The 144,179-nt window shown below is 39.8% G+C and overlaps 4 protein-coding genes across 4 annotated transcripts; 2 read left to right on the top strand and 2 right to left on the bottom strand.

Annotated features, from left to right (window-relative positions):
• Positions 1 to 45,864: 45,864 nt before the first annotated feature.
• Positions 45,865 to 49,925, top strand: eomesa (eomesodermin homolog a). The gene is made up of 6 exons (XM_053333784.1): positions 45,865 to 46,577; positions 47,022 to 47,176; positions 48,030 to 48,151; positions 48,394 to 48,552; positions 48,774 to 48,835; positions 48,966 to 49,925. Exons 1-6 carry the CDS (start codon positions 45,865 to 45,867, stop codon positions 49,717 to 49,719), a joined length of 1,965 nt encoding a protein of 654 aa, XP_053189759.1. The 3' UTR covers positions 49,720 to 49,925.
• Positions 49,926 to 59,627: 9,702 nt separating this feature from the next.
• Positions 59,628 to 107,937, top strand: LOC128373648 (sodium bicarbonate cotransporter 3-like). The gene is made up of 26 exons (XM_053333783.1): positions 59,628 to 59,729; positions 76,813 to 76,894; positions 79,090 to 79,239; positions 81,334 to 81,472; positions 82,829 to 82,989; positions 84,132 to 84,320; positions 85,375 to 85,758; positions 89,925 to 90,040; positions 90,807 to 90,964; positions 91,590 to 91,677; positions 91,845 to 91,991; positions 92,248 to 92,354; positions 94,250 to 94,424; positions 97,240 to 97,373; positions 97,990 to 98,235; positions 99,002 to 99,107; positions 99,875 to 100,036; positions 100,507 to 100,620; positions 100,872 to 101,033; positions 101,873 to 102,124; positions 102,315 to 102,383; positions 102,645 to 102,818; positions 103,587 to 103,724; positions 104,472 to 104,572; positions 105,549 to 105,665; positions 107,687 to 107,937. The coding sequence occupies exons 1-26, from the start codon at positions 59,688 to 59,690 to the stop codon at positions 107,766 to 107,768; spliced, it is 3,795 nt and encodes a 1,264-aa protein (XP_053189758.1). The 5' UTR covers positions 59,628 to 59,687; the 3' UTR covers positions 107,769 to 107,937.
• Positions 107,938 to 112,996: 5,059 nt separating this feature from the next.
• Positions 112,997 to 121,268, bottom strand: LOC128374021 (homocysteine-responsive endoplasmic reticulum-resident ubiquitin-like domain member 2 protein). Its single transcript, XM_053334244.1, has 8 exons — positions 120,974 to 121,268; positions 119,484 to 119,561; positions 118,500 to 118,613; positions 118,200 to 118,333; positions 117,252 to 117,359; positions 116,867 to 117,154; positions 114,959 to 115,073; positions 112,997 to 114,016 (listed from the first exon to the last, which is right to left on the bottom strand). Exons 1-8 carry the CDS (start codon positions 121,118 to 121,120, stop codon positions 113,846 to 113,848), a joined length of 1,155 nt encoding a protein of 384 aa, XP_053190219.1. The 5' UTR covers positions 121,121 to 121,268; the 3' UTR covers positions 112,997 to 113,845.
• Positions 121,269 to 126,739: 5,471 nt separating this feature from the next.
• On the bottom strand, positions 126,740 to 133,794 carry LOC128373859 (hepatic lectin-like). The gene is made up of 6 exons (XM_053334054.1): positions 133,768 to 133,794; positions 129,702 to 129,827; positions 129,339 to 129,478; positions 127,308 to 127,472; positions 127,031 to 127,155; positions 126,740 to 126,938 (listed from the first exon to the last, which is right to left on the bottom strand). Exons 1-6 carry the CDS (start codon positions 133,784 to 133,786, stop codon positions 126,740 to 126,742), a joined length of 774 nt encoding a protein of 257 aa, XP_053190029.1. The 5' UTR covers positions 133,787 to 133,794.
• Between the last annotated feature and the right edge of the window lie 10,385 nt (positions 133,795 to 144,179).

Raw genomic sequence — 144,179 nt, 5'->3', positions numbered from 1 at the left:
TGACCTACTGCTGCCTGACCTATCTGACACGCATGGCTCACCTTCAGCATATGCCACACGGCTTCTGTGTCTCTGAGAGGCTTTATGAATGGTTCAGACAGGTTTAAATATATTATAACTCATTTTCACTTGCATGCAACTATTTGCTATTTAAAGACAGTAGAAATTAGAACAAGTGAATTTAAGTAAGTGCAAAATACAATTTAATTCGACTTCAATTACCATGTACAGTAAATGCGGCTCTGTTTTGCAGTACAGTAAAACATCAAAAAACTTCCTCTCACAGCAGCAGTGTTTTATTCCTTTGTAGATGTTGAGATATCATAAACAAGGCTTGTAAGCAAGTTTGTGGCACATGCATATATAGAGTGAAGAGTGTCTGTGGTTGGTTGTCAGATGGGGGGGGGGGTTCCTTGTGCATCTTTCATGGCTCCCCTTCAAAAGTGTTTTTTGTACATACTTAGATGCCTTCATAGCACCACATAGAGCAGGGGGATAGTTTAATTCTGCATGTGACTGCTTGTGCTATTTAACTGTTAGCCCACTGAAATTTACACCAACCAACCTCAAGAGCAAGACAGAATGTGGAGTTTCATTCTAAAAATAAGACATCCTGTATTTAAAAAGCTAACACCTTCGTCAGAAAAAGCTCTGGTGTGAAAAAGAGCACGATACTTTAGAAGACTAAAAAAGTTGTCTGGGTTGTAAGGCATTAGCAGCAATGCGTTTGAGCTTCTGCCTTTAAAATACATTTCCAATGAAGATATACAGTTGTCTGGATATGTATTGTTTTTCAGATAAGATTAGCATGCTTCTATCCACACAGGAAGAAATGTTGGGGTATGATCCAAATGTGTTGTATATTTATCAAGCTAACATCTATAGTCATTTCCTTTTTTTTTGGCACAGTGTAGGTAAATCTATTTTGTTATGTGACCTGTGTGTGTACAGCAATAATGTCTGTCTTTGTGATTGGAAGTGTTAAACAAAACCAGTCTGAAAAGCAGAACTTTATTTTGAAGTACTTTTAAACATGCTGCAAAAATAGAGTCATGTGCAGCATTTTATTTCCATGAGCAACCGAAGAGCGTTTGCTTCCCTGAACTATGGAATCAGAGTACTAATCTGCATTTGTCAGATGTTGTTATATATTGTAGATTATCAAATCAACAGCTAAGGAATATTAAGACACATTTCTAATCATACACTTAGGTTTCTCAGATCTCTGAAGTAGGAATTCAGAGATCATTATAATCAGAGAACTCATTTAAAACACAAACAAAATGAGTTCTCTTGCTTCTGCAAATGGAGCAGGCGGCACCGTCTATTGTGCTGCGGAGGCTGCCACCATGTTGAATGCAGTGAATAGGGAGCAGTCGTGCCCTCTGTGTAGCCCCAGCTGTCTCAGACTGATAGGATGGAGGAGGGGGGAATGACGAGGTGTAAGGAAGTTCAGGAGGCCTGTAGATTTACAACAAAACTGAACAGACTGTCGTGTTAGTCATCTTAACTAACCAACCAACCAGCCAAGCGGTGGGCTGCTGCGTTAACACCCAGCTCTGAAGCTCGGAGCAAGCTAATTAATGCAGCCAAATGAGATCAGCGGTAGAGGCCCAGGCCAGTGCCATATTGCTAAATAGCTTCCTTCAGTACGGGTCTGTGTGGTGTAATTACCACCAGGCCACTCCACAATGCCGCCTTTATGTCCCAGTGAAAGTGATTTCATGTCCCTCATTCCTCCGTTTGGCAGTGTGTTTTTTCAAATGTGATGAGAGAAGTCTGTCAATGCTTATCGTGTGTGTTTGTGTGAGAGAGTGCCAGTTTGCTTTGAATATAATGGACAGCTTGACGAATGTGTTGAAGTGGGCACATGTTCATTCGATGCAGTGAATGAAAGGCAGCAGCCCACCAACACATAATGACAGACTGACAGAGATTAAATAAGAGTGATACCTGTGGAGGTGATAATGCTACCCTATATGCTGTGGGGAACAAAATGCCAGAATGTGTCAGAAACGTGCAGGTAAACAAAAAAAAATCAGGCGGAAATGTAACACTTGTTCCCTCATTGTAAATAAATTAATGAACGTGCTTCTATATATTCTGTTGCACTAATCACATTGCAACAAATTCCCAGATATGTTGTGTTTCGACAGCCTGTGAGCATCATTAATGGATTTAGGTGAAGCTTTTTTGTGCATGTTAATGTAGGACTGGGTGCATATTATATGGAGCTGAAGTAGTACAAGACAAATCATAGCAAGATGTGTCAAACTCTGAGTGTGATAACTGCAGTACAAAAAGAGCACAGTGGATAGACATAAGACACTGACTACTATAAGCCAATAGATCATCCATATAATGTGTCTAACCAGACTTAAAGGATAATGTGCAGAAGATATTATTTTAGAGCTTCTGACAATACTTACATTTTAAGAAATTGATGAACTAATGAAATTTATCTGAAATAAAACTGGTCATTTCTTTTAAAACAAGTGTTAAAGGATATCCAGTGAATTCCCAATTTCTTGTCATGTCTCTCTTTTTTCCCTCTTCCATATGCTGCAGTGTTCCTCCTCCATCATAATCCCTCGATTCAAGTCAGCATGAATATAGCCACCGACAACCATTTGGTGTGTAATGTAGCAGAAGCATCTAGCTGGCCGTCACTATAGTGCCACCCTGACACTGTCAAAGGTGCCATGTTTAGCCCCAGGCACTACTACTCAATCACTGCCTGGTTCACAGGGGCCAGCACACCAGCAGGGTCCACTAATGCTTTACCAACCCTAACCACCTCCTCTCTCATCCATCTCTGTTCCTGACGGAGCTCATCCCCACGGCACTAACAGGGTGCATGCAGGCCATGTTTCGCCGGGTCCCTAAGAAACAGCTCTCAGCCTACAATGGAAGGTCTCAATGATCACTATAGGAGACCCCCTGACAGGACGTGTGTTAATGGGCAGCTATGTCCCAGACCTGTCACTATGGAGTCCTGCAGGGAGCGTTCATATATACCTAACGTCTGTCTGTAAACAAAATCAATGGCAAAGAGGCAAACAGTTGATATAGATTGATTGGGAAATAACTTATAGATATGATTGAGATGAAAAGCTCGATTTCATTCCTATTTTTTTTGTCTATATAGAATGACTTCTCTATTGTGACTACTTTTTGGTAGGTCTGTGTTTTTATACAATATGAACATTGAATATAACAGGAAAGTGAACTTGTCGCACCTTCCAGTTTGAACAGCAAGTTGGGAGAAAGACAAAGACAAAGAGAGTCACAGAACAAAAAAATAATAAAAAAAAAAGAAAAAGCCATTACAGAGAAGGAATATTGTAGAATAAATACAGGAACAAAAAAAATGCAAGACATGAGAGCATAGTGGAAAAGGCATAGCCACAGCCACAGATCAGCTCCCAGCATTCACAGGTCCAGCTGGATAGGAGGTGAGAACCCAGGGTCAGGCTCCGACACGACTCCCTGACTCCTAATTTGGTGATTCTCATTTTCAGTTTCTGAACCGAGTGCAAGAAATCGTACCTGTGAGAAGCCTTCAGACAGAACAGGAAGAGGTGTGGAAGAATCTGTTTCTACCAGAAAGGAAGCTGCTCAGCTATTTGGCCTTGTTCCATCTTTATCTCTACACAATCATAGTTGAGAGTTGTGGCTGTCTACGGTTCAAAACCCTGCGGTTGAAGTACTGTATGTGTAAATTGTATTAATAATCACACTTCTGGTAGACAGATCGCTGATAGTCTAATGTCTAATCGCTAATGTCTACATATGGTGACTATAGTTAGCTGACTAATGTCTACATACAGTATGGTGACTATAGTTTGAATGAGGTTAGGGAAAGATGGTGGTTAGGCCAAACAAACTGTATAGGTAACTAGGCAACCAAAACAATTACTTTAAGGATAGTTTTGGTGATATTCAATATTTTTCCTATAGTGTTAAAAATCCTATGAGAACACCTAAAACAATGCCAATCCATAAACTATGATACTGTCTATGATCCACACTGTTAGACTGGGTGACATGTGCCTTTATTTATCTTCAGACAAGCTGTTATACTGCTGTAAATACTCACCACGACACCAAATCTAGTCTACTAATCAACTGCTGAAAAAACATCCCCCCCAAACACATGCATTGTTTACTTCCTGTTCCTGTTACTTACTTAGCCTTTACAAAAAAAAATACCCGTTAAACTGTAAAAGCTACTTCATTGAAACATTTAGTTAGTTAACATATTTCGCATTTGCTGTATTATTATCTAGACTGTATTTTCTCTTGCTATGGACTGATTCTTTGCTGCAGTTAGCATGTAGCATGTTCAGTACAAATTTAGAGACCTGTGTTGCTCATTTTCACAAACCTTAAATTTAAATATGAAGATGAGCAAATCATTTTTGTGACAACTCACACCTTACATGCATTTTGTCACGTTAACAATTGTGCTTATCACGCAATTTCCTTTTCCATCATGATTAGCAAGCATGTCACGCTCAAGACCTCTCTCTCTTACAAAACACACACACACACACACACACACACACACACCGCTGGTCTGAGTGACTTTAGCCTCTGACACAGCTTCATCTGCCGTGTGGTTTCAGCAATGAGGTCACCTTTATTAAAGAGAAGAGTGTGACCTTTCTCTGTCACAGCAGCAGCAGTCTTGCCAAAAGATGATCCAAAGCCCCTTTTTAATCCCTCATAATATCCCACCGTCATGCATATAACATATGAAGTCACATGCATGAGTGTTTGACACCTGCAGGTAAATCTTTTAGTTATTTTGATATCTCTTATCTCAGCCTGGAGGAGAGACAGACTGATGATCAGACAGTAAATTACAAGTGTTTTGGGCCTCCTTCCAAGTCAGTCAAGTTTAACTGGAATTAAGCTTTTTTTCTGAGCTGTGTGTAGGCGAACATATATGGGGGGCTGCTCACAGACGCTCACATGGCTGTTTCTTTTATACTTGTATGTAGTACTTGTGTTTTTTGGACATGCATCCCTCCCTTCTCAGTCAATCAACATGTCCATACGACACATTGCTGAGATTTGGAAGGTGTGCGAGTTGACTCATCTGCGAGTCTCTCTGCATTCGACTAATAAATAAAATGTTTGAAGTGTGCAGCTTTGCAAGGTCTGCCTTACTGTATGTTGTCTTATTTCTCTTTTATTGTTCTTGGTTTTTAACTTGAGACTTTAAGTTTTATTGTGTTTTTGTCAAGTTTCACAGTTGTCAGGTTCTCATGTTTTTGTCTTGGTCTGACTTTGATTCTAGGGCTGTCAAACGATTAATTTTTTTAATCGCGATTAATCGCAGAATATCCATAGTTAATCACAATTAATCGTGTTTTGAATTGCATGTTTAAAATCCTGTTATTTTACATTTCAAGGCAGTTTTAAGCCCATAATGTAAAACATTTCTTACCAGAGTGTCTTAACTGGGAATCAATCACGGCTCTGCTGCGACTCCCACACTCCAAAATGGTCCTTTGGTGGAGCTGAGGCTCGCTTGGCTGCACCTGGGTGTTTAGCGTGGAGGTGCTAATTCAAACTCGACGTACTCCAGTGGTAGTTAAACTCCGTTTGACACAGGTTGCATTTTACTTTTGACTTGTCAATTGAACCGTCTCGAAGTTTTTTAAAGTTAAACAAGCCGTTCAAAAGTCCAGTAGCTCTCTTACTTTCCATCACAGCGGTAGGTTTACTGCAGGAGGCCACTTCAAAGCATAGCGCTACAGCGCTACAGCTAGAGGAGCCGTCTACGGTGAGTAGAAGGGACAAAAAGGCTTGCAAAATTAAAATGCGATTTAAAAAAATTAACGTGTTATGGATTGCATTAATCTAATCGCGATTAACGCGTTAACTCTGAAAGCCCTATTTGATTCATATACAAAGTCTCAAATTCACTGCTTTGGTAAATGACAATCACAATCACATAACACTTTAATTGGAATTATATATATATATATATATATATATATATATATATATAGGTATATATATATATATATATATATATATATATATATATTGTTTGTGACAGTGTTCTTCACTTCAGTAAGAGTATTTGCATTTAAAAGCATTTGATTATTTCATTTTCATTTGTTTAATTAATTTAAATTCATCTGCAAGTCAGTGTACCCAATGCATGTTATCAGTATCTTTGTTTTTGTTTGTATATTTGTTCCTTTCTGTTCGCCCCAGCTTTGCATTAGTACAATATCTTTTTTCCTATTTTCTTTCTTCCATCACACATTTTTAAAGCAGGGACTTATTGTCTCAGCAGGTGTCAGGGGATTTGGTTTGTCTTACGCTTTGAGAAGACCTTCCTCCCTGTTAGCCCTTCTCTCTGCAGGGTTCACTGAAGCAAGGAGACGACATCTTCCCTTTCCACAGAGAGCACCATGTCTCTCTCCAAAACCTCGGAGAGAAGACACACACACACACACACACACGCAAGTCCCCACTCCCTATAGTCACACACACTCTCTGACCCCTCCACCCCAAGTCCTGCTCCTTGTACTCCCCGCTCCCCCCACCTTCTCCTGCTCGTGCCCTCTGAGAGAAGGAGCTGTATTGACCGGGAGCTTGAAACCATGCTTTTATTGTCAAAGGACTTGCCGGCACTTACCTCCACTTGAACATTTAGTGCTGTCTTGCTGGGCCTGGACAGAGAATAGCACTATAGGGTCACTGATGAATTGCTATTTCTGGACAAGGGATAAACACACTGCTTTGTAGGGATTATCTCTCCAATCTGTGGCGGCAGAGCTGAGATTTTTATTTTCTCTAGTCTAACTTTTGATTGCATCTTTAAAATTGTAATGTGGGACTTCAAAATGCTGCAGGACCAATATTACTTCTTAAAATGTATCATTTGAATATCTCTGGATCCAGTGTGTAAACAGTGTTGAGTTATGATATGATATGACAGCCAGTAGCTTAAGTTACATATTATTAGTTTTAACGGTAATTTACAGTTAATTAGGGGAATATTTGTATTATCATATCATCTCATATCATCTTGACTGAAGATGACTGTGTCGTTGAGTGTCTGATCTGTGTTTTCTGAGTCATAACTACAGAGAACAATATTAACACCTCAATGAATCATATTTGGCATCACTCTGATGATAAAATCTGTATCTACATGTTTGTAACATTGTTAAATTGTCTCATGTTTGTTGAGTAAAATGTCATCAACCAGCCAGATAACTTCAACCCAAATATGTTATTTAAATGTTTTGGCTGTATCAACTAGCACACATGCATAGTTGAAACTTTTAAATGAACATTATATTTTCTGATATAACATTTGGTACACTTATGAAGCTAGGTTGATGAAGATTTATATTTTCAGTTCTAAAAATCATGCAGTTATACATTTTCATATAATTTAACCCTAAATAAAAGAAAAGTTGATGACTTTAATCATTGTTTAATGTAAATGAGGAATCATCAAACAGAACAGAATCTCATAATTTTTGTTCAAGTAACCTTTTTGGGGATTACTTTCAACTTTAAATCTACAAGAAAATACATTCCAATATATATAAAATATATTATATAACTATCTTACATATACAATTGCTTATAATGATTGCTTTTAAATACTTATTTGGTTTATTTAGACCAATCTGAGTAAATTTTGAATTGTAAGAGAGTTCTCTGCGCCTGCAGAAGTTCAGTTATAAGAAATTAGTTCAACAAAGATCTAAAAATGAAATTCAAATCTGGTAAGAGCTCTGTGGTGAGTGTGTGAGACACCCTAAACAGCTGTCACTGTGCATGTGTGTGTGCGTGCATGCGTGTGTGTGTGTGTGTGTGTGTGTGTGTGTGTGTGTGTGTGTGTGTGTGTGTGCGCACATGTGGGTGTCTGTGCATTTTAATAATCAGGTGTTGACTCTGCCCTCTAAGGCTCACCTGTGGGGATTCCCAGTGGTGTGTGTTCGGACGTCTATTCACCTATGTGTGTGTGTGTGTGTGTGTGTGTGTGTGTGTGTGTGTGTGTGTGTGTGTGTGTGTGTGTGTGTAGTGTGTGCATACATATGTGTCTGTGTGTGTGTCACTTTGGGAAACACATATCTGTGCACCACAGCGCAACACCTGCCAGAGGCTGTGGCTGTTTATGACAGAGGCTGTGTGAGCTGGAGAGGACACAGTGGAGCATCGCCAGCTCCATGCATACACACACACACACACACACACACACATTCACAAATATACACAGATGCACCAAACAGGGTACACAAAAATGGTTGTGATTTATACTGCAATAATTCATATTGTACAAACACAAAAATCACACAAGCAAACACTTCTAAATGGCCAGACATCACACCCAGACTGTAGAAGTATGGAAAAAACACTGCCCTCTAAACACACACACTCACACACACACAAGTAAATGTAATAACCACAGGGCCGGTGTGATCTGTGTCTCTCTCCCTAGGTCTTGCTGGCTGTGCAGGTCCCCAGCAGCTCCTATATTACAGCAGTAGGCAGGGGAGCCTGGCAGAGCCACCAGCCTACAAAGTTCAATATAAACGAACAGTGGGATCTCCCAGGGACCTGGCAGGAAAAAGCTTAGCAAAGTTAAAGCCTCACCAGCCCTTCCCTGCTGCCCATGCCAATGGAACAACACACACTTGTGCCGTACATATGGGCATACAAGCCTGCGCACACTCAAACAGTTACACACAATGACAGCTCACCTCTTTCTCATTGAAGGGGTTCAGTTCTTTCTTATGTATTTTGTGTTCATTAGTTTATTTTATGACGTCATTTAAAATACAATTTAATCATTTTGATGAGCAAAAGAGAAGACAAGCCATTTTAAATACATAAAATTATCATAATTTATTATAAGAGCCTATTAAATATACACAATTCCTCTACATGAAACCAAGCAAAAGTTACAAGGCCATGAAATTCATCCTAATAGTCTAAAATGGAACTAAATTAGCTTTGCACTATTGTTTTATAATATGTAAATCTATCTTGTCAGGCACCATTTCATCAGCATGACAATCACTGAAAAGCATACAGTCGAAAAATAGGAAACATGACTCATGGAAGAGGAAATGTGCAAGGGACAAATCAGCTGTTACTGTCACTATTCAAACAAATGTATTACCCATTTTGTCCATCTTTATTGATCTGTGTACAGTGTATAACATTGAAATTACCACTCTCTTAAAAATGTAGATTAAGGCAAAAATGACAATGCAGAATAAGCATTTTAAAGCCTTCCTTTGAATTCTGGAAAAGGACAGCCAAACAACAATCGCTCCTTGAATGTGTTTTATCCTTCTTCTTCTTCTCCTCTTCTGCTCTCCATGTGCTCAGCCCTCTCTCTCTCTCTCTCTCTCTCTCTCTCTCTCTCTCTCTCTCTCTCTCTCTCTCTCTCTCTCTCTCTCTCTCTCTCTCTCTCTCTCTCTGTCTCTCTATCTGCTTTGCAGGGTTGCTCCCCTCTTCAGATGGCTGTGGATGCAATAATGACCCAACAGATGGGTTTATTAGAGAGCGGTTAAGGCAGCCAGCGGGTGGTTCGTTCAGGGGGGAACCAGGAGCTGAAGCGCCAGGAGCTCTGGGTGAAAAGGAGACTGACAGGAAGCAAGTGACTCTGCCTCTCTCTTCAGTTGTTGATCCAATAGGCTGAGTCTTTTTCCTCATAATGATCTCAGCCGCCAGGACTGGTGTGTAGTTGCCCATGTGCATGTGTGTTTTTGTGTCCTATCCACATATGTGCAGTGTTGCTTATGTAATTCATCCACGCTTTGCATTTGTACATTTCACTACATATGCCTCCCCCCCGAAGCATGTGAATGCCTTTTGACATGTAAATGAGACTAGAGCTGGCTTTGTTAGCTACCTGCGTGTTAATGCTTGTTTAAGATGTCATCTGTCTCTTTTTTGCCTCTCCATTCAGCGGGGCGGGTGGCGTGCTTTGTGTCTCCAGCCCCAGGTGTCGAAGGAGGTTCTTCAAACCCTCGTTAGTGTCCTAGAGTGTGTGTGTATGTGTGCGTCTGCATTTGTGTGTGCTCTGCTGGAGCATGCCACTCTAGATCACAAGACAATATGGGCCACATCAGATCATACAGAGACCTCATTATTCTCTTTGCACTTCTAGGTCTCTCCAACACTTGTTAGCTTTCATTGGTCAACAGGGCTCAATAGAGTTTACTCAACGAATAAAGGCAAAAAGTGGGACATTAACTCGGGCATATGGATGGGATTCAGCCATTAATGGGAAGGACATGAGTAAATTAGCCTCTAATTACCAAATTATAAGAAGATCAGATGTTTTAAAACCATGAGATTGAAGTTAATTATGTTCAAGTGTCAAAAGTTGTCCCTTTGTGTCGATTATTAAGAGACTTTAAAACCTGTTTTTAAGTTAGAATAAGACGAAGAATTAGAAAGAATGAGGAAGTAATTTGTAGAAAAGTACATTATTAAATAAGTTTTAAATTAGTATTACAATCAGGTGTCATATATGCACCAATAATGCAAATTTGTAAAGTCCAAAGTGTGACGGTTGTGCAAATCTCTGCTCTCTCCACTTTTATTTATTTTTGTTTTGATAATTGCTCTACAAACAACGCTTTTAAATCATTATTATTATGCAGCATTATATCTTTTTTTCCCTGGTTTATTAAAAGACAACAACATCATCGCATAGGCTATAGGAACCGCCTCCGAGGATATTACGCTGCTTAGCGACCACTCATCCGAGGAGTGTAAGGCACACGACACCTGGAGGGAGAAATCAAATGCTTGTTAGGGCCCGGTGGAGGGCCCTTCACGGTCTCTCACCTCCGAAACCTCAGCCCAGGAACCCCCCCCCCAACCCCACCCGGATGCTAGTGACTAACCCCCCCTACCCCCACACTCCTCCTGCATCCCTCCCTTCTCCCCTCTTCAAAGGTCATCCAATCCTGGCCATCGCCCCACTCCACCCCTAAAACCATACAGAGAAGGAGAGAACGAAGGCAGGGAACAGTAAGCTTTTAGCCTCTTTCCCTCTCTGGGGGTGTATCTATCCCCTTTGTTGTCTCACTCGAACAACGTATACTACATTGTCACGCTCCATCCATCATTCATGGAGATGATGCTCTTATACAGTAAAGAGCAGGTCTGTGTTTAAGGGATGAAGTATGAGATAGAAATCAAAATTGACTTTAGTGTGTGTTAGCTTAAGTCAAACTCATCAATGCATCTGAATATAAATTGTTAAAAAATGACTTCCTTTACCTCTCTGAGAAAATGTCATATCATTACATATCATACATACTGTGATGGCATGCTACAAATATTCACTCAAGTGCCATACCTAAGTACAACCCTGATGTGCTTGTTCTGTACTCAAATATTAAACACATAACCACACATACGCACCGCTATATTAAAAACAATACACCTTATGGGCACATTCACCCATGTCTGTAATCCTCCTAATCTGTCACTATGACCCAGGGTAATGCCATGTCACCACAAGTGTTTGGCTTCGCTTTCAACTCAGCCATGTTGACACCCCATGTCTCCTCAGAATCTCTCTCTGACCCTAGCTGTAGCCCTCTGGCTGCCCCCTACCCGTGACACCGTGGCTCCTTCTGCCCTGTCTCAAGCAGCTACCATCGTCTCAGCAACATCTTGGCCTGGAGCCGACAAAACGGTACACAGCAACCCTGATTCAGGGGGCGTAAATATAGCCTGGCCTGACACTGAGTAGACGCTACGTGCACCTGGGATGTAAACAAACTTAAGCATCAAAAAAAGCATCCAGGGCCCCCAGCCTACAGCATCCCTCACAAAAGCTTACAATATCCACCCTTGACAAAACACGATGCCAGAATCTCTCGCACCTCACTTCTGCCTCCACTCTTTCTTTGCGGTTCTGCATGACACGGGCGTTTGCACCAAGCACCAATTGGCATGACAGTGTGACCCCCAACCTTTTTTCTGCTTGTCCCCACATCCCATCTCCTCCCATCCCTACTCTCCTTCCTTTCCTTGTCCCCTCATCATCCATGTCAACCCCCCCTATAACTCTCACCCACACCCCTGCTCTTCCCTCAATGACAATATCCTGGTAATGGTGGCCTTTGTTTTTCTTGGCCCGGGCGCCTGGATTTGTCAGGACGCATTTCCTGCCCGCAGACTGAGGGGGCTGCTGCTGCGTGGCAATCTGGGCTCACTTCTCAGGCAGCTAAACCCTTTGACACTGTGCTTTTTAATTAAAATTACATTATGATTAATCAGGCAGAAGGAGGGGCCCTCCCCCTCACTTGCACTCCCTCCACCTCCTCCTCCTCCTCCTCCTCTCTCCTCCTGCTCAGTTTCCAGGCAGGTTTGATTACAACCTGTGATGGACGTTCCTCACTGCCAAGCCGCTAAAGATGTGCTGGCAGATGCGGTGGCCTGGCCAGCTTGTCAAGCCCCGGGGTTGCAGGCAGCCAGGGAGAGAGGGACAGAGAGGAGGAGAGAAAAAAAAATGAACTGAGGAGCAGAGATAGAAAGAATATGGCAAGGCCAGTGTGTGCAAAGAAAGACAACTGTGGACTTAAAATCCTCCAGACACTCCAGAGACCAGCAGGCAGACTGACAGGCAGTGCTCCTGGATGGCCGTATTGATCTGGAGAGCTCTGTTGTGGCACATACACTCACTCCCAGAACAGAGGAGGAGACGGGCAGACATCAAGTGGGGGAAGCAGGGAATCATTTCTCCCTACAGCTGTACAAGGTGCCTGGATACAAGAGGCTATACTTAACTCCGGTGTCTGAGATGGTACTCTGGGTCTTTTATATCACAGGTGAAGTGGTAGGATGGAACCAGGAGCTGCGTGTACACATGTGTGTGCTCACGTGTTTGCTTACTCAGGCTGAAATAGTCATGTTAGAAGTATGTCCAGACATAAAAACAAAAGGCAGAGCCTATGAAGAGCATGTCAATGAGAGACCACAGCAGGCACTAAGTGACGCAAGAGAGACACTAGCAACTCTTTAGTTTACTGGATGCAATAATAGTATTAAATCTCAGCATGATTAAAATAGTTTGACAGTAGGGACACAATTAGAAGCTAAATTGCTCATTTTGTTAATAAGCAATTTAGAAATGAGTTTTGTTGTTGAGTGTTTATTCTACAACTAATAATTTCATAATGGATTAATCTGCTGAATATTTTCTCAATGATTGGAGAAAAAATGCTGTTCACCATCTCTTGGCTTGGCCTTCAATTAGCTTGTTTTGTCCAACCAACTGATTTTTTGCTTAAATTACTAATAAAATGATTAAAATGTCAGTTACATACCCATACAAACTATTAAGTTTTGCTTCTTACAATGTATGACTGAAATAAACCATTCATTCATTTTTTTTTTTACTATCCAAATCGATGCTGATTAATTTCATGTTGATCAACTCGTTCATTAATCAGTGACTGGCAGCTCTATTGTCCTCTGTCTGTACATATGTATGTAAAGCCATTAGTAGAGGAGCTGCTCCACAATCACTTTAAATGAGGTCAAATGGCTATTAGCGCCCCACATTTACCGGCATGACCCTGCATAATGTACAGTAGCTGTGAATGAAATGTCATTTTGCGGATGTGTCACGAGGACTGAATGTGTGTGACTGTGTGCGTTTATGTGCGTTTATGAGGTTGTATGTTTGTGTGCGTATGTGTTTATGTGTGTTTGTGCGTGTTGGTGATGTTCACACATAATATGTTTGTGTGTGTGTGTGTCTTTGTTTGTGTGTTTCTTCTAGTGTGAGGTGGCGCTGGTTGTGAGGAGGTTAAGCAGGCGAGACCAGAGCGCTATCAAGCATGTTTCCATCGTGCACAGAAGTGCAACAGAGTGTGTAAAACTCAGACAGGATCTGGAGAAAGGTCACAGATTGTTTACCCCGACTGCAAACTGCCAATATATTGTAGAATTAAAAATCATTGGGCTAAAAATTACAATCAACACTTAAAAACTTCAACTCTGTTATTGGTTAACATGTCCAAATGGCCAAATTTAATTGGACATGTCAATATGTGTTTTTTAAGTTGATTTGACACTGCAGCTGAAAGAAACAGACAATTTAAAGATTTGAAATGCAGCTCAGAATTGTCTTAATTAATCTAAACTATTTTACAATGAAATCCTTTTTTGTTTTTCCTTTTTGGTCCCTGTCTCTCTGCATAGCTTTCACCCACTCAGCCCCCCAAGCTGAAACAGGCTTGTATTGAGTGTCCTGTGGCCACATTGACAGCCAGTATTAAAAGCCAGTAGGTGGTCTTTCACTGTCACTGGGCAGAAGCCCCTCGTCACAGCACATTAATTACACACTCTCACCAGCTCAAACAAGCCTCGCCTGTTCATGCATGGAGATGGATTAAGAACAAAGTGTAGCGTGCGCTGTTTAACAATCCGAAATCTTACTTCTATCATGTTGTTGCAGTTGAATTTTTTGTTAAGGACTGCACTGTACTGCTAATGGTAACAAAGGGATGTGAGCAGTCACTATTTTAAAATGTGAAAATGAGCTGCATCAACTTCAGTTGACCTTGTGATGGTCCTCAATAAGAGGACAGGAAAGAATGTACAATCTAGTTGCGTTTGCTTTTTTTTTATCACTTCTGTAAATACCAATGTTGTTGTTGCTACTATGAGTGAAATAAAATGTCAGTGAGTGATTCTGTCAATCCATCCGTGATGTGCACACATGTGTATGCACAAATATTGGTGTGTGTACCTGTCCATGTACATACAGGTATACTATGTGTATATATCGAGCGCAGGTGGATGCATGCAGGTGTGCACATACATGTGTGTATGCATGGTTTGTCACAGGAGCCAGGACCTTTCTCCCTCTGACCTGACCCAGCCATGAACCCTGTTGCCCTTGCGATCCATACGTATCATTTACCCAACGCCCTCCCTGCCGTCTCGCCTAATGCACGGAGGCGTGAAACACCTCGTAATGCTCAATCACAGCGGGGCACGGCATGCTAGGAGCCATCCAGAGTGACAGCACAGGGCCAGGGAGGCGGCCGGCTGAGGGAAGAAATGCCACATCGCCCTCAGGGAAAGGAAGAGAGGGTGGTGGTGGTAGAGAAGGGGGAGAAGGATGAGGGGTTAGAGGGGCTTAGAGGCAGGGGTGGGGGGGTGGTGAGGGGGAAGGGAGCACAAATGGTGGTTAAGGTGATCTGGGTCCACACCCACACAATGTAAAAAACATTTAATGCTGTATACGTGTCAGACGGGGTTGTGTCCACACTGGCATTTTCAAGTTCTACATGTCAATCAAGGTAATCCCAGAGCTGCTGTATTTAGGCTGTGAGGGTATAAATCCTAACTTGGAAGGCCAAAACGGAGAGAAAACAATTTTTCAGATGGACGTGCATTACTTTAAACATGTTCTGGATGTTGGAGAAGTCTTGGACAGGCATTGTGATGGTGTTAAGGATTCAATTTTCCTATATAGCAAGTGCAGTGCTGCGATTTACAAGTACAAAAACATTAAAGGAATGAGAAGAAAAGAGAGAGGAGGGAGGGAGAGAAAAGATGGAGAGAGAGAGAGAGAGAGAGAGAGCGATGCAACAGACGGAAGTCACACTTGTGAAGTTGGAGGTGTGAAGGAAAGAAGACTTGATCATGTTTAAAGGCAGCTTTTTGGACTGCTGTTTTAAAACCCATCAATGTGCTGCTTAACGCTTTCTTTCCTAGAACATCATGTATCTTTTTTTTTTTTTTTTTTTAACAATTTATTAACATTACAGTACACTAAAATGTAAAGTAAAGGTCTATTCATTTTTTGTGTAGAACTGTGTTAGCATTATAGTGTGATGAAAATGACAAACCCTCATCATTAATGTACACCAAAAACATAAAGAAAGCCCTTCTTTTTATATTTTCACAATTGTAACGTGTAAACACTAAACATGGGACACCTCAAATATCATTTGAGACACATTTTTTCTGACTCACTGGCACATTCTCTACTTGTAAAAACCTGACTAACTAGCATCTGAAGAATTTTACACATACATACATAGGCCTCAGAAAGTGTGAGACACTGATGTTGGCAAAGAGATCCATCTGATGCAATTGAGAATAAAACTGCTTTTTGCTCAAAGTCAGCACAAATTTTTTTAATCTAATGTAAACAAGAGGAGAGATCTGCTTCCACCCTGGCAAAGCCTCCCTTGTCCTTGCCCGTGCCCTGTGGACTCATGCCCAGGTCCGAGGCCTCTCCCAGGCCAAGCTGCCCAATGGTCCAGTTAATCATATGCAGCGCCACGAGGAAGCTTATGCTGGCCTATGCCAGTTTATGCCTCCATAACTGCAGGGTGTCGAGGCCAGAACCGCAGTGAAAGGGGGGCCTGACAGACTGGCTTGGCATCAGAGGCCTTGGCTTGGATTTGAAGATGAGCGGACCCCTCAGAACCTGAGGTGGTACCCTCCCTGCCCCCGCCTCCCAGTGTTTCTCCCAGTGTCCAGGTCTTGCTGTGGGGTCGCTGACCCCGCTTACTGTGTGGACAGAGACCCTGCTGACCAACACAAACACTGACATTACGGCTTCTCAGCAGGGAGACAAAGACTCTGAAGGGCAGCATGTGGGTTTATGTGAGTCATGTATGTGTATGTGTGTCATTGCAGAAAGTAAAGAATGCATGCGGATGTCAATATGTCCCTGCAGCAAACCCTGGCAATCCTATACATGCATCCACTTCATATTTTCAATAAAATGAATGGCGAGTATTTCTAAGCAATATTCACTCAGTGTATTTGCATTCTGTAACTGCTTCTCTATATATGCACATTTTTACTTTGTTGTTACAGGGGATTCAAACTGAGCATGCACAAGGAACTCCTAGGAAACCATGCATGCATGTACAGGACATGATGTACATGAAAACACCTGGTGCATGCACGCATTTCATGTTCTAAGGAAAACAACATTTGATACTGTAATGAGTTCAGTATCACTGTGCAGTCCAACACTGTAACTGTTTGACTGTCAAATACACAAGTTAGACAGAGTAACTTCTTGAAGTATAAATTCTCAACCTGGTGGGTACCATACTGGTATGCTGTACTGTACACTGCACACCAAAGAAAGAAAAAAGAACTACCAACACTTCAGTGCCTGTGCCATCACACTTCAATTTCCTGTGAAAAATCACCTCAAGATCTTACTATACATATAGAGTATATATACATATACATACACTGTAAGTAAAAAGACAATAATGTACAATTACTCTTTGTCAATAGGTTAACTTATATTAACTTATATTTATTTAATCATGCTTTGCACTAGCTGTACAGTACCACAGCCTTGTGGACAGTGCATAGCAACAATCTCATGTGTCTCTATATAGTGCGTTGTCCATGCAGCTTTTGCCTGTATATAATATTATGTTATATTTCTTTATCTTGTATGTCTGTATCTGCATCGTCCTGTCAATGTGTTCTCTGCGCTGTGTGTCAGTATCAGGTTGAGTCAAATTCATTATATGTGTCATCACACAAGTGAGACCTGTTTTATTCAACCCTCCTTCGCCCCCGTGCCAGCAACCACAGGTGGTGCCAAATGAACTGGGACAGAATAGGATTACATTTAAATGACACATTTTACTATCCTTGTTTTGGCCTGCTATGTGTACTGGTGTCAGAAATGAACAACAAACTTTGCATGAACCTACGCAGTAAAACGACATTCGAGCTTGAGGTCTTCAAAGAGGTCAGCAAATCACACTACACACCGCTACACACTCACACTAGCATACTTGCACACATGTAGTCGGTCCATCTGCAAGTGTCTTTTTTCTAAACAGTTGAGTGACCCTGTTTGTCTGAGTGTGTGTGCCGATGCAAAGCACAATGGAGGTGTGAGCTTTTAACTAGAGAGGCACAAAGAAGACAAAGTCTATCTACTTACAACAAATTCAGTCAGCTGAGAAACACTTGCTGATGTGTGCACGCCAACGTTTCAGTAGTGCATATGAATTTATATTAATGCATGCATGATGTAGTGTAAAATACAAGGTGTGGTGTACATAGGTGGGTGTAAATAAAAGCTTGAGTGCATTTTATCTGTTTGCTCATTTTGCATCAATGAGCGCCACCACAAAAGAGCAGCGTGGATTGACAGCACAGTGGGGCTGGCCTCTGGCCGGCTCTGACCTTTGACAAGTCTCTGTCACTTCTCACCTCTGCAAGACGAGCTCTGTCATACCAACACACACAACATCACGTGTTCCTTTCCCCCATCCTACCGTCTCTTCAATTAAAAGCTTAATGGATGTTTTAGCACTCTGCCACTGTGATGACAGCATCCTAATCTGCCACTGTTGGATCTCTGAGAAGCTGAAGGAAGGGAGGAGGGGGGGTGGGGATATCTTACAGGTTAGGAGGGGGCAGTGACAATATAATCATGGTGAGACACTGCAGCGTGAGGATTTTTTTTCTTTTTTCACACGCAGCAGACCCAAAGGGGTGGTCCTGGTCAGGGCATCTAGCCGGAGAGCCTAGTCTCACCTCACTGACATGGAAGCCACCCTGGCTGTCACTTTACATCTCTGACGCCTAGAGAGGGAGTCCATGACCAGCCTGACAGGGGCAGAGGGAGGTGAGGACCCAAAATGCTTGAGACACACTTGGCTCAGAGCCAAACTCCGCTTCCCTTTCGCTTTCTACCCCGCTCTCCCCTCCCCCTCCCCCACCCCCACCCCTTTAGTCTTTCTTTCCCCTTCCTCCTGACACTTCAAGAGTGTCTATGTGAACTTTTATACTTTATGATCTTTCTAACCTTTAAATCTTGGGAATAAAATCTGAAAGGATCTGAAAGACCTATTAGTTTCCCTCCCGAGAGCTAATCAGGCTTTCTGACACAATGACAAGTGAGAGAAAGGTTCATTGCATTTTATATGTGGCTGCTCTGGAAGACAAATGTCACCAGAGCTAAACATGATCAAAAATGTCCTCTACACAAACTTTTACCTACTTAACTTCTTGCTTACTATTTACTTCCGTTGCATAACTTTGCTTCGGTGCACACATTTAACTCTGCTCTGCATTTACTGTATGGTTCTGGTGTCAAACCCACATCAAAGTCCTGCATTCAGCATGCAACAGTACTTGACTGTCTTAACAGAAATCACACGAAAAACACAAACAAAACACTTGTGACTCGGGAGCAACCCTTCACAAACCTAGCTATGACACTGATGACTGTTTGCCATCGTGTGGGGGCGTTTTGCGATGTGAACAAGGGATTCCACGTCTCCTGCAAAACTATGTGAGAGGCGTAGGTGAAAAATACTTTCAGTGGTCTTACTGAGTTAGATTAGTTTTTTTTTTTGTTTTTTTTACCAAACTGATCACATTTTGGAGATTGTTCAGTAACATAAAATCACTGGAAATAAGATATCCTAAGTAGTATACAAGAACAACAACCCTCAGGTAGAAGAGAGCAACAATAAAAAAAAATATGAAGAGAAAGAATGTTTGCCTTTCCTTTATGAATCTTTATAATTCATGTATTTGAAGTTAAACTTAAAGCTCGAGGATATGAATACTTACTAATCAAAAAAAAAAAAAAGCCTTACCCTTGCAAAAAAAAGTGTCTGTCTTCCATATCGCATGTGACTTGTTCATCTGTGAATAAAATTAATGATATGAGAAAAAAAAAAGTGTGACTGTTGCTGTTGCTTCTCAGGTCCTCACACTAAGAGGCCTCTTGAGACATGAAAACTTAAAGTACAAATCAACACTGATATGTATCATCATCAGTCAGTACTGTTCAGTGCATTCTTGTTTTCTTACAGTATGATATGAATAACAAAAAAAGCCTTTTCCCCTTCAGTTAGTAGCCTTCCTACATGTCTCACAACAGTTTATGACTACCCCTGCAGAGAACCACCTTCAACTTGTGAATTTGTGGTTGAATTGTGGTGTATAAGCAGAGAAGTCAACGGTAATAAACTACATAGCAAGAACAAGAGCGACAAAGTTGTTCCAACCACCACAAATACATGTGGTACCCCTCACCAAACACACATGGCTCTATGGTTTTTGGTCTATTTAAGCTGAATTTGATTTTTTGCCTAAAATCTGTGTTTTTTATTGTGATTTTAACTTCAGGTTAGGATCAAAAATGGTGAGTCTAGTGAGGAGCGATTCTTTTTAAGTCTGACCCTACTTAGGAAATCTGAAACATACTGTACGTTGCTGTCAATCACCATTAAAATTGAGTCAAAGAGTCAAAATGCATCATTGTGGTAGTGTTAAAGGCAAAAATCATGGCTCAGATGTGGGTTTTTGTTCTTATCAAGCTTCTCTTTAGGCTCCACCTAAGAGATAAAGCTCATGTAATACATACAATATGTTAGATAATGTAAAAACACAAATTAAAGTGACTAAATGACACTTCTACCTGTCAATGCTATTTAACCAAAAGCTAAGATAACACATGGAACTTGAATCTAGTTTTATGTGGATGATAATGGAGCGTATTTACTTGCGTTAATCTAAATGTATTGGCAGTTATTTGATGGGGCCGAATTTTAAACTTTAAATTACCCTCTTTGTATCCCCCAACAAGTTCCCATGATGACAAGGCTAAATACGTTATTTGTGCCCTCCAAAAGAAAACCCTATATGACTGTTCCAGAAATGAATCATTTTGGTGTTTTCTGATTTGTCAGATTCTGATGTTTGGTGATACTACGTAAATGAAACCTTAAGTTATTTTCCAAGTTTAGAGAAAAGTGGTGTTTATCGATAAAGGAATCTAAAGCTGACTATGTAGAGGGTACGAGCCGCAACTGTCTTTCTTTCTTACACATAAAAACAAAATACATAAAGAAAATTTAAAAATATGTGTGAGGTTATCATGGAAACCTTTAATGGCTTATATGAAAACCACACCCAAAAGACACATAAAAGGTAAAATACAAACGTACAAATCACTCATACATTTTAAATATTAGTGTTATTAAGAGTGATCAGGTAATTTTGACAGCAGGTAATTTCTAAGTCTCTTTTTGTACATATACAATGACACAAAGTAATGCATTTAATGGTAACCCCCCCCCACGTGGAGTCCAGACACTGATCGGGCTGATGAGGATGATGAAGTGATGCACTGATGAAGCTGTGAGGTGATGGGCCACGCCAAAAACAGCACCAAGACAGCACTGAAGCAGAAAGAGGGAAAAAAAAACATATTTAAAAAGACAGTTGCAATATGATATGCTGACATATAAAGGTGTGTCACCATGCTATTGGTTAGATGTGAACAGGTGATCTAAACAGCTGACGTTTTAACTGATGTACCAGGAAATGATATCAAGGAAAGTATGAGTGAGCTGTGTGAGGGATCAGAATGACAGAGGGTTGAGAAATAAATCTACAGATGATCGTGCAAAAAAAAGAGTCATGGGATTGAACTTTTGTAAAGAGTCGTTTAATAGGAAACTGACCACGTGAGTTTTTATATAAAGGAAGATGGATTCAAAATGCTGATTTATAGGTCAACACTATTGATAAGTGTCACTCAACAGAAATAAAAGAGTCATTTTGTGCTTCGTCGTCTCCAGCGTGACCAAAATGCTATCCTTAAAGACAAAATATGAAAGCTGCATGACGTAGCAAAACTGTTCTGGTGGTGTATGAAAGGAAAGCGTTAACACTTTATTCTGTCGAAAATTTGTCATCTCTGTTGAGCCACATCAAAAAAGTGTTGAGCAACCTGCTATAAATCAGCCTTTATCCTGTCTAGTTGGGTAATTATGAAACAAAATCATATCTTTTGACTTCTGTAAAAAAGCTCAAAATCATAAACTCTGTATCATAAGCATTTTCAAGTTCAAATAAATGAAACATACAGTATTGCCATCAACTGTAAACCTCCAGTGTGTTTTTTGATGAGACTGTCAGACAAGAAATTCTTCATCATTAAGTCCATAGAAAGAAAAAACTGAGGCACAATCATCACAGACCCACAATGTCCAAATACAGTGCAGGAACAGTGAAGAACATTTTAAATAAAACCACTATTTTAGGAGAGAACAGTGAATACCTAAACCCATGGGCCTTTAAAGAAGCCTTTTAACCCCCTTTTTAAAACAAAAAGCAGAACTCCTCGTTAGGTAAAGGCTTTACGAGCAATTAGTTCCTCATTCATTCCTCATTTATTCTCTGGTAACTACTCAAAATGTTCTGTAACTCATTATAAAGTGTTACCAAATAGTTTCTTCTATCTAATTTGCAGGGGAATTTCTTTCCTATCCTGTAGCTTTTTTGAGTAATCAGCTTGTCACATCTCAGAGAAGCAACGTCCCCTCTTTTTCTGGTATTTTTTTATTGTGAGTCGTCTTCATTAACAAATAGTAGTAGTGTTAGAATAGTACAGTAAGTACAGTGTTTGTACTTTTGGGGTTCTTCACTGTCTTCAGTACAGCCTGCCCTTAGATCTGAGTAACTTAACACCACTGGTCTTGGTTTTTCTCATTGGCAAGGTGGTTTCCCAAAACACAGGGAACACTATAGTCCTATATGCTTTTAGTAAAGTTTTTATGAGATGATCTTTTCCTCAGGGTCATACCACTTGGTCAATCACAGAATTCTTTTAAAGGTTAAACTGTGACCCATTTTCACGCTGTTGATTTTCCAACTAATCAACATTACCAGCTGGATCTGATTGTTTTTGATGTCATTGTTTAGCTCTATACACTGAATTGGAATTGTTTTTTTAGAGAGTGATTTTGACTCATTCACATCCATCTGGGTGTATTGTAGTCTTGATTTGAGGTCACATAGCTCATTTTAGACACCGCCGCCTCGTCTTTTGTTGAGGTGGGCCATGAGAATTTAGACAAAGACTTTGTGGGTGATCTCCTGTTGTTGAGGTAAGTCCTTTTTAAAGAACTTCTGTTATTCTAGGAGGTCACAGACCTGCGCAGTGGTGATTAAGTCTTCGTTGCTTTTCACAGCTTTTGGTGACATGATTTCACTCTTGCTATGAGAGGAAGTAGTCCTTAGAAATCATTCAGCCTTTGTATTTAGACTGATGCACTAATTACAAATCCAACATCTTTGGTGTAGGATTTTGACATATTAGGAGAAAATATACTGTTGTTACCCCAGATCAGCTTTCTAGGGTCGATATTTTAGAGGATTGCGTCTTGGTTTTAGGTGGATCGCGTCAAACCCAAACTTCTTGCACTTACATCACATCCTCTTTTTCTGTGTTCAAGTCTCTTGATTGCATCTGTGACGCAGTGGGTCCGGGGATCTGACTGAAATTAGGTGCTTTACTGGAAGGTTTTAGTCATCTGTGCTATCCAACACAGCATTTAAATAAGTGACTAATGCTGTTGTTCTGGTAAATAACATATAATATAGAAATATAGATCTAAAATGTATCTCAAAAAATAAAATGGCATCCTCCCTTCTATCCTGTCGATCCCTCCATCCACACTTTGACACATCCATTTATACATCTGCACCCCTCCCATCGTGATCCCATCATTCTGTGTTGCACAGTTGAACTTGTGCCCCCTGCCTTCTTGTTGACCTCCTTGGTAGAGTGCTGCGATCCCACCACTGCCCCCTCCCCTTCATCCACTCCTCCTCCTCCTCCTCCTCCTCCTCCTCCCCTTGTTCCAGCTCTTTCAGTGCGGCAGACTGCCGATCCCGCCTGGGCGCCCCTTGCCGTCTCACAGAAGTGCGAAAATAAGATGGCATTGGATCTATTAACACATTGGGCTGAGTGTTAGTGAGGGGGCCCCAGCCGAGACCACTCTCCCAAGGTCCACCGACCGCCATTCTGGCCCCGCTCTGCCCGGAGGCAAGGTGGAAGGTTGTGGAGGGTGGGTGGAGGGGGTGTTCAGTCTATAGGCAATTAGAGAGACCTCAGAGCCATATAGGAGGGGGTAACAAAGAGCTAGTGGTGGTAGCTTGAGTGTTGTGTGCGGGGGCATGCTGACACTTGTCCACTTGAAATTTCACCTGTTCATCAACAACACTCATGTCAATTGATGGACTGATCAAAGCAGTGATCAATAGTTACATGTCAGGACTTGTGCGATCCGACAGAAGAGAAAGCTCTGCGCTCATCGACAAGGATCCTGGAAATGTCAAAGTAAATCTGACATTGTTAACAACCAAAAAAAAAAAAAAAAAAAAAAGAGAAAGAGGAGAGAGTGTGATATTGTGACATTTGCATTCATTTCAAAGGGATCTGGAGTGTGTTGTTGCATGGGGGTGTGTCTGTGTGTATTTGTGTGCCTGTGTGTGTGTGTGTGTGTGTGTGTGTGTGTGTCTATGTGTGTGCATTCGTGGGTGTGCAAAAAAACCCTCCAAATCAGTCAGCATATTTTCTATTCATGAAGGTAAAACATAAACTGCCACATAAACTGCCATTTCTCAGATAACCTTGTTCCAATGTTATGATGACTTTACATGTGCTCGCATCCACAGGATTTCACTCCTGAACTTGTTGGCACGTTGAGATGTAATGTGTGTCTCTCTCCGAGTGTCTCTACCTCGGTGCGATTACACGCCCACAGATCTACCAGCTCCATCACAACAGCAACAAAAAAAAATAAATAAACCTCACAACTTTTTGTCACACTTCAATCACATAACATCAACTGACCGCATGTTAGGAATTAATAGATGGTGTTTGCTACTATTTATTGGACTTTTCTTGTTCAGCAAATGATGAATGAATACACTCATGCACACAACAACTGGAAGACAAAGAAATGACAATGCTGTTCTCATGCATGTTCATCCAAATGTCATTTCTATAATTTTTTTTAGATTATGAACATTATTATCTATTCTATTTCTTAACCTGGCAGTAGAAGCAAATTCCACCACCGTCCCTCTGCTGTACAGCATGTGGCCCTCCCTCAGAGGGGCTGGTTACCAAGCAGATTAGACAAGATATGTACAGGTGTGAAAAGATGCATTTTTCTAATACAGTGTGAAATTCTTCTGTTAAGCGTGCTCTTTCCAATAAGCCTGTTCACAATAGGATGAGAGAGAAGGATAGAGAGAACAAGAGAGAGAGAGAGAGAGAGAGAGAGAGCGAGAGAGAGCGAGAGAGAGAGAGAGAGAGAGAATCCAAGAAGCGAGTTGTCTTGTTTTTTGGCTCTGTATTTTAAAAGGAGCTGAGGCGTAGCTGAGCGCAAGTCTTAAGAAAAAGTGATAAAATATACAGTGAGAAAAGCTTTCAAAGTGTCGGGGAAATTAAAGCGGAGTGCAGCAGCAGGGTGGGGGACGTGGGTGGGGGGTTGGTTGTTGGGGGGTGGTGGGAGAGCAGCGTTCAAGATGACTGCAATCTGCTTATATGACTCCAGAGAGGAGTTGTCCTCAGAGGCCTTAGACTTTAGGATGAGTGACATCATGTCGCCTGGACAGAAATTTGCAGGTATTTCTTCTGAGCTTTAACAACCCACACGTGATGCCTGAAATGTATGTGACACATACTGAAACTTTTTGTGGAAGGCTATAACAGCTTCTCTTGTAGTCGCCTGATATAACCCTGACAGCTCTTACTGTACCTTATGAAGTAGGGCAAGCAAGAAGGAGGAGGAGGAGGAGCGGGTACTCAGTAGGTCCAAAATACAGCGGAAGGGAAGAGAATGGGAGGTTGAAGAAGATGGGTTTGGATTTGGGTGAAGGCAAGGGAGTGGGTTGGACGCGCGGCGTAGGAGTGTTGTGACCACACGCCCTCACCCGTAGAGCATGGCATGGAGCCCAGACAAGACTACGCTGGGCCTGCCCACCTCGCTATGGAGAGAGGGCCATTCTGTACAGGAGTCAGGAACAGCAGCGCAGGGATCAAAACGCTCCACTGCCAACTCTCCACCCTGTGAAAAACAAACAAATGATCCTAGCTGGTACATTCCTACAACTATAGTATTTGCATTAATGAGTCTCAAGGTAGAGAATGTCACAGAAGTGTAAATTAGGTGAATTTAATGGTGGGAAGATATTTACTGAAAAACACTAAAAAAGAAGTGTAAGAAATGGTCAAATAGTGCAATGATGTTGAATCTAATTGAGTTAAAACAGGAGCAAAATATAAAGTGGAATACATGCACCTTTAAAAAACTGTTTTTAACACCTACGTAATTCCTTCCTACTTTTTCTAAATAAAAAAAACACCTTGTCCTCATGTCTATTGCTACCGATAACTGTGAGATTTCACTAAAGAGCACAGTGCGCTGAGGCTTGCACGGTTTCTTTTGACGCCTCACTAAATAAAACTCTGGTTCCTCTTTTATCCATTTTCTGCCAGTTGTAATAGCAGTTTGTACGGTCGGCGGCCTCTCTTTTGGGAGTCCTCTCCCACCATTTAAAGCAGAGACACACGGCTTGGCTGGGCAGCGCGATGGGGCAGAGAGACCCACTAATTAATGGAGGCAATCTTGCAGCTTTCAACGAGCCTTACATTTCTTTTAATGAAAGGATTAGCGCAGTGCATTAAGATGTATTTAACCTCCAGCACTAGCTCTGTTTCAATAAGTATTAAACAGACCATTAAATGGAGTGGAGGGCTCAATTAAAGCAGACAAAGGCCAATGGGCTGAATGTGGAGTGAGGGGTGGATCCGGGAAGCTGGGATGGGGTTCGCTGTTCGCATTTAGCATCTGCTCAAACAGCTCACGGTGAGCTGGAGGAGAAAGAGATCTGACTTGATCCAGCCTGTATACGTAGGCCTACAGGCACAGATTGTTAAAGGCCCATCCAACGCAATGAAAAAATTAAGGTGTTTGGTGAAATATATATATTTAAAAAAAATCATATAACCTTTCTGCAAATTTGTCACTTTTTTTTTTTTAATGTTTGAATCATAACTTGCTTCCTGCTTTCAGCTTGCATTGCGAGATGACGTTTTGAAAAAGATGTATGTAGTCTACCCACTTTGGAAACTGGAGCCAGGAATCTCAGAAATCTATTTTCTAAGTTGTTGATTTTACAAAACAATCAACCGCCACCATGTGAGCCTTTGCCAGAGCCCCTGCTGAACAATGGCGGTATTGTTCACTTGGAAAAGAAAACTGGCGTGGGCTGCTGCATTTATCAATTTTCCTTTTCTCTTTTCGCCCACTACTTGTTTGTCGTGGCATGGTGAAGGCCCATTTTGGGCCCAGCAGGTTGTCCTGTGCGCATGGCATCACCTAAAATTAGTTCAAGTCAGCGGTGGCCTTTTTGCAGCTTTGCCAGTGCGGATGTTTGCAGATCCAAAAAAACAGCTTTTCTCACTCGCTTTTCATGTTTGTGACAAGCATTGTTTCCTCTCATTTACTTTTTTTTTCATAGAGATAAACATTAATCGAAAGTAGCTCACAAAAGTTACAAAATAAATATGTTATTTATCTTGAAGTGTGACAGGTTTTTTGGTGTTTCAGTTAAAAATAGATTTTTAAAAAAAGTAAATCACCATACCCAATATATATCTATATATATCTATATATATCTATATCTATATAGATATAGATATATATATACATATATAAATATGTATATCGCATTATTATAGCAACATAACAGACCTGACAGCCTTGTCATGCACTTAAGTGTTAATTAGTTTTCAGATTCTTTGCTCCCTCCCCATCCATCTTTCTATCATGAGTGTATTTGGAATGACGTGGCTCAGTAGTTAAATACATTTCCTATCGCATGTCATTAGCCCCCTCCCGCTGCAGGATGTGGCAGAACAGCTTTTCTCGGGTTGTCTTCCATTGAGATGATTAGCCTGAAACTACATTTCAAAAGTGTTTGTCAGGGCGTGTAGCATGCTAGAGTGAATCTGGGTAACAGATGGATTTGCTCATGGAGGAAGAAGAGACTAAACATGGTGTGCTTTAAACGAGCACCATGAAACCGTGGCACAAACCTTCAGTCCGTATTACTGTACTTTTTAAAAACCCCCAGCATGTATGGTAGCCTGGAGGCACGCATTTTGGTGCTCTCTCTGCCACTACAGAAAATTAGACTGACAACTAGCAGTGAGAGTGAATTACAAGCATTATGGTTGAGCAAACATTGACTGGATAACATTTTGAATGTCTGATTCGTTTATGCTGGTAGGTTGTTAGAACTCAAATGAAGCAGCATCTCGTGAAAACTTGAAACTTGAAAACTTTTCCAAATATTTCCCATACTCATAAATTCATTTAACAGCTCCACCCATTTAAATTAAACCATAAAGTGTCTGATGAGATTAAAAAAAACATGCACATGCCAAGAATCTTATAGAATTACAGTAAATCTTCTCTAAGCATCCTACACTGGTTTCTGGTTTCACTTCATTAGCACTTTGTAGTTAGTGAGGTTCTTCAAAAAACCAATAAAAATACCCAAAACTAGAAAATATTATTCATGCCTATCTGAAAAACCAGTCCCCAAAACCACTCGGTACATTTATCCAAGCAGATGAGATGAAATGACTGAATGATTGACACATTCTGGCATCTGCCTGCAGGTTCGGTGACACAGGAATCATGACTTTCACACTACAGTGGCGGTGATGAGACCCACCGGGTAACTTATACAGCTGCCTAGACAAGAATGACATGGATGAAGTGACATGATAACCATCTATATACAGAAAATACATTTTAGGCCACAAAAGTAAATAAGTTTAGTTGAAAAATGTTAAACCTTAATTAATATTTCCATGACCTAACCTGAATGTGAGACACTGATCGTCTCCTTCCTAATTTGCAAACACAAGATACAGTAGCAGCGGTTGCCACGGAGAGGAGGTATTATTCTATACTATAATTAAAGTTAGGTATCATATTGTTGCAAGCTCCATTAATTGGCATCACTGAGCTTTGCAACATGCTGCTGTTCTGAGATTTGTTCTGGAAGTGTAAGAATATGGAGTCAAAGTAAAGTTACTGTATCTTGTTGAAGACTGGATGCATAATTTCAGCATTGAGGGTTTCAGTTTCAATGATTTTGTGAATTTTGAGATGTCTTGTGAATTCTCTGAAAGTTACAAAGAAAAGATGCTGCAAACCTCCGCACTGAAGGAGTGATGTATGTACAATGTGGTTTGGAAATCACATCACAGAGCCAGCCCTTTCAGCATTTTCTCACTTTCAGTTTTAGTGAGCTTAGGTAAAAAATCAGAGAGTTACTGCACACTGGATAAAGTGACAAACCAACATACTACCTGTATTCCTATTTTACTGTAACCATAGGATTGGTAATGAACTGTTAAGTATTGAAGGAAGAGAGCTACACAGAAAAGGAGAAAACATCACATATTAAATTTACTCTTCATTCACCGTGAGCCAAGATTCACGTCGACAGGAAAAAAGGAAATCATGAAAACCATGTGACTGTGTGAAGCATACTCTTACCAGTAAAAACCCAACAAGCAGCACCAATGATAAGTCACTTAATCATCACCAGCTGGCTATACAAGCAGCGCCAATTTTATGATAGGTTAGCTACTGTATTTTCTTCATTCAAAGCAGCTTGATGATCATAAGCATACCTACTGGTTTATCAGATTACCACTTATTTGTATAACCAGCTTAACCAGCATCAGCTTGGATAGTCAACGCCTATTTTTTCAGAGAATTGGGGAAATGGGGCTGAATTTATTGTTTAAACTGATGTTTATTCAATTAGAGGTAGGTTGTATGGCTGCTACAGTCAATGGTGGATTCAATTCAGTGGATTTTATGAATAACGCTAAACACAACCTCTGAACTTGTAGTGTAATATAGTTACAACTTCACTCATGTGTATACATTTTGAGGAAACACGACTTTTAGAAGTTTGGTTTGAAGCGCTTCACAAGGAGTATATTCAGTCTGGGGAAGTGCCAAGACTGGCAAATACCACTCCTGCTGTGTTCTTTGCACCCTGGTTGCAGCTCTCAGAGGTATTCCCAGCCTGTTGAGCCTGCAAGGGAAAGAGAGAGGATCAAATGAGCGGAGATGGCGGAGAGGGAGAACATATGAGAAATGGAGAGAGAGAGAGAACGTGGGTGAGTGAGAGAGAGAGAGAGAGAGATAGAGAGAGGGAAGCTATGGAAGTGTAAGACAAAGACATGAGCGATGAGGTGAGACACACCTTGTGTAATGTTGCCCGCCGTAGAATCACAGCTTCAGTCCAGATCAGATTTTTAGCTCCCTCCTCCCTCTCGGCTCTTTCTCTCCTTCCCTGAGAAGTGTCATTAAGTCATAGGATTGTGAACAGTGTAAAGTGACCCACTCACTGAAGTGTTAGTTGTGTTTCTGTGTATGTAAGAAGATTCCTCCTCAGGTCACATATGCTTTGCTTGAACATATTTTGATGGTCTTCAAACATGTTTTTCTTCAGTGTACTCCTACTTTTGGTGGACACCTATAAGATAATGGAACAAATTTGACAAGAAATGAAACTGAACTGTTGTGCAGTGACAAAGACCCGACACCTCACTGGCTTCCCACTGACAAACACTGTCATTTGTGTGTTTTGGAAGACATAACAAAACAAGATGTGGTAGTAAAATGAGAATTTTAGTCACAGATGTGCCCTGTTTATGGCAAATTTACTGTGATATGTATCAGTCAATCAATCTTTATTTTAAATCACAACAAAAGTTATCTCAAGGTACTTTTCGCATAGAGCAGGTCTAGGTAGGCCTACATATTATTAGCTAACAGACACACTAAGTGGTAATGGTTTATCTAACCACACATGAAAGAAGCTAAAACTGATTCTAAGCATTGACCACATATAGATTTTTTTGGTATCGGGGGAAAGGAGAGATTGAATTAGCATGATAAGTTGTTCCTGCTTTCAGTTTTCAGTATATATAATAGTGAGGTTGTGCATGAGTCATGGAAAGTCACAACCCCAGGAGCGTCAAAGTGCTAGCCAAAAGGAAACACAGCATAAGACATAAACATCATCAGAGGTATGTATTCAACATTAGATATTTGTAAGTTTATTTTTTGCAGAAGTGTTACATTTAACTCGGATGAATCAGAGGCTGAAGTAACTGTGTGTAAAAAAGCAAAAGAGGAATTTACATCCTTCTTTAGAAAGTTCTGTGAACTCTAACAAAGCTGCCTGGCTTCCCATTGTGTCACTGTGCTGAACTGTAACAAAGTTGAAATGGCCCAAGCCAAGACTGGAGGCCTCAGCTGTGGCAGAGTGGAGCCAACGCATGGTGAAGGCCTTTACTGGGGTGACGAGAGCAGGGAGCAGGGAGCCAGTGCATGTTAGCTAGCTAGAGCGTTTGGTAAAAGTGCAGACAGCTTGGGAGGTGCTAATGAATGCCGGGCATTGCTAACCGTACTGTACCCAGGCTCCGGGCGCAGCCTGGCAGCCTCCTGTCCCTCCTGCCCGTGCGAAATGTGAAAGATCAACCGGTTGGAGGGAGCAGACGGGAGCAAACACACACACACCCGAGTGCACATACATTTGTTCAAATGCACACAGACAAGTGTTCGTAAGTACACACACACACACACACGTCGATATGCATACACATCTATAGACATACACAAACTCACACAGACAAATCCATGCACGCACAGACTCACAGAAACAGAGGCACACAGACAAGTGCACCCACACTCTGCCACAAACACACTCAGGCCTGGCTCACTATGGTATCACATCATGAGGGCTCCAGCCAGGCCAAGCCATGAGGCCTTAGCTGAGATGATTCAAGACTCCCTGCTGGGTCCTCACTCAACCAGCCAGGTGGAGCTCCACAGCAGAATGACAGCAGAGCTCCGTCACTCCACGCTACGGCCTCTAAATGCGAAAATATATTTATGTTCATCTAAATAAGTGGTTGAATGGAATGAGTAAGTTTTAAATGCTAGATAAATATGTGTACTTCAAAGTCATGAGACACAAATGATACTTCATGTAAGGTAATGTTGGAAAAACTAAGTCTTTAAAGTAGATTATTTAATTTTGTTTCAAACCCTAAACACTGAATAGAAACACTAATAAAATAAAATAGCTACTTTACTCAATTACAGCACATGTAAAGGCCTTATGGATGAATTAAGTCATGTATCTAAAAGTTAGTCAATTAAATAAAGGAAACCAAAAATTCTGTTCAGTTTTGAAGACATCTTTATAAGTTAAGTTCTGTATATATAAATCCTATAAGTGATCATCAAAATAAATCTAGCTTTCCAAAAACTAAATCTCATCTGATGTCCTGTATATCTGTCCTGTATCTGCCAGTGAGGCTTTTTTTCTACAGATACTAGGGAAAAGTCAAAAGACAAGATACTTTCAGAAAGTATCTAATAACTTGAAAAATTAAACCTGCCTAAGAAATCACAAAAAGAAATCAGAGTACTCTAACATTTGCTTCATTTAGCTTTTAAAACACACCCAATTTGCTCCGGGTGCTGCATGGTAATTCAGCTCTTGTGTCAGTAACATCATAACTAGATAAATATCAATATAAGATTACACAATAAGAAGTTTTTATATCAAATGTATTTTTATTCTGAATCTTCTTAATTGAATTTTACTTTTATAACCCTTTATATATATTTGATTAACAGATATCAAACTACAAAAATGCTGATTTCCAATAAACATGGTCAAAATAGATCAGCAGAACATTTTTTTGATCAAAAGCAAAATCACTTTTGTTGGTGAAATTAAAAAAATCTGCATCTAAGATATGAGCACAGGCGACAGAGACTCAGTCACAGAAAATATGGATGTAATTTAGAGTCTGTATATTTCACAGATTTGTTGGACTGCTAACATATGTCATAAATTAAACTTAACTATATCATCTTTATTTCTACAAATCATAATCATACATTTAGTCTAGACAAGACATGTGTGACAGCTGTGAGGTCGTACTGTACGGCAGAGTCTCTGTTGGTGTAATTAACGAAACCAATCAGAGTAAAATCATGCAGAATTTTAGAATAAGAAGTTCCTGTCATCCTAAATGTATAAATCTAAAACTGATCATTTAAAATCCAACACGTAGAGAGCTGCGGCAAGTAGCAGAAATCCACCTCCTGTGGTGACGCAGCTCTGAGGGGATCACAGTGAAAGTTGTGAACGCTCATCAAGAATACATCCTGTTAATGGAGAGATCAGCAGCTCAAACACAGTACACAGTGAGTTTTTTTTTTTTTTTTCCTGCTTTGACAACCTGGCAGGAAGACTCCGCTCAATTCTACACATTGGCTCGGTGAATAATACCCAGCTGTATGAGATGAATCATATTTACCATTTTTTACTTATGAATATTCATGATTTTAATGTTTTGCATATAGCTTTTCTAAACAGAAATGGATGGTTGAGGATTTTCAGAATCACAGTTATGATCTGTGTCCTACCATCTGTGTCCTACCATATTATTACAATTTTAAAATATATATATATATATTTATACAGTGTGAAAAGAAAAACACACAAAATCTAAGTTTAAAGGCGGCATGAATATGTATATAACCCTTTTATATCAGGTCATATAAATTATCATATTGCAAATATTACCATATTATCAAGTTTTAATGTAAAACTCCCACCTGACTTTTAGGTACAAGATTTAATGCCTCTGATTTTCTTCTTCAACTTTCTTCCTCACAGTAACAGGCATTCTTGAGTAAGTTGAGTCTCATTAAATGCTCTTTGCGAGTTGTCTGGAGATGTATCTATTCATTAGCTTCAAAAGGGTGTCATGTGTATGAATTATGCTAACAGGATCTAATTAGCAGATGCAAATGAGGTTAGTCAAAATTGTACTGAAAAGACAGAAGAAAAGCTCCATGGGATAGTTGGAGTTCGACAGCTCACCAACCGCCCCCACGCTGGGCACCAAATGTGATGGTTCGCCCCTGCTGCTGCTCTATACAGGAGGTAGGACTGAACCATAAACACAGGCGTGGGGAGGACAGCTGTTCAAAAGGTGTTCTCATCAAAATTAGAACTGTGTTATATTATAAAAACGCCTCACTAAGTAAAAAATGAGCTCGGAGATTGCCTAATTACTGATTCATATGAGCTTAATATCATCTCGTGACTGTGAATGAAAGTCCGGTCACACTTCTCTGCTCGGAGCCAAAAGTTAGCCCCCCCAACTCCTCACGCTCCCCCCGCCCCCCAGCCTGGACACACACACAGACACACACACACACAAACTCACACACCAACACAGACATGCATCCCCCTCCCTGTCCGACAAGAAACAAGTTACACAACCAGCTGATGGAACTCCAGAATCCGGCGTGAAGAGGACTCACTAATAGCAGCCGCCTACAAGCTCCTGCCATTCTGACATCAGTGGCCCCAGACTGTGGAGAAGCTGGCAGGACTCGGGGAGCATGCCTTCTGGCCTCGGCAGGGAGGAAGGCCAGCAGGCTGCAGCATCACATGCACACAGTACACACACACACACACACACACACACATAAACACACACTTCACCCTGCAATGAGAGTCATGGCTAAGCTAGCTCACATGCATACAGAGGGGAGAAGGAGGGGGGTGGGTGGGGGTAGTAACTAGTGAACCGGTTTATGGTAGGAATCAGAAAGCTACAAAAAGCAGGAAGTGATATGTTGTTAATTGGCATCAGTCGGTTGATGCCTGCCTACCCTTGTGTTGAACCCCGAGCCAGGTCGGCCCTGCCAAGACATGGCAGAATGTCATGAGTGAGCAAGGCAGAAATGGGAATGGTTTCAACTCAGGTTTTGTGGGTAACAATATGCCAGGTTGACCTAAATTGTGCATCTGATCTCAACTCCTTATCTCATAGGGACAGACCAGAACAGTGTGGCAAAAAAACAACAATAAAAAAACCCATTTAGACTAATCTAAGTTAAATACTGAGGAAAAATACATTTTTATACTCATTTATGTGCTTGAATTATCCTAATGAGGAAACTTTAGGACTACAAACAAGCTAATAGTTGGTTCTTGTAATAAGAGAGTGATGGCCTATAAAAATGGTATTACATTGCCCTCAATACAGCTGGATCTGATCGGGATCCTCTGCCTTCTACAAGAATCCTTCAGCAGGGCAAAGGTTATTTAACCCTTTGTAAGTCTGCTCAATCATTTGGTAGAGGTCACTTTGTGTTATGATATCTGGTCAAAAACAAAATCTATGTAACCCATTTAACTTTTCGGGCAATCTTTACTACTTGTATGAGGTATGTAATGCACAAAAATACCATCAGATTGTGTTATGGTTGCTATAGATACAGGTCGTGCTATTGTATAAACGAAGAAAAACACAAATCACTGATGAGTTTCATTTTTGAAGTTGAGTTTCATTTTTTCATCTTGCCCATGAACAGAATGAGTCTCTAACATGTTTTTAAAAAAGGTTTTGAACAAATGAGGTCTCAATGAGGTCTGTAAAACATCAAATTTAGTCAAAAGCAAAGAAATGATTTTTTAAATAGCACTTTATTGGTGTGACCTACAAAAGGGATAAAGCCACAAGAGTCACAATTAACATCGCCGACTGTCATCAGCCATCAAGTACAAAAGTCATTAATTTAACAGTGACTGGCAGGTGACACGCTGGCACCTAGCTCTGCATGAAATTAAAGTGTGCCAGCTGTATCAACGCAGCATCAGCAGCAAGGTTTGTTCAGTTACAGTTACAGTTACAGTACAGTGCTCGATCAATGAGAGACAGGTTTAAATAGTAAAATTAATGATGATTGAGTTCAATTTTGATGATTCACCTTCAGGGTCCTAAAATTCATGCTGGCCCACTGTCACACTGCTGTGACTTACATGTTCTGGGACGTTTAAGTAGAACAGAGCCATGGTTAATGCTGTTAGTATTATTAGTAACAGCTGTGCTTTTCCTACCGTCACAGGTTAAAATGTCTGCTGTGAAAAAGGCTAAATGAGTTGCACACGGCAATGATGAATTGTAAATTGTCATATTTTATCATGGAAAGTATCATTATCAGTCGTAACAGTATCTTCTTAATAAACTGTTAAATAAAAATGAAATATTTAAAAAAAGATTGCACATTAAGCTCCTTATGAGGTTTAGAAAGAGTTTTGAGCCTTTTCGCTTTCCATAGAGCTTCCCAATACTGAGGCTTGACCCCAGATGCTCCAATAACATACATAACTCATACTTTACATTTAAACAGTCTCACATTAACACAGAAACAATACAAATATACATAGTTTTTAATTTAAAATGAAGTTCCCTCTCTTTGATTTTAAACTACATTCAGTGAAATCCGATTGAGAAAGTGAAAGAGATTTTTTTTTTTTTTTTTTACAATGCTACAAGACCACCCACTCACATCCTCTGCAGCTCAGGGTGACTCACTATCAACCATCGCTAACCACACAGGTGAAATAAGACCCCACTCCTACATAAATAGCATAAAAGCAAAATTGAAAAAGGTCAAAGTTCTCAGCAGATCTTCACTGGTTTGCCCTCGTTTCACCTACCATCTAAACCAGTGTCAAAAATCACTTTACTTTATCATTTTACTTGAGATTCTTGTGTTGTTTAAGAAGGCTGTAAACACTCAATGCATGTTCATGCAAGTGTGATTTTTATTATCCGTGAAGAGTCGCATCTGACAGTTAATACATTTATAAGCAAATAGCAAAAAGCAAAAAGGCTAACAACAAGCATAATTAATTGCAATTTCACAAGACGTGAAAACAAAGCAAAAGCAGTTTTCTTCTTTGTTCATTTTGACTGCAGCAGATCCCCTGTCTTCACACCTCCCACATTGGTTTAACGTGTTGCATTGTCCCCCACACTGCTATTCACAAATACACACTCTGACACACAGCAGAAGCAGATAGAGACCCACACGCACACACTCACACTCACACACACATATATATGAAGACCACATAAGCCTGGGGCTCCCCTTTTCTCTACCTCTGCACTAAAGGTGTGAGCATTCAGTGTGCTGATGAGGAGGTGGGGAACATTCTTTAACCAGGGGTTGGAAGGTATTAGCTTGATGTGTCTTCTTATGCCAAATCTCATTTTAAATGGAAGGTTGCCCATCATTGGGGATCCCCTTGATAATCATCAGAGCCATGAAGGACAGCTAATGTTTGGGCCTCGCCAAGCAAAACATGTGGTTCCCTGCACTGTTACAGAATTAGGTCTCCTTTATTACTTTTGTTGCATTACCCCCAACGTTCTTTAAAAAAAAGGCGGGAGATCTCCTTAATGAACAAAAATACCTTGAAAATAAATCTGACTTAACTTATTAAGACAATAGTTCAACATTTTGAGATGTGCCTTATTGTCTTTGTTGCTGAGTGTTACATTAGAGGATTGATGCCATCGCAGGAGCCAGTCAGTTATCTTAGCTTAGCATAAAAACTGGATACAGGGGGGACAGCTAGGCTGGCATGAGCCCAAGAAAAACAACACAACATGTCATAAAGTGAGTCACCCAAAATGACCTATATTTACATTTAAGTGACAGGCGCCATTTAGCAGCTGTAGTAATTATGACCTGGAGAAGTGACATAGTTCAGATGATGTCAGTTTATGTTGTCTTTCTTGTTGCAGGAAGGTCGTGAATGTATAAAGAGAACTGGATAGAGGAAGAGCACTGGGCTTTGAAGGCAATTTTACATAGCAGCAAACTGTGTACTTGCATCATGTAACGCTATTGGGCCCAATAAGACTTTTACCAATAGACTTATATTGTGAAAGAGAGATCTGTAAATCTGAGGATACAGTTTTTTTGAGTGACACAATCCCTGCAAAATGATTCATTTCACTATCAGAATTTCATACATTCAGTCAGATCACATTTCTAAAATCTACAAGAACCTCACTATTTAATCGTTTTATCCCCCATCGAGTAGCTGGAGGGCTAAATCAGAAGTTAACAGTCTCAGCTGCCAGAAGTCTCTAGTGAACATGCTCCATGGGTGCACTGGGCCCATAGAGTGTGCTCAGTATGTTTTCAGGAAGTGGCATTGAAATGGGGAGCTGCCTCCAACGTTGTATCCAGTTCTCTTTATATGCAGAAGGTAGGTTTGAAGGATTGCAAGGAGGAGATAGGTGACCGTTGTTCACTTCCTGTTTCCAAAGGAATTATACTAATCACATTTCCAGTGTTAATTCAAACCCAAACCATAATCTTTTCTAAACCTAATACTACATAATTATTTTTAACAGTGATTTGTAACAGTTTTGGAAAGCGGCATATTACGCTACAATGGGTTGTCCTGGACTACAGGTACAACCTATGGGGTTGTTTAATTGGAGGACTTGTTGTGTTACATCGATTATAATTCGTACGAAGACTAAAGTGTTCTGTTACCTTTGGACCCTCCTGTCCTGACTCTTTATGCTAAGATAAGCTAACCAATTAGCTCAGTGTGAACATATATTTTCCGTTGCCTGAAAATCAAGACATACCCCCTCTATTTGGGTCATGAGTTAAATAATTACTTTGGTGCTGTCATAATACGATATGTGTCATCAAATATTACAAACCAAACTATATAACACCTTGATCTTTAGTTGTTTCAAGTTGATTATAAGTTATTCAACTCCTCCTCCACAATTCCTCTTATACTGTGTGCGTATACTCATGAAGACAGAGCAGCTAAAAGTCAGATTTTTCTCATGGCTTCAATGGCTGAACATACACCAGATTTTTTATATGAAGTCTGGACCATTAACACTTGGTATAGGTCCAGCCTGTCTCGGCTGGTCTGTTCTATCAAGGTCTACAACCATCAGATGAACCTCGAAATTAGAGCTCCCCCGTCAGACAGAATGTTTGGTCCATGTGTCTAGACCTCCACCATATCTGACCCGCCAGCACAGAAGGACACACAAACACTTGACAGACGATCATAAGGAACAAATACAGGCAGGCTCCTTCCCTCCACCATGTGACTTGGATATGCATGCTCACTGCTGTTCGTAATTTCTTATCATTGACACCCACCCCTCCACATCCGCATATACACTTGTCAAATATGACACCTCTACCCACAAGGAAGAGACCAGGTTCTCAGCCCTCTTCTAGAGAGCCTGACTAAACTGTCCCGCCGAGTTTGTTTATGAGGCACACACGAGTGGGCCTTCCCTTACAGGAAAAAGACGTCTGCTTTGCTCTTCATCCTCAGACAGGAAGGCCTTTTGCTTAGTCCTTTTCATATCTCCCCTGCTCTGAAGGAGACCAAACCATGGACCACTTCCATGCTATGTGGGAGTCCCTGCTGTTTCGGTGGCTGCCAGGCAGGCAGCCTCTTCCCTCTCCCTTTGGAGAGTTTGGCTCCATAATCATGGGAGCCCATCTGATGTGGTCCCCCCATCTGACTAGCAGCTCTCTTCCCCAGGCCCAGACGGCTGGAGGGACAGAGCAGACGAAAGGGGCCGCAGATTGTTGTAGACCATTTACATGTAAATACAGAGACCAGGCCTGGGTCTGGGTTCAATATTGAAGGTGTCCGCTGCACTGAGGTCCCTCTGTGTGTGCATATATGAGCGTGTGTGCATACACGCATCTCTGTGTGCGTGTGCAGGCACCGGCACGTGTATAGGATTGTGTGTGAGCATGTGTGTGTGTTTTCATGTATGTGCATGGCATGATCCAGTACATCTAAATTATACAGCTGCCAAATTGCTGCAAATGTTTTAATACAAAAGCATTCTGTGGTCTCTAATTATATCTAATGGCTGCTGGATGCATTCCTCCAGAGCAAAAATAAGAGCCTTTTCACCGAATAATTTGGCATTTCGTCAAATAGTTTAATGTCTAATTGCACAAAACAATAAAAAGAAAGAATAATAAGATAATAAGAAAGGACATTTACTTAAACATGTTCAGTAGTCAAGCCAATTATTTCTTGAAGGCGGCTACAATTATTCATTTTTATCTGAGGGTTCTTAGCACTGTGAATGTAGTCCACACTCCCCAGAGTAGACTGAAGATGTTGAGGCAACATCCCTGTTTCACCGGGGGTCACCATTAAACCATTAATCATGTCTACATAACCTCCCTCCCACTAGCATATGCCTCTGGTTGGTAGACAGTAAGTCAGTTAGGGCTTTCCTCTGTGTCGCTCTAGAAGCTTTCATACCGAGAGGGAGATGTGTTAAAACTCTACATTCTCACTTCTGACTCACTGATTTAACCACATTGAGGCAGGAGAAGAAGCAGAATACTCCTGTGGTGTAAATCTGTTTGTGTTCCCTGTCCAAAAAAAAAAAAAAAAAACAGGCAAGAGGAAAAAAAAATAAAGGGTCCTCCTGAAATGCAGTTTCTGAGTCAGGGTTAGCAATGTGATAAAAGCCCAGCTTGTATAGCAGTAATAGTGCTATGGGAAAGGACAGGGAACCAGGGGTGAGCTGGGTTGCAATGCACATTGGGTTGCTGTATCTTGGTGGCCGTGCTTAGTTGCTTGACGAGCTCAAGTGTGGGACCGTCTCTCCCCTCACTCCCCCCCCCCCCACCACCACCACAGCTCACCCCAACTCTCCTCGGCCAAGAGAGTACGCCTGTTAGAGAGGGTGTGTTATCTTCAAGGCTTAATGCCGAGTCGATACAACTCCGCCACCCTCCCTTACACCTCACGTTCCAGGGAACACATATATCCAGTCTATGCTGTCAAACTTTTAGCACCTGCTATTTTGCTTTGGTCCCTTATGTCAATTCCTCTGGTGTTTCAAGAGGATTGGCTGGGAGAAGTGGGTCAACAAAGGTTGATGCTTAAATGGGGATGAGGGTGAGACTCAGGCCAATGGACTGCCATCCACTTTTGGCGTTGTTGGCTTCATCCCACGATGACGCGATGAGTGAAAGTAAAAAGGTGGTTATACTCAGCATGTGTCAAAATCACTTCCACTGATCTGCTTACCCAATTCAAGAAAAAAAAACTGTATTTAACTCCTTCCTGCAGGTTATTACTTTTTTGTGAGGCTTTTCAAAAACTCAAAATATAGAAGATTTAACAGAAATATAGGACATTTACAACATGTCATGTCTTTTTTTTCAACATCTGAAAATATTACTACACATAGAGATATAACAGTTTGTAGGCTTCTTCAAAACTTCTCTAAGGATAACAGCAGCTGGAGATAGTGTTCGTGTGAGAGAGGATAAAAAGTCAGATATGAAGAGCATAGGTACCTGAAACTTACCCTGATCCATACCGTGTACTTGCTGCTTTTCCCAGCGGCCTTGGGTGACACTTCCTATAATGCAGTAATCCAAAAATCATGTTATCATGCCTTGGGGAGTCAAATACAGTGAGTGCAGCTTCAATCCTATTTCCCTGAATGCAGCCAGTACACCTTATTTTTCTATGATTTGTCTTAACACAGTGGATTATCATTGCTCCCTGAAAAGCTGTGCATCACAAAAGTATTGTGCTCATATATCCCCAGATGCATTTCTGCAATAATCCACTGCTCCTTCCAGGGTCCACACACATACAGACGCACACACACTCACACAACAGGCAAACACACACACTGACACACATTGCATGCATTCAACAACATGCTGACATTGAGACTTATCTGTTGATATGACGCAAAGTAGCATCCGATGGTTTCATCCAATCTGCCGTATTTTAATGTATTTTGAGGAATTCAAACGTACTGCATATATAGAGAGCATTCCCACGGGTCTCACTCACTGACTGGTTGCAGATGGGGAAGATTCCCATTTCATGATAATTTGCTCTGCTGGAATGAAATCTGAAAATAGCCTACATGACATCAAACATGAATGTATTTTACATATTCTAATGTTCTTTGAGTATAGGTTTTTAAAAAAAGGCACGGTGACAAAAAATGTGAAGCTCTTATTTTATACAAATACATTTTGTCCAATCTAGAAGGGGAAGGCTTGAGCTGTATAAATCACACAGGAAAATGGTAGAGACAAGGAAATAAGGAAAAGTAATTGATGAAAGCAATATGCACCCAAATGGAAATTCATGAAAGCTGTCACCTTTGTATCTTTGAAGACAGCAGCATGTCTGTAACATAAGCTGTCCCCGTGTAAAGACTACTGCTTTGATTAAATGTTAGCAATCTCCACACACTGGAAAATATACTGGGGGACATCTTTGATAAACTTGTGAAATAAATTCTTTCCAATAAAAATGTTCTTGAGGATGATGATTTGCGGAGGAGCGCAGATCTGGCATGGTGCACATTGCACTCGGTTCTTTTCCCAGCACCCCTCCCTCCAGGGGTCTCGGTGGCGAGGATCTCTAATGAGACTTGCGTTATTAATCCTTGCAATGGGGTACATGAATTCACTCCCGAGCAAAGGCTTCAGCAGCCACCTTGGCTCATAAAACCTGGAATGTATTCCTTTCATGTGCTCTGTTGATGATCTACTCTGACAACAATATGGTAAGACTTCCCTTCCCCTGTCGCGCGGGCCCTGGCCCGGGGCCAAAGAGGGTCATCTCAGACACACTTGGACTTTTATAGGTGGTCAAGAAACATGCTGACAGGTCACAAGTGGGAGCTCCTTTATGAGTAGGACCTAAACATCCACCTCATTTGGAATTAGTTTATTTATAGGTGGCCTGTAAATCACATTTATTTTGTTTTCTAGCTTTAAAATGGCAACTGAGTCTTTGGGTTCATTTTGGAAAAACCAACGAACTTCAGGGCACGGTCATTAAAACGATTGCATTCTGTTATTACTGTTTGCTTTGGCAAGATTTTCTCTCCACGGGCTTGTAATCATCTGCGAAGTAGAATGATCAACTGTGAAATAATGGAATAAGGAAATTTCACTTGACTTATATTTTAATGAGAGATTGTAAAGGATCACAAAGCCGGGGCCTGTGCAGGTGTCATGAAAGCCGAGCGTGTTCCTTAACAGCAGCTCTTCCTCTTAATTACACTGAGAAGATCAGTCGTTAGTTATTTGCTGATCATGCAAGGATCCATTAAACAAGAAAAGCTATATGGCAGGAGGTGTCGAAAGTAGAGGTGTGAAATGCTTCACTTTGATTCTAATACATATACAGCTGCCTTTGAACTATAGGTTTACCTTCCAACATCTGTATGATAGCACTGAGTCAAGAGAGGAGCCCATCTGCTGCTGTTGTGTGAGAGAAAGTGAGCATGAGAGAGAGAGAGAGAGAGAGAGAGAGAGAGAGAGAGAGAGAGAGAGAGAGAGAGAGAGAGAGAGAGAGAAGAAAAAACAAAGATGCTTCACAGGCCTTCACATTTCCAGTGCTTGTTCATATTGCTTTTTTCCTCTAAACATATTTACTAAAATATTACAGTATTATCAATAGTTCCATCTGATTTTCCTTTCATTAAATGGAGAATTAATGACTCAGAGCCATTCTGTTTCACAAAACCTGAAATCTGTTGTGGTGTGATGAGAAAAATCAGCCCTCAGTATTTGGATGTTCTGTATATTTAGTATGTGGGTTAAAAGAAATAATAGAATCGGCTTCAGATGATTTTAAAAAAATGGCTTTTTCTCAATTGTCAAATGTTTGGTGTTTCCACCTCTGTGCAGTCTGGGAAGGGTCTCGCTCTTGATTGACAGACTGTGTGCTGTGCATGTAGCTCTGGTCCCCTGATGGCCCGGTAGCCAGCTTTACTGTCCCATTTATGACACCAGCCAATCTGCCTCCAACCGAGATTCTCCCTCAGCTTTTCACAGATTTGTATCCCCATTTTCCCCAAATTCATCTCACCCCCTACTCCCCCTCCAGTTTACTTTAAGACTCACACACACACACGCATACACACATGCAAACTGCCCACACACAGACAGAGAAAGAGACAGACACACACACACACACACACACACACACACACACACACACACACACACAGAGGCAGGTATAAGCTGAGTTCACTGCTGTTGAAGATGATGCAAAGTGAGATACAAGTAGAAAAAGTGCTGCAGCTTTTCTTACAGATTTGGGTTACTTTAATAATAACCAACGATGGGGAACGATACCCTGAACTTTCACTAGAGAGCGCTGTCACCGACACACCGATGACAAATCTCTTTATCATTAGACCAAAGTGTGATGTGAACGACGTTTATTGTGCGGCGTGAATATTTCTGGTTTACGTGCTTTTATTTTGATATGTCTCACGATCTTTCTCATTGCGCGTGTGTGTGTGTGTGTGTGCGTGCATTGGATTATGTTTTATACTAAATAAGCATGATTTAATTGTGTTGATTTCTTTATTTTGGAATTACTATCCAAAATAGCTGTGTTTTAACCTTTCAACCTTTCATTTTATTGTTTCGTTTTGTTTTTTCACCTGCAGACTTCAGCAGTGTGTCAGTAGTGTCTTCTGCCCAGTAAATGCATTGCAGAGAGTTAAGTGAGATTTACCGCTGCCTTTTAAACTTCCTTTTCTTTATTATGTAGAGCTGAATTTTTTTTTTAAAGAAACTGCCCCCCCCCCCCCCCTCTCTCTCTCTCTCACACACACACACACACACACACACACAGACACTCCAACCAACCCTCCTCAAGTACTCTGTAGTATTCATATAGTCATAATCTAATGAGTCAAAGCTGAATTTGAACGCTTTTATTTTTTAATTGAAACATTAAATTAAATAAACTGATCGATCTCATTTGTGAATTATGTTTCCTAATGTGAGATATTTTTAGTGTGAAATCTTAATTATGATTATAATTTAAAGGTTGGATCAATTTAAAAAAACAAAAACAAAACCAACAAAAAAAACACAAACTGCGGAAGTAGAAAAAAAAATCATTCTAACCCTTTTTTCCTAAAGTGAAATAAAAGCAAAGGAATAAAAAATATTTGCTACATAGAAACTCGTCTGATTTGGAAGTTAAGTTAATTCTCAAAAAAGTAGCCTAACAAAAAAAAAAGTATTTTTAATTCCAATTATTCCCAGTTTCGATAGTCGATCCTTTTATTGGAGACACAACTAGAAACCTGGAAGTGGAAGAGGCGACGGAGGCCAATTATAGGAAATAAGGTGCACATGTGATTTTTTTTTTTTTTTAACGTGCTGGAGTGTTTGCAGGGGAGGAAAAGGTCTCTGTGTGTTTGCTTTTCGTCAGCTATAGTTTACTTTACGTCTCCGGGGGGACACTGACAGGACACATCAGAAGGTGGACATACTGGATTTTTTGCTGCTGTGCTGGATGAGATGACTTGAATCCGAAGCGCAAAGTTTGGAGGTGAGTGTACGAGCGCAGTGGTGAGTGCTGGACATCGCGATCAATGGGGTCTATTTCCTCCTTCGTCTTTGAGAAAAAATGTTAAAAAAAAAAAAAAAATCTGCATGTCTTAAATAATGTTTAACTCAGTTTATGTTACAAACTGGAGTTGTTGTTGGTTTTTTGCACATGCAATTGATTATAAAACGATATTTTGGACTTCGTAAAGAGATTGTCATATCGGCTATGCCAATGCCTTGGATATGAAAGTTAAAAAAAAAAAAAAAAAAGAAACTTCTCGGTATGCATCACAGATTTTCTCTTCGTCCTATTTCCAAAAGACGCTTTCTAATTGAATTAGAGTAGTGCGACCATTGGCTGTGGAGAGGGCTGGTGCCCCCGCGTGCTTCTCCAAAAAATGCTCCTCCCCTCAATGCTTGCAATCAATTGGGTGTGTGGAAAAGTACATCCTATAAGAGCCTCTGAACAGCCCATGTCCAACCCATAATCTGATCTGAAAATCGTAGGTGAAGGAGAAGGTTTAACCTCCTTCCATCATTCGTCAGGGAGGGAGGCGTGAAGACAGAGACAACCAGGGTACCGGTGGTTGTGTCGCCTCCTTGGCTGAGATTGTGACTCTCTGGACTCTCCTTGAAACTCTTTCTTATTTATTGCAAGATCTAAACAATGCAGTTAGAGAACATCCTTCCCAGCGCCAGCATCAATTTACCCAAGACCTTTTACAATCTTTCTTCGTCGGACAGTGCCAACAACAGCCCGAGGCCATCATCATCGCAGCTTGACTATCAAGAAGTCGACCGGACGGAATCAGAATCTAACAGCGCTTCTAAGAAATATCTGAGCGGGGTGGGAAACGGGATGCTGGGCGAGGGAGAGGGGGACGCCTTCACTAAAACCGGGCCCGATGGGAGGAAAGGCTCCCCGGTGCTCGGTGAGGACGAGTTGACGAGCGGTCGGCGGTACAACATAGATGAACTTGGCTCTGACAGATACTTCATCTCGTCCTCCCAGGCGAGTTCCGATATGGCAAGCCCCTGTTCCCTCTTTCCCTATGCAGGACAGACCGGGTCGGTGTACACCGGGTCCAGCAGCTCCAGGTACCCGGCTTCACTTCATTACGGATCCGTCCTGCCTCCAACGGGCTTCTCCTCCTCTTCCGTGTGCACCGGCCGGAGTCAGTTTAGCAGCGGAGGGTACCAGTTCAGCCAGGGTCCGGGCTGTTTGTACCCTTCCTATCCTGGGACGGGGACGGGTATAGGCTCCATGTCTCTGCCGGGGTCTGCAGCCGGAGCCAGAGCGCAGGTCTATCTCTGCAACCGGCCTCTGTGGCTGAAGTTCCACCGGCACCAGACCGAGATGATAATCACCAAACAGGGCAGGTAAGCTGATACGCAGCCGGTCGCCTTTTAACAACCCAAATTTATAACGCACACATTCATATCGAGAATATGAAAATTTCATATGTGGCTTTTTCTTTTTTTTTTTTTTGGATAACTTAATCTTTCAAAACTTTTTACGCATGAGCAAAATTTTACGCACATGATCCTTATCATCTTTGACACTTATTTGTGGATTCCGTTGCTATATACATTTTAAAGTTTTCGTTTTATTTAAATTGTCAATGCACAATTACGCAACAGGCAAAACATGACACTGAATACATGTGCATTTATTTAGATTTACTGTTTAGATGTAATTCAAGCATTACGCCAAATGCATCACGTGAAGGAATCCAATGCCAAACTATTGTTTTTTTACACTTCCCTCTGCACAGCTGTTAATTATTTCTGTTTTGCTTCTTTCTTTTTTTTTCTCCCCTCCAGACGGATGTTCCCATTCCTCAGTTTCAACATCACTGGACTCAACCTCACGGCCCATTACAATGTCTTTGTAGAAGTTGTTTTGGCTGACCCGAATCACTGGCGCTTTCAAGGAGGAAAGTGGGTCACTTGTGGAAAAGCAGACAATAATATGCAAGGTGAGATATAGAATTAACCGAACTTTCCTCCCCTTGCTCTTATTAATTTTAATTTTATGTTTTTATAAATGCTTGAGTGGAAAAATTTAATTACATAAAAAAGAAATTAAAAAAGAAATTAACAAAACTTGCTTCGAGACGATGCGTTTTAGTGTGTGAGTTGTGAGGATGTACGAATAAAATATGGGTGTATGAATTAGGCCTTAAATATCATTGTGACAGTTCAAGGAATATAGTTTTTCTTCATCATAGCAAGCATGAAATATTTAACAGGTTTCGATTTTTAATGTTTAATTGAAATAGGGTAGCCTCCATTTCTCCGTACAGTTTAATCTCGTGAAGTGTGTGTGTGTGTGTGTGAGAGAGAGAGAGAGTGTGTGTGTGTGTGTGTGAGAAGTGTGAAGTAATCCCGGGGAACCATTTAATGTGTGAAAATGCTGATCAAATATGGATTATTAAAGAATTGCGTAGATTTTAAATAAGTGTAAGTTCATTTTACATTTAAACTTTAATAGAAAATAATATTTAAAAAAAAAGTTTTCTGCTTTTAAGAAAACAAAGATTCAATATTTTATTTTGGTAAATGAAAAACATTCAAAGCTCTTTATCAAACATCTAAATTAAGAAGAAATTAATATCAGTGGAAAATGTTTTATTCTATTTTCTCTTATTTGACCAATATTTTCCCATAAAAGCATTTAGACAATTAAATAGGTAAATCATGCATTGTTAGTCACTGAATAAGGTTAAGAAGCCGGATATGATTTATTTAGTCAACATTCAGGCTAAACAATTTGTATAATTTGTCATATATTTGTCATAATTTACTCATAGTGTTATTTCAATCTTACAGGTAACAAAATGTATGTCCATCCTGAATCTCCAAACACTGGTGCTCACTGGATGAGGCAAGAAATCTCTTTTGGCAAATTGAAGCTGACCAACAATAAAGGAGCCAACAACAACAACACACAGGTGAGACGCTGACATTTTATCTTCCAATTATTAGATTTTCGGCCTTATTTAGTTGTAATCTATGATCAATAATTATTTTTATATTATAGCTTCCTAGTATAATTACCATCTTTAATGATACGTTATTATACATATTATCACCAGTTTTAATTAAGTAAAGAAGACAAATAGATTTACGTTGCTTATGTGTTTAGTTTCTACTGTGTGTTGCTTTTTACTCATAACACATTTCCACTTTGCAGATGATTGTCTTGCAGTCTCTTCATAAATACCAGCCGCGGCTTCACATCGTCGAAGTGACAGAAGACGGCGTGGAGGACATGACCAACGAGGCCAGAACTCAGACCTTCACCTTCCCAGAGAACCAGTTTATAGCCGTCACTGCTTACCAGAACACAGATGTGAGCATATTAATTATTATCATTATCATTATTATTATTATTATTAGTTGTTGTTGTTTTTTTCATTTTTAATAAAAAACAAAACAAAAATTTGACCATTTAGCTGCAGCAAAATCAGCAACATGTAATTAAAAAGTCTGTATCATTGCTCTTTATTCATGCAGTGTATATGCTTGCTTTAAGATGCATATGATTTACGCTGGGTTTCTCATTTCTTTCAGATCACACAGCTGAAGATCGATCACAACCCATTTGCAAAAGGCTTCCGGGACAATTATGACTCGTACGTGTCTGACACTGAAACTGTGTGGTTGATCTGTTTTTCCTGTGGTCCACTGTTTGATGCACGGCTTGACCTTTTTTAAAACTAACTTTGTGTTTGTGTGGGTTTCTCCTTTTTCTCTGTCGAACAGGATGTACACAGCTCCAGAGAGCGACAGGTTGACTCCATCCCCCACAGACTCTCCTCGCTCGACCCAAATCGTGCCCGGGGCCCGCTACGCCATGCAGCCTTTCTTTCAGGACCAGTTTGTCAACAACCTGCCTCAGAACCGCTTCTACACCAGCGAACGGGCCGTCCCCCAAACCAACAGCCTCCTCTCCCCACAGAGCGAGGACGCCAGCGCAGCCGCCTCCGCCCAGCGCTGGTTCGTCCCCCCAGTTCAGCAGCCGGGCTCCAACAAGCTGGATCTGTCATATGACAATGACTATTCCACCAGTAGCCTGCTGTCCTACGGCATCAAGCCTCTATCTCTACAAACGTCCCACGCCCTCAGCTACTACCCAGACTCGGCCTTCGCTTCCATGGCCGCGGGCTGGGGAACCAGAAGCTCTTACCAGCGCAAGATGACCACGGGCCTGCCCTGGTCCCCTCGTCCAAGCCCCCCAGCTTTCCCGGAGGACCAGCTGGGGGCCACTAAAGACAAGCTTCCCGACGAGAGCGCGCCACCGGCCTCGACCTGGATCGAGACGTCCCACTCACTGAAATCGGTGGACTCTACCGATTCTGGGGTGTACTCCATGGTCTGCAAAAGACGCAGGATGTCCCCTGGGGGCTCAAGCACAGAGAACTCCCCAACCATCAAGTGTGAAGACTTGACTACGGAGGATTACAACAAGGACAACCCAAAAGGCATGGGTTATTATGCATTCTACACAAGCCCCTAAGACTGTATTTATTAAAACTAAATATAATTCTTTTGTTTATTACTGAGTGCTCTCCATTCCTTGTTAATGTCTTTTTTCTCTTTTCTCTAAAGGTGCCAAAGCTTAGTGTTCCCCCCAAGCAAGCTGCACAAGGTTTTTTTCCCAGGCCAGCCCCTCACATACCTGAGCAGAAACATGCATAGTGATTGTTGTTTTTGAAAAAAGCATGTCCCTTTTTATTCATTTATTTTTTTACAACTTTTTTTTTCTTGCTTTTATTTCTTTTCTCTTTTTTTTTCTTCTTTTTTACAAATGTGATTTTTTTTATTTTTCTTCCCCTGCGTATTTAAGTCATTTTCGTTGTACAGTATTGGTGCACTTTAGAATGTGATGTATCTTGTACAAATTGTCTTCTTGGAGGTGTTATTAAATGGATGATAATAAAAACAGCTTTTCATAAAGCATTGTCCAAAGGTCTTTCCCTGTATGTTTTATTCATATATGATGGCTGACACTTAACGCACTGATGAAAATTTGAAAATATTCTGCGTAATTTGATGTAAATAAGATTGTTTGGGTTTTTTAAAAAAATAAATAAATAAAGGCCGCTGCAGAAATTAAATATTAAAATGTTTCAATTGAGGGAAAAATTACAAATGTGCAGGTTTTATCACACAGTTGATGTGTGTGAGTAGTGTGAGCCTTGTGTATTGTGTGGCATCTTTGGAGACAACGAATTTCGGACTGTAAGTGAAGGCCCTAAAGCAATTACCTTCATAAAATCTATCTTGCAGCATAATGCAATGTTTTGCCGAGGGGAGGGGGGTGGTTATAATATTGAAGCCCATTTAATCTAGTAGTATCCAGTAAAGAAGTGAAACAAATGGTATGCAAAAGAACTGGGAATACATTTTCAGTGACATTAGTTTGCAAACAAATATCTGATAAGCTTCTATATCAGAGCCATTGCTGCATTACATTTTTCTTATTATTGCAATAAAGCATATAAATTCAATATAAATTATTTTTTGTTCATATCCACTAACTGACAATATGTACAGTTATAAACAAAATGAAATAAAAATGAAAGACCAAAAAATGACACTGACAGTGTTTTAAGCCTGCAGTCTGTGACTTCTTTGATTTGAAGAAACACTCGTAGGCCATAGCATGTATGCACAAGAGCTGAGCAATCCGTTAAAGGCAAATAAGTGTTACAACGTAACACCCGGGCTCACAATTCAAGCGAACAAAGTGTGATTTAAATATGAGATTTACATGTTTTACATGACACATGACACACAACATAGATCCAATTAGGTGAAAAGCACACAAAAGCACAAAGTCCTATTCCTTCTGTTGTTGCCATGGTGCTTTCACACATTTTATCATTTACCTAAGTAATGCAATTGCATGTGAGGCATGTGTGCTTAGAAGATATGAAAACTGGCTAAATGGAAAATGGTCCATCAACCATCCATCTAAGGGCAATGTACAACTCGACACCTCTATTTATACTGTATTTCCATGGCCTCTCTAAATGTGGATGAGTGAAAATCAGCAAGAGATAAATTCCATGAAAAGAGAAGTCATAATATTCACACAGAGTCTACTTGGCTCATGTTCTCAGCACCTGTTTTTCCTCAGTGAAAATACTTCAAAACCTCCCCCATAAGGACCCCAATTTGAATTGATTTACATACTCGAATTCTAATTAATTCTGTTGTCAGACTCCTTGACAAAGTGAGGAGTCTGACTAACTCCAATTAACACCTCCTAACAAGGTAGAGTGCTTGATTGCCCTGGCCTCTCAGGAAAGCTGTAAGAAAAAGGCTCTTGGGGGGGAGGGGGGTTCGAGCCTGGAGAATAAAAATGTTTGCACTTGCGCGTGTCAGCAAATTGTATTTCAGAGCATCTGATGATGTTTTTCTTTTCTCCTTTTCACGTTATCTCGACCTCCGCTCATCAGTGGCTGGTGGTGAATAGCTGTCAAGATTATGGCTGGACAAACAGGAACTACAGGAGCCGCAGAATCAAGCAACAGTGATGTGATATTAATTGTTACACTGACAGATAAAGAGAAGTGATCATTTTACAAGGAGAAATTGTTTATTTCTCTCAGCCAGCAACTTGTCGGTTATTAGTCAGTATCTAGACTTCAAAGCAACCTTCAGCACCTGTCTTTGTTGTGTCTGTGCTGTGAACTCTTGTCTTTTCACCATTAAGCTAGCCTCAGTCACAATATGTGCATAATTTTAAAAAATGCATAAAAAGAGGCAAGGAAATTTCAGTAGACAATACAGTGACACATACAGCATGACTTTCATATAGTGACAGGAACAGAGCAACATATCTATTCATTGTTGTTTAGAGTGATGAGTATCATCCTCAGTCTGCTGTAAACATCCTCTCATAATTTATTTGATGGATATTCCACAACTTAATAACAGCCCGACAACTCCAAAATCCAGCAACAGGTCGATAGATTGTGTCTTTCTAAATCGTTCATGTGCAAGAAGTATAGTAATCAATAGACACCTCTACAGCATGCTTCCTCAAATTCAGTCCATGTTGAATTATAGGAGATATGCGCATTGGGATGAGACCTGAAGAATTGACTACTGTGATCTACTGTTGTTGTTAACATTGCCGGCTACAATCTCAGTAATTGACTGAGTTTTGGTGTAATGTCAGGAATACAAGGCCTGTGAGAACTACAGTATATTGAATGAAAACCATCCAATGGTTTACAGAATTTATAGAGTATCAAGTTCTCAATGTCTTCTTCCTGTTTTATGCGTGTGAACAGTTGCGTGTCTTTGCCCTTCCCTCAGGCTGTCCATTGGTGACCATGTTGAGTGTTCATGTAAGAAAGGCCAAGGAGGCTTCGGAGACAGTGTAGCCAAGGAGGGCTGACATCTAAACACAGATGAAGGCCTGAGGCCGTTTCCTCACCTTCAGTCACACACTATTACTGCTCTCACTGACTAAATGCAGCCACAGGCAGACGCGTGTTTGGGTCAAGATTTTTCAGACACCCCTTTTAGAAGTAACCTACAGACAGGCAAGACTGAAACGGTCGCATTTATGTTTCGTCTTCACACTGTATTTCCACTTTGATGTGTTGATAAATGTCACCTCTGTTAAATGATTATCAAGCCAGTTAGCATTACTGCAAAAGTGTTCCTCAGGGACAATCTGAGTCTCATATGGCCACTCTGTTGTTTTGTGATGTATTCACCCATGATCTAGTTAATGGCTATTCTTTTACAAAGGGCTTTGGTTTAAATATCTTGAGGTTAATGTCATTAGGCGGCAATAAGTCAGATTTTGTCTTTAGTTGTTCCTGAAATGATGCATACAGTTCTCATTTCTTTCTGAAGGGAGTGTACACACTGTATTATATTGTACACCCTTGGGGATAATTATTTAAACTAACACTATGTTAGATACCTTCTGGTACCATCTTTGCATTATTAAGTGGAGGTATTAGGTGGAGGTAAAGATGCTGACAAAGGCTCTCCTTTTAGCTCACCTCAGGTGTTTATATACACAACTCAATGCTTTATTTAGTTTCACTATCTCCATTGGAATTGGTTCATCAGCAGTGGATGGGGGGGTGGGTTGACTACAGTACGGGTGTAATGCTCACAGGTCTGTTGGAGTGAGATCCTGGTGTGAGATGAGTCTCAAGTTAGCAGGGCCACAACTGTTTGGAGAAGGGCGTTGAGTGTTGGCAGAGAGCATGGAGGTGAGAGGGACCGGAGGCACAGAAGGGCCTAGTGTCGGTGCCCTCAGACGGCGTGTGTAGCGCGCAGACTGGGCCCAGACTCACTGGTCCATGGGTAATGTTAGAGAGAGTATCCCGCGGCTGAGCTGCACTTAACAGCACATTGATTTCAAACCCCCGTGTTCCCTCTGGAGGGCAGTGGGACACATCTCAACAGGCCAGACCCACCCCCTCCCCTTCTTACCCCCTTCCCCACGTCCCCTTCTGACCACCACCACCATTTACCATCACCACAACCTACCCCTCCCACCGTCCACCCACCCCTGCGTCGATCTGGGTACACCACGCTGGTCACTGGCCTCTACTCCCCCCTCCTCTGAAGGTCCCAAAGGAGTTGAACAGGATTCAGGGGCACTAAGGTTCCCACAAGACCTGGGTCTTGAGAGTGATGTTTGGGGTAGGGCAAGCAGAAGCAGCCAGGTGGAAAAGATCTGTGGTCAAAATCAATGCATTGGCACTTTGATGGGGCGCTCCAACAGATTTGGGAATTTCACATTCCCTTCCTTCTTCTCTCTTGGCACCCTCAGAAGGCCTCACCACTGGAGGAAAAACAACATCCACTAAACCTTATGGGAAAGAGGGAGTCTTAATTTCCTCTGCTTTCTGAGACAAAACAAGGAACAGTCAATATTCATTTGGTGGCTTGTGTCTAGCATGTTAGACTGTCACCTCCTGCTGCTAAATATAAAATATCTATGCAACCTTTATACAGACTCTTAAAGCTCTGTGGTTACAATTCTTTCTTCATAGAAAGTTCACTTTTTTTTGGACTTTTCTCTAAATCTTTAAAAGAAAAAACTTTCTTTCTCATCAGCACCACACCTTGCAATCTGCATCTCTTTATGTGAATCCCAGCACAGGTGGATGCCAGTGTGGTGCTTCTTCCACTTGTCTAACTTCTGACTCATCTCCCAGCTGCATTATGCGGATGCATGTTTCAGGAGTGGTACACAGCACACGTCTTTGTGCGCTAATGGGCTCTCAGCATCTTTAAGACTCAGGGTACAATTAAGAGGTGATAGTTTGATCTCCCACCTCGCAGTTCTATTTCTGAGCTGCCGCGTGATTATGCCGGAGGTTGATGGGTGGGTGAGGTATGGGCTCTATTTAAAGGAAGACACCCATGAACTCCTGAAAGAACAGACTTGCTGTTTGCACCTGTCTCATTTCTATTCTAACTGTATTGTACTCTATTGCAGTTCAAATGTATGATATGATAAAGGGATTTTGTAATAATGCACACAATAGAGGATGTTCACCGTCATTGTGGCAGAAGAATAGATGAGTCTGTGCTAAACCCCATGGGTCTGGAGGAAAGGTTGTCCTTGAATGACTTCCTGGCCTAGGTTATTAATGGTATAGGCCAAGATTATTTCATGACCTCCAACTTGACCTGGTGTATTTCCACTTCTCAAATGGTTTGATTTCATTTAAAGCTTTGTTTGTGATCATCAAGCAAAAGAGAGTTTTGTTTTGGCTACTTAAAAAGTTAGTTATATGTATAGGCTATTACGGACCTTTTCATTTCACAGATTATGTATCCTCTAAATGACCAGTAAACCGCCAAAACTCTGAAGATATAATTAAACATGTTCATTTCTGACAGTCGTCCATGACCGGAGAGAAATGGATGATACAGCAGTGCCATCTGCTGGTGAAAAATAACTATTACACTGTTGTTGTATCTGGTCTTAATATATGGTGAGCAAGGTGGATGATGTGGCAGATGGATGATAACCCTGAATCAAGAGGCTGTAGGATTATAAGGAGTATTTCACTTTGAGTAAATGCAAAGACTAAACTCACATAATCCCCATAGATGAAAAGGTTGGGTATCTTTGCTGATCTCCCACCTTAAGACAAGAGAAGACATCTCTACAATATGACCATATAACATTAGTCTTCTCTCTTGTTGTCCTTTCATCATATTTAAAAATGAATATAGAGTTCAGGTGAAACTAAACATCTGTACCTTCTGGCTGTTTGTTGCTCTCAACCTTTTGAAGTAATTTGAAACCTGATTTGACTTCAAAGATCCAAACAGTAAATTTTGTTTGAAGTAGAGGATATTGTCAGTGATGGTGAGTGCATGCTACAGTTTCTGCTATCCTCACAAGTGCAGTGATAAGCTATATTTGGAAAAAGATAAAATATGTTTGACTTTTACAGCCTAGAAGGAGGATTAAGAAGACAACAGGGACAGTGACGTCATCTGACAGTAAGGTGAAATAATGCCAGAGTGTCTGCACCTTCTTCACAGCTGCATATGGATTTTCAAGAGATTTTTTTTTATCATAAAAAAGGAACATATCTTGTTTTACTGCTAATTTGATTACTATTGCCAGCATTGACAATTTTCTATCAGCAGCGTAAAACATTAACATTGTGTGGGCTAATGATCCATGTTATTTACAGACCTATCAGTAGCAGGCTCTTGTGTTTTGATTGTGGTGGTATCTATAATTTATTCCACATTTCCATCACAGATTGTTCCTTTAAAAGAAACGTTCACAGTTTTTCCAAGTCTGTCAACAGTAACACAATGAGGTGGCGATATGAACTCTGAAAGACGTTTTCCTTGCTGTATTCATCCTGTTCAGAATGGCTATTCAAAGATTCAAATGAACTTTCAATGTAGGGGATGGAGGCCAAAATCCACAATGTGTCCACACAGTTATTTTGTGCAAAAGTGCATTTAAAAGTTTAACTGAGGCTTATATGACGATGCCTGGGCAGTCTGAGTTACTCATATGAAGTGAATATCTGCTACATTTACAGTTAAAAAAAAAAAAAATCAATTAATGTTTCTTTGAACAGAGTTTCCCTGTTGACCTGCAGTGGAAGTATAGTAACAAAAAGACTGTGGCAATAAAAAAGACTGTAACACTGAAATATATCTACTTGATTTAATTAATTTGGGTAACTGAAGCTTTATATAAGCTTCAGATAAACTTTTAAATACACTTTTGCACAGAAGGAGGCCTGTGGATTTTGTCCTCCATCACTTGCATTGTAAGTGCATTATGAAGGGATCTTCTAATGAACAAGATGAATGATTATGGCAAGAAAAAACTATTTCAGTGTTCATTTGGGCACCAGACTATTGTTTTAAGACATACTCTAAGTCACTTTAAAGTTAAAAAGTGTGATATGATGTCAAATAGCTTGTTCTTACTCCTAGTTGATGCAAAATTATTCACACTAATTATTTTAATCCTCCAACAGAAGAAGAAGAAACTGTAGAAGAAGAAATAAAAGTTTTATCTCTGAAAAATGTAGTCACACACACACACACACACACTAACACACACGCCGTATCCTGGACTGATGACATCAAATCCTGCTTTGAACTGTTCTTGACTGAGTTCATCGTAACCATAGTGGTAAACAAGACCAACTTGGAGGGGAAACAGATTTACAAAGACACTTTCTGCAAGAGAGAGGTGACAAAAGGAAGAGGTGCAGTCTTTGTGCGCCAAGAGATGTGAAAACAAGCACAACATGCCATAAATGCAATTCATATGTTTGCAAGGTACATGCAACAACCTGCACATATTGTCCAACATATGCATGAGGGGAAAAAAACCCATTGAAGTTTGAGTTAACACACAGTTTAGAAGTCTGACTTAAAACAATCTTTTTGTAATCTTTTTATTTCGGACACATCTGCAGGTCCATATGAATAAAATAAAACACAAGACAATGCCAGGACAAGACAGTATAGATATACAGGCCTACAGGGTTAACCACTTAACGCACGCTGTTCCTCCTACGGGACGGGACGGATGTTAGGAGGTAGCCACAAGTTCTTCTGGATGTTTCAAACACCAACCCTTAAACATATATATTCATGCCGTACATCGTTGGAAAGCTTAGATTGTCCTGATTCATTCAAGACCACTCACGACTTATATGGTTGCTCACAGCCGTAATAGTATTAGCGATTAGCTCGGCTAGCCCCTGAGCTAAGTGAGAAAAGCTATAATGCTACATACCTTCAAAGTCTTCCCTTTATCCACAGCCATCATCTTATGACTCAGCACTTTCTGTACAGCTCGCCAAATATCCATTCTTGTGAAATATGAAATCCGTTTCCATAAAACCGAAATACTTTCCTCAATATGTCCATGTATTTAGTCCAACACGTAACGTAATAACACAAATAACAAACCATATATGGTCCGTTTACGTCATTTCCTGAGCTGCACGTCCATCTCAGAGTACACGTGACTAGATGTTTACGACCGTGAGCCTCTTCTGCTTCTGACGACACCACACACAAGCCAATCGGTGTTTAGGATTAGGCAGTACATGTCTCCAAAGCCAATGAGGACATGTGACCGACAACAATGACGACATGGCTTTGATTGACTGCTGTTCTAGCCTATGGAAATATTCGGTGAAATGAAGTTGATAACCTTTTAGCCAATAGTCAGAGGTTTCCAACGGTGTATGACACTAAGCTATTAGGTTTGGCTGTCCATAAACAAACTCCAAGCGTAACCGGCGTGCGCCCTGTGCGTAAAAGAGTTGAACCATATATCATTACGCACTCGGCATTTTGGTACATGGTTGGTTCTTCTTCGACTTAACATATGACTTATACCAAAATAAACAGATAGATAGATAGATAGATATGGCCAAACAAAAAAATATGGTTATATGTAATAATAACAATAATAATAATAATATTAATAATAATAATAATAATAATATGGCGTCAGCTTTCATTAGAGACCAAGATTTTGATTGTAGACAAAGGGGATGTGAAGTTATAGGTGTTTGATTGCGGTTATACAGCTTTGGTAACCAAGTGTCCATTTGGAGTCTCCAAAAAGGACCTGAGGAAAATAATTCAGAAAAATTCATCTTTTGGTCTTTTGACTCCAAATTTGGACTGCATGAAGCCAAGACCTGTGGCTGTGGCCTCATTGTGTCTATATCCTGCTGAGAGGTCCCTGAATGTCTGTACACGTCATTTTGAAGGCAAACCTATGGGCGAGTAAACAACCCCATCATTGTAACCTCTGCCACTCTTTGTCAGTAAGTCACAGAATCACACAGACACTTTTACAAGAATCCTGAGAGTGTTTCCTTTCCAATGATACCAGACACATCTCTGAGTCTCAAACTATGTGGGATCTGTGCTGCTCACAACTTGGGCACGTCGTTTAGGCTAACAGCATAAAAAACAGGGGTTAAGGGGTGTTAAGTGGTTAAAACAGATACAGACATTTGATCCAATGCTTCCAAAAAACAAGAGAAGTATTTTGTGTCACTTTTTGTAGGCTGGGCTATTATTATTATGCCATTATCTGTGCATTAACATCATCAACACAGCATGAAAGGTAGGGACACTGTTAGAAACAAACATATGTCCTGCACTCTGATTCTGAAAGTATCATTAAATGCAACCTAAAGCTTTTTTAAATTTTTGCTTTGCTATAATTGCATTGCATAGAGGGAAGTAAATCTACAATATGCTTTTAAAATGAGCTGTTAAACTTGCGTGCCAGCAATAATTCAAAGTGATTTAAAGTTTGTGGATTTAGTCTACAATTCAAAACAAATGTTGTTTTGGTTTTTTTTGGATGCATCTGCAGGTCCATATGAATAAAATAAAACATAAGTCAATGCAAGGACAAGACAGTATAGTTAGAAACAAACATATGTCTTGCACTATGATTCTGAAAGTATCATTAAATGCAACCTGAAGCTTTTTTTTAAGTTTTGCTTTGCTATAATTGCACTGCATAGAGGGAAGTACATCTACAATATGCTTTTAAAATGAGCTGTTAAACTTGCGTGCCAGCAATAATTCAAAGTGATTTAAAGTTTGTGGATTCAGACTATAATTCAAAACAAATGTTGTGGTTTTTCAACAGCTACTGTGCGTCCAACTCCTCGACACAAAAAGCCCGCTTAGGGACTTTGAGGCAACAAGGAACTAGTCCCCAACTCCGTGGTTACGTCTTTTGATTTGATTGGTTGAAGCGCGCCGGGTATCGAAAACCTATTGGCTATCCACCGCTGTCAATCATATGAGAAGGGGGCGTGTCCTTAGCGCGTCGTCAGGGAGAGCACACACAACCAGCCAGCCCTCTCAGTGTCACCGAGCCCGGTCTACTCCTCACATCTACCGGCATTAAAAACAACACACAGCTAAGGGTAGGCAAGAGGACCGGAGCCGGAGTTTGAAATGGACGAACCCTCGGAACAAATGAAACCTCTTTTAAGGACTGTGAGTACCCCACACGACACCGTTAACCGCTAGCTCTTTGTCCCGAGGAAGGGGTGGGGGGGTTGCCTCGCCTCTTGTTTGCCAAGCAGCCGGTGAAGTAGTAGGGATGCTTGTGGGAGTCAGACCCAGTGAGGCACCCATCCGGTTATTGTTAGCCGGCTTTCTACTCCTGACACGTGGCATGGGTACAAGCTGTGTTCAAGCCCCTTCGTTTAAGCTTTTATTCATATATAAAGTGTGTTTAAAAATGTCTTTTGGTTCGTCTTCATGTCTAGTACTTGCTAGCTAATGAAAAATATATAGCGTCGTTAAGTTAAACACCCCCCCCCTTCTCCCCTCCAAATGTATAGCTAAATAAATAAATATATGTCATGTTAACTGGGCAAGTTTGGACACTGGGGTTTTGTTCAGGCATTAAGCTTACCTATAACTAGTCACGATAAGCCTCTGGTGTTGGCAGAGTAGGTCTGACAAGTTTATAAGCCTGTCATTAATGAACTTAACCTTAGCTAATAGTCACTCTATATATATATATATATGTTACTGCTAGCTTTGTGCCATGGCTTTCATCCCTTAACGATTAACAGGCAGAAGTGGAACATTAGACGTGTTACTAATTATTTCATTTGCATCTGAGTAAAACATTTCCATAAATATATTTTTCTAAATGTGTACGTTTTTGGGATTTTATGAGTTGTGGTTGTATCTCCACCAGGATGTGTTGCCCCCTATTAAGGTGGCCATTAATATCAATACAAACTAGTTTCTAAACTTCTTTCTAACAAAGTAAAAGCCTACCACAAGCTTCTATTATACCAATCCAGTTCTGCCCATTCAAAGCATATGCAACTGAACAACCACCTTTTAATCAATCATACTCCTAAAAAGATGTTAAACAGTTTGTATTTCCTGGTGCATGTTTCCTGTTTAAGGGTCAATGCTCAACAGGTTCACTCAGTCAGCTACTTCATATTATTTGTCCTCAGCAAGACATCTAATAAAGTCTGCTGGTACGTTTTAGAGGAGGGAATAAAACGCTCATTTGCATATAAAATGCACCCAAAATAGATCAGCCTTGACGTGTGACATTTCCTAGACAGGAAATGCTGCTAATTTTTTTTCTTTTTTTTTTTTGCTGTGTGAAACAAGAAGGAGAATATAGAGGTGGAACCGAAAAAATGAGACAATTTCCCACAACATCAGACACGTGAATTACAGTAGCTGACACAGTTACCACATTATTGTCAATATGATGTTTTAGCAGTTGTGTGTGTGTGTGTGTGTGTGTGCACCCACATCCTGTCTGCTTGGTGCAACTGTAGAGTCACACATGGGGTAATGAGTATCATATACACACACACACACACAGCTATGTTAACACAACTCCCCCCAAAAAAGAAACTGGTTGCACTGCTAAGTTTAAAATGCACACCAGACTCTCTGACTCAAACGCTGGTGTAGGCTTGTCCACTGCACACTCTCTCTCTCTCTCTCTCTCTTTGTGTGTGTGTGTGTGTGTGTTTGAATGAACATGAGCACGTGTACATGTGTGCATGCTTCTGGGGAAACTTGACCCCATGGTGCTCAGCTGTATAACTGCTTACTTCATCCCTCCTCCCTAAGGCATGGGAGTCAGGAAAATAAGACCCCTGGGGTAATAAGTCAGCTGCCTAATTAATTCTCTACATTCATTAATTGTTAAACCATCAAACTTCACACACAAGAAGAAGACAAGTCATTGTTCAACTTTTGTTATTCTTTTAAGCCTCAAACACTGTTCATTTTCTGACTCATAATTAGTCTCAGTACTAATTCACATTCATAAATTCAGCATCAGTCATAAATAAATGTTTGATTAATCACTGTTTTATGGTCCAAGAGAACATTTTGTACAATATGATGAAAACAGCAACACGTCTGAATACTGATTTTTGACACAGGTCTGTATACTGTGGGTCACATTAGGAAAAGTCTGACAAAAACATGTGTATAGGGTCTTTTTACAGCTCTAAAATATGAAAAAATGCATCATATTTAACCTAGAAGAGTATGTAAGGGTTAAGGCTTGATGGTATTGTCAGGAGTCTGTAAAGGAGTCTGTGTTTGGTGTCTGGTTGGAGGTGAAAGGGCCGGTGATCTTGTGACACAGATAGCAGCATTTTAACAGCAGTTGTACAGTTTCTTTGTAAAGTTAAAATGTGTATTGGCTGTAGTTTAAAAGCAAACGTTTTCAACCTTGCCTCCTCTTCTTTTTATTCAAGCCTATTTGCGTCTATTCTGATGAGCCCATCATCTAAAAAGCAGTTAGGAAAATGAGGCTCATTTAAATTCTTTTGTGTAACTCAGCCTCTGCACTGTGCTGTCGTAGAGGTAAATAATCATCTACAAACTATTTTAAAAGCTGTCAAGAATAGATGTAGAGTAGAGCCATTCCCGTTTGGTCACATTTTGCCTAATATGTTTTTCGCCCTCGTCTCTGTTTACAGATTAAAGTAACTTGGCTCAACAGTAGGAGCCTTCATTGAATATTTTTCCTCAGGTGTTTGCCAGCCTGTCAGTAGGAGGGGGGGATTTGTGCGTCCTGCTGTCCCCACTACTGAAAGAGGGTTTAAGTCCAGCCAGTGTGGGTTCTCTGACCTGGACTATTATTGGCCTCACCACTTACTGCCAGGGTTAGTGAGTGTTTTTTATGAAGCTCTCTGTATGGCATTGCTTTTAAATGGGTAATTACACAGATTGAGCCTCATTGCCAGTCTGACAGTGCTCTGTTCTTTTCAGTGATGCTATTATGAATTAACCCTTCACATACTGTTAATATGACTCATAATTAGTCTCTTCATCAATTCACACTCATAAATCCCCCATCAGTCATTAATTAATGGGAAAAAAAGACATTCACAATCACTATTTTATAGCCCAGGAGAACATTTTATAGAATATATTATATAAAAATGGTGATTTTTGAATTATTTTTATCAATTCAGGTTGCATTTGTACATTTGCATGCATAAAAATGTGTATCAGCTGCACAATCATTTAAAAAAAGATGCATTTTACTTCCATTTTTGTATATTGTGGGTCACAATATGAAAATTCCAGCTAAAAGAAATGTGTATATGTTTTTTTTTTCCAGCTCTCAAACATAAAAATGAGTCAAATGTGACCCTAAACAGCACGTATGGGTTAATTACTGTAATCGGCTAATTGGGAAAACAACAGAGAGCCTGTACGCTATATAAACTGCACAGTCACAGTGTACTTTCTATAGGAATTAAATGTACTCAGAATATAAGATGCATGTAAAAAGCACCACAGGCCTCAAGCTGTTAAGTGCTTCTCGGAGGCGATGACAAGGTCCGCTGTGTGAATTAGAAATGGACACAGTTGGATGTTCAGCTCTTGGAAAAAGTTGCATTTAAATCTGAAGATGATTCATGTTCTCCAGAGGAGGGCAGCCCAGTGTGCGTGATCACCCCCGTGTCTCATGCATATGCTCACACAAAAACACATTTCACTGCACATTAGATGAAGCTCAACATACAGTATGCTTTTCTCTCTCTGAAGGTAAATGACTTTGCTTTTATTTAGATGTCCGTCAACAGGAAGGAGAGTTGTCTAAGTCTATTTCTCTAGCTGTCAGATAACTGCTGGGAGGTCTTTGATTTGATTGAGTGAGACTGAAACACTGACATTTAGAAGCTTGTGTGTTTTATAGAGCAGTATCATAACAGATCACTTTTATGAATTTTCTGCATTTAGTTGTTTCAGATTGACATTTAAACCCCCTACGCATAAGTCTAGCTTCCCTCAGTGTGCAAAATAATATAATTGATCCATGTACCTGAGTTAATCATGTAATAAAACATTTGTATTTAAAGCCCACCTTTTAAATAGTGTATAACAAGCATGAATAAAAACTCTCCAAATGGAAATCGTTAGTGGAAGAAGAACAGGAGGTCAGTGGAAACTTACAAGTTAGAAATGCATCAGGCTAAAGATCATCATTTTCTTTAACCCTTTCATGCTGTTCAGGGTCAAATATGAGCATTTTTTACATTTGAGAGCTGTAAAAACACCCTATACACATTTCTTTTAGCCAGACTTTTCCTAATGTGACCCACAGTTTACAAAGATTTGACCTGTGTTTATTAAAAACTATTTAAAAATCAGCATTCAAACCTGTTGTCATACTCATCATATTGTATAAAATGTTCTCCTGGATCATAAAATAGTGTTTGGGAATGTCTTTTTTTCTCCATAATCCCTCATTGAACTATATCACACAATAAAAAATATAAAAAATAGTGAAAATGAGAAAGCCATTGATTTAAAAATCTTGCTCATTTTGAATGCTCCTTTTTAGCCCCAGTCTCTTAACTTCAGCTGGTAAGTTCTTCTACTGTCGATGGTCGATGCCAGGTTTTCACAAATCGGAAAATGAGGTAAAAATAGCAGCTGTGGAACATCAGTCAAGCATCAGCTCAGAAGCACATCATCTGTGCATATCTGAATAATGCATACGTATCGATTTACACCCTTTTAAAATATACAGAGAGGAATTGAAACCTCATCCACATGCAAGAAAACTTTAGAAAACTCTCATTAGGTTGCTTAAGCCGCTCGAGGTCATGTTGGATGATGGAGGTTGGCTTCTTGGTGGGTCGCGATATAAACAGCTATTGGATAATTGACCTTATAGACTTTGAGAGGTTAATCCTTTTATCTTAAGCGTCTTTCTTGGTAGTGTAAACATTAGGATGTGCGCACACAACCCCAGTGCCAAAGAATCCTCCTGTCCTACGTACCTCCTGTCTGACGAATAACTGACTTCATATGTTTTATACATTTCCTGTAGACGCCCTCTGTGTTTCCTCTTGTGGCATTTCTATGTTACCTTGACATATGCTACTCACATTATCTACCAAAAAAAAATGTGATTACCACCACACCCTACCTCTGCAATATCGATAGCTTCCTTTTCATGAGATAAGATTTACACACAGGTGCATTTTCATAGACAGGGTGATAGCCGAAACAGAGCGCTACAGGTTAGATCATTAAACATGAGTCAGCGGTGCATTTCCTTTTTTTTTTTTAAGATGTCTGCGTTGGTCATCCAGGTCACAGTTATACAAAGAGGGGTAAATTAAGGGCAGCTGGACCTCGATTGAACCCGCCTTTTGGATTTGCAATTACTTATCCAATTTACTTTTATAAACTGCCCTTGATATGCTGAATTTACTTACATTTAGGATTATAGTTGTCCCTTTAGTGTTTAGTTTATACTGGAAATGAAGAAAATAATAATAATGATAATAATATCTTTATTTATATTGCACCTTTCACATTCAAAATAAAGCTCAATGTACTTTATATTTAACAAACAAGTTAAAATAATCAGCATGGGTTAAAAAAAACTAAAATGCATAAGAAGAGATGAAAGTTAAAATACATTTAAAAGGGGAAACTTAATAAAAACAAGTCTAAAATACAACTAAACGCTTTGCAGTAAATGTGTGTTAAGCTGTCTAATCCAGTCCAGAGCCTGTGCCTACCACCACAGACCGACACTGATGCAGCCAGGTCTACAAAGTCATGAACAGGAAGATATTGTCTGATAAAATCTTTGCCCAGGATTAAAACTTAAGTTTAAATCAAATTCTTCTCCAGGTTGTGCTGATTTTTCCAATAACACAACTATATGGATGATTCTACCCCTTAACACTTATATACAGTATTATGTCTGCAGCTATAGTAACCAGTGTTCACCTGTGCTGTTTATTATAGTATACAGGGCTGTGTGATGTCATGTGATGAGAGAAAAATACAGTAGTGACACAAATAGCACTGTTTGTGGCAGTATTTCTCATCATTTGGAGTCGGTCCATCTTTTGTGTGGATCACATTGTTAAATGAGCAAAATCTTCTTGGCTTTTTACTCGGCAGCTTTTATCGTACTTATAGTATAATGTAACAAGTTTAATTGGGGAGTGTGTCTATGTTACTTCAGTTCAATAATAGAATAAAGAATTTCACCTGTATTTCAAGCATTTTCATAGACGAAAAAAAAAAGCTTAGAACAATTATCCTCCTCTGCCCGTACCTATGTGTACAGTATGTCTATCCGGCCTGATCTCGTTAGCATGATATCTCAGGAACACCTCGACAAAATTGCTCCAAATTTGGTAACAACGTCCACTGAGACTCAACAACAACAACAATGAACAATGTGCATTAGGGAACAGCCATACCTGTGCTGTGGGGATGTAGGCCTGAGGAAACATAGGGCCTAATTGGATGGAAAATCCTTGAGGGAACATAATGCTGAGGGAACATAGGGCCTAATTTTGAAGGGAGGTACATTTTGTAGATATGGGGGAACATTGAGATGACCCCTCTCCAATCTCTGTATAAAACACCTTTTAATAATACATGTGCTTTATCGGGATAGGTATCATTATTGGGATATTAAATTACCTATATGAGATTTTGGTCATATCGCCCCTTGTCAGCAGCTACCAGAAGGATGTCTGAATGTGTTTAACCTCATGAACATTAGTACAATGCCAGGATGCAAAACTGTATACAGTCATCTTGAAGAAATGACAGTTTAGCTGCATGATAATACTAATAAACTTTATTTATAAGGCACCTTTCATACAAGGGGTGTAGCTCTAAGTGCTTTACAGAGAAAAATACAAATACAATACAATAAAACACCAACAAACACATGAAAATAAGATTAGACAGTTTGTAAAAAATAAGTTAAAATGACATTAATTAGAAGCCAGATTATGTTTACAGCTGTTCACAGATCTCTATTCAAACATTTTGGAGTATAATTAAAGTGCATACAAGTGCTACTGGTGCCTGTGGCCTTGTTGTCAGTCCAGTCTGCACATGAACTCTCCGGCTCGGTGTATGTTCAGCTGTTCCATTTTAATTTCATTTGCACGTCACATTGAACGCGTAGCTCCTCTCTTCTCCTCGTAAAAAAAAAAAAAATATTACAGGTTGGCGAAAGACGTGTCCAACCTTGAAGCCCGCCACGATAAGAATTGTGAATGTCAAATCCAAGAAAGGCGCAGCCAGAGGCACGATTCATTCATCAGACTCTTTTATAATCGATAACGTTGGCGATCTGGCCTTTTTCAATTGATTGCACCCTGTGAGGAATGCCAAGCCGACGCGTGTGCTTGTTTCTATTTATCTGTGTTGGGAGTGGCTCTTCATTTGTGACCTGAATACCTCAGCGGGTGAGCATTTGTATGTCCTCCAACTGTGTGTGTGTGTGTGTGTGTGTGTGTGTGTGTCCTCCATGTGTGTGTGTGTGTGTGTGTGTGTGTGTGTGTGTGTGTGTGTGTGTGTGTGTATGTTTTTAAGCTCTTGGCAGGGCGAATAAAATATTCATGGAGGAATGGTGGGATTGGCTGCTGAGCAAAGAGCGGGCTGACAGGGTAGAGCACAGCTCTGTGTGTTCTGAAGCAGCTCGCTTCCCCTCTCTCTCTTTCCCTCCCTCTCTCTCTCTCTCTCTCTCTCTTTCTCTCTCTGTATAAAGAGATGAGCAAAGGAAGAGAGGGAACAGACCAGTGCGCCAGTATCTCTGTGTTTAGTGCTCAGCTCGCACACATTTTTTAACAAGAGATAGCCCTTCAGAGAGAACAAACTGGCTAACGTCCCCCCGCTGCCTTCGCTCAGGATCTAAATGGACGAACAGAGTGAAGGGGAGCATGTGCTTACGGTATGTCTGGTCCTGTGTGTGTGTTTGTGTGTGTGTGTGTGTGTGGTGTCTCTGTGTGTGTGTGTGTGTGCGTATTTATGTGTGTCCAACAGTCGTGGTCTGCACTTGAAAGGGATCCAGACTCTGTGTTTATAATGGCTTGCCCTCTTGTGTTTTTGTGATGTAGATGGGAGTTGTGGTCTTTGCTAACGAATTGGGGAGGGGAGAGGAGGGGTGCAGGTGGTCATTACATTAGCCAGAAGGAAAAGGAGGATAAGGAGGATCAGGTGAAAGAAGGATTTGATCTCTTTCCTCACTTAAAATCTTAAAATCGAAAACATTTCCTTTTCGAATCTTTTTAAATGGTAATGAAGGGGCGGGACAAGGAAGGAGAACAGGAAGGGAAGAGAGGAGAGTATGAGAGGGAGAAAGGTGGATGAAAAATGGGTCTGCCAAGGTAGCTGAATACAAACAAGGTGCATGCTGTCAATAGAGATGATGTTTAGTGACTGGAGTGAGATTAAATGAGTCTAGCTTTAAGCTCTGATGGTAAAACATTGTGATTTGGAGCAACGAGCAAAAGACGAAACTGGTAAAATCAGGCAGACGTACAGAGAGTGGAAAATATGGGTAACCAGTTCCTGACCTGCCAGTACCAAAATATTGATAAGCTCCTGGACAAACAGTGCTGCTGTCTCTATTTATGTAACACAGGGGTCCAATCCGACCCACTGGGTAACTTTGCAAAGTATAAACATTGAGATCAAATTGAGCTGTATGTAGCCCTTGAACTAAAATGAGTTTGACACCCCTGATGTAACGTTAATTCATTCAAACATAACTCGCATTTTCAAATTCCTAACTGCCCCCCAATGATGACAAAGCTGCTGGCGTCAGGCTGTCACATTTGACGCTGCATAACTGCGTGTTTACACTCTGCTCAGTACATTTTAAGAGTGTGGCCTCACTTTCTCTAAATGTAATGAATATGCAGCTAAATGAAATATGTGTGAAAAGGTAGTTGCGGGTAAAGCGGTTAACGCCACTAACCTCATGAAACACTTAATACCACAATCTTTATATCTGACTGACTGTTTTATCTACAACTGCGACTGTCATGACCTTGTCAAGTCTAGCTAACACTCATTATGGATATAGAAATATATCTACTAGTTATTAACTCCAGTTTTAATCTTTAGTAGTTTGTGTTCCTAAATAATCCAATGTCATTCTTTATGTAAACAGAAAGTTATTTCTGCACAAAAGTAAGATAAGATAACTTTTTGCACCAAATTATGGAGAATAGTATCAATAAGAGTATCAATAAGTCACATTACCAATAAGCAGTGTCAGTTTGTTGACAGTCATATATAAGTGGAGCCGGACTGATATATTGGTCAGCCGATATTAGCCTATCACAGATATATCGGTATCTGCATATATGTTATCTGATATATATTTTAAGTTATATTGGCAACATTTTATGCATATTTGATCATTTCCCTTGATTCAGGTTTAATATAGAAGTACATATATTTGGTTGTTGTTGTGTTTTATTTATTTATAGTTATTTATAATTATTAAATTCCCACTGAAGTTAACTTACTTTAGTTTCAGTCCACTAATCTAATTTTATAAAATAAAGTTTATAGTTAAACTGTAAAATATCACAGCTTGCTTTGTCACAGGTGTTTCATATGAGATTATTAGCCGATATATCAATCCATATTTTTTTACTCCCTAATATCGGTATCAGCATCGGCCCCAAAATCCAGTATTGGTCAGGCTCTACAGATATATGCTCATTGTCGTTTTCTTTTTCTTTCTTTTCAAATATAATTAAATTGGTTACACACTTTAACTTTAATTGACAGTAAATATATGTAAGTGTACTAATCTGTACTCTGTAATGTGCGTTTGATTCTGTAAAGCAGAGCGATACTGTTTAATCTCAGAGGACAGGTCTCTCACTATGTAACACCTCTCTTACGTCAGCGTCTATCGATTGGACCAGAGCCCGGAAAAGCCAAGCTGGCAAAGACCTGATATTAGAGGGACCGGGCCTGTTGGCTCGTTGGATGGCTGGTTGTTTCACTCACTCGTCTAGTTGGCTGAAGAGGCGCCTCGTTGATATGTGTTTAAATCACTCCCACTCAACAGAATTGAGGTTAAACTATCCATCCTGTCAAACAGCAATAAAATAATCTAAAATGTGTTAAAATATGAGACATTACTTAAAAAAAATGGACAAGTATGCAAATATTTTCCAACAAGCACTTCAGTAAATGCTTGTTATTACTTTTAACAGTGGAAAGGCAAGCGTTGGACATCAATATAATAATTCAGCACAATTTCCATAAAATGATTGTGAAGCTATCGAGGCTGTACAGTGGAAGGCATTGTAGAAAATAGACAGTAATAAATACACACACAATCATCCCAAATCAATAAATATATAAAAAAAACATTTAAAAGCAGCTCATGGTCGACTTATCGGTGGGTCTAAGCCATGACTAATCGATTCATTTTCTCACTGAGACTTTTGTCACACTTTTAAGCAGCTGTTCCGAATGTTGGCGTACTAGTTTGGTGATTACTGTCAGTAACCGTCTCAGCAGACAGCAGCTTTTTTCAGATAAGTCAGTAGTTTGCCCATGTTGGACTTTTGTGTGGCTTTGTCTTCATCATGTTCTCTCCAATCAGCTATAGGAGTAAAAATTCAATCCATGTCAGGCTATAGTTTAAAAATAAGTTGGAGGTAGTTTACAAAATCGTAGACATCCCCCTAGTGGCTGAAAGTGGAAATTGCTCTCTCCAGTAGTTAATGAACCCTTCATAAAAGACTACACAGCTCAACTCAGCACAAAGTTCGACGTTAGATCCCATCGATGATTATTTTATTATGCAGTTGTTGTTGTTTTTTTTAACTTAATTGCCTTAAATGCACATTAACAGGCAATTAATATCACAAAGGAATACAAAAAAGGCAAAAAGAAAGAAAACATATTGAGATTGGGTCTCATCTGTCACACAGAGATAGCACTGTAAAGGGTATAGCACATATCTTATCTAGTTCTGTACTCCAAAAAAGGTATATTTTAGATAATTTAAAAAAAAGAAAAATAGACAATATAATAATAATAATAATAATAACAATAAATGAATAGAGTATAAGTGTATAAGAGTCCTAAGCCAGATGATTATGCAGATTTTATGACACATCTCAATCCTATTACATGTCTTTGTGGGAAACAACACCACAAAATCCAGCCTCAACAGATGCCACTGAGCTTAGACACTATATTAAAGTCAGATTTCCTCAGTATGAAGCACATCCTGTCACTGTGTGTAATGTTTCCACTGTCTCAGGAAAAACAACTTTTTTTTTTTTTTGGGGGGGGGGGTGAGCTCATACACAGCATTTGTCACAAACACCTCTATAAACACACATTAACTAGAATTTCTCAAGACTTGTCTTTGACCGTGACCACCGACATGCTTATTTTACTTGGCTAATATCACAACTTGGGAAATCCTTGTTTAAAAGTTCAGTGGAGGAAAAAACAAAAGTCTTTCCCTTTTTACTTAGAGAATACAAACATAAGCCTTTTGTTTACTTTTAAAAGTTCTTGTGAACCTTTTAATTCCTCCGAACTCTGCATAAAACCTTCACATTCACATCTTGACTACATAAGCTGCTGTAAAAGCCAGACAAAATCCTCATATTGCTAGACACAATTACTGTAACGTGCCAGACTTTTTGTTCCGTCATGGAAAAACTATAGCAGCAAATTGATGTGTCCATGATGTGTAGCCTTTTATACTCCTCTGAAGAGCACACAATAGGTCTGTCTGTCTTTATTAGACGCTTTATTAATTATTGAGCAAGGCTTCTTCTCCAATGAGCGCTCACAGAAATGCGACTAAAAGCAGCCTGCCGCAATAAAGCCTCTGGAAGACAAAATGAAAAAAATGAAAACTACATTATTTAAACACTTTAAAAACTTAACTTCAAATATGATTGAATGTGACCGGCAACAATATAAGAAACTTTTCTATCTGAGACTTTAATCCAGTTAAAAGAGCTCAACTCTCATTAAATAATCAAAACCAACAACTTTGGGAGAACTTTATGTTTTATTATGTAGGCCAATATTACTCATATTGATATGTTTTTGGTGTCTGGAAAAGTTCAATTCAGATTTTGCCTTTTTTTTTTTGTGTGTGGCACATCCCATGAGTCATGTTTCTGTCATGTCTTAGTGGAGATCAAACCTCATACCACTGTTAAAGCCCCTCTCTCCATTTAAATAATGTATTTTTTCTTATTGTTCCTTCAGTTGGATGTTTGAGTGTCACTGTGCAGGATTTAACACTAAAGGGATGTTTTCACTTTCATCTACTGAAGGAGGAAAGTGTCTGTGTGCTCATCGAATATCTCAGTTTAAAGGTTGAGTCTACGATATCACAACTAGTTAGGACGCCAGCAAGTGTAATGTTGAAACCCGAAGCTCCCGGAGCACATACACTGAGGATGTTTCAGTGAGGGAGAAGGAGTAGGTGTCATTTTTAAGGATTTAAATGAGGTAATTAGACTTTGTTTTCTGGGATAAAAACATATATTCCTTACAGCATGTTCGGCGGGAATCTTAAGTTTTCAAGTGATGTTTCTATGCGTCTTTGTATCTGGATTTACGTCGGTCTTGGGGTCACTGTTCAGGGAAAAAAAAGAAAGGAAGAAAATGATATCTTGTTCCAGTGAGTTATCTGCTTTAGTAACTATTACTGACGCATTTTAGTTTTGCTGCAGCAGAAAAGGAAAAACCATCCTTCTGTTTCCTCCATGCAGTCAGGACACCTGCTGACAGCTGTTTTATGCTGATTTATTGTTGCCTAGCACAGTTTTTTACGACGTGTTGTCTGACCGCATCAGAAATTAAATGTGTTTATTGTCCTGAACGGCTCCACTCAAAGGTAGAGTGAAAAATCAAACGTCAGAGAGAGAGGGGGAAAGGACGGGGAGGGAGACGTGGTATTGTTTAATTAACGGATAGCGGATATTTAGCTAATAATGACAGCAGAGATATTAGATGAGCATGGGTAACCAGGGTAACCAGGATCATTTGGTTAAGCCCAGTGAGCCATGAGCATGCTACAGCTAAGGGGTACACTGCCAAAATGTTCCTGGTGAAACTTGAGAGCCAGGATTATTGTTTTGCTCGTTGGAGTAAGTGGATTATTAAAGTATTGTGACAGTAATTGTTTGTGTCAGGAATAATAATAAACTGAGGAAAGTTGCATACTGAACCAAAATTCCTGTATCCAACAGTTTGGGACAAATACCCAAACCCCTAATCTGGATCATTACCTTAGATTTCCTGCAAAGTCTTCCTACTCTACTGTTTATCTGGATCTACTTTGGTGGCATATTTAAAACAACCACAGCAGTCACCACTGGAGTGGACACATGAGGTCTTTCTGGCTCCACATGTGAAAGAAAACAGGGCTACACACACGTAGTCTGTTTTTTTTTTTTTACTGGATAAACAAGGCCAGAGATGCATCTGCCTTCTTTCAGTAGCCGTCTACTGCTGTCACTATGTGGTTCCTATCTTAGTACGAAATGAATCTTACTCAGCTGGCAATTCTTCTGCCCTCCCCACAGGCACCGCTCCTGCAGCCCAGTCACAGCTGCGCTTTGTGGCCATAATGTGCCGGTCGCCTCCCGGGCCCGGGGGTGACGGAGTTGGAGTTTATTTTGAACAAAGCTATGTGACAGGTTGCATCATGTGCTCTTAAATTGTACCGAGCAATGTGGTGTTAAGGGCACGACAGACTTCAGCACGTGTGTATACTTTGCTAAACAGGCACAACAACTTGCATTAATGCATGATAATGGATGTTAGTACGTAAACAGGTGTAAACAGATTTATGGAAGTGGTATTTTAAGAAGCTTATGAATAAGACGATACTCATGAAGCATACACCAGCTTTGTGTGCCCTGCTTGTTAACGTTGGTTCATGTGATTCCTACAGATTGGAGAATCAGCTGTGGCCACCAGCCAAACTCTATTCAGAGATTTACTGTTATATAGTGTTAATAGTGTTTATACATTACAGACATTTCATTTAGTTTTAATCCTGATGATACTGGGGTTGCTTTGTTCAGCGCCCCGAAATGAAGAAATCAAGTGAGCTGTTCAACAAGCTAACAGTGATTTGATTAGGTGGACATTTGTTTTTGTCTTCTGTCCTGACTTGATTGCAGCTTGTTATGTCTTTGATCTGAAACCTTCGACAGTTTCCAGAGCTTCTCCGTCACAAAAGACCAGTCCAGCTTTAGTCAGTCTTACCTGTTGTGCTGTGGGGGAGAAGTCCAGCTCTCACAGCTCTCAGAGACTAAGATTAATTTCTCATTCCTTGCTGTTTTTCTTGCCTGTCTGCAGCTGAATTATTACCACTCCTCATCAAGACGCTGTCAGAGAGCAACGTGGCTCATTATCATGCAAATCCACCAGCTACTGAGAAGCAAACACACACACACACACCAACAGGCGGACAAGTTCACAGACAAACACAATCACAGATGGCATCATTCTTCGTACGTGAGGCTCTAACAGGACAGTGATTATGGTAATATATTTGAGGAAATCTGAATGTCATTGAAGACATGCTTGTAGTAATACATCAGTGATGGAACAAGGAGAGCAGGAGATGGACACACAGTACGTGCTTTCCATCAGAATGAAATGTGTGTGTGTGTGTGTGGTCAGCAGAGACGACGGTCACGTTTTGTGCCAAGACACACGAGGCCCTGAAGTCATCCACATATCATGTATCCCTTTAACTATGTGGCTAACATCATCGTCACCTTTTGTTTCCACTCTCTCCTGCTTGGCAGCAGTGCTTACCTGTGATTGGTTGAAGGGATTGAAAGGATCCTCCAATTGGGGATTGTGTTGCATCAGTGTTTGTCCGTGAGACAGGAGAACAGCTTTGTTGGAAGGCTGCGTGCGTCTGATTATTTGATATTACTTATGTAAGAGAGACTGAATCTTGCATATTAATGTAGGAATTCATAATGTCATGTAATCATTTTGGGCTCAACCAGCAGCACAAATTAACATGAGCTGTGTTTTGCAACCTGTCCCAACCTGTTATGACTATCGACCATTCAACCTCCGTCAGAAATCTACTGCTATATTCTCATAAAACAGTCAGCCAGTATTAGCTCACTGTCACTATGTGGTAAGTATATAACCTATATGATTGTGTGTCTCATTTATATTATTTCATACCATCTGGGATAAACTGTGTGCTTCCTTTCTGCTCCGGATACATCTCACGCTTAGTAGAAATGAGCACTGATCAAGGAGCAAAACTGGCCTGACTTCAATTGATTATCTCTGCGTGGTATCTCTTTGTGATCTTGCAGCAGGTAACAGCTGGAAACAATGATTGTTATTGGGGGGCTGCAAAACACAATTTTGTCACGACACACAGTAGTGTATTTCTCATGCTGTGTGTCACTAGTTCATTGGCAGTGTTTGAGAGTAACTAGTCACTGATGATTACAAAGGAGGTTACATCTAAAGTCAGACCTGCTCAGGAGGGTTTTTTCCTCATTTTTGAATACATACATTGCTCTTTTTAATTCTCTGAAAACAATATTTATCTATATTTTGTAAATAAATCATGACGTGGGATTATTTGGAGCACACATGGGCTTCAATGGTGTCACAGTACCAATTAAGCTCATGCCAGACTTTTGACTTTTTTCCACAATCTACATGAACTAATGAATATATATTTTCAAATGAGAGATAAATGTTGCTTTATAAGAAATGATCTCTCTTATAAATCATGTCAGTATCCATGAAAAACACCTGAACTTAGATTTTGGTGCTTAGTAGGTAAACTTACCCTAACAACTGTAGAAAAGTAATCAGATGTAATAACATTACTCTGATTAAGCAATGGAAATAGTTACATTACATATTGCATTTTAAATAGGGTAACTAGTAATTACACTTCCAAAGTAACCTTCACAGTCCTATATTATTGGTTGAAGTGATTTGACACAGACGATCAGTTTGCTGTATGTAGTGTGACATTAAAAGTATATGTTAGTGCTGATTTTGTGTTTTTGAGGATGTGATGTTATGAAGTGGGAAGTAGCCGACTGATTCTGCTTTCATCATTATTTCTTTGGTCGAGGCTTAAAGTAACATCCATATCATGTGACCTCCATCGCTGCAGTCTGGTGGTTTACCCACAGTGACGTCTCACAGCACATTTAGTTTCTGTTTGGCCACACATGCAGCAGTAATTGGAGACAGTGTCTCTGTAGCTGCTTTTATAAATGTCCTGGCACTTAAGGGCAGCCAGTCAAGGCACCACTAATCACAAGGTTAGTGTTAGCCGGGGTTTGCATTCAGCAGGCTTATAGTGTGTGTGTGTGTGTGTGTGTGTGTGTGTGTGTGTGTGTGTGTCTTTGTGTGTGTCTTTGTGAGTTTTGGTTTCAAATTTGAATGTTTTAGTCAAGTTTTGGTTTCTGATTTTATGTTAACGTTAGTCCTGAGCTGACTTCAAGGTCCAGGTTTAGATTAAGCATGTAAACTGATGGTCCTCCTCCTCCTCCTCCTCCTCCTCCTCCTCACTCCCACCCCTGGTAGATTCCCACATTCTGCTACTATGAACAGATTCATCTCTCACTGGTCACACCAACACATCGTAAATCTGTCATACTGGTTCCCACATGCAGTGAACAATTTGTACTCAAGCTAGACAGTTAAATCTGATATCTGCTCCTTTTTTGTGAGTTCTCAAAAGTTGGACTTAACCTTGAATAGTATCTAAATAGTTTCTAACATTGTGCTTAATAACATGTTGACTTTTAATGTTTTTATAGCATAGTTTTCTGTCTACTGGTATCTCTCCAAGGTTATTACTCACAGGGGAGCAGTATTTAGTCTCTAATGAACTTTATATATAGAAATCTCATTATATTATGGTTTTATTGTTCAAAACGAGCTTCCTCTACTATGATTTTAATATATTTTTGTCATAGTTTCTAACAGTGTTGTCGTATCAGATGTCTATGGAACTATTATTATCAAATGCGTGTCAGATATACTTTTGATGTTTTTATAGCATGTTTTTTGTCTGCTAGTATCTCTCCAAGGCTGATACTCACAGGGGTGCAGCATTTAGTGTCTAACAAGCTGTATACATGGGTTTTATTGATCAAAACAATAATAAAAAAATCCATTTACTTCTGAAAAATATGAATTCTGGATACATGATGATCATTACTCATGTTATTAATCTCTCTTCTTCTCTTTTGCTTTCTCTTCCTCTCAGGGTCTAGATGAGGAGGCACTAGTTGACCATGGGAAGAGCAGCTTCACCACACACACAAACTACGAAACAGAGGATTTGGAAAGTAAGTTGAACCCTTTTTATCAGGCGAATACCTATGTTTGGTAACTTCCATAAAACATCCAAAATAGCTTCCTCATGCCTCTCTGTGAGGTTGTAGAACCAGGTGGATTTTATATATATATATGTGTATGTGATAAATATTTTACCCTATAGACCGGTGAGGAACTATATATGGTAACTTCATTGACCTGGATTTGCAACATTACATTTTTTTTTTTTTTTTAAATCATGTAATATCCTTCAATTACCTCTCTACGGTGGACTATAGGTTGAAAAGGGTAGGTTTTTAATTTCCAAGTATTTTAATGAGCAGCCTATAAAGGGTTAAAGACACACAAAGACAAAAAAAAGCAAAATATAGTTTATAAAAATCAACAACCTGAGTTTGTTTGCCCTCACATAACAAACACAATTTACTGTATTGAACATTAAATTGATCATTTTTAATATTGTAATCTAATCTAATTCATATTGAGACATTGCCCTATTTTACAGCCGACGAGATTCTGACTGAAGAATTTAATAAAACGGTTGATAAGATTAAATAATGGATGTAGCGTTAGATCTAATGAAGCCGTCAGTGCTGTTCTCATGTGGAGAAGCAGCACCACCAACAATATCACCACTACAATATCTCCCTCCTTTTCTCTCTATCCTTCCCCTCACCCTCACCCTCCTCCAACTCACTCTTTATGTGAGTCCACCACTTCACATCTCCCATCCTCTGTTCAATAATATCCTCCTTTTATACCATTCTCTGTTTTTGTAAACCACTTCAAGTCCTCTCTGCTTTCTATCTAGCAAAGCTGTCAGGGTTCCTTTCCTCCCCCGTCTCTGTTCCCCGTCTCTTTTCTTTTTCCCATCCTCTTCTCCTTCTTCTCTTTCTCCGTCTCTATTTCTCTCCATCTGTTCAGCTGATGTTGTACGTCACTCCCGCTTTCCTTTCTGAGCGCCACATCTCGCTTTCATTCCTCCTGGGTTTCCTCTCAAATCGAAGAGAAATGACTCATCTATGAAAAATGAGTATTGGCAGAGAATGTAGGGCAAACACGGGGCGTTTGCATCTTCGAACAGAGTTCCTGTGTAGCAGTAACAATAATGAGAGAAGTAGATAAAATATTGGGGAGGAGGGAAAAGAGGTGTGAAAAATGCAATTTGTGGTGGTCTGATTTATTTCAAATAGGTTATCTGGAGCACTCAGTAGACATTTGTTAGGTTTGCAGTGTTATTTTAGTTTTATTGTGTACGATTGTCCATTTCTGGGACTATGTTACTGTTTTTAAAGGTTTATATAGTCTGTTTTTATGATGTATGATAAGATTGAATAAAATAAACATTATATTTTAATCTGTTGAATTGGAATCTCATTTATATTACTACATACCTTCTGGGGTTTACTTGCTGAGAGAAGCAGAAATCCAGTGCTGTGTTTAGTGGATGGACAAAAAAAAAGAGACACAGTTAAGATACAGTTAAGTCCATATATATATTATTTTACCTGTTTACCAAAAAATACTCAAGTTACAGGTATAAAGAGGGTATTCACACCCAAATTGGAGGGAAATTATAAGTATTTTAATATGTAACCCAAAAACCTGATTTCATTTCAAATCCATTGTGGTGGCATACAGAGCCAAAATTATGAAAACTGTTCTTTGTCTTTAGTTGTTAAGTACAGTAGTTGGCAGAGAGGCCGACAGGAAACAGAGAGAGAGAGAGGGCAATGACCTGCAGCATAGGTCCTTGGCCAGATTCAAAACCAGGAAGGTTGCCTCTATGTGGCACACACTTTAACCACTCAAGTGATCCATTCAGCTGTGTTTTTAACTCTTTTAACTCTTTAGACTTAAAGCACAGTATCAACACATTTTGAAGTGTGTATCACCTTTTTAAATGCATCTACTCTCTCATTAAGTTTCATCTAATCTGAAAATGCCTCATTAAGACTCCAGAAAATAGCAACTAATATCACATGATCCTCTTTATGATTCCTTACTGGTATCTTTTAGCCTGTTTGTATCATGATATTAAAGAACCTGACTTCTTCTTTTATGCTGTTTTGTCTTTTAGTATAATTAAAAAATACTATCCCTGCATTCCCACTGTATCCTAAATCCCCCCTTAACAGTTTTGTCTGAGAGAATAGGTGCAGTAAAAGTATTTGAATCGTTATTCTGCATTTCTTTCCCCCCCCAGGCCACAGAGCTGTGTACGTAGGCGTCCATGTTCCTCTTGGAAGGGAGAGCAAGCGGAGGCATCGCCACCGAGGACACAGACACCACCGAAAGAAGAAAGAGAGAGATTTCGATGAGGGGAAGGAAGATGGCAGGGAATCCCCTCCTTACGGTTAGACACTGTTCCTCACTTTATAACACCGAGCCTAAATGTCTTAATGCTCCTCACACACACACACACACACACACACACACACACACACACACACACACACACACACACACACACACACACACACACACACACACACCGCTCTTTGTTTCATCTACTCTCTAAAAATACCCCTCTGGACTCCTTTTTTTAGATCACACAGTACTGGGCCTTGTGTGTTTTACTTTTTAAGAGCTTTCGACTGTGTTTATTCATACGCTCACAGGACTCACCTCGGACAATAAACAGAGACCCTTGCTACTGCATGTATAATAGATAGGACTAGCCTAGACTCTATGCACCTCTAATTTAATATTAATAAGGTTATTTTGGTGCTTACAAATAGATTAGGTTGACTTTAACAGATGACACTCAACATCTCATATAAAAAAAGTTAAGTTTGTCCTGATTTGGTAAAGAAGCGACAGGAAAAGGATGTAAGTATGATTTTTATGGTGTGTGGAATCAAACTCTCCTTCCTCTCTGCTCAAGCTCGCCACGTGTCTCCGCCTTTTTTTTTTTTTATAAAAACAGCTCTGAATGAAATATTCAGCTCTAAAAGGCATTAAAAGGCCACTGGGATCCAGCTTCTGACACTGATTGAAGGCTGTGACATTATAGGTGATGACGTTTGCGTTTATGTGAGAAGTTCAGCAGCGACTCAGCAGCTGAGGACTCATAAGCACCCAAACAATGCCTCAAACTCTGTGACGTATTATCTCGGGCTCTATGGCAACAGCAGCAAAACACTATCAGGTGTTATCACGTTAAGCATCGAGGGGCAATGAGGACATCATGATTTCTGAAACTAATATTTTAAAACAGCTTTTCACAGTTGGACCTGATGCTGCTGCTAGAACATCTCATCACATATCGCACATCGAGCACAGATCAACACAAAACCCTTAAAGCTACTGAGACGCGGGATTAATTAGGTGTTCTTCTCAGGGCTGGGCAATAAATCGATATTATATTGATATCGTAAGAAAATTCAGAAATCATAAAAGAGACAAAAGCAATTCATGGAAAATTTCAAAATAAACTACATTGTTGTTGTATCGGTACCGAGGCATTCGATTCTGTCCTCATCACCCACCCTTAGTGCAGGTATTGGTGTGTAATTACAGCAGCAGCACTGATATTAAAGGGACTCACTTGTGTGTAATTCATACCAGCCCACCACACATGTACTCTCATCTCATGTGCTAACTGCTAACAGAAAATAACTCTTCCCTTCTTGATTTCAGTCATTTCCATTTCTGCCTCCCCGTGGCGTTCAGACTTGTAATCTGCCATATCTATTTCCGTTTATTCTCTCTCTCTGCTTCCAGATGTCCCGATATCTGTCCTCTAATTCAATCAGACACGAGAAGATGATTGCTGGAAAGCATCCGAGTTTTCATTATTCTCTCTCGCACACACACTTCACCTAAAAAAGATTTCTCTGCATTAAGACTGCAGATGTGTTTCTCTTTTTAGTGACGCAGAATGAAAAGAAGACATGGTTATATATTTATATGTATGTACTAGTCCAATTTTACCCCAGGGCACTAAATTAGCACCACCCACCAGTCAAATTCTGATAAAATACGCAAGTGGCCTGCAGACAAAAAACAATGGTAATCTATTTAGTGGCTGTTAAATTTAAACATGCACTAGATATTTTTGCCAATGGACAAAAAAGGTAATTACGCACCCTGCTTTACTCTACTGAGCTTGAGAAGGAATTAGTGCAACACACACACACACACACACACACACACACACACACACACACACACACACACAAAGTCTCATCCACACTCAGTCAAACTGGTCATAAAGAATTCTGTTTCTTAGTGCCATCTGTTTCTGTGAGCCTCCTGCATCTGAACACACACATACACAGACACACACACACACACACACACACACACACACACACACACACAGGGGTACTATACTACAGGGGTAGCTCACACTAAGCATGGTTTCAGTTGTACTAAAAGCTGCAAACCAATGGATGTATAACTGAACATGTATATGAGATGATTGTAATACTCACTCTGTGTCCAGACACACCATCCCAACGGGTCCAGTTCATCTTGGGCACAGAGGACGATGACCTGGAGCACGTTCCCCACGACCTCTTCACTGAGCTGGACGAGCTCTCCTTCAGAGATGGCAGTGCCACTGAGTGGAAGGAGACTGCCAGGTCAGAAAAGTCTGAACAACCACAGACTTTTTTTTTTTTGGCTTTTATTTTCTCTGATTTTGTTCAGCATTGGTGTGAAAACTTTTCAAAATATTCATACTGTAGAACAAGGGTGTCAAACATGCGGCCCGTGGGCCAGAACCGGCCTGCCGAGGGGTCCAAACCGGCCCACAGACAGGAAGGATCCTGTCTTTTTTTCCTTCCTACTTCCTTCCATCTGTCCTCCCTTCCTCCCTTACTTTCTTTCTTTCTTTCTTTCTTTCTTTCCTTCTTTCCTTCCTTCGTGCTTTCCATCTTTCCTTCCTGTCTTTTCCTTCCTTTCTGTCTTCCTTCCTTCCTTCCTCCCACCCTTTCTTCCTTCCGTCTGTCCTTCCTCCCTTTCTTTTTTTTTCCTTCTTTCCTTCCTTCGTTCCTTCCATCTTTCCTGCCTGTCTTCTTTTCCTTCCTTCCTGCCTCCCTTCCTTCCTTGCTCCCACCTGTCCTTCCTTTTCTTCCTTCCTTCCTTCTTTCGTTCCTTCCATCCTTCCTTCCTTCCTTCCTTCCTTCCTTCCTTACTTCCTTCCTTCCTTCCCTCCATCTTTTTAATGATCCGGCCCAAAAAACCCTTGAATGAAAATGAGTTTGACACCTCTGCTACATGATCAGGGGTTAAAGTAAGTGCTGGAATCCTTTTGCTACACCTTTTAAGTGTAGAGGTTTACTTTTCCATAATTTGGTATTTCTTATTGTAATTCCCTTCACACTGGTTATCTGCAGAGACTCACATTTGGCTTTGTTGCTCTGTGAATTGTAACCCTCAAAATCTGCACATATCTGCAAAACTTATTTATATTTCAAGCCATATCTATCAGAGATACAGACCAGGCTCGTATCAACCTTATGTCCCAAATTCACATAAACAAGAACCATTTTACTGAGAACTTGGAGTTTGAACATATAGTTGTGACTTAACTTGGCTGGCATTTCAAAATTGTTTCCTCACTGATAAAACTTCACCAAAGGGACAGATTTGGGAGTATGAGTCACTCTGTTTTACACTGCCTCATTATCTACTCCGAAAAAGCAAGATTATAATTTGTATGACTAACAATGGAGCTGTGCCATATGAGAACGATAAGTCCTTTAACTTGCAATTCGTATTTTATTTTTTCATGTTAATTATAATATGTGACTCACTGAATGCATTTTGATCTGTGTGTGTGTGTGTGTGTGTGTGTGTGTGTGTGTGTGTGTGTGTGTGTGTGTGTGTGTGTGTGTGTGTGTGTGTGTGTGTGTGTGTGTGTGTGTGTGTGTGTGTGTGTGTGTGTGTGTGTGTGTGTGTGTGTGTGTGTGTGTTGTCCTGGTGTTTATCTACAGATGGCTCAAGTTCGAGGAGGATGTGGAAGATGGTGGGGAGAGGTGGAGTAAGCCCTACGTGGCGACGCTGTCTCTCCACAGTTTATTTGAACTACGTAGCTGCATACTCAACGGCACAGTCATGCTGGATATGAGGGCCAACAGTATAGAGGAAATCGCTGGTAAACCTCACTGACCTTTTTAAAGACATGTTTCTATTAGTATTTCTTAAGAAGCTTTGGTAGTGAAAAGCATGACATAGGTTAAGCGGGTAATTACTTATTAATCTGGTAATATAGTTCGACCCCAGTTTCTTTTCCTAAAGCCAAAACAGCCACTAGGCAAGCAGTGTCCCGCCACTTAGCCGCTATGTGACACTTCATGCCACAGACCTACTTTCAGTATTGCCACTCACACAGCACACTTTTGTCCGTAGAGAAAGATTTTTTGTACTTCGATACAATATTAGCCCAACTAAAAATGTTATTTACCAGTTTTTTGTTAGCTTTTCCATTTTTGTTTTCCACTATCTCACTTGTGCCTGTATCTATAAGGCAAAAACTAATTGTTGGCTCATCTGCTGCCTTCAAAACTTAATCTCACCGCTCAGATTATTTTAGTTAGTCAGTTGCATCCAATTGTATGAGTACTACGATACTATTGGTGCGAGGGGCCCTGCAGCGTGTGTTTTCATCTTAACTGTGTATCTGGGTCAATGGTTTTTTTTTTGTGTCCATGTGGTTTAGTCAAATTTATGTTCCTGTGAACATAAACATATGAAAAACTTGCACACCTTCTTTTTTTGTGGACTCAGCATCAAATTTCTACTTTTAATCCATTTTGAGAGAATATATTAGAGGATTATGGCAAAAATGTTTAAGTGGTGTAACCATAAAGACTTTGTATCAAATAATTCAACTTGCTTAAAAACACTAAATTCTCAATAAAACACCATATCAACTAGTTTGGCATGATCTTACATTATAACTTTTATATTAAATAAAGGTAATGGAATACAATTGACCTAAATATTACATTTGAATTTCAATTATGTAAATCGATTTTTTTAAGTAATTATAAGTCCACTTAAATGCACTATAGGTGGATACAATATTTAATATGTATAATTCTTTTGTGGTTACACCATTTGACATTTTCAGGAGCATTCAGTCTTACTTTTGGTTAAAAAATGGTGCACATGTTATTTCAAATGACACACATGATACAAAACATACATTTTAACAAACCTGATGCTGCTTATAAGACACTTTTTAACCCTTCAACCCTTATTTGTCACTGACCCATTTGTGTTTGTACGACTCAGACATGTTGATAGACAGCATGGTGGCGTCCGGCCAGCTGAAGGAGGACCTGCGCGAGAAGGTGCGGGAAGCCATGCTGAAGAAACACCACCACCAGAACGAGAGAAAGCTCAGCAATCGCATCCCTCTGGTGCGCTCCATCGCTGACATAGGCAAGAAACACTCTGACCCACTCTTGCTTGAGAGAAATGGTGAGATCCTACGGTGCACTCGTATTTCTTTTTCCTCCTCCACATTTTCCACCATTTGGGAAAATTATTTCTAAAGAATCTAATGTTCAAATCCTTCAATGCCAGCGTAGAAGGTGGATGTTAAAAGTGAGTAGAAACTAGAGAATGATCTCTGCTGAAACAATCGGCCCCCTTATTGAAAGAGAAATCTGGGTGCTAAGGATTGTGCTAACATCTTCCGGCTGGCCTGGCTTGGGGTTTAAATTAACGATTGTTTTTCGCTCATTAGGGTGATTATTCAGGAAATTATGCTTTACCTGCACCTCTAGTCAGCATCGTATGTGTTGTTGTTTTTTTTTGACTGGGCATGGCCGCAGTGGTGTTATAATATATATGTGCATTTTAAGATCTTGGATGTCAGCCTGAGGTTTTAAGAATGAAATATGACGTTCTCTACTTCTCTCTTTGCCTGTGGTTCTTGGTGGCCTTGCATTTTCATATCATAAAACCTGAAATGCAAATGTAAAAGGTCAATATAATATTTTATGATTGTTGGTGATGGTAATGGTAATGTGTAAGATGTATGTCCTGTACTAAATGAGTATGTAGTCTGTAGGATTTATGACTGGTCTGTTCTGGTTGAGCACATTTTTGCTTACAGTGCACTGTACGTGCTTTAATTCATGCACTCCTGCATGCGAGCTGAACTCAGTTTTGCCTTACCTCAGTCATGTTGTGTGATTGTTTTGTTTGAAGTTGAAGTAGAATTAGTTACTTGGCCCTTTGCGGATCCTCCCACATGCCTCACTGAATCATTCTTAGTGTCTTCTGCACACAACCATGCTTTTTGCTCACGTTTATGCATGCGTGAATCCCTCAAATTACACCTCTGCCACGCTCTTGCTGCTCACCCTTTCTGGCTGTGTCTTCCTCCAGACACCATCCCTGTGATGTACTCCTACTTCATGTAATTTTCCTTTCTGCTCCATCCCTCCTTCCTCTTCCTCCTTTTCCCTCCTTTTCTCTCTCTCTCTCTCCCTTATTTCCCCTTTTTTGCCATTGTCTCCTCTGTTAGGAGAGGGGTTGTCCTCTTCACATCTCTCTCTCCACAAGCCAGGGGGAGCCTCATCTGTCTCCAACTTGTCACAGAGACGAGAGTCCCGAGTCTCCGTCCTGCTCAACCATCTCCTGCCCTCCTCTTCCTCCAACACTGGGTCCTCCCCAGGCCCCTCGCTCCTCTCCACCCCTCAAAATACCCCCGCATCCTTCAGGCGCTCCTCTCCGAGCCCCCCACGCAACCATGGGGCAGGCTACGGCCCTGTAGGCATCCCAGAGGTGGTGGTATCGCCCCCCGAGGATGACGACCCACCAGTCTCTGCAGAGGAAGAGGCAGCGTTGCAGCAGTTCAGCCGGCGAGCATCCTCGGCATCCCAGGGCGTCGAGCTGCTGCCCTTAGAAGGCAAATATCTGTGTAGCCTGCCAGTGTGAGTCACGGCTTGAACAGAGAACACTAGCACTAGCATGAAAAGCTCTGCTTCTCGTTAACTTCCAACCCCACGGCCATCTCATCAATAACCCACAGCAAGGCTCTGTCTGTTTCAAAAGACGCTCTTCCCACTCTGTTTACCCACAATGCTTTTGACACCGCTCTCCACAATTCTTGCTTTTTTCCCTTCTCTTAATTTTCTATCTATTCCCACTGACACATTCTTCTTCTCCTCAATGCATAAACTCTCTATACTCATGTCTCCCTGCGCGTTTTGGAGACATTCCTCAGCGTCTTTGCCTTGCTTGGCCACGTTTTCTGTTCACGTCTTTATAAAATTCATTTTGGTCTCATGGCTGCCCTCCAAAATGTTTTGTGTCTGTCTGGTCTTTCTCTCACAACTGCATCATGCGTCCTGTGATGTTATATTTCCATGTCTATCTATTTAACCCATCTCGCTCGTCACCATCGGGGTTTTTCCATCCTAATAGGGATGTCCCGATGTGTTCGTTTCATCATCAGTGTCTGCAGATGTTATGTAATGTTTATAGCTACATAATACAGCTGCACCTCACCTTTTTCTTTTTTCTTTTCATAAAGATTGGATTTAGATTGGACAGTTTTATTAGCTGTATGGATCTGAAGATTTGTACAGCTTCTTTTGATTCCCATCATGGTCAAAAAAAAAAAAAAAAAAAAAGGAATGTTCAAATAAACCGAGGTGAGATGTACCACACTGCACCTGCAAAATGCCGCTTTAACAAGGCAGCAAGACTGTTTTTTGGTTTTTCTTCCTAATTCAAAGCTGTTCTGTTTTTATTCTCTGACACTCGGCTCTCAGTGTAGATATTAATTGGATTGTCTGGCTGCTGTTTATTTTTCATGCAGCTCTTCTCACTCACAAGTCTAAAAGAAAGAGGTTTCTTTTTGTTCCAGCAGAGTGCATTGATGCCTTTTTAATAGGTTACATATTCAAAGCACAGTCTGTTATAATTAAAGGATTGAATAGCCTTTAATTGCTGATATCAATCAATGATACAGATGTACGTGCTGATAGACTTGGGACATCCCTAGTGACGTTATAAGTACTAAATCTTCTCACATGTTTTATCCCCAGATGACTGTCCCATTTTAAGTACCCACAAATATAAATGTTTTTTTTCCCCTTGCATCCTTTTGGCACCCATCCTCTTCCTCCTCACCAATTCCTAAGTATAAACATTCTTTTACCCGATTAAGAAGCTAGCGAGGGCAGCGTGTGCCAACAGCGCGGCTAAATATAAGCCCGAGACCAGGATGGGCGTGCTGGTTCTGTATGTACTATCATATTGGCACCTACAGTGACTTTGTGTTCTTCCCAAATGAAGCGTAGTCGGTGTATTATTAGACTGCCTGTGCGTGTGTGTGTGTGCGTGCGTGTGTGTGTCTGTGCTTGTCTCTGTCCGGGAATGGCTCCATGTCAGAGTACGGGTCATTAAAACAAGCAATCACTTTGGTCTGAGCCGAATCTGAAAGGTTGTGTGGAAGAGTGGTCTTATTATAGCTGACGAGCGTCTGTAATTGTACCCCCCTCCTAGGAAAATATACAGTATTTCACAAGAGGCAAGTGTCTTGACATCAGTGCGTGGGTTATTCAGAAAAGGGATGTTTAAAGTCTTAGTCATTGCATTCTAATAAATGTGTAAAAATGTTGTTCGAAGTCGGCTTTAAACAGCTAACCGCACAGAGATGTAGCGCTAAGCAGTGAAATGTCCTTGATCATTCACAGTCATTTGTCTGAATACCGATTACAGCCTCTCTTATAGGTTACAAATAATTACAGCCAGCGATAGAATGATATAGAAGTACTTGGCTTAATAGTACTGACTGAGTTTACTGCAGGTTATTTATACCTACACATGCCATCTACCAATGCAGGATGTTTTCGTGGGTGAAATACCTGCACAGGGCATGCAAGAAGTCATTGGTGGCTTTCTCAGTGTTATTATAAGCTCCGCTGTGAGGGTGCAACTATTTTTTCCTCCCGTTTAAATGTTTGTTTGCTTTGCTACATTTTTTGGCTCATTACATTCACTTGTACATCATTAGAATAGTGTGAAACCATTTTCAGGACTGTGTATTAGAGTTAGGGTCACCCTCAAACAAAATGGGGGCCCACTCATAAAAAGAAGTGCTTCATAGTGCTATTAGAGGTCAGAAACTCCACAGTGTACCTTCTAACTTGATTACCATTGGTCAGTTTTATGCATTTTTAGGCATCTCAGCTCATTCTAACCTAGTGTTATTATATTATCTAGAGCTATATCGATATTGTGATATTTTATAGATATCGTCTTAGATTTTGAATATCGTGATGTGGAATAAGCGTTGTTCTTTTCCTGCTTTTAAAGGCTGCATTACAGAAAAAATATATATTTTCTGAGCTTAACAGATTCTATTGTCTACCTTTAATCCACTTAGTCATAATATTCACATTACTGCTGATGAGTTATCAAAAACCCTCATTGCGTACATATTCTGTGAAGGCACCGATAGTCATCCCTACGATATTGTCAAATATATTGATATCGAAGTATATGTTTATAATCTGAGTCTTTACACAGTATAACATGCATTGTGCAAATAACCAAAGTCAATACATTGATAATGCATCAAAGTAACACATAACTATGTAAAGTTACTACAAAGATACAACATAAAATCCAAGTTCATCTTTTTTCTTTACATATTTCCCCAAGAAACACACTAGTACCATGAGTGTTGCGTAAGAGTCAGATTATTATTATTTATTTTACTCTTTTTACTCTTTTGCATACAAATGAGGTTACCCTGTGACGCCACTGTTTTAAAGGCCGGTATGGTTGAGCATTCCAGGGCTTAGCCTTCCTGAATGAAGTGTGTTGGCGGATGCAACCTAAGCTAATCCCTCCCTTATTCCAAGAGGCTTTGTCGGGTATGTGAGCAATCAGGCTCCTGTTCACCGGTCACGGCTACCCAGCATCCACTGGGGGTTACTTCAGGGTACAGTTCAAGGGTATAGATCAGCTGCAGAAAAGGCACCTTGTGTGTTGATATAGTATACCTGGTAAAAGAAATGTTACTTCAGAATTGCAGAGAATAGTGCGCACATCCTATTCTCTGACTCAAATACATTACTCCCCTCATTTCATCTCCCGGCCTCATGTCACCTCAAGTGCTAGCGTTTCCTGTATCTGGTTTGGCTCAAGTCACATAAGCAAATGTTGAAGTGTGCAGCCAATTACGCACAGAAACACTGTAGCGTGGACATGTGAAGGTGCTGAAGTCTGAAGAAGGTGAACTTGTCAGCCATATCAAACACACTCTCACTCTCCTTTCGGCTCAAAGCTTACACGAATTCAAGCAAAGCGGGGCTGACATAAGCACCGGAGGAATGAGCTTGACAGACGAGGAGCAATCAGCGAGAACGCTTTTTGAAATAACGCGTCTTTCCCCCGTGGAGAGCCATCACAGTCTTGCAGCACTGAAGCCAAATCATCACATCTAGGAAGTAATGGCTGTCATGAGAGTAATCCTTTCACTTGCAGCCAAAAAATGTGATATTTTTGTCAGTCTGATCACCTGTCTGAGGAGCTTTAGCTGTAGCCACTGATCATTCTATAAAATTGGGTCTAGTACTCCTGAAAGGTGATGATTTTGACCTGGGGTGGAACAGAAATGCAAATCACCAGCAGGTACATAGGAAACCCTGCAGCAGTTGCTTTGCATTCCCATTCAAATGTAATGAAATGTACTAGATAAAGTTTTTCATGGAGTATCTCAGAGCTTTTTAACCTGTCGCATTGCGCCACAAACCTGTGTGGGCAGCAGCATGTTTTCAGGATTGTGTATCAGGTTTGTTTGCTGAGAGCTCACCACTCATCAAAACTGCCTGTGAAATTGCCTCCCGTTTGTTGAGCCCATGCCATAAAACAGCCTCCACTTTCTCAAAATTAAACTCTTAATGAAAGTCAAAGGGGGGCTTTTAATGATTGCATCACTTAATGGCATTTCATGGTGAACCAAACCACACAGCTATTCTCTACCAGTGTTTGCCTCTCCAATATACTCACACAGTCTCCATCATCACTTTGTCTCCCTCCTCCCCCTTCCCCCCCCAGGACCGCTGGTGTCTCCGCACTCTTTACCAAACAACCTGGACGGTAACAAGGCGATGGAGAGAAGGCCTTCCAAAGTAGGGGTCAGTAGAGAAAGCAGCAGTGTCGACTTCAGCAAGGTAACCTAACCACAGTACTGAGCACAGAAACAGTCCATCATGGTGAACGGGCCTCCAGACATTCATCAATGTTTTTCCTCAGTTTTCTGGACTTTCACTGACATTTCAATGAGCTTGTGTTGAAAGCTGCCTCTATGAGAGCTACCATCACATACCCATTGTTGCCCTTTCCTTCTGGGCTCTGTAATAGGCATCTGCAATCATCGCTCCACCTGCAGTGGACGAAGAATCATCAAAGTAAAAGTTTTTAGTTATGTAACTTTGGTTACTTTGGAAAATTTCCTCCCTCGCATGGCCTCCATCCATCTTGCCATTTTGTTCCTCATCCATTAAATCAAATGGCAGGCCGCCATTTGTAGTTATCACGATAAAGCCATCTATTATGACTGCCAAAAACATAAGGTGCAGTGTTTATATGAATCAGAGTTTACAAAAGAGGGATGAAGGCAAAACTTTTCTGCATAAGGATATAGAAAGTGTTGCCATGCTCAGATCTGTATTTAGCATTGCACACGAGATGTATTTGATTAGGAACATAAGAAATGCATCATATCAATGGACAATCTTTGCTCAGTACTATGTTGTCGATTACGTAGCTGCTAACTCTCCTTATTTTTCATTATTATCACAACATTCCAACACGCTGCTGCCATCATTTTATATTCACACATTTTCATCTTTTTGTTTCATGCGTGTCCATGAAACCTTATCCTCATATTCCTCCTGGATGCAGCTGAATAAATCTGAGTCCTTCCATTGGTTTCAGGTGGACATGAATTTCATGAAGAAGATCCCTCCGGGCGCCGAGGCTTCTAATGTGCTGGTTGGGGAAGTGGACTTCCTGGAGAAGCCCATAATTGCCTTTGTACGACTGTCCCCTGCAGTCCTTATAACAGGCCTCACTGAGGTGCCGGTGCCCACGAGGTACTGTGATAATATAGTTTAATAATATCATGATAAAGACTCAAAAAAGTGGCCAATGTATTATACTCTATCTGCAATTTAAAGGAAACTGACAAATTAATTCTTAAAAGCCTGAGTCACATGGGACTAAAGTAACTGGGAGGTCTACTGTGATTTTTAATAATAGAGGCTATGCATAGTTTTCTATATCTGTATCCTATAGTATAAAGTAAAAAGGAAAAAAAGGGTCTATATCCGTGCTAGTAGCCTTGTGAGGCCAGAGAAGAAAGTTGTTGCTTGGAAAAAATGGTGTCACAATTTTGCTTATCTGCAACACATTCTGTATAATGTGCCAAAAGAGCTTTGGCTAAGTGTGCTGCAGGAAATATGATACACATTACTGCTGATGTCTGTCTTGTCAGGACATGTAAGCCAACAACCAGAAAAGGCAGGGAAGACTGTTGGCTAGCACATATGAATGTAAACTATGCAGGTGTCAAACATATTCTTAAAAAATGTGAAAGGAGCATTTAAATGTATTTTTGACAACATTTAATGAAAAATAAAACACAAGAAAACCTCTGCAGTGTATATTTAAATGATAATAGTGTTATTCATGGTTCATTTATGTATTTCTCATCCAAAGGTTTCTGTTCCTGCTTTTGGGTCCTCATGGGAAGGGGCCTCAGTACCATGAGATTGGCAGATCCATGGCCACTCTGATGACGGATGAGGTGAGAGAACTTCAGCTAACTTCAGCTTGTAAACTCTTTAAACTGTATCAAAGTAAAAAAATTGGAAGTTTTCTTTTGGCTTCTCTACTGCAGTGGATTTCCCCTTGCTGTGAACACATTAACATGTTATCGAGGCATTTTAACAACTTATATTATTCACGGTGTAGATTTTCCATGATGTGGCGTACAAGGCCAAAGACAGAACGGATCTCCTCTCTGGGATAGACGAATTCCTCGATCAGGTGACTGTCCTGCCTCCTGGAGAATGGGATCCCACGATCCGTATTGAGCCCCCTAAGAACGTCCCATCTCAGGTGAGTGCTTGTATCTCTGTCATAGGCTATGTAAATAGTAATTACTGTAAACCTCTGTGTGCTTTTTAAGTCTAATTTCACAAACTGCAACTTAGAAGAAGTCCTCAGTGTGTATTTCTCTATATCCTACATATACTGTACTCCATACCACTATAATCACACTGACAGTGCCCTCTTATGGACTTGAGCAGCATGACAGCATTTAGATAGAAATGCATTTAAATATATGATGTGTATATATGATGTCCTCCTGCAGATGAAGAGGAAGAGGCCGTCCCATCCCAATGGCAACGCATCTCCAGCTGGAGAGCTGGAAAAGGATGACGACCATCACGGAGGACCTGAGCTGCAGAGGACCGGGAGGCGAGTACAGCACCTTTTCTCAGCATAGCAACAAATGTTAGATTATAATTATTTAGGTGAATAGTCCTGATTTACTACAAGGGTACAGGCATTGATTTGAATATCAGCTATGTTAGCAAATGTGTTGACATGGAAAAATGTGATAATTAGAGTGTATTCTAGTTGAATTAACAACCTCATTAGAGCATGTGGAAATGTTTAATGTTGATTATGCTGGAGTGTTGGGAAGCTCGAGTGCCTCTTGTTAGCAAAGAAAGCTCATCTGACTAAGTATCTCATTTTTTTTGCCTGTCATATTTAATCTTATGAGATACAAAAGTGAGATTGTCCTTGCTGCAAATTCTTTAAAATCCTTGTCCAACAAGTGAGAACATGAAATTCAGGTCATCATCAGCATCAGGTGATTTTTATGTTGAACAGTAGATTTACTTGTTCTGTAAGCAAAGAGTGTTCAGGAAAAGCAATTTCTGTATTTGAACAGCTCAACACTACTATGTGATAATGTCTGTGGACCGCAGATGCTGACATTTATGGATTGCTAATGCTGAGTCCCTGGAGCTCAGGCCACACAGAGGAGAATGTGTTTATTTGAAGCCTCAGACACACACACACACACACAGAGAGACAGACACACACACACACACACACACACAGACAGACAGACACACTCTTTACACACACAGACGTTCAGTTGGGGAGGCACTGTATTATTTACAGATTCACTCTCCTTTTCACCGCTACTATAAAAGGCTCATGCTACGAGGCAGTGACTGAGGGGGGGGGGGGCAGGCAGGCAGGCAGAGTGTAAGGAAGTGCAAGGAGCCGATGTAAAGAAAGCTAACAGAAACAGGGGGCTATATAAAATAGACAGCGGGGGGGAGGTTGTGGTGGCAGGCAATATAAGTTATTCCAGAGGTGTTTGGAGAAAAGAAAATGAAAGAAGACCTCACAGCATAGCAATTGGACAGGTGTCAGAGAAAGCAAAAAAAAAGATACACAAGGTGACAAATGGATTTCAAAAAAAGAAAAGGAAACTCTCGAAGGGCAAACAGAAAGAGAGGCAGAAAGAGAGAGATTGTGAGTGTAGGTTTGAGGCTACTGGTGTTAATATTTTTCTGCCCCCCCTACATACTCAGCAAGTAACTTCAAACATAAAAAACAATTATCGTTACCAATTAACTGTGTAAAAATATCATCAACACTCTCTGTCTGCAGCTATAAAAAGAACAAGCAGGAGGATTGATGTGTTGAATTATTAACACGTAATTAGAAGGGCACTTCACAGGCAGATTGAGACCCGCTCTGATCTCTGAGTCAAGCCAACCAGAGATTTAATAAATGTTTGTCGCCATTAACAGAAAGCTTTCATTGTTTTTAAAAGTATTATTTAAAATTCTGGCTTCATATTAAAGGAGTGTATGTGACGAAGATTAGAAGCTCACTTGACTCATTTCCTAATGGACTCATTTATGTATTAATAAATTTGTTCTGTGATGTTGTTGTGCACTAATACTACTTTAAAGTTCGAACATTAAAATTAAGATAAGACTTTCCTTTATTAGTCCCATGATGGGGAAATTTTTAATATAACAGCAGCAAAGTGGATAATAAAAAAGCATCAATAGCATCAATAAAAGAATAAAGAACAATAAATAATACATACAAAAGCAATAAAAAAAAACAATAAACTAGAATGAACTGAAATTAGCAGTATATATGAAATACTGTTATTGCTCTCTAGTGAACATCAGTGCTGCAGCTAATGATTATCTTTCTTTTTAAACTTCCTGATGAATCATTCCGTCTCTTAATTGACAGAAAACTGTATTTGAATCACTCGTTTACATCTAATAGTTTCAGCTCCATTTAAAAAATCTTCCTCTCTTCTCTTCCAGGATATTTGGAGGTCTGGTCCTGGACATCAAGAGGAAGGCTCCGTTTTATTGGAGCGACATCAAAGACTCCTTCAGCCTGCAGTGTCTAGCCTCCATCCTCTTTCTCTATTGTGCCTGCATGTCCCCCGTCATCACTTTCGGAGGTCTTCTTGGGGAGGCGACCAAAGGCAACATAGTGAGTCAGACCAATCCCCACTTAGAAGTCAGGACTGGTGCTTGTCGGGAAGCCCAGCAGGGAGGAATCAAAATCCTTAATCCCTGGTAGAGCTGCATTGAATGAAATGAACCATACAGGGCAGAGTACATTTTGATTGTCATATGTGAGGATATTAATTTCTTCTGATCTGATATAATGTAGTAATTTATAATATATGACCCTGCCATGTTTACCCCCAAACTACTGTCAGCAACACCAGCGCTCTCTAAAATGACATTCAACATATATTTAAGTTCAAACTTTGTAACTTTCACACAGGGGCGCAACTACCTACTTTCTGAGGGGTATGCAGATACATTTCAGGCGCCCCCCCCCCCCCCCCCACCTGGCACCCTCGCCTGAATTTTTTTTTAATGGTTATGTAACTCAGCTGTAATTTCAGTCACTTTATGTTATTGTATTAGTATTATTTGTGTTTGTATTATTTGTATGATTTGAGTGAAATGCCCCTTTAAGGGTTAAGACGACATTATGAGTTTTAAGACAGTCATGAGATTTACTATAGTGCCCCTAGTGAGCATCGCGAGCTCAGATGTGTGTCCTGATTCTTTCTCTCCATCCTCACACCTGAATGACATGAACTTTGTGTTAAGGAGGTTTCAAAAATACAGCAAGCAGTCAAACCACATATAAAAATATGAAATTTTAATTGTAACTGATATCCTTATTGGATATCAGTTACTGATTGGACGCTGCATCTGATCTGACTTATCAGATACATCACAACAGCACTGTAGTGTTATATCCGAGTGAAGACATTAAACTCAAGTGTATCACTCCCAAGTTCTATAATTTATCTGTTTTATGATTCACCATCTAGTTAAAAAAAAAAAGATAACTGTCTGAACAACAAAATAACCACAAACCAGTTCCTTTATTTTCCTTGTCATGATCTGTTGTATTGTAAATACTGATCAGACAACAGTAACCTGTTGTTTTACTATTAGTAGCTTTAGCTAACCTGTTGTTTTACTAGTAGTAGCTTTAGCTAACCTGAATATTTATAAGCCTCCTCTTGATACACTGACATAACTTACCTACTGTCTTTCAACCACTTTGAAAAGCTTTTTTTCATCCCTGCAAAATCTTTCTCTTTCTCCCTCTTCCGTTTTCTGTTTTGTGCCCCCGAGAGCTTTATTTTTTGTCTCTCCATGTCATGAGGTCCCTGTCATCAAATGACAACACGATTCAAATGAAAACACTCCTGCTCTAGCGCGTGCTCGAGGGGGCGCGCACCGGCGCGCCTATAGTGTGGAGAGGCGCTCCGGTGCTTTCACCTCTCTCCCCGGAGGGGAGGCGATTATCGGAGGGGCAGGGGAGGGAGGCGGAGGGGCGCCTAATCAGTGACGTGCCTCTGTTATTGATCATATCATTTACTACACATGCACAAACGCTGTTAAATACAGAAAATGCGACTCGAAATAATTTTACCCCCATCGCTTTGGCGCCCCCTCCATTGTGGCGCCCCTATGCGCCGCATATAGTGCATACCCACTTTTTGCGCCACTGCTTTCACACACAATACAGGGCCTGAATTTCAGCGCGGGATTGCGGGTATTGCTTACAATTTAATTGATTCCCGCAAATCCAACACTTATAATGTGGGAAATTCAGGCATGCATTTACAGCGATGTATTAATGTTCAACCAACGTCTGCAGCGGGCCGGAACCGCTGTGTCCGACTGTCTGACTTCGACCCTGAACACACCTGTCGCTAGCATAACACAGACACGCTAACAGCGATATTAAGTTTAAGGAAACACACACAGACTGCTGGTTAAAACATAAATCTACATCATCTGAGGCAGAGCCTGCTTAGAAAAAAAGCAGCGAAGCCCGAAAAGACTTATGAAAACAGCGCCATATGTTAGCATGAACAACGTTAATCCTCAGACAGGTAACTGTGACGTTACTATAGCAACAAGTTTCAGGCTAACCGGCTCATAGTAAATGAACGGCTCCAACTAAACAGGTGATATTAGCGGCGCAATGTGTAAAATGCTGCGGTGCTGCTCGTTTTATCAGCTGATGTTACAAAACGTCAATTTTAAGTCACACAATATGAGGACTGTAGCAGCTGTGAAGATCTCCTTACAGTCCGTCTCAGTCATACCCATCACTAATCTGTCTCTCAAATAAGAAACGTGTTCTGTCTTCCTCTAATCATCGTGTCATGTAAAACAGGTCATTTTACTGTGTCAAGAAAAGTCACCGTAAGTTTTCACCCCTGGTTCCCTGTACTAGTGCTCATTTGTGTAGATGTAGTGCTGTGAGGTCTTACTGTCCAAAGTATATTGTGATGATTATTCAGTCTGCCTTGCTCTAATCTGTTTTCACACTGCAAACTATTTGATATAGTGTCTCTCTTTTTATCGCTCCCTCTCTCTCTCTCTCTCTCTATCTCTCTGTGTGTCTGTTTCTCTCTGCTTGTTACCTAGATGTCCTTACTAGGCTAGGGACTGTTGGCATAGGCGCAGACTGTGTGCTGGTGTGTGTGATGTGTCTAAGTAAACTCAGCAGGCGAGGGCCACACAGAGATATGGCTTCGGACAAGTCAGCAGGGTGGAAACATTTAAATAGTTTATCTAGTCTCTCAGACGCAACACAGAATGTCTCTTTAATCAAAACTCTCTGTGTTCTCGTCGGGGGTCTCTTCCTCATCTTTCTCTTCTCTCCTTCAGCCTTACCCTGTCTATCCTCCTTTGTGTGGATTCACCTTCCCTATTCTCCCTTTCTCATTCCCTCACTCCCTCCCTCTCCTTTCTCTCTACAGAGTGCCATAGAGTCTCTATTCGGGGCATCAATGACAGGAGTGGCGTACTCCCTCTTCGCAGGCCAGCCCCTCACTATTCTTGGCAGCACAGGGCCCGTTTTAGTGTTTGAGAAGATCCTCTTCAAGTTTTGCACGTAAGTTATAGGGGCGATACTATGGAAAACTCACTTTTTCAATGCTTGTACATGGTTAGTTGGGTCTTTGGGATGCCTACTGATATACAAGACCACCCACTCAGTTTGATGTGGGCTGTTTTTAACTCATATGATTCAACAAGCCGATCAGATTTATGTAATTTGTTGCTTCATTGAAACTGTAATCTAGTTCAGTGAACATGTTTAATTTCCTATAGGTTTTTCACAATAAAAGTCTTTTGTTATTTAGTGATTTTATTATGAAGAAGTAAAGCAGGAAATGTTGGTTTTCATCAGGAGTAACTTAACACAGCTGCCCCTTGCTGAAACTGGCCAATCAGAACAGAACAAGCACATTGGGACAGAGGCCTTAAAGAGACAGGAGCTAAAACGGCCTGTTTCAGACAGAGGCTGAACTGAGGGACTTCATAAATCAGTCCCAGAATAAAAATATAGAGCTAACTTACTTTTGCTATGACATGATACAACATTTACAATAACATAGACTAACTAGTCATACACATTAATTAGCTAATTAGCCCTAATGTGCATGTACAGGTGAAGGCATCTATGTCTATATACTCTGCTCCATGTCTACTGTTTCTCACCTCCCCAGGGACTACGGCTTGTCCTACCTGTCGCTGCGGACCAGCATCGGTCTGTGGACGGCCTTCCTGTGTATTATCCTGGTGGCTACAGATGCTAGCTCGCTGGTCTGCTACATCACCCGGTTCACAGAGGAGGCCTTCGCTGCACTCATCTGCATCATCTTCATCTATGAGGCTCTAGAGAAGATCTTCCACCTGGGAGAACACTATCCCGTCAACATCCACAACAACTTGGATAACCTGACGTTGTATTCGTAAGTACTGAGATTCCAGTTAAATTCACTGTAAAAGAGATAGAGGAATTAAATTAAACTCCTTAATCGCCAGTATTACTTCAGGCAGAGCTGATTACCTCCATTAAAGCGAACAGTAAGCAGCCTGTTTGAGCCTTTAAACATCTACGGTAATTTGTCTTTTGTACAAAACAACTTGGATTATAACACGATTCAACAAATATCCAAGATTTGGATTTTAATCTTATCTGGAAGTTTTTGCACAAAGCCAACATCTTTAACTGTGATTATGCTCAGAACATCAATATATTAAGATTAATTATGAATATTTATTTATCTAATATTGAATTTTATTCAATTAAATCATTATTTAGGGTTTAAAAAAATATTATTTATTATTTTACCAGAGAAGCATTAATGCTCTTAAAGTTAGTCAGAGCTAACACACTCTATTTTAAATACATTGTCATAATGTCAAATATCAAAGGGTTGCATTTAATTGTATATTACACATTCAAATAGATCCACATCTAATCATATATTTCATACACAAATAAATCCCAATAACAACACACTGGTTTCATTGGTAAAGACAATAATTGTAGTGACTCGAGGAGTTCCCAGCAGATTTCTCCCCCGGAGGAGAGATGAAACTACCTCCTTATAAAACACATATAAAACAACTGATGCCAGGTTGTGTTTTAAATTAACTTAAAAAATGAACCTCAGATCAGAATTCATAATTAGATACATGCTGTTTAACATAGATGTATTTTCTTGTCCCCAGCTGTCAGTGCTCTCCACCATTCAATGCCACAGATGAGCTGAAGGAGAAGTGGAACCGGACAGGATACAGCCCAGACACAATCCCGTGGAGCAACCTCAATGTTTCGGTGAGGGAGACGAGGGGAGGACATACAGTGAACACTCATTCGACCGTTTTTACACATAATGTGCTCTAAAAAGAGAAAAGAAGACAGTGAAAATAGCTTTTACATCAAGAATGGACACTGCTTCACACAGACGGTTCAAGACCAGCATGTCTTCTCATATAAGCACTAATCTTTTGAGCAAATATACAAACTCAAAATTATCCAAACTGAAGCCACAGAAAATAATCAATCTACAAGCCCAATATCAACAGTCCACTTTATTTTAGGATGCACATCTTTGCAAAAGCTCTCTGTTATGTATTTTGTTTTTAAATATAGCTCTCATTATACTTGAAATGACCGTATTTAACATTTGTATATAATCAAATGTTAGTGTCTTTCCTGTAGTTAGTGTATATACTCAATTCATACCCAACATCAACAGTATTTACTTTACTATGCGTTCAAGCTGCAATAGTGGAGGCCAAGCGATCAGCCCGTTCCAAACTGGCACAGGTTGAACTGGCACTGTACTAGTATTTAAATGATGTGTAAGAAAACACACACACACACACACACACACCATCAGCCAGTATCCTACTTTGTACAGACACTCTTACAGTCACACTCGCTCACTGATTCATGCAAATGTAGCCAGATACATAAATACGAATGCAACAACTTCCTAGGCTGCCAAATAAAACCTGATTCTGTCAGCGCTGGCACAGCTTATCAAAGTTTATAGTGTTACAACGTGAATCTAATACTCTAATACTTTTTTTTCCTAGATGTGTAAAATGCTCAAGGGAGAGTTCGTGGGTTCGGCCTGCAGTGATCATGGTCCCTACATCCCAGATGTTCTCTTCTGGTCCATCATCCTCTTCTTCACCACCTTCTTCTTGTCGGCCTTCCTCAAGCAGTTCAAAACAGAGAGATACTTCCCCACTAAGGTGAGATGACATGACATGTGACAGTAATGTTTTATATTACTGGTTAAATATGTGAATATCAGTAAATTCACATCTGAGTAGTTTTTTTTTTCTTTTTTCTAATGTATAGATTTAGCTAAAAGCCTCTCCCATTAAGTAGATGTTTAATATGCAGGAGTTGTCTCCTGTACAGAAAGACAAGATCCTCCCACATCCTCCCACACAGCAGCAGCCCCTCTGTTATCACATGGTGGTCTGTGTAGGCAGGTGTTGCTATTGTCTGAATTGTTATGCTTTTATTGTTGACACTAATGTAATTATTATTTTGGTGGATTTTGACAATGACAACCTGTAAAAACTATGATTGTGTGTTTGAGAATTAACTTGAAACAACAAAGAGACTGTGTGTGTGTGTGCTCAGTTAAACTCCTTAAATAGATGAATAAATATACCTGTGTTGTTGTTTCTGTTCTGTGTGTGTGTGTGTGTAGGTGCGGTCCACCATCAGTGACTTTGCCGTGTTTATAACCATCATGGTCATGGTGTTGGTGGACTATCTAATGGGAATCCCCTCTCCTAAACTCAATGTCCCCGACCGCTTTGAGGTAGGCATCTATTCCAACATGTCTGTCTATTTATAAGCGTGGATGATCAGATCACATGGAGGGGAATCACAGTCAGCGAGTTTATCCAAATGTAATGCACCATATAAAGTATTTAATCCAAAAATGCCCTGATATAGATGTTAAAATGATATCAAACATAATTATGTCCACAGAAAGTTTACTATATTAGGCAAAGTTCTGAATTTCACATGATCAAATATTTATATAATGATTTTGTCTTTTCCCTGCAGCCGACTTCAAAGAACCGAGGCTGGCTGATAGACCCTTTAGGAGGAAATCCCTGGTGGACGCTGCTGGTGGCAGCACTTCCTGCCCTGCTCTGCACCATCCTAATCTTCATGGACCAACAGATCACTGCCGTCATCATCAACCGCAAAGAGCACAAGCTCAAGGTTCAAACCCGTGCTTATTTTCTCTTAGTGGTGTTAAAACTTGATCATGTTCTGTCATCGTTCATTTTAAAATCCATATGTAATTAATATATTTTGAATGAAGCTTTAATTAAGGTTTTAAGTCATGTATTATGATAATTAGAGGAAGTAGAGGTAAGAATTAATATCGGCTTCATGGGAGCTGATTTTCATGTCTTTGTTCACGTACAAAGAACAATGGAAAAATACCCCAAACTGCATGACTCAACATGTCGGTGTAAACTTGTGTTTAACTGGAATTAACTGTGCTAAAGCTCATGCTACAAGCTCAGCAAAGTGTCAGTAACGTTATTGAATTAAAAAAAAAAAAGAATGGCTTTGCAAAATGTGCTAAATCCTGCATCCCTGACATCCGACCACCAATCTGCCTGTTTTGTGTTTTTTTTATCTACTAATTTGTGCCGCCTCCACTTTGCTCTCTTTCTATCTGAGCCCTCCCTTCTCCTCTCTCTCTACACTCCTCTAATCCTCTTTAGCTCACTCATCTCTCACCACTCATCACGCTCCTTGTCTGTCGCACTTAATTATAGTCGAATCAAACATTTTCTCTCTTCTGTCCTTCCGCTTTGTTAATCTCACAGAAATGCTTTGACCAATGCTTTCAGCTTTTTTTCTCTTAGGTATTTTTTATGCCTCAGCACTCCACATTAAAAATAAATCCAACCCCATATTGTAAATTCAAGGTTTTTTGCCATACACTTTTTATTTTAGGAGTACATTTGCTTCCCAGGAGAAAACTCATCACTGTGTCGAAAGCTTTCAAAACTGTGTTCCTCGTCTCCCTCCTGTGCATCCTACAGAAAGGCTGTGGCTATCACCTGGATTTGCTAATAGTAGCAATAATGCTGGGTGTCTGCTCCATTATGGGCCTGCCGTGGTTTGTAGCTGCAACCGTCCTCTCCATCTCCCACGTCAACAGCCTGAAAGTGGAGTCCGGCTGCTCCGCTCCAGGAGAGCAGCCCAAGTTTCTGGGCATCCGTGAGCAGCGGGTCACCGGATTCATGATCTTCGTCCTCATGGGTTGTTCAGTTTTCATGACCTCAGCACTCAAGGTGAGAGCAAGGAAAAACAACACTCATGCCATGCTGGTTTTCTTGTGTGCATTGTGATGAATTTAATATATTACAGATTTTCTGCAGAAGTCTCCCTACTTTAATGCATCCTGGTGAAACGTACTGTACTGCAAATTCAATCTTTTATACTGTTTTTAATACTCTGTCGGTTCTCTTCTGCTCTTTACAGTTTATTCCTATGCCGGTGCTGTATGGAGTCTTTCTCTACATGGGAGTCTCATCTCTAAAAGGCATTCAAGTAAGACTCAGTTCTGCTGCTCCTTAAAGATAACATACTTCTAATATTCTTAACAGAGCAGCAGTCACGAGCTGTTAAGATAAGTTTGCCCCTCGTAGTTTCAAAGCTTTGATCGTAATTCAGAATCCGTGAAAGCCTTTTAATGTGTTTCCTTTTCTGAATAATGTATTGAGCCCCCTCCCCTCCTCCCTTTTTCCTCATCACCCCTTGCATTTTTTAAAACTCCCTCACTGAGCTTCTTTGCTCTCGTTTTCTCTGCAGTTCTTTGACAGAATCAAACTGTTTGGTATGCCTGCCAAGCACCAGCCAGATCTGATTTATCTGCGCTACGTGCCGCTGTGGAAGGTCCATATCTTCACCCTGGTGCAGCTCACCTGTCTGGTGGTGCTCTGGGTCATCAAGGTCTCCGCTGCAGCGGTCGTGTTCCCCATGATGGTAATGATGAGCTCAAATCTCACTGATAGTTTGGGTTGTTTTGGACACTTAACTACACATCTACATGCAACTACCTACTCAAGATGTACTCCAGTTAAAAGTCACACCACAGTAGATTTTAAGCTGTAATATAATCATGTTTCATAATCCACATTTATCATCATTTTCTCCTTTATTTTGCAGAATTATTATTAATTTAGGTTCTATATTATTGTATTTTTTACTCTTCCCACATTCAGCACTTGTATACATGTATGTGTATGTGTGTGTATGTATGTATATATTTATGTATACATGTAAGTTAAATATTGCATATCAAACAGGTACAGTTTAAATTTTAACCACTTTACTGCCCTTCAATTGCACTTTCCTGGTTTATGGACCAAATACAGTGTCACCAATGTCATTTATTGGAGATACCTCTTACCTACCTGCCTATCTGGGATAATGATTGGCCTGAAGTCACATGACCATAGACCCAACCCATCTTGGTAGATGCCCCATTGACTGGTACATGTCTGGAGGCACATAATTGCTTTTTAACAACACTATTTAAATAGTTTTTGTAATGTGTGTTATGATGAAAGTGTTGCTGGAGCTTTGACCTTTTTAGACTTTTTTTCCCTTTCCATCCACTGTGAAGTTGCACCAGAAACCTCTACTCTGCTTCTACAGATTTATTATTAATAATTATTTACTATAAATATATTTTGTGATGTTGACATGTGAAATGACAGATTCACTTTAAAACTGTTTTTGTCTTTGCAGGTTCTGGCGCTGGTCTTTATCCGAAAGCTTTTGGACTTTTTCTTCACGAAGAGAGAGTTGAGCTGGCTGGATGACTTGATACCAGAAAGCAAGAAGAAGAAAGAGGATGACAAGAAAAAGAAAGCACGAGAAAAGATGGTAAAATTATTATTATGTCTTGTTTTTTCTAATCGTGGAAGAAGTAGGCACATTAGAGAAATGTAGGTTTTAGGTAGCAGCCTTTTTATGATGGTTTTGTGCTGCAAGAACCCAAGGTTAACTTTTTAAATTGGAGAATATGAAGAAAATTAAATGAACTCAAATGACAAGAACCAAAAGCTTTTTTTCCATAGTGTTTGTTCAACATTGTGGTATTTATAAAATCCTCACTATGTCACATCAGAAACCAAACCTTACCATTTTCATTCTGGATTTATCTTTATGTGAATTTGTTCAATTTGTACCTGAACCGAAAATATTAACAATTTACAATCAAAATTCTCCCATTAGGATATCATTAAGCTTAATAAATCACACAAATCTCACTCTCAGTCTGATAATCTCAGTAGCTACAGCAGTTAGTGAAATTCAGTGTGTTAATGCTACAATAAAAAATAAAAAGAAGAAGCAGGTCTGGGTGTATAAAATAGTGGAGGGGCTCACATTGGTGTTGGGTCTTAATTACAATATATGGAAGTTCCTCAGAGGAAGTTGTTGCCTGTGTGTGTTGTTATAAAAAGGGAAAATGTAACAAATTTAAATAGGCAAGGGCGGCTACAGGAAACTCATATTACTTTATTTTATGTGAGCATGTGTGAAAAAAGTGTTTTACCACTATATAACACATCTCTGCAGTCAAAGCTATTGTGTGATTTTTTTGCCTTTTTTAATACTGTTTCCATTCAGGAACAAGAGTCCAGGCTGCAGGAAGGAGGGAAGCTGGGAATGAAGGTCAACTACGAAGAATCAAACAGGCTCGCCATCCCAGTGAAAACACTCTCAGGAAGGTGAGTCGTGCTCCTCATAAAAAGCACTCTTTGATCCCCAGTTTGGGGGTTTCAAAAGCAGAAGTTTATTGTAAGGGCTTAGTGAGGCTACGAGTGTTATTTATTTTATTTTTAATTATTATATATGACACCAAAATTCACATTGTTATCATGCCTTAACATAATTTATGGTGCACAGTTAATATAAACAGTCTCCATAAGGTTGTATTTGCTTCCTAACCAATGGCTTTTACAGCGCCTTAGATGAATCAGAGAAGTCAGAACAGCTTTTTAAACCCATTTTTCAGATGTACCATGTTGTCATTTACAACTTGTACTGGTAACGGTGACGCTGGTGGTCAGCTGTGTGTCATTATTATGTCCGTTTCGAACAGATCATACACAATAGGACTAGTGAAGCAAAGCCTCCCAATGGAAGACGAGGTAGCAGGGTTGTGTGTCTGATGCAAAAAAAAAAAAAAAACCCATCAAGCTAACCCTCCTTTCGCACTGATACGCAGACAGTTAGCGCATGGCTAAGACTGTCAGTTATCAGCTATTTTAAAAAAAAAAGAAAAAAAAGAAAAGAAACACTGCTACACTACTGCTTTGTGGGTTGTGTTTGGTTTTATTTTGGGGTTTTATTTAAGGATTTATTGTCTGTATTAAAATGTTTGTCCTTGTCTAACTAACCAGTAATGTGTACTCAATCAGCTCACAATAACTTGCCTAAAATGTCTTCATACTTGTTAACATGGAGCATTGACTGTATGTGGCCCCGTCCGGTCGCCTATTTTGTGCCATGAGTTTGTTTTGGATCTCTAATTTATCTGCATGTTTGTGTGTCGTGCTCGTTTTGAACTGTCCTGCACTCCTGCTGATTTTGATGTCTACATGCCTGTCTTCTCTTTGTGTTTCTGTTGTGTGTATGTGTGTGTGTGCGTGCGTGTGTGTGCGTTTGTATGCATCTTTTTTTTTTTTTTTTTTTGGCATGCAGTTCTGATTCTGACCCCTTGGTTGTAAATATCTCTGATGAAATGGCCAAAAGCGCGGTGTGGAAAGCGGTGAACTCGAGTGCAGACTTGTGTGCCCAACCTGTGAAACGTAGCGGAAGGTAGCTATGCCATTACCTGCAGTTTTCAAGAGTCTCTGCCCCCCCAATTATATCACCTTTTAATATTATTTGAGTAGTTTGAATATAATAACCCCCCCTCCAAAAAAGACCTATCCTATCCTTTGTTACTCCTACTTTTTCTATATCAATCTTATTTTTATACTACAATAAAAATAGAAATATAGTGAAGCTACTATCAATCTAATATTTAAAGGAACAGTTCCAACTAAAATACATAATTTTCCTCTTAACCCTCCTGTTGTCCTCGTGTCAAGGAAGGAAGGGATGAAGAAGGGAGGAAAGGAGGGAGGAAGAAGAAGGAAGGAAGGGAAGAAGAAGGGAGGAAAGGATGGAAGGGAAGAAGGAAGGAAATGAGGGGGGAAGGAAGGAAGGGAGGAAAGGAAAGGAGGAAGGAAGGGAGGAAAGGAAAGAAGGAAGGAAGTTAGGAGAGGAAGAAGGAAGGAAGGGAGGAGAGGAAGAGGGAAGGAAAGAAGGAAGGAGGGAGGGAGGGAGGGAGGAAGGAAGGAAGGAAGGACAGACGGAAGGAAGGAAAGAAGGAACAGTCAAAACAGACGGGGTCAATTTGACCCGGGAGGACGACACGAGGGTTAAACATGGTGCTATTTATCCATTTAGGTTGTTTTAATGTGAGTTTTCCTTCTCTTGAATACATTTGGAACAGGAAAGCACTCAGCTTGTGGTGCTCAAAGTGCTAAAACTTTACCAACTATGAGTAAAGGCCAGTCCCTCCAGCAAGAGCAAGAATTAATGCAAAATCAAGCATTTCTCCTTAAAGGGTCCATTCCTGTACTAATGTCTAAAATCTAAACATGGACATTGAAGATAAAAGATGGCAGGGTCATTAAAGGAGAGCTTCAGTATATGACAGCTAACGGCTCTCCACTGAGACTGTGTGTGTGTGTGTGCGTGACGGGCTTAGAGCTGACAGTGTGTCACTGGTCCGCTGCACACGGTCAATACTGAATGAGTCAGAGAAGAGTTCAGAGACTTCAGAGACTTCAGACTCTTGCTTTGCTTCTGGCTTGTAAGCAGAGCCGTTTCCAGCTTTGCAACTTTCATGTATTTTGCTTCTTTTACTATAATATGAGAATGACTCAGGCAAGCTCTGAAACATGTTAGATTAATGTCTGAATCTTATATTAATGTCACTGAATGTATCTGGGATTCCACAGAAACATGAGTACTGTTGTCCACAGCTGGCTGCAGCATCAGACATTAGCTTTTTAGTTTTTTGAAAGTAGTTTTTTGCCACTTTTAGCACCACAATCTAAACACCATCCACTTCTATTTTATTCAAGACAAACATCTCTACAGCTGATATCTCCAAAACTTGCATTAAAACAATCTAGTTGGAAACAGATAAGAGGAAAAATATGTTTTTGATAGAGTGAACTGTCCTTTTTAATGCAGGCTTTTGAATATAATCTGTAGTGCTATAAAACATCCCGAGGGTTAATCACATAGCTAAAGTTGGTTTGGGCATTTTAAGTGGAAGTCTAGAGATCTCCAACCCTGCTGCTGGAGAACTAGTGCTCTGCATGTTTCTGCAGGTTTCTCCACCACTCTAACACACCTGATTGTAATAATGAACTCGTTATCAAGCAGCTGAAGCTCGTCTAAGGGTTTGATAACAAGTTAGTAATTAGAATCAGGTGTGTAAGAGTGGAGCGATACCTAAAACATGCAGGGTTGGCGACCACTGGTCTAGAGTCTAAATCTGTACAAGCAGAGATAAAACTGTACAAGCTAAAATGTTAGCTTAACTTGACAAATTGTGTCTAAAATTGTCTTAATTATGAGCTGCATATTTTAACACAGTGGTCACATGAGCGTCTTCATCAACAGAGTGTACTGCAGGTGGTAGAAATGTTTTTAGATGATTATAAATGGAGCCCCGTCACTCCTCAACATTCTCACAGTTGCTTTCCACCGTTAACACATGATCACATCTGCACAAAGAGCTCATCTTGTCTCCCTCCGTCTGTGTGTGTGTGCGACAGCCAGGAGAAGGTGGCCTGTGTTAGAGTCGACGTCAGCCCAGATTCACCGGGAGGAGTATCCACAACGGAGACCTTCCTGTGATTTAAAAGAGGAGGGGGCGCTTCTTTTCCCTCCTCACCTAACCGCTGTCCCACACAACACTTTACCCCCCGCTGACGGGCAAAAAGGGGGATGGGGGCATGAAACTGGAACAGCACAACCTGCCTGGAGCACTCTCCCACTTCTTCAGGGAAGCAGGCGGCGAGCTCACAACCCCCCCCCCCACCCCCCTCCTTCCTCCTCCTCCTCCCCAAAGTCTCGAAGTCCTACACGTGCAGCACTTGTACACACACGACGTACTGCAGAGCGCACACTTGTGAGGAATGAAGGAATCCTGCTGTTACTTCCCACTGACCCTCACTGTTAGGAACTCTCTCAATCGAGCAAATTTTGCCGTCACCCATTTCAAACCACAGATGCCAAAGGAAGGGGGGGGGGGGGCTCACTCACCGGTAGGGATCTTGGACTGTGTGTGTGTATGAAACCTTTTCTTTTAATCCATTGTGTATATTTTAAATTCAGTTTTACTATTATTTCCTTTTTAGCTGGTCGCAGTACTGTACTTTTTCTTTTTTGAGGGGCGGGTGGGTGGGTGGGTGGTAGGGGGGGTATTTGTGACTCATACACTGCACTGTTTGTCTTCAGGTCAAGATGATTTCTGACCTTTTTCACTGAACTCTACAGTACACCAGCTTTCAGGACACATTCATTTCATTTCAAAGCCATTCAGGTACTGTCAGTGCCAGCTTCGTTGTATTTTCAGAGTGAGTCTGGCACATTAAACGACAAAAACCAAAACAGAGGTACATTCAAATACTATTATTATTATTATTATTATTATAACTGCAACTACTACTACTACTATACCACACTACTGCTGCATATGTCATGGTAGGATTTAGCTTATGAGTCATCTCTCCTGTCTATGGGGGGAAAAAACTCAGTATTGATATTGCTGCTCAAAAATTGGTCAGTGTAAACCTCACTTTTCATATGTGCTGACGTAACATCATTATTATTATTATTATTATTATTATTATTCTTGTTATTATTGTATGTCTACTGTGTTTTTTTGTTTTTTTCATTTGTAACATTATGTAAAACCTACTTCAGAGGCCATATGAAGTCTGTACTGTACAGTAAAGCACTTTGCCAGTATAGTTTCTTACCTTAAAAAACGGATTATAGTGTATTAATGAAGAGGTTACTTCTCCTCCTCCCACAGTATCTATTGAGCTGTTGTTCAAATGTCAGTCAAAAACAACTCAGGAATCTCCGAAGGATTTCTGACTGTGGTCACTCAATATTTTTGTCACGAGGAGGCAGTGATAATTACCTGTTCACTGTATATTCCTTTTCATCGCTGGTATCACAACTATTTTAATAAAATAAAAAAAGGCTGTAAATCATAAAATATAGTCAGGTGCAGAGTTTAAAAAAAAGAAAAGAAGAAAAAAAAAAGAGAGAAAGAGAGAGAGAGAGAGAATATTTGTGATCCCAGTTAGCTGCACCTGTTTTTATACTGTCTGTATTGTTGGTTATAGTGTGTGTGGTGTAAAGATAATTTTGGTATGTGTTGCGTTGCGAATCATTTTATGCAAAATATTTCTACAGTAAATGTAAAAAGGAAAAAAAAAAAAAAAAAAAAAGTACTATTATATTCTATGAAGTTGTTCTTATTTTGCTAAGTGCGGTCCTGTTTTAGCAATAAGTATTCCATATGTATATCGTATGGATCCATGAAACTATAGCTAATATCCAGGCGAAGAATAATTAGTGAAACAATGTTGGTGTGTGTTTCATCATCGGCTCTGTCTGTGTGTAGCTAACGGTGACTCTACGGACAATAGCTTACGTGCCTTGTCGAAGCTCTTTTATGTGCAAGTCTTGTACCGATAATTTAATAAGTGTTCAGAACAGATGTACACACACACACACACACACACACACACACGCCATGGCACACGAATGCCAAAGACGGACCATCGACCCTCCCCCACCCCTCCCCCTCCTCCTCCTGTACACCGCTCATCCTTGCTGAGGCTTACGTCAGTGTCTGTGTGAAATCTGTAGCCTCCGACTCAAAACGATGTAACTCAATTTATCTTCCATTCAAAAAGAAATGTAACTCTAAAAATCTGTTTGTGTGTGTGTGTGTGTGTGTGTGTGTGTGTCCTGCCGCCACAGCTCTGGTATTCGCTCACTACATAAAAGCTCTGTAATCAGTATTGAGGTACTTGTCTTCTGGATAATTAGTGAATGTCCGATGATTGTATTATTGTCAACATGCAAAATTATGTTTTTTGACATTTTGGCTCAAAACAAATCTTAATCTTGAAATTGAGTGTTTGTAAAGCGTCGTTTCACAGTTATATTCCACTACACACACATACACACACACACACACACACATATATAGATATCTATATGGACCATTTGACATTAAAATGTAAGTTGGCTGTAAAACTACTTGTCATTTCAGAATATTTAATAATTTTATTTTGACCCATTTAAGAAAAAGACTATTTTCACATTGACATGAGACTCAGTTAAAGATATATGAACTATATTAAACGGTGGATATACTTTATGTCGTGAGATGTTAACCCTCCGTCATCACTCCAACATCACATTTGTTCTGGTGTACAGGCACGTAAAACATCAGTGAAGCACATAGCATCCTGCTGTTAGCTTGAATGATGACTTTTCTGTCATGGCAGATTGGTGCAAAGCAATAAAAGTGAATATATGGTGAATTCCTGTTTTGTGTTTATTGAAATCACACTGTGAGCTTCTCAATGTGGTCAATTATACTTTTGGTTTTTGGGGGATTTTGAATGTTTGTAGTCGTGTTCTCACCATGAACTCATTAAGAAAACTCCCCTGTATAAATGTCATATATGTATAACCTGGGGTGGGAAGGTAACTATGGAAATTGAATAGGTTACAGATTACTAGTTATCCTATTTATAATGTAATAAGTAATGTAACTATTTCAATTACTTAATCAAAGTAACTTATTACATTTGATGACTTTTTTAAATTTTCTAACTAATGTTTTCAGCTGTTAGGGTAAATGTTCCCATTAAGCATCAAAATCTTAAATTCAGGTGTTTTTCATGGATACTGACATGATTTATAAGGGAGATCATTTCTTATAAAGCAACATTTATCTCTCATTTGAAAATGTATTTATTAGTTCATGTATATTTTAGAATATAAAATAAAGATATTTGATGAGAAAAAGTCAAAAGTCAGGCATGGAGCTTAATTGGTAGTGGAACTGTGTGCTCCAAATAAGCCGACGTCATCATTTATTAACAAAATATTTAAAAAATGTAGTTTTCAGAGAATTAAAAACAGCAATATATGTATTCAGTTTCATGTTAAATATTAAAAAATGAGGAAAAAAACCCTCCTGAGCAAAATGTTAAAGGTCTGACTTCAGATGTAGCCTCCTTTTGTAATCATCAACATTTTCATAAGTAACTATAATTTAATGACCCATTTTTTCCAGCAACTATAACATATAACTAGTTACTCCCCAACATTGAGTATAACTACTTAACACTCACTAATGACTGGTATTGTATATTTGATGATATTTAGAAACTGTGTCTCCATTACTGCTCACTATCTCACACCTCAGTCACATTTCTTTATCAAAATGTTAATATGATGAGTTTATATTTAATATTTAATAAATATCAGAGGATGTGTCATTATCCTCATCACCCACAATAATCCAACAGAGAGCTGGTTGTCCTGATTTCATCTTTAACCCTCCTGTTGTCCTCACGGGAGGAAGGAAAGTAAGGAGGGAGAGAGGGAGGGAGGGAGGAAAGGAGGATGGAAGGATGGATGGATGGAAGGAAGGAAAGGAGGGAGGGAGGGAGGAAAGAAGGATGGATGGATGGAAGGAAAGGAGTAAGGAGGGTGGGAGGAAAGGAGGATGGATGGATGGAAGGAAGGAAAGGAGGAAGGCAGGAAAGAAAGGAGGAAGGAAGGAAGGAAAGGAGTAAGGAGGGAGGGAGGAAAAGAGGAAGGGAAGAAGGAAGGAAAGGAGTAAGGAGGGAGGGTGGAAAGAAGGATGGATGGATGGAAGGAAAGGAAAGGAGGGAGGGTGGGAGGAAGAAAATGAGTAAGGAGGCTGGGAGGAAAGGAGGAAGGAAGGATGGATGGAAGGAATGAAAGGAGTAAGGAGGGAGGGAAAGCAGGAAGGAAGGAAGAAAAGGAGTAAGGAGGGAGGGAGGAAAAGAGGAAGGAGAGAAGGAAGGAAAGGAGGGAGGGAGGGAGGAAGGAAGCAAGGAATGATAGAAGGAAGTGAGGAAAGAAGTATGGAAGGAGGGGAAGAATGAAGGAAAAATTAAAGAAAGAGGGAGGAAGGCCGGAAAGAAGGAACAGTCAAAAGAGGACGACAGGAAGGTTAATGAAAGCAGAAAATGTCTCTTCTATCATTTCACCTGAGGTGTTTTTCATGTTCCAGTCAGAAGGTGGCAGCAGAGATCAGTAGCTACATACAGCAGGTATATTCATCCATCTGCATGTTCCCATGTTACTATAACTGCTTCTCTATTCAGACCATGCTGTTATAGACATGTCCGTTATACACCTACATATACATACACAGGTGTTTTCATTTATTTAACTAATTAGACCTCACTGGACTATAACTTCAACCCAAGTCTAATCAGAGAGTAAATAAAACCACCTGTGTGGATGTGCAGGACCTTTTAACCCTCCTGTCGTCCTCCCAGGTCAAATTGACTCCATCTCTTTTTGACTGTTCCTTCCTCCCTCTTTCTTTAATTTTTCCTTTGTTCTTCCCCTCCTTCCCTCTTTCTTTCCTCATTTCCTTCCTTCTCTCCTTACTCCTTTTCTTCCTTCCTTCCCTCCCTCCTTCCTTACGCCTTTCCTCCCTTCCTTCCTCTTTTCCCCCTTACTCCTTTCTTTCCTTTCTTCCTCCTTTCCTCCCTCCTTCCTTACACCTTTCCTTCCTTCCCTCCTCTTTTCCTCCTTACTCCTTTTCTTTCCTTCCTTTCCTCCTCTTTTCCTCCCTCCCTCCTTCCTTACACCTTTCCTTTCTCCCCTCTTTTCCTCCTTACTCATTTCCTTCCTTCCTCTTTACTCATTTCCTCCTTACTCCTTTCCTTCCTCCCTCCCTTCCTCCTGTCCCTCCTTGACCTGAGGACAACAGGAGGGTTAATGCACGAGACATTTAATATAAAACAGCAGCAGCCATTTTCACAAACTCAAGAGGAGGCGTTAGGTTTCTCCATCATGAACTCTGCATCGTGGCAGTGTTTTTATTGAACAGTGGGGAATACAGAAGTGTCTCTTACCTGCTGGACTCCTCATCAATTATTAGCGGTACATCAAACCAAATCACACTTCAGTAGCAGTAACGTCACTCCGGGATACATTTCACAATAGTACACAATGTGCTTAATACACATTTCTTTTTTTTTAACCTTTTTTAGGCTGAAATCACAGATGCTACAAGACAATTCAGGATTATTTGCTGTAGTCACCTTTTTTTGGACTAAAGTGGCCTCCTTTTTTTTTTTTTTTTAAATGTCTTATTTGAATACAACCAACATTACAAAAAAAAAAATCATTACAATTGAAACAAAAACTATTTCAACAAGTATTGCAGCTTGTCACAAAGAAATAAAAAATAAACATATTCCGCTTGTTAAACACATGTAGTGCTGTAATTATTGTCCAGTATTATAAATGCAGCTGCTAGTTTATAAATTACAGAAACGATGCATTAGCAGACACTTTTTTTTTTTTTTTAACTTTGACTATGTTTACAAGGCATCACTAACAATCCTTGTATATAGCAGGTCATCTAAGGTTCGTGTAAGTTAACAGTTCATTTTGTCTTTATGCAGACAAAGAGAAAAAAGCCCATTTTGAAATTGAAATGAGCATTCGCCTCTTTTTTTTTTAGGTTAAATCAGTCACTTGTGTTTCAGCTCAACGTCTTACACTACTGGGAGACTATAACACTGCACTGCATCAGAGACAGCTTCCCTAAGCAGGTAAGATATATCCGTCCTCCTCTTATAAAGAAAGAAATGTGCTCCTGTGGGGGAACCGTGGAGGCCCGTGGTTCAGTTAGCAGCGTTCGGCGGCCCCTCCGGGATGAGGGACATGAAGAAGGTTATTATAAAGGACCAGGTGGACGAGAGGAAGCCAGTGTGGGGGACGCTGTTCGGATCCTCGGCGCCTTCCTCTCCGCTTTCGCCGCCGTCGTCGTCTGAGCCGTCGTCCATACCTCCGTCCTGTGGAGGAGTTATGAGAGGACGATCAGGTGAGATGAGGAACGTTTCACACCAACATGCATTTGACTGTGAAGTGATGTATCCACTGTGTTAATGTGAGGAGTCTCTAAGCTAAAAATGTGATGGTAGCATTTGTAATTATGCTTTTTATGTCATCTTTTAGAATCAGATCATCTCAAAATAGCTCTAATTTAGTTTTAGCTACTTTTGCAACCAGCATCGAGGGTCTTACTCTTGTTTTGATGGATTATTTCACTATAAGCTCGTCTGAAACAGGTTTCCAGGTTTTGTTATTTGTGAAAATCAGGCGGGGAGTTCTCGTCCTTTAAAATGAGGCCAACACGGAAATAACTTAGAACTGCATTCTATCAAAAGGCCACCAGGGGGCGACCGTCTCTATACAAGTCAATAGAGAATTCACCAACTTCTCACTTGATTTCTAACCTCAGTAAACGTTTTCAAAATGTGTTTATGGTCTCAATCGCTAGTTTAAAGCCTTCTTCAATGCAGTATGATGTTCATTTGGGACATTTTGGCCTCCCTGATTTTATATTTGACGATAAAGCAGGGTATGCATTAGGGCGTGGCTACGTCCTGATTGACAGGTTGATAGCCCAATGTCCTCGAAATCCAGCCCTCGCAACCATAGCAACCTCCCCGCTCCGCTCATGGCTCCACCAATGGCCCCGCCTCATGCCCATATAAGTAGAATCCGTGTTTTTATTTTTCCGATGGCGCTGCCTAGATTCAAAACTATTGGCTTCCGAGCAGCAGTCCACAAACCAATGGGTGACGTCACAGATATTACGTCCATTTCTTTTATACGGTCTATGGTGAAAATCCTGTAATGAGTTAAACACTGAAACTTCACTGATAAAATATTCCTATCAGTCTCGTGTACAGGTTTTGATTGATATAAATATATACTAGAGGCGTAGCTACCATTTCTTGTAAGTCGGGGTTTTGTAGCTCTCCCTCCATGTCGTCCTGATTGCCTCTGTCTCCAGGGAGCTGGAGTTCGTTCTCCAGGTTAAACGGAAACCAGCCAGCTTGATGCCTGCAGACAGATGCAACAAAAGCCACATTACAAACTCATTTCTATTGATTATCATTTTAGATTAATTGGTTAGTTGTGTAGACCCTAACACATGCCTTACAACAAGAACCTAAACTAAAGTCTTTAAATGACAAGCTAAATGTATTCAATGTACAATGTTATAATGATCATGTAATAGATTAAATGTATGTTGATTGCCTATTAAATTAATTGTTTCCACACTGGTGCATTACTACTAGTGGCCTTCAACACTGAGCTGCACAGTTGACCTTTATGTTGAGTAAAAGGATAAAAGAGGAAGCATTCGACTATTGTGGCTTTTATTTCACCGGTGGTTGATTTTAACGAGGCTCGTTTTTAAATAAGGGGAAGTGAGAGATCAAAATTAGACCACAATGGAGGTTTTTTTTGTGGTTAAAGTTTAACTCGTATCTTGTTAAAAAATCATTCTGAAGAAGCTTTTAGACAATGAAGTGACCCTAACAAAACTAAGGTGCCTTCTATTGCAAACATCAGACTCTGAGAAACTAACACGTGGTCTATTCACCGCCCTCCTAAAATAAATGTGGCTGCATGTGTACACCTGCTCTTAGATCGCTGCATGAGCTTCCTGTCAAAAGTAGAATCGATTTTAAAGTTCTGCTACTCATGCACTCAAAGCTTTAAATGGCCTTACACCTCAGTATGATAAAAGTTATGCTTATCAGATAGAAACCAGCGAGCCTCGTTCTACAGTCACTCTAAATCAGGGGCCTTTTGTATTTATGCCCCAAGTAGATGGAACGACCTGAGCGAGGCCTCCCACACTGAACACTTTTAAAAGAAGGTTAAAAAAACATTACTTTCACAACAGTCTATGGCTAAGTTCTTTGTGTGTGTGTGTGTGTGTGTGTTTCGTTGTATATTTCTATATTTGTGATTCCACTCTACCCGCACTAAAAGCTGTTGATGCATATTGTATTCTCTGCACTTGCACTTTTATGGTTGTGTTTGTGATTGTATTGCCATTTTATGGAAAGCATTCTGTTGCCCTATATATGCAATGTACTATATAAATAAAGTGTAACTTGACTTGGCTGCAATAATAGGAGGAACTCTTGGATGCATTAATGTCCAAACTTCCATAATGATCCATAAATATCCCTTTTCCACCGAGCTGGTGCTGGTTCAGAGCCAGAGCCTGACGAAGCATCGGTTCTTTGCTTATCCACCGCCAAAGCTCCAGCCCCGAGCCTCAGAACGGAGCCAGAGCGAGCACCAACTCTTTGCAGGTCTAAAGCAAGAACCGATTACGTCAGCTGGCTGGGGGCCAGGCTAACGCTTATTAGCCGGCTAGCGGGGCTAACGTTTTTTAGCAGACTAGCAGGGCTAACGTTTATTAGCAGACTAGCGGGGCTAATGTTCATTAGCTGACTAGCATGGCATTTACAGAGGGTTAAAGATTTGTTGATTAAAAATACTATTTTTATAATTTTTTTGCCAGAGCTGTCTTCTTCTTCTTTTCCGGCAGGCTAGATGTCTTGCGGCATGTTGCTGCCTCTCACTGGTGAATCATGGAACTGCTGGTGGAAAAGCAACAGGTTTGTAAGAGGTGAGCACTGGCTCTAGCACTAGCTCCGAACCAGCGCTGGCTCCAGCTCGGTGGAAAAGGGGTAAAAATGAGCTCAGCCTTCACACAGCTGATTGGATTTCATGTTTTACAGACAGTTTTGAACCTTTATCATATTAGAGATGATAGCAAAACTGCCAAATAAACCCCCGAATGATGTGATTGGAGTAACAGGAGCACTCACAGGTAGAGCACCAGCATGGCCATCATCACCATGACAAACCGGCTGAAGGACGAGTAGAAGTAGACTATACTGAGTAAGATCGCGGCGCGTGAAAATGTGTACACCCAGTCCAGCCAATCCCTGTTCAGCTCCTCCTCGTTCAGGATCTCCCCTCCCTGCGCGTTCATCTGGACCTCCGGGTTGCCACGGCGATCTGCCTGAGGCCGCTGGCTCAGAGGATCGGGCTGGTCGGGCTGCGTCAGGGGCTGATCTGGCCTGAGGTGCTGAGAGGAGGCGGCCAGCAGCTGACTGGAGGGAGACAGAGATGGAGGAATGAGAATGAGGCGTCTTGTGGTTACAGAAGCTCGGTTGACAGAGGTGGAGGCATGAACATGAGGAGACTTACTAGTGCATGTAGTACTGACGGGCGTACAGCTGCTGCCACCACATTAGTGACATGGGACTGTAGTAAGAGGGCATGTTTGTGGGGGGAGTTGATTGATACTGAGACCAGCTGGAAGAGAAGAGACATACTATTAGAAGAGCGGTAACTTTAGACCGGTCACACATACATCTGTCTGCCCATTCATTAGACCAGGGGGGTAATTTGGCACCTTTACAACCTATAGTACTAATTAGCCAAGAATATATATAAAACTATAGGATAAAAAAAAGGATGAGTTATGTAGTGTAGTGGCTGCGGTGTCAATGGCATTAATAAATACTCAAATCTATTTATACTATCAAGATAAAGGCCAAATAATGACTAAATAAGGAGTTTTGAATTTTACTGTGATATACTACAAATAATAAAAACCCAGATAACATGTAAATCTTACTTTTTAGTGCCAAATAAACTAAACCTAACGTTTTATTCCAAGCCAGTAGCAGCACTGAAGTTGTATTTTTTTAAATTCTAGGAGCTGTAATATCTCCTCATACAGACCTACATGTATTTTATCATTAATTATATAAAACTAATCCATGTCATGTTCTTTAGTTGCTGTAGTGACTTGATTTTGTAATTGTATATTTTGTGGCGCTTTGTGTGCTTGTTTATTATGTGTTATCTTTTTTTCTTGCTTGCTGTAGTTTCTCCAAAAAAAATTAAAATAAATCTCTGCTTGAGTAGCTGCAGGTGTGTAGGAAAAAAGTCCACTTAAAAAATGGCATCTGATGCCTAATGAAGGTCAGACAGAACAAAACTTTGCAAGACAGTTTGCCTGAGCTTTTTTCATTTCTTGCTTCTAGTAAAACTCTTCCCTGCAGGATTGATTGATTAAATTTAATATGAGAATATAAAATATATGTTTCACTGATCAAACTCTCCCTGATACAGATGTACTTACTGTACCTGTGCATAAATTGCGGGTACATCTGGTGGTAAGGGAAGGTTCCAGCTCGTTGCCTGAGCCCATCAGCGCTCTCTCCTGTGGACGACTGGCCATCTTGAGCAGAGACGGAGGGGCTGTTAGAGTTTTGAGGGGCCTGCAGCCAGAGAAGAAGTTCTGAATATTAGTAACGGTTTACATTTCATCGTGACCATTTTCTAAATCCTCAGGGGAGGCGAAGACTGCAGCAGTGAGGTGGGTGATGAAACAAAAAGGAGGTGATGAAATGAATGGAAAGATGTGAGTGTGTGTGGGTGACCCACCGTGGGACCGGCCGAGTTCTCCTGAGGCTTGTTACCGTGGCTGCGGGGGGGCTTCGGGGAGCTGGGAGGGGTTCGTGAAGGGCACACCAGATGGAGCATATGGTACTCATCCTGCTGTAAAAGCCAATGCAGCTCATTATCAAGGACAGTGTCATGTTCAAAGGAGAAAGAAAAAAAGGATCACTTCTTGAGTTCTTTTTTTAGATCAAAGGCGAACTATTGTGTCATTTAACTTTGAAATCTAAGACTAGATTTTCTTTTAATGACTTAACTACTACAGTCATTTTTATAGTAGGCTATCTGTGTAAAATTGGTAAATGTTATACTGACAAACAGGTTTCTCAGTAAAATGTAAAATTACACCCAATTATAGGAAAAAATACATTACTGATTATTATTGTGACCCTGAGGTGCAAAACAAAAGCAAATTAGGCAATAAAACATTAAAAAAAAAATCTCAAACCAATTCAGAGAAACCCATGTGCAATTGTTGACAATCTCATTCCAAAACTGTGTGGTTATTAACAGCTTCCACTCTTCTGGGAAGGCTTATCACACGATTTTGGATCCTGGCTGCAGGGATTTGCTCCCATTAAGCCACAAGAATATTAGAGAGGTCGGGTGCTGATGTCGGGCGATGAGGCCTGGCTTTAACAGTCCAATTTGTCCTAATAGTGTTGGATGGAGTTGAGTTTTCGGGCCTCTGTAAAGGTCATACACGTTCTTCCACAAGGAACACTTGGAAATCAATTCATTTATTAACCCTGCTTTATGCTTTATGTTGAAAGAGGAAAGTATCTGATGACATAAAGACACTAAAATATCATTATTCTATGCTGTGTCATTAAGATTTCATTGGATTAGAACAAAGAGGCATGAATACACACCTATGGTCATGCAGTGTGTAGTTTGTAATCTGTTGATTAAAGCAGGAATCAGGTAATAAAACTCTGACTAAGGCTGCAACAAACAGATACAACTTACCTTTCTGAGCACATCTTTTAAGGTAAGGTGATCCAAAAGTAGCTTCCCAGAATACACCAGCCTCTGGTCTTTAGAGCTCTAAAAACACAACATAACAACAACAACAACAGACAGCAACGATTTATTTATTTTCCCCCTTTGTTATCACTTCTATTTAGAATTTCCAACAATATATTCAATGAGGAAATGTTGGTTATGTAGATCAGGGCATCAAAAGCCAGCGATTCTGTGTGAGAGAATAATGAGGATGAGATCATAGTAACCTCAATTGGGATAAGTGGGTCTTAACAGCGGATTAAACTGGCAGTACAACAAGGTCGGTGTGTGTCCTCTTAAAGCCTACATTCACTGTACAGTCATTCAGGAATTTAAATTGCCTCATTTAAACCCCGACCAACTTGCAACCGAGCACCTTCTATTCTGGGTTTGAGCTATACAGAGCCCCCGATGTTTGCTTAATTACACACAAACAGGAGTATTGCCCCTTGCTGAGATTACTCGAGCGCTTTACAATGGAGCGGTTTTGTCTCTGTGTGTTTACGATGATTGCATCAGTCGTGAGCAGAGGCATCGGAGCAAAGCAAAGTCAGATTAGCGGCACAATACAGCAGCAAATCCATAGACTTTTTCAGCTGCTGTGACACTGGAAAATCAAACTTAGAAAATAGAACAAGGTTAACAGACTGTGTCACTTTTTTTGGGTGGTGGTTATTCAACAGGAAGCTTGGAGAACTTCAAAACAGCAAGAAATGTTCAACTGGGAAATGTCGGCTGTGACTAAATACAGTCTAAAATTACCAGCCAACTCCACTTCTTACTTGCTAGTTGTTAGTGATACTGCAGACTTGACATTTAAATCATCTTTTTACATAACTCACTTCCTATATTTGAACCACTCACAGGGCATCCTGCTGCTGCCACATACTGACTGATATGACTTATTAATAGTTTCCTTTATGTAAGAAACCTTTGTTGCATATTTCTATTATCTCTCTTGTCCTCTTAACAGCACACAAACTGTCCAATATAGCCAAAATAATACATTGTAATCCAACAGAGGGTGATCGCTGGTTTAAATGACACATGTTCTCGATTTTGCATCAGTGTGTGTGTGTGTGTGTGTGGACTGAGCTCTTATAGGGCTGGGCAATAAAACGATAGTGATAGTTCGATAATTTCACTGAACTTCATTGGAAGAAACCACAGAAGGTTGGTTGTATGAACAAACTCACTCGCTCCCTGGTAACCTAGTAATGTATACCCATAAGGATAACGATGACTGTGTCTTATACACCGGTTTTTACAGTATGTGTACATTTATTTATTTGAGTGCTTTTCATGGTTGTGTTGGCCTTGATTGATAACTGAGGTGATTAAAATCAGAGGAATGTTAAGTTTACAATAAAGTGTTTAGATTGAACACCCCCCCGCAATTAAAAAAAATCTATAATTATCAGCCATATCGCCCAGCCCTAAGCTGATGTACTCACCGGTTTACTTGGGTATACATCTGACAGGTGGGCTTTGAGTTTCTCCACAGTCCAGTTTTGGTAACAGTTGATGGTTTGGTCATTGTACTTCTGGTTGGGAGCCCTGATGACAAGGGTTACAGGATTGTCCACAACACCTTGATCCATGACTCAAAACCATTTGTCTTCAATGACAAAAAAAAAAAAAAAAAAATTAAAAAGATCTGGATCACCCTCTCAGGAGTATTTCCGGCTAATTCTTCTTTTTTAGCCCCATTAATGTTATATAATATTAAACAATATCATGTAAAGTCTGATGTGGTTTATTTGCAGCTGTGAGGTGTTTCCTGTCCAGACAGCTGAAACCTGAGGACAAAAAAAGGAAAAAAACACATGATGTCAAGTTTAAACCCCAATATAATGTTTTCATGATTGTTTAGTTTAGCATTAAAAATATAACTTATAGTAACATTTGATGAAGAAAAAGCAGAACATAGCTACTCAAAAAAAGAAAGAAAACAACACATTTAACAGGGTATACGTTTCATGACAACTCTGTACTCTTAAACATTATATTTTTTAAAACTCCTGAAACAAGCATGACAGAGAAATAAAGACATGTGTTGACATTAAAGGATAAAAGGTGAGGTTTTATCTACACCTACCCAGCTAAGCTACATTAGCATCGGTAGGGTTTTCTGTATTTATGACTCAACTCGAGCAGAAAAAAGAAGGTGTTAGCTGACATAATGTATCTATCCAGATCTAAACACACTAGCGTTATGTTATTCAGACTTAAATAAGAGGATGTGTGTGGTTTACCTTCCTTGTTTACTCCCAGTCGCAGATAAACTACTACAAGCCCTGGCTGGTCCTTCTTCTTCTTCTTCGGTTTATTAGAGGAGGTTGTTGGACTCTAGCATGACAGCGCATCACCGCCACCTGGTGGTCAGAGGCCGCAGCTGCACTCACTCCATCACTCCATTTTTTTTATACAGTCTATGGGTGGAAAGGTAGCTCAAGGGGGTCAAACACGCGGCCCGTGGGCAGGAACTAACCCGCTGAGTGGTCTAATCCAGCCCACTTTGCTTTTCTTTCCATCTTTCCATCCATCCATTCTTCCTTCCATCTGTGCTTTCTTTCTTTCTTTCTTTCTTTCCTTCCTCCCTTTCTTTCTTCCACCTGTCCTTTCTTTCTTTTCTGTTTTCTCTTCCTTCCATCTGTCTTTCACTCCTTCCTTCCTTCCTTCCATCCTTCTGTCTCTCCTTCCTTCCATCTGTCTTTCACTCCTTCCTTCTTTCCTTCCTTCTTTCCTTCCTCCCTTCCTTCCTTCCTTCTTTTTACTGGACCGGCCCACATCAGATCATAGTGGGCTGTGTGTGGCCCTTAAAAGTGTAGTAAGCGATAATTATAATAATTTTAATAATAAAAAATACCTTTTTTGTCAAAATCATTGAATCTCTCCTCACTATTTGTTCTGCTCTCATTTTTATGTTTAAAGGTATTTGAAATTATTTAATACACACACACACACACACACACACACACACACACACACACACAGTTACAGTTGTACAGCAATCTGGAATTTTATTTTGAAGGCAATATAACGGTTTATACTAGTTACCTTGCGGTAACGTAGCAACCAGCAGTAAGAAAGACGGCTCTCTACTCAGTCAGTGAATCTTCTCTTCTCATGCTCAGGAAAGCAATGGCTGTAAGTTTGATAATTTGATATTTGATACGAATGAAGATGAATATGTAATTTTAAGTTTAGTACTGAAACGTGTGATGTTTATTGACTGGGAAGTCATACAAGAAGTCGTGCTAAAAGTAATTTGAAAGCTAATGTAAAGTGTGCGTTTCTAACAACGATGTGTATCAGCCTACTGTTAATGTTAACGGCTCATTTGTGCCGTTGTGTAGTTTTTTTTAGCTATTTTTAAATAGCATTACTGTGTGTATTAGTTTTCTTTACAGCGTGTCGCTAAGGTTTTGTATTGTCTTTTATTTGCAGTTTCACTCGTGGTATTTCACCATAAAAGAAAGGAATTAAAGGGAGCAAGACGGTCTCATCCTGGCTCAAGTGTTGTGTTGTACCCTACCTGAGTTTGGCTGACCGGATAACTATCCGCTAACCGTCCCTTCTAATTGCGCTCTGAAAAATAGTCCGGTTTCAATCAATACACAGCCTGGGCTCTGAGAGAAACGTCTGGTACAAACATAGTGGAGACGGAGAGGTGACCAAGAAACATCCAGAGAGGACAAAGTTAGAAGAACATTTAATATAAAAGAAGGACTTTGACCAGACAAGGACTCGCGGACACATCAGTGTGGTTTTATAACGGCGGAGGGATAGACAGAGACCCGGCGGCCGGCGGAGGACCGGAGAGTGAAGGCGGAAGCTGATCTGCTGGACAGGTGAGTAACATCAGCGCTGTTTCACAAAAACTGTAACGTTACCTGCTGACATTCAGCTCACTGTCTAGTTTATGAGGATATGTTGTTGTTGTTGTTGTTGTTGTTGTTGTTGTTGTTATCGGTAAAGTAGCAGAGTTGTTACTACAGCTGTTTGACGCTCTGCACGTTAGCTTCTCAGCTAACGTTAGCAGCGTGCTAACGTAACCTACAACGTAGCTGCTGTGTATTTGCTCGCTGTGTATCTGGTGTTTGTTCACTTCTTTCAAAGTGTTTACAGTCATGAAGACATATAAACACAGGTTTGCTATCACAATAATCTCACATGAGATTGAGACGCGGTCTGGTGTTATCCAGGCTAGCTACCTGTACTATCAGAGAAATAAATGCGGCTAAGCTTCAGACTCAGCAATGTTGGTCAACTTGCACGGTGGTTACGTCCATTACCATGACAATGCGCGTCCATGAATTTCGGGGGGGGGGGGGGGGGGGTTGGTTTGGTTTTCACACTCAAATATCAACAACTTTTCTCATCGTTTCCCCCTCATCGCTTAATATACCTTTAAATGAAGATGAGTTTGACCCTCCTGACGTAACTCATCTATATAACCATATATAACTTTTGTGTGGTATGCATTTTTAATTTATCTTAGATATTTGGGATTAGTAGGACCTGATACGTAGAAAATTTACGCATCGTCTTAAAGTAGTAGAAGTAGTTTGTTAAAATGAATAATGTCTTCATGTGGTGACAATGGGTTTATTTTACTATCTACTATTTTACTTATTTTACTACAGTTTATTCACCAGTGTATAATACTATTTTCTTACATTTACACCTTCTCTTTACACCAACGATAATAATGTCTCAATGTCCTAATACAAGTACTTCTTGATGGTAGCTTGTTGCTGTTGCTAAAATTATCCAAATTTGTATTAAACTACAAACATTATTAAGCATAAATAAGTTGTAAAATTTGATCAGGATTTGTACTTGGTCCACTTTTGTTTGTTGATGAGTTGGCCAAGATGCCTACTACATACTACTACAACTAAATTTAATACTTATAATACTAATGATATATAATAAACTTTATTTCTATAGCACCTTTCCAAACCGAAGTTACATACAGCAGCAGCTTTATGGTGCTTTGGTTGGTTCAATGTAAAAAGGCAAAGGCTTAATGAGAGATCTTTCCATTTGTACAATAAATCAACTCTGATCCTGATCCACTTCATCTGGAAGTCTTATTGATAAGCAAAGACAGTTAGTTTAGTTATTTGAAAAAAAGAAGATATCTCTCTTCAGGTCTACTGAATGAGAAACACCTGAGTGACTTAAAATTGACGTTTTGTAACATCAGCTGATAAAACGCACAGCACCGCAGCATTTTACACATTGCGCTGCGAATATCACCTGTTTAGTTGTAGCCGTTCATTTACTATGAGCCGGTTAGCCTGAAATTTGTTACTATAGTAACGTCACAGTTACCTGTCTGAGGAATAACGTTGTTAATGGTGACATCACATGGCGCTGTTTTCCTTAGTTTTTCAGGCTCTGCTGTTTTTTTCTGAGCAGGTTCTGACTCAGATGATGTAGATTTATGTTTTAACCAGTGGTCTGTGTTTGTTTCCTTAAACTTAATATCACTGTTAGCGTGTCTGTGTTATGCTAGCGGGAGGTACAGAGAGAGCTACAGGTGTGTTCAGGGTCGAAGTCAGACAGTCGGACACAGCGGTTCCGGCCCGCTGCAGACGTTGGTTGAACATTAATATACATAGCTGTAAATGAGTGCGGGAATTCCCTGCATTATAAGTGTTGGATTTGCGGGAATCAATTAAATTGTGCGCAATACCCGCAATCCCGCGCTGAAATTCGGGTCCTGTATTGTTTGGCTCAATAAGGACTTGTAGAAAATTTTCTTCCAAGGGAGCACGCTCCCAAACTCCCTAAATGGTTGGATTGATGTCCATACTCAAAATTCATTGGGAAAACTGCTGTGTGGTTCACCTGGGGTCGAGCTGAGGCCTCCTGTGTTTGCTGGTTTCCTCCAGAGGAGCATGCCCCTGGACCCACCTAGCATTGCTGTGTCACTGCAGCCCCGGTTTGCAATGGCTGGTTACACCCCTGCTAGACATGTAATTTGTTATGTTATATAATAATATTTTTTATATTCATTTTGGCATGTTAACATGTTCACGTGTCAAGTACGACTCAAGTATGACTCATGTAGTTTCATGTAGATTCATGTTAGCCAATGTGAGCTACCAAACTAGCCAGTCTGAAGAAATGTACAATGTATCCTCAATCCACACATACTCATTGGTGTCTTTCTTACCACGGACTCCAATCAAGGAAATCAAAACTTTATTACTGTTTTTAGTTTTTGGAGACCTTTTTTGACAAGCTAACATGTCCAAACTCTTTGTGGTGAAGGAACATGTCACCCAGTACACCAGTGTGGCTTATTGATGTGTTTTTATTTAGTTTTTGGACAACAATGGAGCTCTACAACACAGAAGAATAAAATATATCAGATTTTGGATACGCACACAGCACTGTTAGTAGAATTAGTTAATTGTTGGTTTAGCTCTGCACATAAGATTAGTTGACAAAAAGAAAAATATAGAAAATCACCAGCTTTGTCCTTTAAGCACATTTTCTGAAACACTGTCACAGCTCTGTGAACACTAAGATGAATCACTATATTTTACACTGAGCAGCAAAACACTTAATTTGTCCTGCAAACGTCAATCACACACTCAAACCTTTTAACTCATGTCTCTAAACTAAATAATGTTTAGGGTCAATGTGACAGAATGTATTTTGTCATTGAGACTTACATAAACCAACCAAATAATAAAGTCAAATAACCTCTGCAGTCTATTTATTGTCAGGGTTGATCTTTCTGGTATTTCCCCCAAATGAAAATAATTACAGTATAAAAGACAGTGATGTTAAAACAGACAAAACAGAAATGAAATCTCAGTCAAAATGCCTCAATACAGGAATGCATGTGCATAAGTAAATATTATCAAAGGAAAGAATTGTAAATGTGACCACTTGAACTGACATGTTCATATTTTATTATATTTTTGAAATATACAACACATTAATGTTTGAAACGTTTGCTGAACATAATGAACATTTTGATGTACATGTCTGACAGAGAGTAGAGAGACTAACTCAGAGCATCACTGGATTATATCAACATATTTGGGCTCATATATTTAAACTGACAAGCAAGAAATGTGAACACTGTTGTGAGAAAATGAACTACAGATTTGAGACTCGTGATTGTTTTTTGAGAATTGAGCCAAAACAGCTGATAAAAACTGTGATTATTCTGAGTAGACTGAGCTCAACTATCAGACACACACATGAAGACGTCCAGTTTGCGCTGGTTTCTTACAAATACTTCTGTGATCACCTTTGCATTGTCTATCAAACCAGCTCTTCAGGTCTTTGGCTCCTCCTCTCTCTCCTATTCCCACACAGTCCTCTCCTGCAGGATCTGTCCCTAAGTCTTTCCAATTGTCTGGCTCACCTTCGAACCAGAAAGACAAACTGAGGGATGAAGAACAGAAAGAGTTGGTTCATTAAATGCAAGCTGATTCGATTTTTTTAGATTTTTGGAAATGTTTTCATAACAATCAAACCTTGTGTTCAGCGGTGAACCGTCCACCCAAATCCATTTGTTCTCTTCCTTTGAGTCTGTCAGTCCGATCCAGAACCTGTCTTCATCATTCCTCATTTTGTCTAACACTTTCTTCTCTAAGAATTCCTGAAGAGGAAAAGTTGGTGAAAGTTATGACATTATAACATGACTTTTCTGTGCTGAGACACCATGTGAACTGCTTCAGAAACACAAATATGTGATCAAATGCATGAGAGCACAGTCAGTGTGCTACATGAACCTGCTGCAGTGTTTTATACCTGCTCCTCCCTGCTGTCTATCTTCACCAGGTCTCCTCCTCGGCCTTGGCAGAAACGTCTGCTGTCTTCCCAGGATGAACGTTTGGTGGAGAAATAATAACACTTTCCTAAATGTTGCTCCCAGTGTTTGTCACATTTCAGGCATGAATCACCTTTGAAGTAGGGCTGGGCGATATATCGAGTATACTCGATGTATCGCGGCTTGTTCTCTGTGGGATGTAGAAAATGACTATATCGTGAATATTCGAGTATACATTCAATTTACACGCAGTTTGTTTTTAGTCGCGGCCCGTTGAACTACAGGTTTCTCTCACTCTCTCATCTCTCCGCACAGAGAGATAAAACAAGCGCACCTAGTTACGTACATCACATTCTGTTGTGCGTGCAACGTCATATGCCCGGTAGCATGTAGCAGCAGTAGCAGCGATCTCAGGTCGCGGGAGCAGCAGGTGATATGGACAAGTGGAGGAGGGAGATTTAATTCCCAAAAAAAACAATTCAGGATCCATCATCTGGCGGTGGTTTGGGTACAAGAGGGAGGACGTTGAACAACAAACCGTAATATGTAAAGTATGTCATAAAAGCATCACCACAAAAGCTAGTAATACAGCAAAGTTATATCACCATGTGTGCTTGAAACTCTGCAAGAGCACATCTCCGGCCAGTGACATATTGAAGAAAGTGCCGAAGCAAGACATGATGCAGAAAAAGGCACTTTATTGTATTCATTTGTTTAAATATTGTACTGGCATTATGTAAAAAAAGTGCACTTTAATTTAGTGTTGTTTTGAAATGTCATCTCAGTGACACCCTGCACAAAAGTGCATATTTTTCTTTTAAAATATCTTTGTGGCATTATGCACAAAATGTGCACTTTAATTTAGTGTTATTTTGATATGTCATATTAGTTACATTATGCATAAAAGACACTTTATTTGTTTTGAAATGACATGTTTGTGCCACTGCTTAATAACTCTTTAATAAATACAGTTTTGATGAATTTGTTTAGTTGTGATTTACGCTTTTGGCATGAATGTTTAAAATCGGCATATATTAATGCAGTATGAACAATGTTTTAATGTAGAAACGTAGAATCATCATACTGGCATGATTGTATGCATCAAAGTGTTAATTCAAGGCTAAGGCAAAATATCGAGATATATATCGTGTATCGTGACATGGCTTAAAAATATCGGGATATTAGTAAAAGGCCATATCGCCCAGCCCTACTTTGAAGAAAGCTGAAACACATCACTGTTTATTATTTACTTCTGTTACCTGTCAATCCATTACTAATCTATAATCAGCATCAGAGGTTACAAAAGTGTGAAAGAAGACTAGTTTTTGGTTCAGGAGTTTGTGGACAAGAAGGAGTCACCATCATTTTAGAGAGTGTCTCTCTAAAAAAAAGTCACACCAGTCAAAAAAGTTTTGAATAAAAAACTATGTATTAGTATCATTAAATTGTCATCAACAACTTGAAAATGTTATAAAAGACAACTGGTCAGTTTAAATTCAGTATACTTTAATGCAGGGGTGTCAAACTCATTTTTAGTTCAAGGGCCAAAAACAGACCAATATGATCTCAAGTGGGCCAAACCAGTAAAACCATTGTATAATAACCTATACATAATATATTATATATATATATATATATATATATATATATATATATATATATATATATATATATATATATATATATATATATATTATTACTTTACAACAGTAAACCATCTATTTACAGCTGAGATGTCTTTTACAGATTTACAGAAACTGCTGATTGACAACATTTTGCACAATGTTCAATATATGAATGAATAAGACTGCAATGTCTATAATACTGTTTTTTCAGATTATCGTATTCTGGTCAGGGTGGAGAAAAAAACTCTGAAGCAGCAGAAAATTTGGAATTACTTTTATACAATTTTCATACTTTGCTAAAGTTATCCAGTGGGCCAGATTGGACCCCTTGGTGGGCCGATTCTGGCTTCTTCCCTGGTTTGATACAAAATACATCCGATTTTTAACTAACATTGCAGAGCTGCATGAGAAATGTGGACAGGACTTTGTAGAAAGTGTCAAACTCCTACCTGTAAAATTTTTCTTCAAAGCTTCATTCTCATCTTTCAGTTCATTGAAACTTCTCCTGGTTTGAGTGTTGTCCACACCTGTTTTTAAAACAAAAGTCAGTAAAGTTTTAAACTCTCCTTTAGTAACTCAGTCAGTGATAATGAGCAGGACTTTGCTTATTAGAGGAAACTAAACTCCTTTCCAAGATTACACTGATGATGTTCATCTGATAACATAACTATGAATAATAACTACTGCAGATATGTGAACTTTGAAGGTTAATCTAAGTCAACCTGCTCTGATAAAACTGTTCAAACTTACAGAGACGATAGATAACCATGATAGCTGCACCCAAAAGAGCAGCGAGAAACAGCAGGGCCACTCTCTCTAATCTGACCTTTGACCCTCCACGTGACACTGCAGGTTGTTGGGAGGCCAAAGCTTCACCTGTTACAGTTAGAAGAGACAGAGATGTAAATTAGACTTGAATATGTGTACAGAGTATTGACACAATAACTTGAACGCCATAATGCAGCCAAACTTAAAGGGCAGGTTCACAATTTTTAAAGTCAATCTTAAAACAAGTTAGGAGCCCAAATGGACATTGAACTAGGTTGTTCTTGCTGTAATCTAGGGCTGGGCGATATGGCCTTTTACTAATATCCCGATATTTTTGAGCCATGTCACGATACACGATATATATCTCGATATTTTGCCTTAGCCTTGAATTAACACTTGCATACAATCATACCAGTATGATGATTCTACATTAAAACATTGTTCATACTACATTAATATATGCTGATTTTAAACATTCATGCCAAAAGCGTAAATCACAACTAAACAAATTCATCAAAACTGTATTTATTAAACAGCTATTAAGCAGTGGCACAAACATGTCATTTCAAAACAAATAAAGTGTCTTTTATGCATGATGTAACTAATATGACATATCAAAATAACACTAAATTAAAGTGCACATTTTGTGCATAATGCCACTAGGATATAAAGGTAGAGCTGTCTCTGCTAGGTAGATAATAGATTATATCAAGTGTGTCGATGATCTTTCTGAATCCGGGCTTTTAACCACACTCACTGGGGCCATGTCTTTCTCTGTGTGGTGTGTTACTGCAGACGTTATCTCCTTCTGTTTTTGACTGTTTTAGTCGTATTGCTGTTCTGGAAAAAGAAGACGCTAGACTCAGACGCTAGACTCAGTTGCGTCAGTGCTTTCTTCAATATGTCACTGGCCGGAGATGTGCTCTTGCAGAGTTTCAAGCAAACATGGTGATATAACTTTGTTGTACTACCAGCTTTTGTGGTGATGCTTTTATGGCGTACTTTACATATTACGGTTATTTGTTCAACGTCCTCCCTCTTGTACCCAAACCACCGCCAGATGATGGATCCTGAATTGTTTTTTTTGGGAATTAATCTCCCTCCTCCACTTGTCCATATCACCTTCTGCTCCCGCGACCTGAGATCGCTGCTACTGCTGCTACATGCTACCGGGCATATGACGTTGCACGCACAACAGAATGTGATGTACGTAACTAGGTGCGCTTGTTTTATCTCTCTGTGCGGAGAGATGAGAGAGTGAGAGAAACCTATAGTTCAACGGGCCGCGACTAAAAACAAACTGCGTGTAAATTGAATGTATACTCGAGTATTCACGATATAGTCATTTTCTACATCCCACAGAGAACAAGCCGCGATACATCGAGTATACTCGATATATCGCCCAGCCCTACTGTAATCATTCCTCCTGTTCATACTGACCATTAGAAGATCCCTTCATAATGCACTGACAATGTAAGTGATGTAAGCGACGGGGGATAAAATCCACAGACTGCCTTCTGTGCAAAAACGTATTTAAAAGTTTAGCTCAAATCAAATAGATACATTTTAACACCAGTCTTTTCAAAGCAGAAGTCCCTCTTTTTGTTACTATACTTCCACCACAGCTCAACAGGGGAACACTAAGAGGAAATTTGATGCTGAAGCCTCATATAAGCATCAGATAAACATTTGCACAAAACAAGGACCCACTTATATTGTAAGCATATTTAGAGGAGATGTTTTGACATTTTGTAACAGGAGGAATGATTACAGCGAGCAAAACCTGTTTCAATGTTCATTTGGGCTCCTGACTGTTGTTATAATGGAAACATTGGGGAGCCTATCCTTTACAATTTCTGACATAATCTCCACAAACACAGAATATTATAAAGTAGCATTTCTTGCAGGGCTGTTGAACGAGAGGATCACACAGATGGTCGTCCATCTGCGTCTGCAGAAACAGTAATATCGAATACTTTTATTTGTAATTTTAATTTTCTTTTTTCTTAATCATTAAATTAACGTATTATGTATTATGAAAAAAAGAATTAGCAAAGCTGAATGACCAACACAGCAAATGTATAAATATATTGTTTGCTACGTGCATTGAAACATATGAACAAAGATATACCGTAAAAATTGGTGAATACGACACAGTCTACTTTGGGGGGTCGCATGCTGGGAAAAACGCGATTCTATTAAAGACTGGTTTATTTAAATGCACCAGTAGTTATTCATTTATAAACACATATGTTTATACTCCAAAAAACACAATCATAACACACATATTACACTAGAAACAGTGTGTCCAAAGGTATATTAACTCTGACTGGGTTCAGGTTAGGCTGAGTTTCAATTAAACCTTTTAAAAGAACACAGTAACTTTACATATTTAATACAGTGTGTACCTGTGTTTACTCGACTGCTGTACCCGAGTCGCACTTTTGCACATCGCACTTCAACATCAGTTTGGTCTGTAAATACTGAAACATCATACCAACTAGTGTCCCCAAATACTTCTGATCAACACACGATCATTTTTCCGTCCAACATACAGCAGCAGTTCATCAATAGTTGATCTATTATCATTAGCTGCGGAAACAGGTGGAGCGCGTTATAGTTCATAAGTGTGGACGCTCACATCATTATGTTTAAAGTTATAGTTATTGTTGTTATGGTATTTGTTCTTAATGTGGAAGGTCCTTTACATACCTATAATCATATCCAGATCCAACCTCTCTCTGTATTTTACTGGTGAATGAGACGCACCAGTCTATAAGACACATCCCACTTTTCAGTGAATAAATATTGCGTTTAAAGTGCGTCTTACACAGGCGGGGAGTTCCGGTCCTCTGAAATGAGGCCAATGCGGAAGTAACTTAGAACTGCATTCTATCAAAAGACCACCAGGGGGCGACCGTTTAGGTGTCAAAAGGACTTCCGTCTCTATAAAAATCAATGGAGGATTCACCAACTTCTCACTTGATTTCTAACCTGATTTCAAAATGTGTTTATGGTCTCAATCGCTAGTTTAAAGCCTTCTTCAATGCAGTATGATGTTCATTTGTGACATTTTGGCCTCCCTGATTTTATATTTGACGATAAAGCAGGGTATGCATTAGGGCGTGGCTACGTCCTGATTGACAGGCAACCTATCGCAACCTCCCCGCTCCGCCCATGGCCCCGCCTCATGCCCATATAAGTAGAATGTGTGTTTTTATTTTTCCCAGCATGCACCTGAAATTTTCATGATGGCGCTGCCTAGATTCAAAACTATTGGCTTCCGAGCAGCAGTCCACAAACCAATGGGTGACGTCACGGATGTTACGTCCATTTCTTTTATACGGTCTATGGTCTTACACCGGTTTTAACAACAGTTGATATAGAAATGTGTTTAAGATGAGTACTGCGCTATCGCTGCATGAACTCAACATGCCGCATAACATGGTTACAGACTATTTCATCTTCTTTGGAAATAATTTCATTTGATTTATTTTTCATTTATCAGAGGTGACCAAGGTCAGTATTTATCCACCTGCTAAAAGTTAAGTTTTGAACTTAAGTTGAAGAAAAAAGTAAAAGTCTTTCAGGTTTATACTCAAAACTGAAAAACACTGCATACAGATAACATTCAGCAGTAATTTTAAGATGAAGAGGAGACCTTCACACTTGATACGTGATGTGTGTCACGTAACTTAAAGTTCTTCATAAATGTGTTATCTGCCTTCCTGTCTCTGCATTTATGTTAATCTGTTAATCATTGGACCTCCGGTAATGGTGGCTTGCTGAGCCAAAAAAAATCTGATAAATTTGAGTTTCCCTTCATAAAAAAAAGGGAAACAGTTTACTGATGTCAAAATATATTTATAAGACACAACACTGAAGCTGGGTTCAAGACCTTTAAAATTACACGAGGATACAGCCTTTTAAAGGAAGAATACACCATTTCTGTTCAACTGGTTTGCCTGATGATGACCTCTTGGGTCAGACTGGAGGTCATCGTTCTCTCCCCAGTAGATTTACCATCACCTCCATTTCTAGGTTTTACCTTCTGTGTGGCTCATCATGCAGAGTTTTCAATAATGTCTTCAGAGTGAAGGGTGACAGTAAAAGAGGAAGTTTTCTCTGCAACAACAAAAACACAATAAACTGTTGTTAGGCCCTTTTTAAAATAATCTGTTTAACTGCGGAAGATAAACTTTAAATTCATCCTGTAAATGTTCATATTTTACTCAAGTTATAACAAATAAAAACATGTTGAAATATTTGTTATCTTTTGAAAAGTGTTGTCAAAGAGAAAGATGGACGGAAATATGTTTTATGTGATCACATTAAGATAAAATGATTGTATCATCTTTCATTTATATTCAAATATGAAACATCAGTATTAAACATATTGAGAAAAGGAAAGAAAACACAAAAAACTGACTAGGCAACATCAAACTGTACGACTTAGATGTAAACTTAAAATGTGTTATGCAAATTATTTATTTTATCTGCCAGATTTTTTGAGAGGTTTTAATAGCTTATCTTCATTTTAGAAATATAGAAAAGTCAAATATGTTGTAGTTTAATACAGAACACAAATGTTAGGTGTGATGTGAAGCACTTTAGACTTATGAATGTGACATTTGCTGACAAGACAAATAAGTTTGAGAGAATAGTCATTAGATTGTGAGTCTGTATTTCAGTTCAGAAACAAAACCATGAGCCTGATTTACTGAAGGTCTGTGTGTTAAAACGTGTGCAAACTTGTAAAACTTGTAAAAAAAAAAGTGCAAGCTGATCTACAAACTCGGCGCTCTGAGGCTTGCGTTTTTCAACTGTACAAGATAATGCCCGTTGTCCATTTAATAAGTTTGCCATAATGAATATGCAATCTGAGGCATATAATGTGCAAAATAAAGGGAGGAGAAAATCCAAATATATTATTTAGCACACGCATTGTGATTTACCAAACTCGAAGGTAATTTCTCTGACGCTAACTGCTTTTATGAATAGTACGTTTTTAAAGAGCTGATGACTTCTGTTACTGTGGAGAGGAGGAGACGGAGGCACAATGACAGAATACGGACAGGATGGAGTTTTTCCACAAGTGTTAATATTTTTGGAGTGGAATATTTTTGGTTTTACAGCCATGACTTTGTCACAAAAACTCTCTCAGATGTCGTTTTTTCTGGTAATATTTGTTTTTGTTATAACTCAATATATTTGTCAACCTCTTCCACTAGAACCTGATCACATTTCATTTTGCTCTTGCAGCTTTCTGCTCATCGAAACTCTCCATAAAGACACACAAAACCTCATTTAAATACTGCTGTCTTTCATTTACACACTTATTCTTAGCACATCACCCGCAAGACACACGCAAACGAAACGCGCAATCTGTAGCACTGTGCACACAATTTAGTACCCTTTACTTAGGATCTTAGTAAATCAGGCCTCATATCTTCTACAATTGGTGTCAATTAGTTGAAGCTTTGATAAATCAACAGAGTACATTCATGGAATAAGTGAGAAATGGATTCAGTATCTGTTTTAAAGAGAGCATAGTGGAAAATATTTAACACTCACCACTGATGTTTCCCTGCTGCTGTCTGTAAGGTTGTGACCGTCCAGATCGAACTGTGATATTTTACCACTGTGTGAAAAACTTCCTGTTATTGAGGTTATTGTGTTATTTGCTGAGTTTCTGCTACTATGCAAAAATGAAGTCAACACATCTCTTTCGCTTTTTCCCCTCCTTTTTTTTCATTGTATCATGTTCAAACCATAAAAGCCATCCTTGACCAAAACACAAGTACATAAACAAAGAAAAAAAAAGACATAACTATATACATGGAATATCATGTTATCCAGTAACAAAGGCTTTACATATATACATCTTTACACATTTCTACTGTTTTAATGACTTTACAATTCCATTTGTATTTGTGAATCTAATAATTTCCATATGTGATAAAGACGTTTACAATCAATATCATTCTTATCATAAAAACTACAATGTCTCTTTTTTCTAAATGATTAAACCAGTCATCATCTCAAAGAAATGCTCTATATTTAGCCAAAATCATTTTACACATAAGCAATCATAAATTAAATGAGAAATTAATGTGAACCTCCTAAGCAAGTAGCTCCTGCTGTCAAAAGTAGGAAAACGAAAACTGAAAACTTGGTTACCATTTTTAGTTTTTGGAGCCATTTATAGACAAACTAAGATGATCAAAGTCTTTGTGGTGAAGGAGCATGTCACCCAGTTTAGCAGTGTGACTCAGTGATGGGGTTTTTTTTTAAATAGTTTCTGGACAACAAAGTAGCTTGACATCACAGAGGAATAAGATATATCAGACTTTACATACACAGACAAAATACTTGTTAGTAGAATGAGTTCATGGTTGGTTTAGCTCTGCACATAAGATTAGTTGACATGAAAAATATAGAAAATCACCAGCTTTATCCTTTAAGCGCATTTTCTGAAACACTGTCACAGCTCTGTGAACACTAAGATGAATCACTATATTTTACACTGAGCAGCAAAACACTTCATTTGTCCTGCAAACGTCAATCACACACTCAAACCTTTTAACTCATGTCTCTAAACTAAATAATGTTTAGTGTCAGTGTGACAGAATGTATTTTGTCATTGAGACTTACATAAACCAACCAAATAATAAAGTCAAATAATCTCTGCAGTCTATTTATTGTCAGGGTTGATCTTTCTGGTATATCCCCTAATGACAATAATTATATCTGTAACAGTGATGTGAAAAAAGGACAAAACAAAAAATGTCCAACAATGTTCATCTTTTATTATATTTTTGAAATATACAACACATTAATGTTTGAAAGGTTTGCTGAACATAATGAACATTTTGATGTACATGTCTGACAGAGAGTAGAGAGACTAACTCAGAGCATCACTGGATCATATCAACATATTTGGGCTCATATATTTAAACTGACAAGCAAGAAATGTGAACACTGTTGTGAGAAAATGAACTGCAGATTAGAGAATAGCACACTGTGTTTAGAGAATCATGATTATTATTTCACAATTGAGCCAAAGCAGCTGATAAAAACTGTGATTAGTCTGAGAAGACTGAGCTCAACTTTCAGACACAGACATCCTGCCACTGTAGACGTCCAGTTTGTGCTGGTTTCTCACAAATACTTCTGTGAGGATCGTTGCAGGATTCATCAAACCAGCACTTCAGGTCTTCAGCTCCTCCTTTCTCTCCCATCCTCACACAGTCCTCTCCTTCAGGATCTGACCCTAACCCTTTCCAATTGTTCGGTTCACCTTTGAACCAGAAAGACAAACTGAAGGATGAAGAACAGAAAGAGTTGGTTCAATAAAAACAAGTTGATTCGATTTTTTAGATTTTTGGAAATGTTTTCATAACAATCAAACCTTGTGTTCAGCGGTGAACCGTCCACCCAAATCCATTTGTTCTCTTCCTCTGAGTCTGTCAGTCCGATCCAGAACTTGTCCCTATGATTCCTCATTTTGTTGAACACTTTCTTCTCTAAGAATTCCTGAAGAGGAAACGTTGGTGAAAGTTATGACATTATAACATGACTTTTCTGTGCTGAGACACCATGTGAACTGCTTCAGAAACACAAATATGTGATAAAATGCATGAGAGCACAGTCAGTGTGCTACATGAACCTGCTGCAGTGTTTTATACCTGCTCCTCGCTGCTGTCTATCTTCACCAGGTCTCCTCCTAGGCTTTGGCACAAACATCTGCTCTCTTCCCAGGATGAATATGAGTTGGAGAAATAATAACACTTTCCTAAATGTTGCTCCCAGAATGCATCGTGTTTCAGGCATGAATCACCTTTGAAGAGAGTTGAAACACATCACAGTTTATTATTTACTTCTGTTACCTGTCAATCCATTACTAATCTATAATCAGCATCAGAGGTTTGTTTTTGATTCAATAGTTTGTGGGCAAGAAGGTGGCACTATGTTTTTAGAGTGTCTCTGTAAAAACAAAAACAAAAAAAAGTCACAAAGATCTTTCTCAGCAGTCAAAAAAAGTAAAATATAATCAACAAGAACTTGGAAAATTTTATATCAGAAAACTGACCAGTTTAAATTAAATATACTTTAATGAAAAATACGTCAGATTTTAAACTAACATCGCAGAGCTGCATGAGAAATGTGGACAGGATTTTGTAGAAAATATCAAACTCCTACCTGTTAAATTTTTCTTCAAAGCTTCATACTCACCTTTCAGTTCATTGAGACTTCTCTTGGTTTCAGTGTCCTCAGCTGTTTTTAAAATAAAAGCAGTCAGTAAAGCTTTAAACGCTCCTTCAGTAACTCAGTCAGTGCTTGATAATGAGCAGGACTCTGCTTATTAGAGGAAACTAAACTCCTTTCCAAGATTACACTGATGATGTTCATCTGATAACATAACTATGAATAATAACTACTGCAGATATGTGAACTTTGAAGTAGGGATGCAAATTATCGATTAATCCATTAATCATTAGTTGATTGACCTTATCGATCGATTAACGATTAACTGATAAGCGGCTTTTTTCCTGAGAATGTAAATTTCTCATGGAATCAATAGTCTCTTTAACATAAAAAGCAAAATATTGCTTATTTACTGAATAAAAATGCATGTTATATTGCACAATTGATGTTTCATTGTACCAGTTGGGATACTGTGCAGATAATGGCATTTCTGTAGTTTAACAAAATTAATTATGCACAGAAAATTAAAATACATAAAAAATAATTGTGCACTGGCTCACCTGTTGCATGTGAAACATTAAGCAAAATAAAATACATTTTAAATAGAAATCTAAACAATATGGGTAGGCCTAGCCTACACAATATTAAGCCTACATATAATAATCTCGGTTGACACCAGCAGCAGCGAATCCGTCATTGACGGCCAGATTTTAAGTATGAGCAAAGCAACAAACTGATTTCCAACTGACTCGTGGGTTGTTTGCTGAGACAATGTTCCGAGCGTTGTCGTGTACACAGGCTATTACACGCCCGGTGATCCCCATGACTCCACAGCCTGGTTCAGTTTGTCAGCTAAATTATCAGCTGTATGTCTTTCTGATAAGCTCTCCGTGAGAAGAACTGTCGACTTTACCTGCCAGTCATTTTCAATGTAGTGGCAAGTGATCGTGATGTAGCTTTCTGTAGTCAGAGTCACATTAGCCGGGGATAACAGTGTTTTTAGCTTAGCTGAGTAATGCCCTCTGCTTTCTTGTGGTCGCATACTCGCCTTCCCACCACAGCAGCGATTGTAGGTTGTGAAGGCGACGGAATGGCTACATGCAAGTTGTTCAGGTGGTATCTTAGCGAACTCGTAGAGCTGTTGAATTTAAATGTAGCACCACAGAGTTTGCATTGTTGCATTAATTAATCTAAAATGCTCCCACACTCCACTCCGTTTTGACCGCCTCATGCTTGTTTTTGTTTTGTTTTTTGCTGCCTCAAGTTTGTGTCAGGTCTAGCTCTCGCGGCCCACGAGAATCTCGGGTTACGTTCAAGTACGTCCTGTGGGAAACGGTGTTAGATTGCAATGTTCAATTAGTCGACAATTAATTTAATTTAATCGAGTAAATTCTTATCGACAATTAATCGATAGTCGATTAACCGTTTACATCCCTACTTTGAAGGTTAATCTAAGTCAACCCGCTCTGATAAAACTGTTCAAACTTACAGAGACGATAGATAACCATGATAGCTGCACCCAAAAGACCAGCGAGAAACAGCAGGGCCACTCTCTCTAATCTGACCTTTGACCCTCGACGTGACACTGCAGGTTGTTGGGAGGCCAAAGCTTCACCTGTTACAGTTAGAAGAGACAGAGATGTAAATTAGACTTGATTGTGTGTACAGAGTATTGACACAATAACATGTACGCCTGTTTAACCACTTAACATACGCCCCTGTTTTTTATGCTGTTAGCGACATGCCCAAGTTGTGAGCAGCACAGATCCCACATAGTTTGAGACTCAGAGATGTGTCTGGTATCATTGGAAAGGAAACACTCTCAGGATTCTTGTAAAAGTGTCTGTGTGATTCTGTGACTTACTGACAAAGAGTGGCAGAGGTTACAATGATGGGGTTGTTTACTCGCCCATAGGTTTGCCTTTACAATGACATGTGTACAGACATTCAGGGACCTCTCAGCAGGATATAGACACAATGAGGCCACAGCCACAGGTCTTGGCTTCATGCAGTCCAAATTTGGAGTCAAAAGACCAAAAGATGAATTTTTCAGAGTTATTTTTCAACAGGTATGTCCATGCGTTTTCCTCAGGTCCTTTTTGGAGACTCCAAATGGACACTTGGTTACCAAAGCTGTATAACTGCAGTCAAACACCTATAACTTCACATCCCCTTTGCCTACAATCAAAATCTTGGTCTCTAATGAAAGCTGACACCATATTATTATTATTATTGTTATTATTATTATTACTACATATAACCATATTTTTTTGTTTGGCCATATCTATCTATCTATCTGTTTATTTTGCTATAAGTCATATGTTAAGTCGAAGAAGAACCAACCGTGTACCAAAATGCCGAGTGCGTAATGATATATGGTTCAACTCTTTTACGGGCCTGAGTCATAAGATGATAATTGTGGATAAAGGGAAGACTTTGAAGGTATGTAGGCATTATAGCTTTTCTTACTTAGCTCAGGGGCTAGCCGAGCTAATCGCTAATACTATTACGACTGTGAGCAACCATATAAGTCGTGAGTGGTCTTGAATGAATCAGGACAATCTAAGCTTTCCAACAATATACGGCATGAATATATATGTTTAAGGGTTGGTGTTTAAAACATCCAGAAGAACTTGTGGCTACCTCCTAACATCCGTCCCGTTCCGTAGACGGAACAGCGTGCGTTAAGAAGTTAACATAATGCAGCCAAACTTAAAGGACAGGTTCACAATTTTAAAGTCTATCTTAAAAAAAGTTAGAAGCCCAAATTAACTTTCAAACCTGTTTTTCTTGCTGTAATCATTCCTCCTGTTCACACTGACCATTAGAAGATCCCTTCATAATGCACTGACAATGTAAGCGACAGGGGACAAAATTTATCTGAAGCTAACATGAAGCCTCAGCAGTCCAGATGTGTCAAATCAAGATTGTAATGTTTCAACATTACAATCTTTTTAGTGCCAAAGTCCCTCTTTAACTGGTAAAGAAGTCTGACCACAAACTTAACTTAGGTTATAAAAAAAAAGGAAACAGTTTACTGACGTCAAAATATATTTATAGGACACAACACTGAAGCTGGTTTCAAGCACTTTAAAATGACATGAGGATACAGCCTTTTAAAGGAAGAATACACCATTTCTGTTCAACTGGTGGCTGTTTGCCCTCAAACTTGAAGTTATTATCTCTCCCCAGTAGATTTACCATCACCTCCATTTCTAGGTTTTACCTTCTGTGTGGCTCATCATGCAGAGTTTTCAATATGGTGTCTTCAGAGTGAAGGGTGACAGTAAAAGAGGAAGTTTTCTCTGCAACACAAAAACTCAACACTAAACTGTTGTTATGTTGTTATAAAATAATCTGTTTAACTGCAGAAGATCAACTTTCCATTTATTTTACTCAAGTTATAATAAATACAAACACCTTGTTCAAATATTTGTTATATTTTAAGATATAATCATCGTGTCATCTTTCAAATATATTTAAATATGAAACAACAGTATTAAACATTGAAAAAAGGAAAGAAAACACAACTAGAAAACATCAAACTGTACGATTGAGATGTAAACTTGAATATTATGCAAAGTATTTATTTTATTTTACATAGTAACTTCCTGATTGTTTGAGGGGTTTTAATAGCTTCATCTTCATCTGGGAAATATATTATAGTCAAATCTATCTATCTATCTATCTGGCTTCACATGATCAGGATTTTTTGGGCTGATCACCGATCAGTGAGTTTAAATAAACCGATCCGATCACGTCTTCTTTGTCCACGCGCCGTTTCTTAAACTCGGCATGCTCCTCCTCGTGTTCCCTATCGAGGTACATTTGTGGTGTTGAAACATTTTGCAGATTGGTGTCAATTAGTTTGATAGCTTTGATAAATCAACAGAGTACATTCATGGAATAAGTGAGAAATGGATTCAATATCTGTTTTAAAGAGAGCATAGTGGAAATATATTTAACACTCACCACTGATGTTTCCCTGCTGCTGTCTGTAAGGTTGTGAGCGTCCAGATCAAACTGATAAGTTACCACTGTATGAAAAACACCCTGTTACTAAACTTAATGTGTTACTTGCTGAGTTTCTTCCACTATGCAAAAATGAAGCCACGATATCTCTCATGACATGTTCCTCTTTTCCCTCCTTTGTGTCATGATCAAACCATACGATTCATCCTCGACTGAATAATAACGACATCAATCAACAAACAAACAAATAAAATAACATAACAAAACTATAAACATGGGGTGTCATGTTCACAAGTACCAAAACATTTAAATGAAAATATTTAAATCTTTACACAATTTTACTGTTTTAATCTTTCGTATAATAAAAAATTCAATGTTTCTTTTTTCTAAATGACTAATAAAACCGTTCATAATGTTAAAGGAATATTTTGTCAAGCGGTTAGGCCGTGCCCTATGAAGTAAGATGTCGGCTACCCAGAACTACCAAAACCATACAGGAAGGTACCATTGGCTAATAAAAGAGGGGTTGCTGGGGGAAGGTGTCATGTATGGTAGAGTTGAAGGGGTTCATTTAAGATTGAGATAAATGTTTGCAGAAAACAAGGACCCACTTACATTGTAAGTATAGTTAGAAGATATATTTTAATGGCCAGCATGAACAGGAGGAATAATTGCATTAAACTTTTTCAATATTCATTTGGGCTCCTGACTGTTGTCTTAAGACAGATTTGAAGAATTGGGAGCCTGTCCTTTAAAATCTCTCTGATATAATCTCCACAGACACAGAATATTATACGTTAGCATTTCTTACAGGACTGTTGAATTAAGGATCACACATGTTTAGAATATCAGCAAAGTGATTTATCAAAAGATAAAGAAACCTTCACACTTGATACTTTGTGTATCAGATAACTTAAAGGTCTTCAAAAATATCCTTCATCATTGCTTCCTCATTTTGTCACCCGCCTTCCTCTCTTTACTCCATTTATGATAAAACTGTACATTTCCGTACACCCAGTCTTTCTTTCTTTCTTTCTTTCTTTCTTTCTTTCTTTCTTCCTTTCTTTCTAAGGTTTGCTCAAACTTGGAAGTAGCTCTGTATTTCATTTACAGCAGCTGAAGCCTGTCTGATGAACCTCTTCTGCTGCTGTTGAAGCAGTAAAACAGGCTTAAGTCATCAATTATAATCCAAAGTATGCAAAATATAAATATGACTTTAGCTCAAATTTATGTGACGAAAAAATCTGATAAATTTGAGAGTTTCTGAAGTTGTAGAAAACAGTTTCATCAACATAAAACTGGTCTTAAGATGATATCACAGTATTAATGATGTGTTTACTGCTAAAGAAGTCTAACCACAAACTTCACTCACGTTATAAAAAAGGAAATAGTTTACTGATGTCAAAATATATTTACAGGACACAACACTGAAGCTGGTTTCAAGCACTTTAAAATGACATGAGGATACAGCCTTTTAAAGGAAGAATACACCATTTCTGTTCAACTGGTGGCTGTTTGCCCTCAAACTTGAGGTTATTATCTCTCCCCAGTAGATTTACCATCACCTCCATTTCTAGGTTTTACCTTCTGTGTGGCTCATCATGCAGAGTTTTCAGTATGGCGTCTTCAGAGTGACGGGTGACAGTAAAAGAGGAAGTTTACTCTGCAACAACAAAAACACAACAAACTGTTGTTAGGTTGTTTTAAAATAATCTGTTTAACTGCGGAAGATCTTTTAAGATATAATCATTGTATCATCTTTCATATTCAAATCTGAAACATCAGTATTAAACATATTGAAAAAAGGAAAGAAACACAAAAACCAAACTAAACAACATCAAACTATTTTCTTGTATCTTTACAAAATGTTTCTTTAGCTCTGTGCATAAGATTAGTTGATAATTAGAAAAATATAGAAAATCACCAGCTTTATCCTTTAAGCACATTTTCTGAAACACTGTCACAGTTCTGTGAACACTAAGATGAATCACTATATTTTACACTGAGCAGCAAAACACTTCATTTGTCCTGAAAACGTCAATCACACTCAAACCTTTTAACTCATGTCCCTAAAATAAATAATGTTTAGTGTCAGTGTGACAGAATGTAGTTTGTCATTGAGACTTACATAAACCAACCAAATAATAAAGTCAAATAACCTCTGCAACCAAATAAAAAACAGGGATGCATGTGCAAAAGTAAATATTTATGAATTAAAAACAAAAAGACAAAATTGTAAATGTGACCACTTGAACTTAAATGTTCATCTTTTATTATATT

This window comes from Scomber japonicus, chromosome 15 (genome assembly GCF_027409825.1).
Source record: "Scomber japonicus isolate fScoJap1 chromosome 15, fScoJap1.pri, whole genome shotgun sequence".
In the NCBI taxonomy this organism is placed as follows: domain Eukaryota; kingdom Metazoa; phylum Chordata; class Actinopteri; order Scombriformes; family Scombridae; genus Scomber; species Scomber japonicus.
This window is presented reverse-complemented; position numbering and strand designations above follow the sequence as displayed.

Coding starts and splice junctions, on each gene's coding strand:
- LOC128373648 (XM_053333783.1), top strand. CDS start 59,688: ATGGACGAACCCTCGGAACAAATGAAACCTCTTTTAAGGACT. Junction 99,108..99,874: donor GGAGCAACCTCAATGTTTCG/GTGAGGGAGACG, acceptor TTTTTTTCCTAG/ATGTGTAAAATGCTCAAGGG. Junction 100,621..100,871: donor ATGTCCCCGACCGCTTTGAG/GTAGGCATCTAT, acceptor TTTTCCCTGCAG/CCGACTTCAAAGAACCGAGG.
- LOC128374021 (XM_053334244.1), bottom strand. CDS start 121,120: ATGGATCAAGGTGTTGTGGACAATCCTGTAACCCTTGTCATCAGGGCT. Junction 115,074..116,866: donor GCCATGCTGGTGCTCTACCT/GTGAGTGCTCCT, acceptor ATCTGTCTGCAG/GCATCAAGCTGGCTGGTTTC. Junction 114,017..114,958: donor ACCCCGACTTACAAGAAATG/GTAGCTACGCCT, acceptor ACTCCTCCACAG/GACGGAGGTATGGACGACGG.
- LOC128373859 (XM_053334054.1), bottom strand. Junction 127,473..129,338: donor CATGCAGCTCTGCAATGTTA/GTTAAAAATCGG, acceptor TATATCGCCCAG/CCCTACTTCAAAGGTGATTC. Junction 126,939..127,030: donor GGTTCACCGCTGAACACAAG/GTTTGATTGTTA, acceptor TTCATCCCTCAG/TTTGTCTTTCTGGTTCGAAG.
- eomesa (XM_053333784.1), top strand. CDS start 45,865: ATGCAGTTAGAGAACATCCTTCCCAGCGCCAGCATCAATTTACCCAAG. Junction 47,177..48,029: donor AGCAGACAATAATATGCAAG/GTGAGATATAGA, acceptor TCAATCTTACAG/GTAACAAAATGTATGTCCAT. Junction 48,836..48,965: donor TTCCGGGACAATTATGACTC/GTACGTGTCTGA, acceptor TCTGTCGAACAG/GATGTACACAGCTCCAGAGA.